Source organism: Magnolia sinica, chromosome 17 (assembly GCF_029962835.1).
Source record: "Magnolia sinica isolate HGM2019 chromosome 17, MsV1, whole genome shotgun sequence".
Taxonomy (NCBI): Eukaryota; Viridiplantae; Streptophyta; class Magnoliopsida; order Magnoliales; family Magnoliaceae; genus Magnolia; species Magnolia sinica.
Window position 1 is genome coordinate 7,065,042 of NC_080589.1, and position 144,179 is coordinate 7,209,220.

The window sequence follows — 144,179 nt, forward strand, 5'->3', positions numbered from 1 at the left end:
TGCTTCCTGGGCTTCTTGATCCCGTTCTTGTGGGCCTTGTATGACTGGTTATGGGCCGTATGATTCTTCGATTTCGCCATTTCTCTGGGACGGAAAAAAAAAAAAAAAAGGAAAGAAGGAAAATAAGTGCGTTTTCAGCACAAAAAGGGAAGATTAGAGAACGATTTCTGGGTTTTATTGAAGATTGTGAGAGGAAATTTTCAAATTTGAAAGAAATAAGAAAACAGAGAAATGATAAGGATTGATACCTGGAAGAGAGAGAGGAACAGAGAGAGAGAGAGAGGCGGCCCTAACAGTATATTGGGGTTAGGGTTTTGATGGTAACAGAGATGAGATTTTGCAAGTCCTGCGCGTATACGGATACAGAATCTACTCGCGCTGCTCGCACGTGTAACAAGCAGACAGCACACGTTTGCAAGATTCGAGTGGACGCGGATTCCTCGGGAGTCGCAAGCCCACCGTGATGTTTGTGACAAATCCACCCCGTCCATCCACTTTACCACCTCAATTTTTTACATTAGACACCTTATTTCATGACATTATAACAAAAGTGAGGTGGATCCAAGACTCGTGGTGGGCCACACGAGAGGAAACGGTGTGGATTGAAAGGCCACTATTGACGCGTTCGAGAGTACAGGAATTTTGTATCAGGCCATGTTTTGTTGTATTTTTAGTTCAGCCAATGGAATAACTGTTTGGGTGGCATATAAAGAAATAATTAACACTGCATGTGCTTGCTTTTTATGTGTTTTTTTTTTTATATTATTAAAAACTTATGTTATAAAAGAGAGTTTTGGATAAAAACACTCTTAATTTTCAGATAAAAAAATCTAAAACAGTAAAAGTATTTTTATATTTATTAATTTATCCATACAAGTATAGATCTAGATTGGTAAGATAGGTTTGCTCCGTCAAAAAACAAGAAAGTGGATGAAGGGTCACGTCTATAGTAACAAATTACCCGCATATAAATGTGTCGGTGGACCCAAGAACATTTCAATGATAATCATTTCATTCCCCACTTTTTTCCCTCGTGTGGACCACTTTAGTTTTGTATCAACTTTAAATTTTTATGTCAGATCCAAATGAGAAATGACAAAATGGATAAACGAGGTGGATTTCTCAAAAACATAACTGTGAACCCACCTAGCTTTGGATTACAGAAACTCGTGCTACACCCTAACCTTTGCATCCGATCACAGCCTTACCCAACATGGTATGGCCCTTGCCGTGGGGCCCACCTTGATGTATTTATTTTATATCCATGCCATCCATCCGGTTTCCATATCATTTCAGATCCCACCCTAATGCGGGCCCCATGGTAAGGGCCGCACCATCTCGGGTGACACTGGGGCCGCACCTAAGTCAAGGTCGGCCCCACAGTAAGGGCCGTCTTGGATGAGGCCAGGCTGCACTCAATCCGCTCTCGATACGAGGCTGGTCATGCATGAATGCCGATTCGCTAGTGACGCTGCCACCAGCCCAGTGGCTAGTTGTCAGTGCTACGTGGACCGTACCATGAAGCATGTGTTTTATCCACGCCTTCCATCCATTTTAAAAGATAATTTTAAGGCTTTATTCCAAAATTGCAATAGATTTAAATCTCATTTGGACCACACCAGGTGAATAGGTGAAAACAATATTGATTGAATGTCCACTTTTAAAAACCTCCTAGGGCCCACTGTAATGTTTATTTAACATATAACCTATTGATTAGGTCATCCAGACTTGGATAGAGGTAAAAAATATATATCAGATTAATCCAAAACTTTTGTGGCTGCGAAGAAGTTTTTAATGGTGGGTGTTCAATCAACACTCTGCGGTCCACTTGAGATTTAGATCAACCTCATTTTTAGAATCATACAATAAAATGATCTGGAAGAATGGGTGGACCGCATGGATGAAACACATACATCATGGTGGGGCCCACAGAGCACAGACCACTAGCCATTGGCTAGCGGCAGGGTGAGTAGACGATCCGTTTCCGTCATGCAGGGGGCATGAACGTGCTTGTAACGTGCACAGAACGTCTTGGCATATACGCATAAAATCCGCCGCGTCCATCAAGTACAACACACTAGTATGGTATTTATCCTAAGAAAAACAGGTATATTCAACACTCTGGTAAGCCACGCCATAGACTTATATCTACAACATCTAAATCATGGAGTATGGCCTACCCGAGTTTTAAAATACATACTGTGATTTGTGTGTAATTCTTTAATCCCAACAAAGCACATTGGATGAATGGATTGGATTTTGTGTAGGCCCTGTACAACACATCAGTGTTTGTGTTTGGGTCCTTATAAAAGAGGGGTTGTTGGATGAAAATTCGTTTTTCAAATGTTTAATTGATTATCTCTCTTCAAAGTTACATTTTTCATCTTTTGCAGTTACACGAACACAGACATACATTCCTTCGGTGATAGAATCCAATTTTGAATTCCCACCACCCTTATTGTAACCTTGAATTTGTGATAGTGTTTATATGATTCAAAGTAAAACTTGGGAGGAACCCAAAAAATTAATAATAAAATATCTATCATGGCTTGCAAGACAATAGTTAAAGAAAATGTCGACTATCATTAATAAATAAATATTATATATATATATATATATAGAGAGAGAGAGAGAGAGAGAGAGAGAGGAAAGTATTCAAATATTTCAGTATTTCAGTATGGTTTTTACCATATATCAACTTAAGAAAAAGGGAACAGGCTTGTTGGGTTCTTACTCTTGCCCAGGTGCAGAACTCACAACAGTTTCAACACCGGTTAAGGGTTCAAGCACCCATAAGAGGTGAAATCCCACTACAATATGAGTGTGTGGGTGCGTGGGTGGGGGATGTGTGTGCCTGTGAAAAAAAAAAAAAAAATTAGAAACTTGAACTTTAATCTAATAATGCACGATAAATCACTAGACCCATAGTTTTAAGTACCAACCTCTCATTCACCATCTTTCCTAAATAAGTTGAGGGAATTGATAAATGGATTTCTTCAATGGATTCTTTTCATAACTTATTTTAGCACATGGAGGGAAAAAGTAGGAATTTGTCAAACAATATTTATTTGATAATTTGGTAGAGTGGTGGATGTGGTGTAAATAGGTATGGGTGACTCAATAGGGTAACTTGACTTGATTGACAATACAGTCTAGATTTTAACTTGTTGAGAAGTGGAGCCACATCTAGAGCTGCGCATGACCAGTCGTGGAACCTGCTCCACCGGTTGTGGCCCCTTGCTCAACCGGTTGTGGAATGGCTCAACTTAAAGTCCAGCGAATATTAGTTTTTGGTTTCGAGGTGCTCGACTGGTCGTGGCCCATGCTCAACCGGTCGTGGGGTCCGCTCGACCGATCGTGCAGTCTGCTCGACCGGTCGTAGTTACGCAAATTCATTTTCGAATCTGATGCGGACTGCGGATTTCTGTGTCGCCTTTCGCATGAGTGCAAAAGGGAAGTTGTCAAAACTATAAATTGGGGTCCCTAGGGCTATTCTAGGGTTAAGGTGAATATTGAAAAATATTTCTAAGGTGTGGGCAAGGGATTTTCTATGTTCTTCCAAGGGAGAGGTTAGTATATTGCCTTGTAATCTTCGTTTGTCTTCATAGTGGAAGTTTGCATCCGTGGTTTTTTACCCTAGTTTGGGATTTTTCCACATATATCTTATCTTGTGGTTTGTTTGGATTACTTTGATCTGTTTCTAGTTTATATTTCTTCTTATTTATCGTTTGTGGGTGAGGCCTGAGATTAGATCTAGGCTCACTGCGTTGTTGTCGTACTGCGCAACAACTGGTATCAGAGCTATTGGTTTAGTTTTACTGGGAGCGATGACGAAAGAAGGGAAAACTAGAATTGAGAAGTTTGATGGTTCAAACTTTACCTTCTGGAAGATGCAGATGGAGGATTATTTGTATCAAGACCTCTATATTCCTCTAGGAGGAAAAGAGAAGAAACCAGAAAAGATGACAGATAATGAATGGTTTTTACTGGATAGGAAGGCTTTAGGAACGATCCGACTCTCTTTGTCTAAGAGCGTCGCCTTCAACATATCTAAGGTGAAAACTACAAAAGAATTAATGGAAGCCCTAGCCACCATGTATGAAAAGCCCTCAGCATCCAACAAGGTTCATCTTATGAGACAGTTATTCAACATAAAGATGTCAGATGGTGGGAGCGTGGTTGAACATCTAAATAAGTTCAATACAGTCACGAGCCAGTTGGAATCCGTTGGCATTATTTTTGAGGATGAGGTCAGAGTGTTATTGATCTTATCCAGTTTGTCAGACAGATGGGATGGTCTGGTGATTACTCTGAGCAATTCTTCAGGGTCGACAAAACTGAATTTTGATGATGTGGCTGGTCTAATTCTCAGCGAAGAATCTAAAAGAAAGGCATCAGGAGTTTCAGGGGATTCAGGGAATGCTCTAAACGTTGGAAGAAGAGGAAGATCGCTGGACAAAGAAGGCAATAAACACGAACGTTCTAAGTCGAGGAAGAAGTCTAAGGGACCGAAAGACAAAGACGGGTGTTGGCAATGTGGCAAGAAGGGGCATGTGAAACGTGATTATAGAGCGCTCAAGAAATAAGAAGGAAGCTCTCAAGGTGGGAAGGATTCAGTGAATCTATCTGAGGAGAGTGACACAGAAGCGTTAATCTTGTCTCTTGATGCGAAGAATGAGTCTTAGGTTATAGACTTGGGTGCTTCGTTTCATGCCACTTCATGTAAGGAAGTTCTGCGTGATTATATGTCAAATGACTCTGAGAGAGTCTACCTGGGTGATGACGAGCTGTGCAGTATTGTTGGAAAGGGGGACGTTCATGTCAATCAGAAAGACGGAATGGTTTTTTAATTGAAAGATGTCAGACATGTACCGAGTTTGAAACGTAACTTAATCTCAGCGGGGCAGTTGGCAGATACCGGTTATGTGACGATATTCACTAGTGATTCCTGGAAGATCACAAAATGTGCCTTAGTGATATCTCGAGGCAAAAAGGAAGGTACTTTGTACGTGACTTTAGGATCGTATAGTTCACTCGCAGTCGCATCAACTGGAGTGAATGGGCAGTTATGGCATCAGAGGTTGGGACATATGAGTGAGAAAGGGATGAAAGTACTATTGTCAAAGGGGAAGATACCAAGGTTAAAGTCTATTGACTTGGAATTCTGCGAGGACTGCGTGTATGGTAAGCAGAAGAGAGTGAGCTTCAAAAAGACGGGACGCGCTCCAAAGACGCATCTGTTGGAGCTTGTACATACTGATGTGTGGGGACCGACACAGATGTTATCTCTTGGTAGTTCACGTTATTTTGTTTCCTTTATTGATGATACTGGTAGAAAACTGTGGGTTTATTTCTTAAAGTATAAATCTGATGTATTTAACGTATTTAAGAAGTGGAAAGTTATGATAAAAAACGAGAGAAGTGAAATAGTAAAATGTCTCAGATCTGATAATGGGGGAGAATACTGTGATAAGAGATTTGAGGAGTATTGTGCAGCAAATGGAATCAAACATCAAAAAATGATTACAGGGACACCACAGCAGAATGGTGTGGCTAAGCGCATTAACAGGACCATCCTTGAGCGCGCCAAGAGCATGAGGTTACATGCAGGGTTGCCCAAGACCTTTTGGGCAGATGCTATAAATACCGCCACATATCTCATCAATATAAGTCCCTCAGCACCATTGGATGGTGGGCTACCAGAATAAATGTGGACTGGAAAAGAAGTGAACCTTGCATATCTCAGAGTGTTCAGTTGCACTTCATATGTTCACATTGATGCAGAACACAGAAACAAGCTAGATGCGAAGTCCAGGTGCACATTTATAGGCTACGGGCAGCATGATTTTGGCTACAGGTTTTGGAATGCAGAAAATAGAAAAATCATCAGAAGCAAGGACGTAGTCTTCAATGAAAAAGTGATGCATAAGGACTGTGCAAGAAAATAAGGCCGAGAAAAAAGAATTCGTAGAGTTGGAAGAGTTACCGGACATGAGTGTTATAGCGCCACAGGATGATCATGTACAGGAGCATTATGAGACAGAGCCGCATACACCAGGTGTGAGGAGATCTACTCGGGGGAGAAGATCCACGGTTCGATACTCACCCTCCTTACATTATCTACTGCTAACAGATAATGATGAACCAGAGTGTGTTGAAGAGGCATTATAGTCGGATATACGGGTTAAGCGGGAGTAAGCCATGGATGAGGAGATGGACTCTCTTGAGTCTAATCGTACATGGGAGCTAGTCACTCTACCTAAGGGTAAAAAAACTCTTCATAACAAGCGGGTTTACAGATTAAAGGAGGAGCACGATGGTTCGAAACTGTATAAGGCCAGATTAGTTGTGAAAGGGTTTCAACAAAAGGCAGGCATCAATTTCACTGAAATATTTTCACCTGTGATGAAAATTTCTACGATTCGCATGGTCTTGAGTATAGTGGCTACAAAGGACTTACATCTAGAGCAGTTAGATATTAAGACAGCTTTTCTTCATGGGGACCCTGAAGAAGAGATATACATGCATTAGTCGACAGGATACGTGGCACCAGGAAAGGAGAACAAAGTGTGCAGACTGAAGAAGAGCTTATATGGTCTGAAGCAGGCCCCGAGGCAGTGGTACAAGAAGTTCGATAGTTTCATATCGAGAAACGGTTTTAGGAGATGTCATGCAGACCACTATTGTTACTTGAAGAAGTTTGATACGTCATACATCATCATTCTTCTGTACGTTGATGATATGCTTGTAGCTAGTTCAAGCATGAAAGACATCAGATCTCAAAAGACAACTGTCTAGAGAATTTGCCATGAAGGATTTAGGAGCTGCAAAACAAATCCTAGGCATGCGGATAAAGCGTGACAAGGAAAACAAAAAACTGATTTTGTTACAGGCAGAGTACATAACCAAGGTACTTGATCAATTCAATATGGGAGGTGCTAAGCCGGTTAGCACTCCATTAGCCAACCACTTCAAGCTATCTAAGGAGTAAAGTGCAAAGACGCAGGAGGAACGGGACTACATGGCTAAAGTCCCATACGCGTCTGCTATTGGGAGTCTCATGTATGTTATGGTGAGCACGAGACCAGACATTGCTCAAGCAGTGAGAGTTGTTAGAAAGTTCATGAACAACCCTAGGAAGGAACATTGGGAAGCTGTGAAGTGGATCCTTAGATATATACCTGGTAGGTACTAAGGATGTAGGGTTGTGCTATGGTGGAATAGAAATCAAGCTACAAGGCTACGTGGATTCAGATTTGATAGGAGATATCAACAACAGAAGAAGCACTACAGGTTATGTTTTTTCTCTAGGTAGTGCTGTAGTCAATTGGGTCTCTCCGTTACAGAAGATAGTATCTATTAGCACGACGGAAGCAGAATATGTTGCGGCTACAGAAGCGTGCAAGGAGATGGTGTGGATGCAAAGTTTTATGGAGGAATTGGGTAAGAAGCAAGCAGATTACAAGCTATACAGTGACAGTCAAAGTGCAATACACTTGGCTAAGAATTCAGCCTTTCATTCAAGGACCAAGCATATTGTCATTAGATATCACTTCATACGCTCGTTACTGGAAGATGGATCGATTGCTCTGGAGAAGATTCATACAAGTGAGAATCTTGCGGATATGCTGACCAAGGCGGTCACATGGGAGAAGTTGAAGCTCTGTTCAGCTTTGATTGGTCTTCAGGCTTGAAGACGGGGAGGTGGTGCACTCCGGATGAAGAAGACGATATTTATGGTGATGTGTCTCCAAGTAGGAGATTGTTGAAAAGTTGAGCCACATCTAGAGCCGCGCATGATCGGTCGTGACCTCCTGCTCGACCAGTCGTGGACTGGCTCGACTCAAAGTCCAGTAAGCATTAGTTTTTAGTTTCAAGTGCTCGACCAATCATGGCCCATGCTCGACCGGTCGTGGGGTCCGCTCGACCGGTCGTAGTTACGCAAATTCGTTTCCAAATCTGATGCAGACTGCGAATTTCTATGTCACCTTTCGCAGGGGTGTGAAAGAAAAGTTGTCAAAACTATAAATTGGGGTCCCTAGGGCTATTCTAGGGTTAAGGTGAATATTGAAAAATATTTCTAAGTTGTGGGCAAGGGATTTTCTATGTTCTTCCAAGGGAAAGGTTAGTATATTGCCTTGTAATCTTCGTTTATCTTTATAGTGGAAGTTTGCATCCGTGGTTTTTTACCTTAGTTTGGAGTTTTTCCATGTATATCTTGTCTTGTGGTTTGTTTGGATTGCTTTCATCTATTTCTAGTTTATATTTCTTCTTGTTTATCGTTTGTGGGTGAGGCATGAGATTGGATCTAGGCTCACTGCGTTGTTGGCGTACTGCGCAATAGAACTTTGGGTTCACCAAAAGCAATTCTAGGTCCAATTCCACCTAACTACTACATTTCTAATTTAAGCTCACCAAAAACAGTTGTAGGTGTTTAGAATCTGTCTCATGGTGGTAAAGTCAAATAATTGGTTTTAACTTTTCAAAATTCAAAATTCTTGTACCTCTGAAAGCTTCTTTTTTAAAAAAAAATAAAAAACTAATTTTTATTTTTGTCCTATATTGATTAGAGATGACAAAGTTTTGGGATTTACAAAATTTCTTGTGAATTACTTACTTGTAATAATTTTTATTTATTTATTTTTTTTAAAAAGGGAATTAGAGCTTAGGTAACACATGCACGTGTACGTGCAAGCAATGAGGCAATCTGGTTGAATGATTGTAAAGGCCCTAGTGGCGTACTTTACACATATTGAGTATGATAGTGGCACGCTCATTACATCAAGAAGAAACTGGACAAGTTTAATTATTTGAGAATCAAATAGGGAAATACCATATTCGATCCATGTATCAAGTTGAAAGAAAACGATGTAATACTAGTTGCATAGCTTGAGTATGATAGTGTTATACGCAGTCTTATATATGTAATACAGTACACAAGACCATATATAACATACGTTATGAGTAAATTAATTAGGTTTACTAGTAATCATAGTACAAAACACTAGATGGCTATTGGTAAGGTCTTTGGTTATCTCAAAGCAATCAAAGAATTAGGGCTATTCTACTCATAATTTTCGACAATGTTGAAAGGATACAATGATGTGAGTTGAATATTAAGTCATGAGACAATATGTCCACAACAGGGTTGGTATTCACCTTAGGAGGTGCGGTTTTCTCTTAGGGATTCAAGAAACAAACATACATGACACACTTGATAATGAAATATAAGTTTATAACTCTTGCTGCAACAGGCAAAAGGGTTGAGTCGCTAAGGGATCTTCTACTAGAAATCACATTCTGTGCGAAGCTTATACCAATTATTTCACTTCATTGTGATAGTGAAGTCACCCTAGTATGTCTTCGAGCATTTCATATGTGTCACGAGTTGATTTGGCACGTGCTAATAACCACCATAAAATATAAAAAAATTAAAAATTAAAAAATTTTAAAAAAAATCAAACTAAATAATAAATTGATAAACATGGCCTAAATTTTTTACAAAAAAAAATAATTTAAAAACAAATATGGAGAACAAAGTTTGCTTTCTCGTAATTTCCTAAAAATAAAGTTCCATAATAATCTTTCCAATTAAATCACCATATGGGTTACACATACATTTTAATGGTTTTAAGTGATGCATATTATTTTTTTTAATGGTATGCCTCACTTTATGTTTAGTTTGACTCTTTGTTTCTTTTTTTTTGTTTTCTTCTAAACACTATGGTAAATTACATTTATTAAACAGGTTGGACATCATAAAAATATCACTTGGGCCCCACAATTCTCTACTTTACCACTCTCTAAAGAAAAAAGTGTATAATAGACATGATAATTTCACTACTCAAAAAACACTTTCATGACTTTCGGTTTATTCAACCATTATTTGGTAAAATCCTAATTTGTAAGGAATTTTTGTGGTAAAATTTCCCTAAAACTATAATGACAAAAGTAAAATCTATATAAAATAATTTTTTAACTAAGAACTCCAAGCCGTGCATTCATTATTACTCCCTCGGCTAAAACATCCTAGCATGTAACACCTCCCTTGGTACCCAATATGCAACTCTTGTAAGGCACACATGATCAAACAATGTGTATAAGATTTTAGAGATATTCACACAAAATCGAAGATAGACAACCTATGTCCAATAGCCCGCTTAACAACTACGAGAGCAAAAAAGTTAAAGTCACCCCTTTGATCCTATGACTAGGATAGCCACTATACACAATTAACAGTTTAGATCATTTTAGAGGCGGCTCTAGTGGACAATGGTTAATATTCTTATCTTGTTTTTCTTTATGAAAAATTCTCTCTTTTTTCTTTTTTATAAAGGAATGAACCATGAGAGTTGAAAAAGAGTTTAGAAGCCATAAGTCTATCTCATATAATCTCTTCATCTCTCTCCCTCATCGTAATCTCTTTCTTTATATTTAAAATTCAAATTTTAAACTCCAAGAAAGATGTGAAAGGGTGATGTTGGAGGAAAAATTGCGTGAGACCCACCCATTAGTAATTTTCCACAAGTGGGCCCCATGGGTCCATAACCAACAACTTCTCCCGCACTTCAACACATATATGTTGATGTTCCTCTCTTAATGTGCACTTATCATCCTAAGACCCATTAAGAATATTTATACCATTTTTCTTACCTTGCATATCTGAACTATAATATATACGGACTTCCTATAACAATATCACCTGCCTAGTAAAACAAATTGCATTATCCTTCTATCTTACTAATTTTATCCAACCAAAAATAAAATATTATTATTTGTAAAACTTTTGTAGCATTGTAATAAATATCATATTTATAATAAAAATGCTTACATTAGGATATGCACAAGTCTAAAATGCACTTGCAGTAGATGATGCCATTGTCAATATAGCAGAAACTACCCACACTACTTACACATGAAACATGTACTGAACATATTAAATCAAACATACATTAATGAATCTCGATTTTAATGGTCCTTTCTCTTTTTTCAAGTATTTTTTACTAAGGTGTGTGCAATAAAAAATATAAAAATTTTAAGCCAACAAGAAGATAGTATTTTTCTACTTTTTCTACTTATAAGAAGAGCAATAAGATATAGCCTTCCAAGAAGTGACGACATAGATTAGGATGCATTCCATTAAAAAGAAAAAAAACTATAAATGGCATAGACACCACATGGATTAGAAAAAAAGGTCATTGGAGAAAAACTCTATTATTCTTTAATAGTATTCACTATTCTATGTTTACAAACCTTAAATGATTGCATCTCTCTTAGCTAATTTATCACAGTATTAAATATCAAATGCGGCATCTTTTTCTTTTTTTCTTTTTTATTTTTATAGAAAAATATCATTACGTAGGTAGAATGTGATGATTAATATGCGCTTACAAATTACTTGGGGCTTGTTTGTCATTTAATTACCTTTGTAAATCCTTGTAAATAAGTAATAATTATTCACCTACGTAATTCTATCAGCACTCTTGGTATAGGCGTTGGCATCTTTCTTTTTTAAATAGTCCAATGCTAAAATAGAGGGGTGTGAAAAAATGTGGGGCCTACCATGATGTATGTGGCTTATCCATGTTGTCTATTCATTATGCCGCTAATTTTAGGGCATGAGCCAAAAAAATGAGGTAAATCCATGTTTAAAGTGGACCACAACGTAGGAAATAATGGGAATTAAATGCCTATTGCTGACACTTCTTGGGGATCACAAAGGCTTTAAATCATGATAACATTTGTGTTTCCCCCTTACCCATGTTTGTGTGACCTTATAAATAGGTTAGATAAAAAATAAACATCAATGTAGGCCCCTAGGAAGGAAATAACCTTTGACAACTGACATTTTTAATACTGCTGATTTTTTTGGTGTGGTCCACTTTGAGCTTTAGATTTGTCTCATATTTTTAGGCGCATGCCTTAAAATGTTCTCGTAAAATGGATGGACTATGTGGATGGGTCACATACATCATGATGGGGCCCACAAATTAAAATAAGCCCTTTCTGAACCAATTTTCGAGATAAAAATACTCACCGCTTTCTAAACATACATTCGGAGTAATAATGACTTATTTACGAAGGGATTTGAAAAATAACCTTTAAGGGTTGTTTAAATTGAGGATCACCATGATAATTTAATAAAAAGTGCGATAATTACAAAATCCTTTACTTGCCTCTTGCATTTGATCAAGGATTCCCACATTTGGTTTATCGGTGATAAAATTGTAATGATGGCACTGCAGACACACTGCCCAAAATGAGACTAAGCTATTCTTCAGATTTCATCTAAGCTTTAATCCATGGGTAATTTAATAATGATTGAAAATCTAATCGATTAAGGTGGAAGGACTCTTAACATGTCACGGAAACAACCGATAGACCTGATTGGTAGATCCAGAACCTGACAAATCAAATCCCAGCCAATCTTCCAAGCTCTCCAGAAAATCCCATTTATGCCTTATCTCAATAAAAGCTATTTAAATCTAACTAGTAAAGCATAAAAAATCCAAAAGAGTCACATATTAAGAGTCCTCGACATCTCCTGAAAGCAACCAACGGACATGATCAACAAGAAAAAACAAACATCGGGCTCGCTGCAAGGTGATTTTTGTTAGTGATAGATATTATTCTTGCCTTGATGGTGGGCTCTAATTTTGTGTTTCTTTGGCTAGTGTATATATGGTTAGAATATATTTAGGATATCCGACTGTATATTTAGACTATATTTAGGATATTTAGGATATCTGACTATATATTTCGTTCTTGGGTTTTTGCTATTATTGGCATTGTATTCTCTGTATAAAGGAGTAATTACTCTTAATAAAAAAATTCAGTCTTTGTTAAATTCTATCATGGTATCAAAGCCTTAACCTTTTTTTTTCTTTTTCACTTTTCAAATCATGGTTTCATAGATCCTTCTTCAAATCACCATCACAATCAAAGACTCTCCACGCCTCCCTTCTGTTTGACGTTGTTACCACCGTCATTCACAGGCCGCCGCTCTTTCTCCACCTATCTGTCTTCATACCTGTGGATCTCTTTCCACCATGTCTACTGGCAATGAAATTTCCAAGCCTATTAATGTTGAACTTGATGAGACCAACTACATATTTTGGTCTCAAAGCATGAAAGCATTTCTTCGAGGCCGCGGACTGTGGGAATACATTGATGGTTCTGAATCTAAACCCGACACGACTGATTTTAAGAAGCTTAAAGAATGGGACATGAGTAATTTTAAAATTATTTCATGGATTCGCTCCACATGCAAGCAGTCGATTGCTATGACCATTGGTAGGGTCACGACTGCTAAAGTTGTTTGGGATAATTTCACCAACACATATCTCCAGACTGATTTTGCTCGTGCATATCAACTAGAGATGGAAATACGGAAGCTTCGGCAACAACCTTTTCAGCGTATTTCTGAATTTCACTCCCAAATGACGACGTTATGGGATCAGTTGGAGCTTACTGAACCTGAATGGACTCATTCTCATGATAAGTATTAGCAGCTTCGTGAGAGGACCAAGCTTGTTCAGTTTCTTCTCGCTCTCACTGATGATTTCGAAGCACTCCGGAGTTCCATTCTTCATCGGAAGCCTTTGCCCACTACTGCTGATATTCTTCCTGAGTTACTTGCTGAGCAAACTAGGAAGGGTATTGGTATGCTTTATTCTTCGTCTTCTGATACTGTACTCTTTGTCTCATCACAAGACTCTCGATCCTCTTCCAAATCCAAGGAGAAAAAACTATTTTGTGTCTATTGCAAAAAGACGGGTCACTAGAAACAGAATTGTCTTCGTCTTCAGCGACTTCATAAGAATGACCAACCACGTGCTGCTGCTGCGGAGGCTACACCCTCGTCATCTAGCACTCTCACTCTAGAAGATATCCAGGAGATGATACGTCAAGCTCCCGCTAGTCCGGGTAATCCTCATCTTGCGGCTTCTGCTGCTGCTTCTTCAGGTATGCCTCGTGATTCTTTGTGGTTTCTAGAATCTGGAGCGTCCAATCATATGACTTTTAACTCTACTTCTCTCTCCCATTCATATCCTGTTACCTCTTCCTTTTCAATATACACTGCTAACAACACACCTCTTACTGTCACTCATACTGGCACTGTTCGTACAACCTCCATGACCCTACATAATGTTCTACCTGTGTCTGGACTTTCCATGAACCTTATCTCTATCAGTCAACTATGTGATCAAGGTTTTCATGTTGCGTTTACTGACTCTAGCTGTATTGTGCAGGATCATCGGACGGGGAAATCATGTGGGACAGGGCGTAGAGTTGGTCGTCTCTACTATATCGAGTCACTTCATCGTCCTGTGCCTTCTTATGTTACTGCCAGTGTCACTTCCTCTCTTTGGCATAGCCATCTTGGACATCTTTCCTTTAATTGCTTAAAAACTTTATTTTCTGATGGTTGTTTAAGTTCTTTTAAAACTATTAAACATGTTTCTTGTAAACATTGCCTCTTAGGCAAACAAGCTGTCTTACCTTTTCCTTTGAGTTCTAGGATATCTACTGTTGTTTTTTATTTAATTCATAGTGATGTTTGGACTTGTTCTGTGCTTTCGTTAAGTGATGCTCGTTATTATATGATCTTTATTGATGATTTTTCTCGGTATAATTGGATTTATGTGATTGATAATAAATCTGACGTCTATAAAAAATATGCTGACTTCACTGCCATAATTTATACTCATTTCTCCAAAAGGATTAAAATATTTCGATCCGACTCTGGTGGTGATTTTCGATCAAGCATTTTTATCGACCTTCTTAAGTCCCACGACACTCTTCCTCAACTCTCTTGTCCAAACACACCACAACAAAATGGTGTTGCTGAACAGAAACATCGTCACATTGTTGAGACTACTCGCACCGTGCTTCTCTCTTCTCGACTCCCCAAGACTTTTTGGGGGGAGGCCGTCTCCTCTGCTACCAACCTCATCAATCGCATTCCTACACCACTTCTACACAACAAGTCCCCTTATGAACTTCTGTTTGGTCAGGTTCCATCATATGCTCATCTTCGAACATTCGGTTCTACTTACTTTGTGTTGTTACCTAATGTCGAACGCTCCAAACTCTCTCCCAAATCTGCCATTTGTATTTTTGTAGGATATGGAATCGAATATAAAGGTTATCATTGCTACGATCCAGAGACAAAACACATTCGTATCTTACATAATGTTGTTTTCTAGGAATCTATTCCTATCATGGACCTTCCTAGGAATCATTCTCCTCCCTCCTCGATCATTTGTATTGACCCCTTTCCTTCTGAGTCTCCTCCTAACAATCCTCCGCCATCTCCTCCTAACAATCCTCCGCCATCTCCTCTGCTGACTTCACCAACTCCACCTCTATCCTCCACCGACTCTTTGACAGATGATCCTCCAGAGGTACACTCCCGTTATCCCACTCATACTTATGCCCCTCCCTCTTCTCTTAATAATTATTATTGCTATGCCACTCATATGTTTGACCTGCATGAGCCGGCGACCTACAGGGAAGCGAGTGTGCATCCTGAATGGTCCAAGGCAATGCAAGCAGAGTTGCAAGCTTCGGAATGCACTCGTACTTGGGAACTGGCTACTTTACCTTCTGGCAAGTCCACTGTTGGTTGCAGGTGGGTGTTCAAAATAAAAACACGTGCTAATGGTTCCATTAAGCGGTACAAAGCTCGCCTTGTGGCTAAGGGAAACACTCAGGAGTATGGTCTTGATTATCAGGAGACCTTCACTCCTGTTGCCCCCATGACCACGGTTCGCGATGTTATTGTCGTTGCTTCCTTTTGTCATTGGGCATTACATCAGATGGATGTAAAAAATGTCTTTCTCAATGGCGATATTCATGAAGAAGTTTATATGGAACCCCCTCCTGGTCTCTCTCATCAGCCCGGGCAAGTCTGCCGTCTTCGCCGTCTTCGTCAAGCACTGTATGGTCTCAAGCAGGCCCCACGTGCCTGGTCTGAGAAATTTCATTCCACCATCCACACCTTCGGCTTCTGTCAGAGTACTAATGACTCAGCCTTGTTCATTCGACATGGTGCTCATGGTGATGTTTTTCTCATTCTATATGTGGATGATGTGATCCTGACGGGTGGTGATACCCAAGGCATTTTGGCTACCAAGTCCTTCCTCTCTCAGGCATTTGAAATGAAGGATCTTGGTAACTTCTCATATTTTCTGGGCATTGAAGTTGGTCAGAGTTCTTAGGGCTATATCCTTTCTCAGATCAAATATGCCTCCGACATTCTCTCTATTCCTCATTTTTCTGATGGTTAAGTGGCTGACACTCTTCTCGCTCTCAATATCAAATTTCGACCTACAGATGGTACCCCCCTTCAGGAACCTACTCTCTATCGCCAATTGGTCGGCATGCTTACTTACTTGACTATTACTCGGCCTGACATTGCACATGCAATCCATATTGTCTCTCAATTTATGGCTTCTCCTTGCACTGCACACTACTCTGTTGTTCTTCGGATTGTTCGATATCTTCGGGGCACTTTACATCGTGGTCTCTTACTCTCTTCCTCTTCCTCTCCCACTCTTTATGCCTATTCAGATGCCAATTGGGCTGGAGACGTGACTGATCGCAAGTCCACCACCGGGTTCCTTTTTTTTTTTTGGCGACTCTCTTATTTCCTGAAAGAGCAAGAAGTAACATGTTGTTTCCCGCTCTAGTACTGAATCTGAGTATCGTGCTCTTGCTGACACCACTGCTGAGATTGTGTGGCTCCGCCGTCTTCTTGCCGATCTTGGTGTTTCGTAATGTCCCCCACAACTCTATTCTATGATAATAAGAGTGCTCTTTACATTTTTAAAAATGATGTTTTCCACGAGCATACTAAACACATTGAGGTTGACTGTCATCTCGTTCGACATCATTATGGTCGTGGCACTATCTCTCTTCCTCATATTTCTACCGAACAGCAACTTCCTGATCTCTTGACAAAATCTCACTCTGTTGCTCGGTTTACATCCTTATCATCCAAACTTCAGCTACTGCCCTTGCCCGCACCTTCAGTTTGAGGTGGGGTGTTAGTGATAGATATTATTCTTGCCTTGATGGTAGGCTCTGATTTTGTCTTTCCTTGGCTAGTGTCTATATGGTTAGAATATATTTAGGATATCCGACTGTATATTTATATTATATTTAGGATATTTAGGATATCTGACTGTATATTTCATTCTTGGGTTTTTGCTATTATTGGCATTGTATTCTCTATATAAAGGAGTAATTACTCTTAATATAAAAAAATTAGTCTTTGTCAAATTCTATCAATTGTGACATCATCACCCCTACTTTTGTTTTTCATGTCAAGGAACCATTTTTATGAAACGAAAATGTATTGAGTAGATCGTTGACCCACTGTAAGCTGACGACCACGTGATATGCTTTATATCTAACTAAGATTATGCCCTGACTTTCCAGATGCCGAAATCTCAACATAGGGACAAGTGTCACACTGTTGGCTCACCACAAATTGACAACCTCAATCTATAAATCTGGCGCTGCAGTTGCCATTTTGGGGGCCAAAGATTTTCTTCTTGATGCTGACGCCCTGCTTGACTAAGGAGGCTAGATATGGGGAAACAATCAGTAAAGTCAATAGTCGGGTTGGAATCAAGGATATCCAACCATCTATTCTGAACAAAAAAGAATGTCTGATATTCTCTTTTTTTTCTTTTTTTTTTCCCCCTCACATGTAAATTAAGCTTAAATCTCATTCCAGTACACACATTCCTAATATAGATGCATCATCAACTTGCACTTTTATTTTCTTCATTTTATATCTTTTTTGCTTTATTACATTCGCTTACCTCGAGTTATTTTACTATACACAATAAGGCCAAGATCATTTTATTTTTGCCCACTAGCCCCTTATGAGAAGTATGACTAAATATATAATGTTGAAATTCCGTTGAATTCCTCTAAAATTCATAAAATTTCATATAATAGAGATCATACTGTGTGCAAATAATAGAATATGTAATCTTTGCATCTTCTATCACCGAGACCCTTATTTAGAATTTATGGTCGTAGATCAATCACATGAGTCACTTGAGTTGAGAAAATGCACAATTCTCCAACTTATAAGTGATTTTACAATTTTCAGTCATCCATAAATTCTAAGCTTTATTTTGCTAATAATGACTTTAAAAGTTAAATACATTTTCACATTTGAGTTAATTCTACAATCTATTTGAATAATTGAAAACAGAAGTGAAAATGACAACTTATTCATACACGTTCAACTTTCCTTCACTTGAATGTCAAATCATCACATCCATATAATGATATATAATGATGTGACTATTTTGATTCAAGATTTCCACGATAATACACTTGAAAATGGCAATAATGATTATAAATTCTTTTACTCAGTTTGATTAAAACATGAGCATTTTATCCACGGTTGCCATGCTTAGTTTCGTAACAGTAAAATTATAATAACGAACACTTTTCCACTACATAGCAATGTAATCCTCAATCTAAATAAGCCTTTAAATCCACTATTTCAACCCTAACATTAACCTAACATCTAACACTGATCATAACACTAATAAAAGCTTTTCTTTTATTCAAACATCCTAACCAATCACATCAATGAAATCCTTCTCTTCGTTCCTTAGAAACCCATGAAACAGGTGATACCAAACGTGTCTATGGAAATGGGTAATACCAAACCTGCCTTAAACCATAACAGAGACGCCAGATGTGGCAGCGCAGAGAAAAGCAAACGGATTGGCTACTCCCCCTGCCACCGGCCAATGGGTGATGGTTGTTGCTCTGTGGGACCGACTATGATGTATATGTTTCATCCATGCCGTCCATCTATTTTTATAGATCATTTTATTGTAGTAAATAAAAAAAGAGTTATATAAAAGTCTCAAGTGGACCACATTAAAGGAAACAATGTTGAATGAACGTCAACCATTAAAAACTTTTTGAGGGCCACAAAAGTTCTGGATCATGCTGATATTTGTTTTTTACCTTCATCTGTGTCTTTATTACCTAATCAACAGATTGGATGTCAAATAAACAGTACAGTGTGCCTTAGAACGATTTTAATGATGGATATCAAATCACTATTATTTTCCTGTGGTGTGGTCCAACTTATATTTACATCCCTCTCTTTTTTGGTATAAATCCCTAAAAGGATCTTTAAAAATGGATGAAAGGAATGGATGAAACACATACATCCTGGTGGGCCCCACAGAGAACCGACCATCAGCCACGGGGCTGGTGGCAGGGGGAGCTGCCAATCCGTTTCCCCCCAGCACCAAAAATGACGCCGCTACACTCATTAGGTGGCTGGATGAGTTTGAGTGACGTGGACGGCTAAGTAAATTGCCAGTATATGTTTCAATGCACGTACCTGTCCCACCTAATGAACGGACGTTATTCATCGCGATCGCGAATGGACCAACCAGAGCAGCGCTTCATGATACATGAAACGTTGAAATTGGGTGGGTATCCATCATTATCACGAGCACTGCAAAGTCATTCTTGTATAATATAATGAAGATGTGACTCGGAACACAACTGCCAAGTATAACGTGCGAAATCTAGGCCGTTCATAAGCTTCGCCGCCATAAAGTCTGGAGCTCCCATCGGGCAGATGGGCGTGTGCGAACCATAATTGATAAGATAAAAGATGACCAATGGACTGGATTCAAGGTACGTGCGCCCCTCCCGATGTGTGGAAAGGATTAGATGTCCTGGACAGGGATGTCCCAGGCTTCGAACTGCTAGTAGCACGTGTATCACAACTGCGAATCACTTCTTCATTGTATCGTCACGCGAATGATCTGTCATCTCTCAGGCCCGTGGTTTAGGGACCTTCCGCAGGAAGTTCCGGCCTGGGATGTTAGGTGGGGCCCACTGTGATGTTTGTGATAAATCCACACTGTCCATCCGCTTTTAGAGATCATTTTAGATCATGGGACAAAAAATAAGGTGGATCCAAATATCAAGTGGTCCGCACAAGAGGAAACAGTTGGGATTCAGTGACCACCGTTTGAAACTTTCGTATGGCCACAAAATCACGGTGGGCCCATCTAGCCATCGTTTACCCTTTGCAATCCACGGAAGATCTAAGCCGCTTGAGTTTTGGAAGATCTAACCCGCTTGACTACAGATCAACGGTAGTAAACTCTTTCTCCGGATTTTCCTCTCGTATGGCCGCTTGATTTTTGGATCCACCTGGAATTTTTTGTCTCATGTCCTAAAATTATCTTTAAAAAACGGATGAACGGTGTGGATTTCTCACAAACGTCAAGGTGGGCCTATCTAGCCATCGTTTACCCTTTGCAATCCATAGAAGATCTAAGCCGTCCGTTTCTGAGTCGACGGCTAGAATCCATTCAGTGACGTGGAATCTGCCACCCACTACCTCCCACAGCCTCGACCCCGGTAAATTCCGGTCGCACATTCTTTCACCGATTCCTCCGCCAGAGGACGCGGATTGGGTATTTCCCCCACCAGGATCTAGCCAGAGGCGGACGGTCCTGGCAGGGGCTCTGTGGACCCCAATTTGATATATATGTTTTATCCACTCCGTATATCCATTTTTAAATATCATTTTAGGGTTTATACAAAAAATTAGGTAGATATAAAACTTAAGTCGACCACACGACAGGCAACAGTGGGGATGGAATGCCTACCGTTGAAAACCTCCTGTGCGTCACATAAGTTTTGTATCAAGCTGATATTTATTTATTTTCTCCTTCATCCAGGTCTAGCTGACCATTGTGGGCCCTAAGAAGGTTTGAACGGCAATCGTCATTGTCACCACTGCTTCTTGTGGTGTGGTTAACTCAAGCCATCGATCTGCCTCTCCGCTTAACTCATGCCCTAAAATGATCTTTAAAAATGGATGGACGGCGTGGATTAAAAAATAAATTATGGTGGGCCCCACAAGTCCCCTGCCAGGACCGTCCGTCTCTATGTCCTAGTGGGGTAGTACCCAATCCGTACCCTCCGAAAGACTACCGACCCCACCTACCTAGGGAAGAGCGTGCAACACCCCTGCTCTGAGGGCCCACCACGCGTGACATACACGCCATCCATCAGTTTAGAAACCTGGTGCTAGGACCTGATACCAAAAGCAGGGGACGTGGATTTCCTGCGAAAGCAGAAGTTCCTGCGCAAGCATGCTGGGTGGGTCCCTCCTAGATGTTTGTGAGAAATCCACACTGTCCGCACGTTTTTAGAGCTCATTTTAGGATGTATGACGAAAAGTGAGGTGGATACCACACTCAAATGGGACACGGGAGAGGAAAAAGTGGCAATTCAGTGAGAACCGTTGAAGTATTCTTATCGCTATAAAAGTTTTGTATCAGGCTATCGTTTTGGTATTTTCACTTCATCCCATTAGGAATGACCTTATAAACGGTTTGGATAACATATAAACATCAAGGTGGAGCTCAGGAAGATTGCAACGGTGGGAATTTCTTTCCCCAATTTTCCCTTTCGTGTGACCAACTTGAGTTTTGTATCCACCTCAAGTTTATACACACATACTAAAATTAACTCTCAAAACGGACGGACGGTGTGGATTTCTCACAACCATATCGGTGGGCCCCACCCAGCATCCTTGCGCACGAACTTCATGCGAAAGGCTTTCGCAGGAAATCCGCGTCCAATCAAACGAAATCGGATTGTGTACTGAGTTACTCAGTACACTCTTACCGTACTGAGTAAACTCTGTTAGGCTCACTCTGAATGCACGTGGTTTATCTACGCTGTCCATCCGTTTTTAGAGATCCTTTTAGGCGTCAAGATCAAAATTTAAGTATATCCACACCTCAACTGAACCATACCATATGAAACAGTGGAAGTTTTGGTTTTCACCATTAAAAACTTTCTGAGTCACGCTGTAATGTTTAATTTTCATCCAACCTGTTAATAAGATCAAACAGAAATGGATGAAGGGAAAAAAAAAATATCAGCTTGATCTAAAACTTCTGTGGCCCCTAAGAACTTTTCAACGGCAGAAGTTCAATTCACACTGTTTACATTGGTGTGGTCCACTCGATCTTTTTATAGGTTTTATTTTTGGGCTAAAGCCTTAAAATTATTTGCTAAAATGAATGAACGGGTTGAATAAAATGCATGAATTAAGGTGAGCCCCACAGAGTTTACTCAGTACGCTAAGGGTACTGAGTTACTCAGTACGCAATCCGCTTCCTGTTCAAACAGTCAGCTGGGCCACACCACAGGAAACATTGACATGGTAATGCTCAACATAGGTACCAACCACGTTGTTTGTATTCCATCCAATCCGTTAATCAGGTGCGCACCGCCAACATGGATTGATATCACAAAAATAAACTAGTAAAAAACTCAGGTGGGCCACACTGCATGAATTTATAATTTTTAATTGCATTTTTACGCTTTTTCATGTCTCCGAGCATCTGATCCCTTACCATGTACAGCTATCATGTGATGACTAAACTGATGAACGGAGTAGATGTCATGAAAACATAAAGGTGGACCCACAGAGCTCGGGGTTACACACAGGACCGGAGTTCTCAGCAGCACCGGTTTTACCCAGTGCGTAAAACTGGGCCAACCGTGTTTAATATATAAAAATCCATTCCGTCTATGAGGTTCCATCCTCGATTCTAGATGCTGGAGAGAAAAAGAAACTAAGATCTACTACTCAGGTGGGCCACACTACATGGAACAATGGGGATGGGATGCAAACCATGGCTTGTATGTGGATCAAAAACGGCATTTATCTTTCATCAAACCCGTTAATCGGATGTAAATCATCAGGATGAAGTGAAATTACAAAAATCATCATGATCCAATACTCAATAGGGCCACACTCTGTTAACATATAGCTTTTGGAGAAATGTTACGTTGTTGCAACTAGACGTAGCTCATTGTAGTTTGGTGATCATTTGTATGTACGGTTAGAATAAGGTTTTTCACCTTATGGACGGAGTGGATCCAATATATGGGCCCCACAAAACTTGGGTGTTTTACGCTCTTGGAAGCGTCCCTACAGCAGATGTTGTAGAGGATTCCGGTGCAACACTTGCAAGAACATCGTATTCCTTACTGGCCAAGCCGGGAAACCAAATCCAGCTCATGCTATAAATGGCCCCAAATAGCTAAAAACACAGAGAACGCATTTTTCTCCATTTTCTTCTCTGCATCTCTCCTGTCTCTCTCTCCTAGGGTTTTTCTTCCTCTCTCTCTTCTGTCCGTCCATCATCAGTACCCAGGAATTTCTGTTCCGGCCCTTCGATCTTCTGATATCAACTTCAGGGGATTACGATTGCCGGATCTGGTTGCTTTTCCGATCGATTTCTGCCTAGCTTCATCGGAATTCGTTTGATCTGTTCGGATCGGAGGCGGATCCTTGTCCGAGATCATGTTTCTTCTCGATTGGATCTATGGCGTTCTCGCCTCGCTCGGTTTGTGGCAGAAGGAGGCCAAGATCTTGTTTCTAGGGCTTGATAATGCCGGAAAGACTACTTTGCTTCATATGTTGAAAGACGAGGTCTGATTTCAATATTTTCTTAGAAATTTCTCTGTTACCTGTGATTTTCGCATTAATTTCATTCAATTCAAACATATTTTCGTGATTTCTTCTTTGTGCTTTTTCGTGATTTTTCCGTTTTTTTTTTCTTGCGAATTTTGTTTCACTTTTTACGTGTTTTGTTGATTTCATTATTGTTTCTTTTTAATTATTTGATTTTTCTTGGATCTTATCAATGACATGTGACATTTTTTTTTCATATTCTAATTTTTGTATTTTGTTGTGGTTGTTGCCAAATCCTGTACGTATATTTTCTCAATTTTCTTGCAATTATTGGATTTTTGTTTGATATATTTCTCATTTGGTTATTGGTAGAGACTAGTTCAACATCAGCCGACACAGTACCCGACATCTGAGGAATTGTGCATCGGAAAAATCAAGTTCAAGGCTTTTGATTTGGGAGGACATCAGATCGCACGCAGGGTCTGGAAAGATTACTATGCGAAGGTTGGATCCGTTGCCTTTTTTGTGTTTTATTTATTTTTAATTGGATGTAATGGTTTTATCTGCGGTCTCTGCATCTTTTCAGTTTTTTTTTTTTTTTTTTAATGTCTTCTTATGGTGTCCCATGCTTGATATCTTTAATTGTCTTCTGCAAGTTGTATTCTTCTCTGTACAATCTTCTTTGTTTGCATGTCTGAGATATCCTTGAAGTATAGGATGTTTGCCTTCCCTCTTTATATCATGTAATTTCATTTCTTTCACAGTGCTTATTTTGCCTTGGGGCAATTCGAGGCGTGATGTCTCTTCATTGGTTGCAAGCAGATTGACATGTTCTGTTTACTAATGCAGTGGATTGAAATATTGAAGCAATTTTAAAGCTCTTCTTTGTGGATACCAATCTCTTCCTACTGTCCCATCGATATAACTCTAAAGCTGATTTATATCTTCCTCTAAACTACTGAAACACTTATAGATGTGGTAGGTTCCCCTTCGTTTTCTGTGCAAATATTGGATGTAAGGTTGGCTTCATCAGTCATAAACTTGGTTGTGAGATGTCAGATGGTTGTATGGTCCTTGATAAGATTTCTGTGGGTCTTTGTCATCATCATCATCAAAGCCTTCCCAATTAATTGGGTTAGGCTCAAGGTATTCCATAACGGTAACAGTGGCCATACCATTACAAACTTATGATATAGGCTGTAGTGGACTTTATGGCCCTGTTTTGGCCCCGTAATGGGCCATTTTTTCCGTTACGGCCCCGTAACGCATAATAATTACTACCATTACTGTTACATAACGGCCGTAACAGCTATTACATAACTATTTTTTAATACCTTGGGTTGATTGCATGAATCCTGTCTTCTTCTTCTCATTTATTTATTTATTTATTTTAAGAGGGATGCGCCAGGCTCATGTAACAGTGCAATGCAAGGGTGACACTCGATGGCCCCAGCAGCAAGCTGCTGTGGTGGGCCATCCCCCAGAAGAAATTAATTTAATATCATGTGATCCGATGGACCACATATCAGGGTATTATACTGATAAGAACGTACTACACTTGATCTTAGCCAAAAGGCCAAGAAAGGTTCAAGCCTTTTCTACCTCCCACCAACATACTTTTGAGCCTTCCCCTTGCCCTCTCCAGGACCTTATGATTGTACCAGCTCATTCCTAAACAGCGCAGTTCTTTGATGCTGTTGCACATGATCAAACCAAAGACTTTCCCTCATCTTATTACCTATTTGTGCTATTCTTAAGTTTGAATGCATTCATTTCTAATTTTATCCTTCCTCATGTTGCCACTCATCCATCTCAACATCATCATTTCAGATACACTCATCCTATGAATGCGTTGCTCCCCAACTGCCCAACATTCTGACTCATAAAGCATGGCGGTTCTTATAGCTATCCTATAAATTTTCTTTTTCAGTTTTAGAGTACCACATAAAATCTTATTTTCACTTATTTTTTGTGGTATTCTTCACAAATCTTGGGGAAGATTCCAACTTTGAAACAAAATAATTTCCCTCGCTAAGTAATTTCAGGACAAATGTCAAGGCTTAATTGAGGATTGGAAACGAATCAAGGAATTAAAGAACTGTACATGCTTGAATTTTTTCCATGGAAGTATGGTTGCTCATGCTAATATGCATTTGATATACCGTCTGTTATGGTTTGGGCATATGTGACTTGGATGCTGGTAATTTCTCCTTTTAAGTTTCTATGTCAGGGATGTGATGTCTTTTAGGACAAACCATGGTATCAGTTTTTCTTATTTCTTGTTACTATCTTCTATTATTTGGTTCATTAAATAATTTACAGCTAAGTAATTATGGGATTAATGTTAAGTCTATGATGACGATGATCCCAAATCTGATTCCTGTAAAAATCTTTGTTTGGTTATTTTTGTACAATGGGTGGCAGTTCCACTTCTGCATTGTATAAGATTGTTCTGCACTTTCTTTTAGGAAATCAATATTATGCTTACATTTTAAAACCTGTATTGGATTTTGACCTGTGTCCATTGTTAAATTGGTTCCAAATGGTCCAACCGTGCGTAAAAAAAAACTTCTGATGTCTAGTTAAATAAACATATAACATACAACCTATCATGCAACAAAAGCGCATGTAGCAGAGTGATTGGGATACTAACCTCCTAACTATGTGGTCAATGGTTCCACTTATAAAGAAGAAGAAGAAGAAGAAGAAAACAGGGAGTTCTGTCCCTACTTGCTGCTTGGATGTCTTCTTACCTAAAATTTGAAAAGAAATCAGTTGACAAGTTGACCTGCTTGGTCTAAAGCTTGACTCGGTTGCTTGGCCAATTGAATGTGGTCTGAACGATTGCTTCCTTACAAAGACTCTCTAAGTGACCTGGCCTTTTCTGCCCGGTTTGGGTCCAAACTGTCTGACCTGATGGGCTACTAAAGGGTTTTGAAACACTGATTTATGCCCTTCCTGATCGATGGGGCGTAGGTCTGCTTCAGGGTTTTGAAACACTGATTTATGCCCTCCCTGATTGATGGGGCATCTTTATGCTTTGTACTTGTGGTAATATGATAATGAGCTCTTATCTAGTATGAATTCAGCATACCTTATCATGGCGTGAATCTGCATGTGTAGCCCAAGTGATCCCCACCTATGATCAACACCTTCAATGGAAGGAATTCACTATCAGATTAGCCGAATTAACCATGATAGATAATCAAAGCCACACATCTAAGAACATGCGAAGTCAACGGTAAAGAGTAGAAAATGTCATAGTATCATTTTTGCAAACCCTTATTTGAATTTTGTAAGAGTAGAAAATGTCATAGTATCATTTTTGCAAACCCTTATTTGAATTTTGTAAGAGAAGAAAATGTCTTAATATCCATTTTGCAAACATGCATTTGAATTTTGTGATCACTCAGTTAGGGTTATATCACCATGTGCGATCCATGGTGGATCCTTCTTGTATGGTCCACAATGGTGGGTCCACTTGGGCCCACATATAAAATTGCACTAGTATAAGAGGTATGAAAAATCAGTATTTGGATTAGTGTAGTGAAAGGCTCCAGATGCACTCAATGCGCAAGAGCCCTAGATTGCCTAAGGTGCAAGGGGATGCCTAGACACAACTTGGATGACTCAGGTGCACACACACACACACACACACACACACACACATATATATATATATATAGGGAAAAGGTACTATGCAGTCAAGCTTATGGGAACTTCCCATGAGGTCGAGCTGTGTGGGCCCCACCGTGATGCTTGTCGACCATCAACACCGTGCAGGTAAGCCAAAACTTTAATCCCATCCCCAAGGTCAGAGGCTGAATCCAAGCAACTAAAGATACAAGAAAACAGAAAGTAATTTATTAAAGTTGTTTCATTTATTAGACACTTGGATATGCTTGCACGAAGTGTGAAGCGAAGCAGCAAAAATTCGAGCGTGGGTGCAGGGAAGTGTATATTTAAACAGCTAGGAAGCAAGAGCAGAAGTGGCAACTGTTTAGAAGGATCGTGCAACTAACCTCTAGTTGTCCACCAGTCCCTAAGACTAGTACCCTAATGCAGGGGCATTTTCACACTGGGCTCAAGTGGAGTGGCTTGTGGGATGTAGGGGAGGTGTTGATGTTCGACAAGCATCACGGTGGGGCCCACACAGCTCGACCTCATGGGAAGTTCCCATGAGCTCGACTGCATAGTACCTTTTCCCATATATATATATATTTATTATTGCCTTTATATCATCCATTATGCATATAAATGCAGATTGGTTATTTTAGAATTTTAGCTCTATAGGTATTTTTATTTTTGGAAGGTAAGCCAAAACTTTAATCCCATCCCCAAGGTCAGAGGCTGAATCCAAGCAACTAAAGATACAAGAAAACAGAAAGTAATTTATTAAAGTTGTTTCATTTATTAGACACTTGGATATGCTTGCACGAAGTGTGAAATCAGTATTTGGATTAGTGTAGTGAAAGGCACCAGATGCACTCAATGCGCAAGAGCCCTAGATTGCCTAAGGTGCAAGGGGATGCCTAGACACACCTTGAAGGACTCAAGTGCATACTTTTTTTTTTTTTTTTTTGCCTTTATATCATCCATTATGCATATAAATGCAGATTGGTTATTTTAGAGTTTTAGCTCTATAGGTATTTTTATTTTTGGAAGGTGAGCCAAAACTTTTATCCCATCCCCAAGGTCAAAGGCTGAATCCAAGCAACTAAAGATACAAGAAAACAGAAAGTAATTTAATGTTGTTTCATTTAATAGACACTTGGATATACTTGCACGAAGTGTGAAGCGAAGCAGCAAAAATTCGAGTGTGGGAGCAGGGAAGTGTATATTTAAACAACTAGGAAGCAAGAGCAGAAGTGGCAATTGTTTAGAAGGAGCGTGCAACTAACCTCTAGTTGGCCACCAGTCCCTAAGACTAATATCACACTGGGCTCAAGTGGAGTGGCTTGTGGGATGTAGGGGAGCACTCGGGGTGGGCAGCCCGTGTGAAGTGGGGCCCACAAGGGGGCCGAGGTCGTAACCCATGGGATGTGGGGCCTGTGCTATGAGATAAATGGATTGATTCGCCATGCTCTATCAGTTTGACCTTTTAGAGCAAGTGGTTAATTGTCCTGCATCATACCCTCTTAAAAAAATGCCAAACAAAAGAAGTAAGCATTCCAATTAAACCTTTCAGATTCATCAAAACCTTTGAAAAATGAATTGAAAATCATTTAAATGAATCAAACAATGACTATTGAGTCTATGTCATCAATCAAATGATCTTTCATAACCTTTCAAATATTGTAGAAAATCAAAAGTAGAACCCAAGTCAATTAAGCAGGTTAAGCACCGAACAAGCTATTCATCAAACTTTTAATAAAACCATTAAATGCAGTGATCTTACGTCACTGATAGAAGAAAGAAATCAAGAGTAAAAAGTTTCCTTGAGTTCATGAATATTTAAAAAAGAATTTGGGGGAAGTCGTATTTTCCATAAAGCGTAGCTCTCATCCAAAATATAGGGCAAGTTATTCTGTAATGATAACGGTGGCTGTAGCGGCCACCACCATTACCTTTACGATCTGGGCTGTAACGGCCGTTACAAATAATTTTTAATTTTTTTTTAAAAAATTGGAATAAAGAGCCTGAAAAACCTGTATCTGCCCATAACGGACTGTTACGGCTTTTATGGGGATGTAACAGGCCGTAACGGCGGTTATGGGTCTTTTTTTTTTCCATGACAGCCCTTACGTAATGTGTAGCCTGTTACGGTGCACCGTGATAATTGGGTGAATGTGTTTAAAGATGGTTTATATGATCCCGCGGGGGTGTTACCAATGTCCAAGTATCCCTCATTGGTGGTATTGACGTGTGGGTTTTTTCTTTTCTCGGGTGGATGCCAGGTGCGTGCTTGAAGATTTGTGCACACGGTGCTAGGCACTTGCGTGGGGTTTGTCGCTTTGCCCAGGGCCCGGATGAGGTGCATATGGGCTAGACACCTGAGGTGCCTAAGTTGCTTTCTAAACTACAAAATGACTGGATCATAGCTCTCACATAATTTTACAACTTTGCGCTTTTGTATTTCCAAAAGAAGAAAGAATAGGTGTTGCCATGGTATTTCCAATGGTTCCCTCTGTTTCTCCTTGTTTTCTATTCATGGTTTGCAAGTTGTGATTTGTAATAATATCAAGACCTATATCCATTCCATCTAATGATTCGAGTCTGGTGCTTTTATAATGAGGATGCCCCAAGCCCAACTCTGAAGTGAAGGTGTCTGGCCTGTCAGGCTGGGCCTTCTTGAAATTTGATATTTGCCCAGCCCAGACGCAGGCCATTTCCAGCTTCATTTGTAATGCCATCAGAACCATTGCATTGTGCTAGGATAGAGTTTTTCTACCATATGACAAGCTTATTCTTGAGGAATCAAGCACTGGTTTTTTAGGTCTGTGGTTGTCTGTTCGTCATCCCTGCATCTTGTGCTGTTGCTTATTGTATCAAACAATCTTTGTTTAGTTGAAAAAAAGTCATAATGGTCTTATAATAAACACCTTTACCATAAAAAAAGAAGTGTTAAGAGGAGATATTTTCGTGGGTTTTGTTGCATTAGCGTGATTTTCAGCCATACTGCAGTATCATTGAAGTGTGCATGGGTTATGTGATCTTTGCAGGTGGATGCGGTGGTCTACCTTGTTGATGCCTTTGACAAGGAGAGGTTTGCTGAGTCAAAGAAGGAGCTTGATGCCCTCCTCTCAGACGACTCACTGGCGACCGTCCCATTCCTCGTGTTGGGGAACAAGATCGACATCCCATACGCAGCCTCAGAGGAGGAGCTTCGGTACCACCTGGGCCTGAGCAACTTCACCACTGGGAAGGGGAAGGTGAACCTCACGGAATCAAATGTCCGCCCCCTTGAGGTCTTCATGTGCAGCATTGTCCGCAAGATGGGATACGGTGATGGTTTCAAGTGGCTCTCTCAGTACATCAAGTAGAAGGTAGGCAGAGGCAGGTACACATACCCCCCGTCAATCCCACTGTTTTTTTCGGCGCAGCTGCAGTCTTTTTAATCTAGGCTTTGAAATTGAAACATGTTGTTTTCTGTTCGTTGCTGTTGAAGAACCAACTGCATGTGGGGTCCAGCGGTTCTTGATCCCTGATATGTTAAGTGAACGTGTAATCTTAAACGGTCATATGAGGTTGGGAACTGCTTGTGTTTGCTAGTTATTTTACTATTGTAGGACCATCTTTTCTTTTTTTGGGTCACTCTGCTGTTTGGGAAATCCATATCTCGTGACTGGTGGATGGTTTTCTTTGGCTTCTTAACAGATTTTACTGTGACTTGTTTAGGCAACTTGTTATTATTATTATTATTATTTAATAGCCCTTTCCCTGTTTTGGACAAGCATGCAAAGCTGCATGAGCTTATGGTTCTAGAGTGTTGCAGTGTTTAAACTTGGAGAATGTTGCCTATGGTCTGCTTTCCTGTGGGCCCTACCCAATTGTTTCGGTAGCCAGTGGATCAAATTGCATGAATTGGGGATGGATGACCTGTGACCGTCAAACATGTACAGGTTGAAAGAATGGAACCATGGTCGATGGCTATCATCATCTGGTAGTGGTAATTAGTGTGATTGCAATTTCGGATTGGGGGTTTTCGCCGCAATTTTATTTTATTTTTTTAAATAAAATAAAATTCTCGTTGCGTTTGTAATTTGTGAAATTAGGCTTTGTTGATCCTGGCTGCCGGAGACGCCTAAAGGTGAAGCGGACCGCATGAATGGTCAGATGCGAGCTGTCATTAGGTGGGCCACGAGTTATGTTCGTCAGGTTGGCTACGAAGCATGGTCCGCGTTTTATATTAGAGTCTTGCCCTACGGGCCTGATCCTTGGGCTGCGTGTGATGTTCGTCAGTTGGGTTGCTGTCTATTGTAACCTCTTCACTAGGCCGTGGCAACCAACTCGGATTCTGCGGTGACCCCTGCTGTATCGAGCTTGGTACTGGTCGAAGCTCTGTAGGCACTATGATGTATTTGTTTTATCCACGTGGACCATCCATTTTGCCATCTCATTTTAGGGCATCGTCCTCAAAACGAGGCTGATCTAAAGCTCAAGTCGACCACACCCCAGGAAACAGTGGGGATTGAATGTCTACCGTTGAAACCTTCTTGTGGGCCACAGAAGTTTTGCATCAAGCTGATTTTTATGTTTTCCTTTCATTCGGGTTTGTGTCTTTATGAATAGGTTGGATGGCAAATAGACATGACGGTGGCCCCTAGGAAGGTTTCAACAGTGGTCGTCACTATCACGAGTGTTTCCTGTGGTGTGGTCCACTTGAGCTTTGGATCTACCTCACTTTTTAGCTCATACCCTAAAATGAGCTTGCAACATGAATGGACGGCGTGGATAAGATACACGCATCATGGTGAGGCCCACCCACCTTTTCCAGTTCCGATGGTAACTACTGAAACCCCAGTCCCAACCAAAGAGGCCGTAGCCATTCTGCAGAGTTCCACACAACTCTAGGGTTTTTGTGAAGCAGGATGTGTAAACCATATGCGGGGTGAGTCTGAAACTTGCAGTTGGCCGGACCTGAACATTAGACTGGGTTGGGTTTGGGCTGAAAATCCTAAAGCGACCAACATGACCTTGGGTTGGGCTTGTGTTTAGGCATTAAGCAACTTGACCCAACCCAAACCTGACCTTACTTTAAAGAGTACATATATACGAGTAACATTGCTTAAGAGTATATATACATACATTACTTCAAGAGTACATATACATGAGTTATATGATTAGCATGGAAAATAGGATTCAAGATTGGAACTGTAGTCTGTACATCCATGGTTGGGTTAGGTTCGGTTGACTCAACCTGATCTCCTGAGTTGTATGCGGGTAGGCTGATGTTACCTGAGCTTAACCTGCATCCTTAAAAGCAACGTCTTTCCCACCCGTGTCGCTTGGGTAGGAAATCAATACTGTCTGAAGGAATGCCCTCTGAAGATAACCTTTCTCGAAAAATCAGGCTGATCCACATTCATCTAGGCCGGTTGTTGTCATTGGTTCCATTGGCGTGGCCCACTTGATGAATGGACCTGCCTGTCTTTCTTTCTTTTTTTCCTCCAGTCGATCTTCATATTTGAGCCTGTGATTTCATGGTACCAATGTCCTGCACAAGGTACTTAAACCAGAGATCACACACGGATCACTTGCACACAGACTCTCCTGCAGCTTGGGTCCCTATTCATGGCTCAGTGGTAGACACTGTTTTAACGCTGAGGTCATGGGTTCAGTGTCCATGTGGTGTATGTGGGTGAAAGTGCTTTAGAAAAAAAAAGCTCTCTAGCAGCTCCACTAACAAGTTGGAGACATTCTAGTGAAATATTCCAATTGACCCCGCGATACATCAATATTTCAGAATCTTGGCTGTTTTGAATTTCTGGCAATTTAATCACAAAACTATTGCTAATTTGATGAAGTTTTTATTTAAGATCTAAGATAATTTATTTATACCGTAATACTTAAAATTTTAAATTTATATTAATTTACAATGTTTATTTTTAGTGAGAAAAACTCCAGTGCTCTCTGAGCATTATTAATTATATTGCTCCTAGTTGCATCTGTCACTAGGACAGTCCAATTGATGATCTGAACTCTGTCAAGTCCACAACAAATTTTTAGCCTCCTAGTAGGGGTGTCGATGGGCTGGGCTCGGGCCTAAAAAATCAAACTTTTGAATAGTCCTGACCCAGCGTGCGGCTCGAAACGGTTCAAAATCCGGGCAGAAACCTACCCAAGCCCGACCCGTTGACAGCCCTACCTCTAAGGCAAAAATCATACTTGATACCATGCTCCAATCCATTGCTGGTGTTGTCGCCATCCTTTTCCAAGCCATTGATGGGATAGCTACGATTGTCAATATACAAATAGATTGATCAAATTGCTGATTGAACATTTTCTGTTGTCTCCAGCAATCTATGATGGGATCACGTCATAACCTGTGACTCCAGGTAACAAGATACGCTGGTTTTCTCTCTCCAGTTGCGTGCTACACAGCTTGATTTTTAACGCGTGGAACTTCTCCGCCTCTACAATGATTTATGTTTTAGATCCACATCGTACATCAGTTTTTACAGATCATTCTAGAGCATGAGCCCAAAAATAAGGCACGTCCAAGGTTCAAATGAACCACACCACAGGAAGCAAAAAGGATTGAATGACTACCGTTGAAACCTTCCTAGGGTGCACTATGAGGTTTATTTGCCAGCTAATCTCTTTGTAAGGTCACACGGATAGATATAGATGAAGGGAAAATACAAATATCAGTTAGTCCATAGCCTTCCATGGCCTTAAAGAAGTTTTTAACATGTGTCCAATTTCTAATGTTTGTGTAGTGTGGCTCACTTGAGCATTGAATCTGCCTCTTTTTCTTATCTTTTTCCATACAATGATATGAAAAAATGGATGAACGGTGTGGATATAATACATACATTATAATGGAGCCCACTTAAGTTCATTTGTCAACACCTCCCCATTTTCTTCTGGAAACGGATTGGCCACTCCCCCTGCCACCGGCCCCGTGGCTGGTGGTCGGTTCTCTGTGTGCCTCACCATGATGTATGTGTTTCATCTATTCCGTTCATCCATTTTTACAGATCATTTTAGAGTTGATTCCAAAAATGAGAGGTATATAAATCTCAGGTGGACCACACCACAGGAAAATAATAGTGATTGAATATCTACCATTAAAATCATCCTAAGGCCCACTGTACTGTTTATTTTACGTTCAATATGTTGAGTAGGTCATACATGCCCAGATGAAGGGAAAAAACAAAGATCAGCTTGATTCAAAACTTTTATGGCCCCCAAAAGGTTTTTAATGGTTGACGCTAATTCAACACTGTTTACTGTAATGTGGTCAACTTGAGATTAAGATATAACTCATTTTTTGTCTCATACCATAAAATGATCACTAAAAATAGATGGATGGCATGGGTGAAACACATACATCATGGGCCCACAGAGCACCGACCACCAGCCATTTGCTGGTGGCAGGGGGAGTAGCCAATCCGTTTCCTTTTCTTCTCTCGACGTGGAACGTGCTGCACCGTGGGAGCGGATTAGTTGAGACTCCGACTAACCCAAGACGAGCCGCCTTTACCATGGTGCCCATCTTGACCTGTTTATCCTTTATCCATCCGGTCCATCCGTTTTTCTAGATCATTTTAGGCATTATCTAAAAAATGAAGCAGATCTAATTATCAGGTGGACCATATCATAGGAAACGGTAGTAATTGACCATTAATGGGCGACGAAAGTTTTGGATCAAGCTGATATTTGTTTTGTCTCTTCATCCAGGCTTAAGTGAACTTATCAACAGATTAGATGGCAAATAAAAATTACAGAAACATTAAGGTGAGCTCTAAGAAGTTTTTAATGGTAGGGTGTGTAGGCTCCACCTGATAATGAATCTTCTTAATTTTTAATATCATGCTATAAAATGATCTGAAAATTCGGATGGATGCAGTGGAAGCAGAATACACACATCAAAGTGGGCTTGATGGTAAGGGCTACACCGTCTTAGGTGATGCTGGGTCTCACTTAGTCCGCTACCCTATGCCACGTAACAAGTAATGGAATTTCTGAAATTTAAATGGGCCATATAATTATATATTTCTTAGATGCACATCATCCATCTACTTATTCAGATCATTCTAGAATAGGAATAAAAAAATAATGTACATTCAAATCTAAAGTGGATCACACCATTGAAGACAGTAGAAACTGATGCTGTTGTTGAAAACTTTTTGATGCCAAACAAGGCTATGGTCAAATTAATATTTATATTTTAACTTCATCCAGTTATATGTGATCTTATGAAGAAATCGAATGAAATATAAACTTCAGGGTTGTCTCTAGGATAGTTTCAACAGTGGTTTGTTCAATCCCCATTAGTTTTTGTGGTGTGATTTACTTGAGCTTTGAATGTACCTCATTTTTAGGCTCATCCTCTAGAATTATCTAGAAAAATTGATATACGGTGTAGATCTAACACAATAATCACGGTGACACTCAGGAAAGTTACAATCTTGAAAAGTTGTGTTGTGCAATAAGGGGGCACTTGGGGCATGCTATTAGATGGGATTGCGTTGGATGGAATTGTATTTGGTCCCTTGCAAATTTCATCCAACGTTTGGTGACAATGGGATGAGTTTGGATTCAGTGAAATAGAATTACATCTGATCCCATACTGGTTTTCATAGATTTTAAAATCCACTATACATATAGGCCTTACATTGATGCATGTGTTTTATCTATGTGGTTCATCCATATGCACCATTCATACATGTCATGCTAGTTATATACATGTATATTTCACAAACATCCATTGTGAATTTGGTTTGTTAATTACAATTCTATTGTCCACCAAATGGAATTTTGTTTAATGCAATATTTTCCTTTTGTAATAATTTTATCTTAAACATGGGATTGGATGACCCAAATACTATGATATTTTCCTACATGCAATCATTGTGCAATAACAATGTTAATCTCATCTAATATAATTACATACCATTTAATCCCACATAGTAATCTATTTGGGAGAGAGATTGGAATTTTCTGTGCCTAAACTCTGTATTTCAATGCCTTTAAGAGTAAAACGTAAAAATCTGAAAATCTCCCAATCGCCGAGAACTAGATTTGTCTCGTGGACCTACTTTGAATGGAGTTTGCCTCTAAGGCTCGAAATGCTGGCGCATCAGGAGCCATCGATTCCTCAGCTTCTTCACACAAACTAGAACATTCTAGAAGCAGGTTTTAGTGGCTGTGCACACAGTTTCATCCACCCAGCGGCGACGAGTGGTTGAAAGAAATAAAGAAAATATCCAAGACGGCGGATGAAACCACAACCACAGAGACCAATAAGCTGAGATTTTGAAAATCTAAATACATGAAACCGTATTATCGCGAGAACTTCGAAACTAAGGCAGACTTTAAAATATTGCAATTAATTCGTCATATTATCCCCATAAAATTGCCACATTAATTCGTTAAATAATAAAAAGTTTAAGTAATTTGTTATCTAAAAAATATATTTTAATCTCAAATTTAATTATTAATTGAAAATAATTATTTTTAAATATTTTTATTTTTGCAAGAGTTTTCCAATAATATCTTAAGAGAAACCTCAAACTTTGCAAATTTCTCCCAAAAAAATTTCAGCTGAGAATATACCAAAAACAAGATTTTGTGCCTTACTTGAGCTCAACTTGGGCCAGACCCGTACCAACGATGTGGGGCCCACACTGATGTATTTATTGTGCATCTACTTGGTTCATCTACTTTTTCGAATTTATTGTAGGTCATGATCTAAAAAATGAATCACTCATATATTTTGAACGTGTATGCAAATTTTTCTTTATGCTTTGTTTTCTCTTCTACTAAAATGATTATTCCAAAAAAGAAGGAAATGAAATGAAAAAAAAATAATTATATATATGAAATTGAAATAATTTTAAAGAATAACACTTGAGTTTTCAAAAAACGAGTACTATATTCGAGTTTCGAGAATCCAATCATTAAGAATTCCAGATAGACCATGATACACAAAAAATAAAAATAAATGTTATTTAATAACCATTGAAAACATTTTATGGACCAAAAAAGTTTTGGATCCAGTTAGTTTTGTTTTATTTTCTCTCATCTAATTTTGCATGACATTAATAACAAGTTGGTTATGCTAATAAGCTTTTAATTGTGAGAGTTTACAACAATTGTTTCCTATGATGTTTACTTGAAATTTGTATAAGCTTTATTTTGAAGATCATACATTAAAATAAATTGAAAAAAATATATGAACAACGTACATGTATAAGGAATATATTAAGGTGAATCCTATATTCAAGGTCTCACCTGCATTACTGGTTTTGAGTCTTGCTTTAGTCGTGCTCATAAGAAGTGATTTGTGTTCAAAAGAATACTCGGAGCCCATGTTTGTACACATGCATATGACGCTTTTCATTAGCACAGGATAATAGTGTGTGTATAGCTTCCTAATGGACACTCCGCATTCAAAGTGACAAATCTTGTTCTCAGCCAAAAATAGAAATTTCTAAAAAGAATTTCAGATTTTAAAATTTTTCTTTGGATAATGGGAAAAGAATTGCTGAAAATAAAATTCTCAAACTATTTATTACAAGTTAATTGTGTGGTAAATATTTTCTAAATCTTCATAATTTCATTGTAAAATCACTAAAAATAATAACCATGAGAAGTACGAAATATCAAGATAACACTGTTTGGTTCATTTCAGTTAAATTATCGTGGTATTTTAGAAATCTAGATATTTTAGAAATAAGGGCGATTTTGTCAGAACTCAGAAGCAACACAAGTGAAATAGACTTCCACCAAAGACTAGGTTTGGTGGGGCGTGTATCAGCCCACAACGGAAGATTCCAGAATTGCTTGTGGCGTCATTTTCCACGCCCTGACCCTCCTTATCCAGTGCCACGTGTACGGTGATCTTGACAATCTCAGACTAGGACCCATCATAAGTGCACCGTGGCAGGAAAATAATCCATCTTTGCCGTCCGATCTACGGTCAGGTTTTCAGTGTGTACGGATGAGACTATGGTTCAGCGATCTACACCGTTGATATGATCAACGTCATACTGGTTTGCACACAGGCAAAAAAGGGCTGGATTGGAGGAGGCTAGTTGTCAAATGAATGGTCATGTTCGGTTGAATGTGAACCGTTGCTGTGTTTCCTTTATCAACCGTGGGTTTGTTGGGCCACCTGTTGAAGGGCTAGGACTTCTCCATCTGATATCTTTTGGTGCATGGGCCATACAGTAGTTCCCCTTCACATGAATGGTGTGGATCACCTGGACGCGGATTAGATACTGACAAGTTGAGCAGCGAGTCCGCTACTGAAGTGACGTCACCAAGTTCTGTGGGCCCCACTATGATGTCTGTGTTGTATCCACACCGCCATCCATTTCGAGATATCATTTTAGGGCACGAGCCAAAGAATGAGGTAGATAAAAATCGGTACTAGACCCGCTCTAGAAAACAGTGGGGAGAGTGATTCCCACCGTTGAAACTATCTTAAGGTCCACCATAATATTTATTTGATATTCAACCTGTTCAAAAGTTAAAAAAGACAGGAAAGATGGGAAAACACATATATCAGCTTGATCTAAAACTTCTGTGGCATTTAGAAGTTTTTAATGATGCGCGTTCTCTCCAAGTGGATGGAAGGCGTGGATACAAAACACACATCATGGTGGGGCTCACAGAACTTGGTGACGTCACTTCTGTAAGAGTCTCGCTACTCAACCTGTCAGTATCTAATCCACGCCCGGATCACCTAAGTCCAAAACCATGGGTCCCACTTGCACAGAATGAGAGCACGAACGATAGTGTACGGTATGGTTGGCGGTTCACCAGTCTGGTAGGTCACGTTGAAATGATGTGGTTAGATCCGACGAACCAACCGTCCATCTGCCAAAACGACGCGGAAGGGATTGCTACTCACCCTGCCGCAGCCAATGGCTAGTGTTCAGTGCTCTGTGGGCCCCACCATGATGTTTTTGTTTCATCCGTTCCATACGCCCATTCTTCCATATCATTTTATGGTATGGTCCAAAAAATGAGGTTGATCCAAATCTCAAGTAGACCACACAGTGTTCATTTTTTGGATCAATCCGATATATATATTTCCCTTCATCCAAATCTTCATGACCTAATCAACAGGTTAGATGTCAAATAACCATTACAGTGCGCCCTGGGAGGTTATTAATGGTGGACATTCAATTACTACTGTTTTCCCATGGTGTGGTCCACCTGAGATTTATATCCACCTCAATTTTCGAATCAAGCCCTAAAATTATCTTTCAGAATGTATGGACAGCGTGGATAAAACAAATCATGGTGGGTCCACATAGCATCGACCACTAGCCACCTGGTTGATGGCGGCACCATCAGCCAAACCGTGTCCTGGGCATTGCCCGTTCTTACACAGACCTCTCTCCTCACCTAACGTGCCGAATTTGATTGAAATGTGGCACACAATACATGTTTGAAAGGAGGTCGGTGGGCACCGGTTCCATCTCTTACATCTGTCCGGATAAGGATGCTTGGCTCATAAGATGAAAGTAACTAATCTGCATCCGTACCAAAACAGTAATTGAAGTGGACCGACGGTTTTATTAGAACGATCCAATCTAACATAAGATTGCCTAGACTCATGGCAACAGGGGTTAGAAATTATCTCACCGTGATGTTGGTAAGAAATGCACTCTATTAATCTACTTTGCTCGCTCATTAGCTAGTCAACCTGGATGTATGGCCACATGCATTATAAACATGGCTTGAATTTGACCAAACATGTGCTTATTAGAAATAGTATGGACATTTAAGAGTCATATCGATTTGATTTGATTGAATGCTAATTGTAACCTTTGGTGTCAAATTAATCTGTTTAGAATTAGACCTATGAATGTTGATTTAACTGCCCAACTATTAATGTTACAATGATTAGATGATTTAAAAGAAGAGGATTAGTATTTAAAAATGTTTTTTTTTTTTTTTTTTGCCTTATATTAAAGACTTCTTTCAATGGTAATAGTTGTTTTTGAGTTTATCAAATTTAAACAAATAAAATTAAAAATTAAGGAATTGATTTTCATGCAAAAACAACACAATTAGAGAAAGTAAATTAAAATAAATAGGAAAAAAATAATTAACTACGTTTGCCTGTGTGGATAGAACAATTGAGGTTTGCAGTTTGCAATACATGACGGTGTGATCTATCAAATAGGGACTCAATGATTTAGTGATATCGTCGCACAAAAGTTGTGGATATTTAATTTATTTAATTAACTAACTCCTAAGATGTAGTACAACAATGTGCTGGAAGTGAAATATTTAAGCTATAAATATAATAAGCAACTTCATATTATAGATGTTAATTGATTGTGTGTGGTGATAGCCCCAGGATCTTTTCAAATATTATTTTTATAGGCTTTAGGAGGAGGGGGTTGAGTTGAGATTTTCTTACTAGTCTTCAAAGGAGACTAAGGTGACTCGATTATACCTTGCAATAAAACCTGATCATTATTTTAGATTTATAAGCATTTTAATTAAGAAGGCTTTGTTTTTAGTTTTTTGAATTTATGAGCATTTGAATTAAGAACTGCTTGTTTTTTAATGATTTTTCTTTTAGATGTATTGCTTTTAAATTTTTTCCATAAAGTATGGGCCAAAGTTTCATTTAACCCATGGTGAAAGACATCATCATCTAACTAGTGTTAAATATACCTAGTGGTTTTCCTATTTAATCTTTTTTCACTCATCATCCCAACATATCCTGTAGTTTAGCTTTACCACTTTGAACCGGTGGATTAAAATCTTTACGATATAAAATATATTTCATTTTGACTTCTTAAATCATCCAATTAGAACCATTAATGTTAACTATTTTATTTGTAGTGCTTGCCTTTATCAATTCATACATGATAAACAATGAACCCCACAAACATCGAAGTTTCCAACCAAAGCTCTTATACAATTTAGGAAATTAACACATTGCCTATCTATATATATGAATCAAACAAAAATATAAGATTCACAAATATGTATCACAAATCCAAGATAAGGCCACAAAATAGGAAAGGCCTAAATTACAAGATAAGATTTGCATGGAAAATCCTTTAATGGGAAGTGGAAAACTACCAGGCAAATTTGAGAGAAATTATAGTATGAAATAAGAGATTACATAATACTTCTCAAAGCTTTTGTCTTAGACTAGAGAGATTAAAAGAGAAAAAACTCAATATAAATTAATCATCATTTGATGCTTTAAGAAATCTAACCTTTTCACCATTAAAAAAAAACACCATTAAAATAAATATAATTTTAAAAAATCATTTTTAAAGGAAGAAAACTAACCTAAAAATGATACAGCTGGTTTCAAGGAGGAACAAATCCACAGAGAGTAAGAAAAAACTTTCAAGAATTAGCTTTGGCACTAAGGAACCCTATAATTATTCTCTTTTATATATATATATATATATATATATATATATATTCTTCCTTCTCCTTATCTTTAGATCATAACTTTCGTGACAGTAGAGCAGTTGCAGATTAAACCGGGCCCATCTGCGTGGCCCAAAATGAAAATGGATGACCCTCTTCCAACACACATGTTGGGATATGGCCATTCATCTCGTTGGACACACTCTATATTTACCTTACTAAAAATCAGGTGTGTACGCTCATCAAGTGGCCACGTGTATCACGAGATGACGGTTAAATAGATACACCAGTGATCACTCAACAAACACGTGTGCCCCACCTGATGCTGTGGTCGGCCATACTGATGTTCAGGCCGGAAGCGGATTGCGTCCTACCACGCTCAGCTCGGGCAGGGATCTGTGGGCCCCACCGTGATGTAAGGGTGTTATCCATTCCGTTCATCCATTTTCTCAGATAATTTTACTGCAACATAGAAAAAATTTAAGATAGCTACACATCTCCAGTGGATCACACCAAAGGAAGCAGTGGTGATAATGACACCCACCGTTGAAACCGTTATAGGAGCCAACGTGATGTTTTTTTTTTACCATCCAACGTATTCATGAGGTCATGTAGACCTGGATGAAGTGAAAACACAGATATCAGCTTGATCCGAAACTTTTACAGCTCTCAAGAATTTTTTAACGGTGAATATTCAATCCCCACTTTGTGGTCCACTTCAACCTTTGTTCTACCTCATTTTTACATTCCTTTACTAAAATGATCTGTAAATATGTATGGACGGCGTGGATAAAACCCTTACATCATGGTGGTCCCAACAGACTCCTACCCGGACGGACTTTTGTCTGGGCGGTGTTACGACGCAATCCGCTTCCGTTCAGGCCAGGAAACGGATTGGCTACTCCCCCTGCCACCAGCCGCTGGTGGTCGGTGTTCTGTGGGCCTCGCCATGATGTATGTGTTTCATCCATGCCGTCCATCTATTTTTGAAGATCCTTTTATTGTATAAGACAAAAAATGAGGTATATCCCAATCTTAATTGGACCACATTATAGGAAACAGTGTTGAATGAGCGTCGACCGTTAAAAACTTTTTGGGCATAAAAGTTTTGGATCAAGATGACCTTTGTTTTTCGCTTCATTTGGGCTTTTATGACCTAATCAACAGATTGGATTTCAAATAAACAGTACAGTAGGCCTTAGGAGGATTTTAATGGTGGATATCCCATCACTATTTTTTTCCTGTAGTGTGGTCCACCTGCAATTTATATACCTCTCATTTTTTTAGATCAAGCCTTAAAATGATCTATAAAAATGGATGAACGGAATGGATGAAATACATACATCATGGTGGGGCCCACAGAGCACTGACCATCAGCCACCAGGCTGGTGTCAGGGGGAGTAGCCAATCAAACCAGGTCCTTTTCGGAAACGGATTGGCTACTCCCCCTGCCACCAGCCAATGGCTGGTGGTCGGTGCTATGTGGGCCCCACCATGATATATGCATTTTATCCATGCCGTCCATATATTTTTATAGATCATTTTACGTTACAGGAGAAAAAATGAGGTATGTTGAAATCTAAAGTGGATCACATTACACGAAACAGTGTTGAATGAACATTGACCATTAAAAGCGTTTTGGGGGCATAAAAGATTTGGATCAAGCTGATATTTATTTTTTCTTCATCTGGGTCTTTATGACGCAATCAACAGATTGGATGTTAAATAAACAGTACGGTGAGCCTTAGGATGATTTTAATGGTGGATATCCAATAAATTTTTTTTTCCTGTGGTGTGGTCCATATGAGATTTATATACCTATAATTTTTTGTATCGATACCTAAAATTATCTGTAAAAATGTATGAACGGAATGGATGAAACAAATAAATCATAGTGGGGCCCACGGAGCACTAACCACCAGCCACGGGGCTGGTGTCAGGGGGAGTAGCCAATCCGTCTCCGTCATTTTCACAGCATGGCCGACCTGATGAACGGCCCAGATATTGCAGACGTAGGCGGTGGGTGCACTCAGTGGATTCCCACGCGATTCGCACACCATCGTGGTCAATCGCAATATCGGTGACGTCCGCACACAAAACAATGAGATTGTGGGCCCCACAAATGTAAGGCTATGCGCGTGGAAGACACGGTGTAGTGGGCAGCAGAAGATCCGCGTACTCAACACTTCTCGCCCACATACACCACTCTTTCGGTCTTCAACGCAGACTAACGTGCCGCGTGTCACTCTTTCCACCGTTGACCTTCCCCTCTCTATATAAACGCTCGAACCAAACCTCCCGATTCAGGCACTCAAACCCCAACCCAGAGAAGAAGAAAAAGAGCAGAAATAGATGGGAAATTACAATTCGTGCCTCTTCAAACCGCTAAAACTCGCCGCGAAATTCCTGGACTCCGACGGAAATCTCCATCGCATCGGAATCCCCACCAAAGCCGCGGAGCTCATGCTCGAGTGGCCGGGTCACGTGATCTGTCAGGCCGAGGAGCTGAGACGCACGCGCCGAGTTACCGCGATGAAAGCCGATGAGGAATTGCAGGCCGGGAAGGTGTACCTATTGCTACCGGTTTCAAGGATCAGTTCTCGCGTTTCGGAAGATGAGATCTCTCGGATGGACGCCACGTGTCGGAAGAAAAAGAAGAACGACGGGAGCTGCAGGGTTTTCCCTGAGAGCGAGAGAGGTAGGAATGAGTTCCACGTGGCGGAGGAGTGTGAAGAGCGGGATACCGGTTTCCCCGGTCACCGCATGGTTAATTACCGGCAGTGGAGGCCCGCGCTGGAGACCATAAATGAAGTACACTGAGGAAGTAGTCCGGCGGACTACTTTGCTTCGGGGGGTTATTTGATACTCGTGCGGAGTATGCCGCTTGATACGCAGGCACTTAGAAATTGTACACATGGCCTATTTTAACTAAAACCATTGTCGAACTATATCGTAGAGTTACATTCTCAAAATCGTACTAGTTGAACAATCCTATCCTCTGGTTGGTGGACATTTGTTAGCTTAAATTAAGACCATTGGATATTGTTAATCTTAACCGTCCAATGAATGTACACCAATCGGATAGTCTGACTATAAGTCGTCATATAGATGACGTTACTATCAGATCCACCCCGTCTATAAGGCGTACCGTCACATTTTCACCGTTGATCATGAAAATCAAACCAATCCAAAACTTAGGTGCGCCACATAACAGAAAACGGTATAAAATTAACTAAAAACTCTGAAATCACGTGGTGTGAACTGCATAAGTCTTTGGATGTACTGATTTTCTACGAATCCATTCATCCTGTTATGGCACGACAGATGAGCGGATTGAAAGGCATAAAGACCAAATGATGGGTCCCACAGACAGTTTGGACTATTTTAACGTTGTTTCCTCATCCGTAGGCTGTAGCCTACCTGAAGTTTGAATTTACTTTTGTGCCCATATATAAACATAGGGTGGTCCACCTGATGGACGGAGTGGATTTCATCCACATAAAATCTTCCATCCATGTCAGCAAATAGTCACGCAAGCGATCGTGTATCATCCGTCGCACTTTGCTAGAGTATCAAAGTTCTTCTTTTTCGCCTGGTCATTGCACTCGCGCGAGTGAACTTGCGAGTCTACTCGCCCCTGCACGAGCGAAGTTGCAAGATCTATGCCACTCATCAGGTGGATCTCCCGGGATAAGTATCTGTATGGTCTTCCCATCGAATGGGTCACACGTTTACAGAAGAAATGGACGGTGTTCATTCCATCCATTCATGTAAACCAACGGTTGGATGGTTCAAATCTGGTGGATGGTGTGCATCTCATCCATTCACGTGAACCACCAAAGGAGCAGATTGATGTTTTGGCCCCTCAAGTCTCAACTGTGGGCCCAACCAGATGTTTGGTTGGAAATTATAATTTGACACGTGTGGCAGCTGGAACACGAGCACTTCGCTTTCCTCTCCATGTAGAGAGGAGCTCATCACACTGGATACTCTGTGGGGCCCAACGTGATGTATGTTTTATATCCACACTTTCCATCCGGTTTTACAATTCATTTTAGGACACTGTACCAAAATTTAACTATATCCAAAGCTCAAGTGGACCACGCCACAATAAAAAGTGGGAATTGAACAGCTACCGTTGAAACTTCTTGGGGGCTACGTGTTTTGGATCAAGCTGATATATATTTTTTCCTTTCATCCGGGTCTGTGTAACCAAATCAACGGGTTAGATAACTAATAAACATCACTGTGGGCCCCAGGAAGGATGCAACGGTAGACATCATTATCCCCAATTTTTTCTGTGGTGTGGCCCACCTGATATTTGGATATACTTCAATTTTTGGCTCATGACTAAAAATAATTTGGGAAAACGGATTTACGGACTTGATAAAATAATTACATCAAGAAGGGCCCCAAAAGTATCCACAACACGCTATAGCACGGTGAGCTCCTCGTTACACAATCCGCGTCCCTCCATGCTAGGTAGAGGTGGGCATTTTTGAAATTAGATCCGAGTCTTTGTTGATTGTGTCAGTATAGTTAATTGTTTTGAGTTTTGTGATAAGAATAGTTGTACCATGTTCAGCTGAACAATATGTTGTCTTTTATCTTGGCGAGAGACCATACATGTGAGAGCGATCTTCCTTTAGCCTATACTGTTCATCTGGTGTAGGCTGTAGCCTACCTGAAGTTTGAATTTACTTTTGTGCCCATATATAAACATAGGGTGGTCCACCTGATGGACGGAGTGGATTTCATCCACATAAAATCTTCCATCCATGTCAGCAAATAGTCACGCAAGCGATCGTGTATCATCCGTCGCACTTTGCTAGAGTATCAAAGTTCTTCTTTTTCGCCTGGTCATTGCACTCGCGCGAGTGAACTTGCGAGTCTACTCGCCCCTGCACGAGCGAAGTTGCAAGATCTATGCCACTCATCAGGTGGATCTCCCGGGATAAGTATCTGTATGGTCTTCCCATCGAATGGGTCACACGTTTACAGAAGAAATGGACGGTGTTCATTCCATCCATTCATGTAAACCAACGGTTGGATGGTTCAAATCTGGTGGATGGTGTGCATCTCATCCATTCATGTGAACCACCAAAGGAGCAGATTGATGTTTTGGCCCCTCAAGTCTCAACTGTGGGCCCAACCAGATGTTTGGTTGGAAATTATAATTTGACACGTGTGGCAGCTGGAACACGAGCACTTCGCTTTCCTCTCCATGTAGAGAGGAGCTCATCACACTGGATACTCTGTGGGGCCCAACGTGATGTATGTTTTATATCCACACTTTCCATCCGGTTTTACAATTCATTTTAGGACACTGTACCAAAATTTAACTATATCCAAAGCTCAAGTGGACCACGCCACAATAAAAAGTGGGAATTGAACAGCTACCGTTGAAACTTCTTGGGGGCTACGTGTTTTGGATCAAGCTGATATATATTTTTTCCTTTCATCCGGGTCTGTGTAACCAAATCAACGGGTTAGATAACTAATAAACATCACTGTGGGCCCCAGGAAGGATGCAACGGTAGACATCATTATCCCCAATTTTTTCTGTGGTGTGGCCCACCTGATATTTGGATATACTTCAATTTTTGGCTCATGACTAAAAATAATTTGGGAAAACGGATTTACGGACTTGATAAAATAATTACATCAAGAAGGGCCCCAAAAGTATCCACAACACGCTATAGCACGGTGAGCTCCTCGTTACACAATCCGCGTCCCTCCATGCTAGGGCCGTCGCTGGAATGGCGGGAGTGCGTATTGCGCATATCTAACCACTTATTCAGCTGGGGGTGCACATTGAACCGGTAGAGCCGTAGAACCGGATCGGAACCGATGAAATGGTCCAGTTCTAGAGTGCACCGGTTCTAATTCTGGCTCCAAAATTAAAGAACCGTTTAGTTCGGTTCAATTCTAGTTTGGGGGTACGTAGAATTGAACTGAACCGTGGATCCGAACCATGAATTCGAACAGTGTGTCCACATCTCTAGTGGGTAAAACATCCAAACCGTCGTAGAATTGATATGAAGTTATTCCCATCCATTCACTCCCGATTGTATGGTTCCAAGACCTTAATAGTATTGTTAAAATATGCAATTGGGCCGGATTATAAAAAGCCCATAACCGTGGAACCGAACTGGTTTTCACGGTCCGGTTCCGGTTCGGTTCTAGGGTGCTAACGGTCTAGTTCCGGTTTTGAAAATCCTGGAATCGTAAGTAACGATTCAGTTCCGGTTTCACCCCCGGACCGAACCGAATCGTGTGGACCCTCTTTCTACCTTCGTAGACACATCATTACAAATGTAACTAACTCAGGAATTTTCATTGGGTCGTAGATTTAATATCTGGCTGATCTCCACCGTAGATATGGGCCCATATGTACATTTGGTCCCCCACGTCTATAGAAGCTCAGATTCCATACGTGGTATTTTGTTTAGTCATCCAGACCGTTGAATCGATGGGCCCAGCACGGGTAACATATGCTGCAAAAATTCTTCCAGTGTGAAACCGCAAAACCGTTAGATAAGTGGACTACAAATACATTGTCATGTATATCTCCTAAAATGGGCCTTTTTTGGGCTTCCCTTATCTACTATGGATCCCATCACATAAACGCCCTGGATGACCAAACATGGGCCCCACATTTGTAGAATCATGTGGAAAGCCCCTTTTCTGATTGAAGGCTAAGAAGCTTATTAACTGGGCCTATCAAGGTTAGGCCCACCCAGCCCAGCCCACTGCAACCCCACCTAGATTGCTTTAGGCAGTCGGTGCTTTGCTCTTTACTTTAATTGAGGGTTTTGATGAAGCCTAGTTAAGGCACAGAGGTAGGCCTAAACCTCTCTGATGGTGATCTGAGCGTTGCATGTGACTAAAGCCAGCTGTGTGGAATCTAAACGGCCGGGATCGGCAGTCGGGCTATCGAAACTAAGCAATCAATGGACCAGGATCGCCTGTTAGGCTATCAGTCCTGGCCCACCTTTTGCAGAAACTTAGACTCAAATATTGGGTCCATGAGCTAAGATTTTAAGCATGTCAATTGATCCAACGGCTCAGGTTATGCGGGAGTGCCAGTGGGCCCCAACACGGCCCGTTTAGGGTTTCAACTTTCAAGGGCGTCTATGACATACAATAAGCAGGGTGGGCCCCACTTGATGAACATCCAAGATGTTGCACAAAAGTGGGTTGGTAGGTTCGGGCTCAGGCAAGACCGTGGACGGTCCGATTACAGGGTGGGCTTGGATTATATTTCTTTTGGTCCATCACAGTCTGGGCATTTCACTGTGGGCCTGGGCCTGTTGTTGGCCTTACTAGGCGTGGCCTGACTGGGCCCATTTTCACCCTATGAACCTAACATACCTTAGGGTCTGTTTGGGCGGTGGGATTAGAAGGGATTAGGAGGGATGGGATTCAAAAAACATAATTATCACCCATGGCAGGGATTGTCCCCTGTTGCCATTGGGATAAGATTAATGCCCTGCTTTGTTGATAATACGGTGGTACATTGAATGGATATACCCACCATCATTTGAAATTATTGAGAATAACACGTGTTATATCTAAACTGTTCATTTGTTTTGTAACCTCATTTTATGGCATGGGCCTAAAAATGAGGTAGATCCAAAACTTATGTGGCCCCAAAGAAGTTTTCAACAGTAAGTGTTGAATCCCCATTGCTTTCTATGGTGGGGTCTACTTGAGCATTAGATTTATCTGATTTTTTGGCCCATGCTCTAAAATAATCTCAATAAATGGGTGGATGGTGCGGATATAGCCCACACATCATGATAGGACCTACAACAACTTGCTAATATCGAGTGAAATTGGCATGGGACCCAATGCAATTCTATTTAATGTAATTCCAAGCTTTGCCATTCTTCCCAAACAATCCCATCCCACCTTATCCCTTCTAATCCCACCGCCCAAACAGACCCTAATTCCGCAAAACTATGCTGCAGTTGTAGAACGGTCATGTTCGGTGAAATGTGAACGGTTTTCAGCCAAGGAAAATTTTCACACGTACCAACATGGCACACGTGTGTGAGGTGTAGGGATATCCATCAGTGCATTCGGATCCACGACATGCGACTCGGCTTGAGTCAGGCTGGTGCGCGCATTTGGTGAGCCGGAGAGAATCGCGCATGGACCATTGATCAATCATTACATTTACCGTACATTCTTTCATACACGTGTGTGGACCACCTGATGGATGGACCAACCTGATTTTGAACCTGGCCGAGTACGGAGGCATGTGTTGCCTGATGAACGGTCTGGATCTCACGCACACGTGTCATGTTGGTACATGTGGGGCGAGTCCCCGTTGGAAGGTAAGGTATTGACCGGCTCTAACTTACGCCAGGGGGTTAGACCAAGACGACGACTTTCGAGAGAGCAAGTCCACCACACCCCCCCCTTCCCAAGTTGGGGGCAGTTTAACAAACCTCTCTCTTCTCCCATTTAATAAACACCGACTTTCTGGTGTGAGTTTGTCACAAACTACCATTACGCAATACCTGCAGATCAATCTAGACCATCAAAATTTGGGACCCGTTGCATAGGGTGGAAATGGGCCAGGCTGGCCAGGGTTAGCCCTGGCCCTACAGGACCGTCCCTGACTGAAAAACAACGTAGTGATCAAAGGTTTGGAATTGTCTCTGAAGTTGGAACCATCTACTCTACTGTATAATGGTGGCCCACTCAATAATTAATCCAGGCCATTCATCATTGGCCCAGATGATCTTAAACCATCTTAACCGTTTATTTCCTTTTTAACCCTTCAACTGATGACCACAAATTTAACGATCAACATCATCCTACGATCTCAACTATCAGGCTATCTCAATCGGTAGCAGTCTCCACAATTCTGACGGTCTGGATCAGATCATCGATGTACATCAGTCATGCAGCATGTACAATGCATAAGCTGCCACAAGTTAGTAGTATGTGGTTAACGCATACTAAAGCAAAAAGAAATCCATGCACTCGTTCAACTCACCTCTTTCTCTACACTAACGTATTTATTTAATTAACTCAAAACTCCAAATCTCATTTCGTTCTTCTGATTCCATGGGGAAGTACGTTGCATGCTGGGCCCGAGCCTTCGCTGGAAAAGTCATACTTCCCGACGGCTCGGTCCATGAATTCGACAGCCCGCTGACCGTCGCAGAGCTAATGCTCGACCACCCACAACACTTTGTGGCCGAATTCCGCTCCATTGTGGCCGGAAACAAGCCCGCCCCATTGCCGGCCGATCAGACGCTCAAGCTGGAGAAGGTCTATGTGATGGTCCCACAGAAGGGAGGGAGGGCCGTGGCACTATCGGCTGACGAAACTCGTAGGATCCTATCGAAGGCGAGTTCAGTCCTGCGGTTCGGCTGGTTTCCAAGCCAAGTCAGGATCCTTCCCCTGCTGAGATGGATGTGTCCGGTGAGCGTTCGAAAAGGAGAGGAGTTTGTATTGGATAAAAAGGCTGGTCCGGTGGAGAATGCGGAAAGGAGCGGTGGGCGACAGTCGCTGACCGACGGCATCGAAGGGAGGGTAGAGTATTTGAACAGACAAATTTCAGGCAAAGCATGGAAGCCTACTCTGGATACCATTAAGGAAACTGGGGCTGAGAAGAAGGTACCTCATTGGCTGTTTTAGAAGGTAAGGATTCGACGGTTGAGATGCCGGACCTCCGACACATACGCATTAGATTAGCATAGATACTGAATTACGTATGAGAGGGATTCATATGAGGTTATATGTATAAACAGGCATATTTATCACTTTGTGAGATGGTTAGTTTTGATGTGTGAAAATAATCAATCTAAAAGAATAGCCGATTCTGACTGAGTTAGATGCGTCTCATCTGAGTTGACTCGGTCTCAGTTGAGTTTGATCTGGTTGGGGACCACGAGTTGGCATCAGAAATAGAGCAGTACACAAACCAAGTTAGCTCGGTTAACTCACATGGCTCAACTCGGAAAAGATTGACTCGACTCGGTTCAAAACTGGGTTTAAGCCTAGTTGAGCTGATTTTTTGAGCTCAAAAAAATTTCGAGGCAAGTCTAAGCTAAACCGAACTCAACTCGGTACAGAAATTGACTCAAACTTGACTCAGTTTGAATCGATTCAACTTGGATCGGGTTCACTTTCCTCCAACATGTCTTCGACAGAGGTTGGGACCTGGGCATGGTATGTTTATCAGATGTCGCCGATCTGTCATTGTATCTCCCTGAGCTCGGCCTCTCAGGGGACCTCATTTTTTGACATTGCCTCGAGAGCCTTCCCGCATCTTCGTTTCTCCAGCATGTGGTATAACTCGAGTCGACGAGCACGGTAGTTCTCACGGTATGGGTGCATGCATGGTTATGCTACCTCGGTTGTTGCTTACCTCTGTGCAAGTCGAAATGTGCTTGAGGAGGTCGAGAGAGCTTAATTGCCGTATGTACTTCTCCTCCATGGTCGGGAGGCGAATTCTGCCTTTCTAGTATTTGTATTATACGGTTTATATTGCCGGTTAAGGCTTCGACTTGATTTTCAAAGGAAACAAGCCAACCTCCCCGATTGCAGGATCTCTGTGCGGGCATCGCAAGAGTAGACTCATTTTGATGTTGCAAAGGTTGATCCTTGGGATCTATGGAGTGCTCTTCTAGTGCAGGGATTTGTGTGGCAATGGTGGCCAAGGCTCTCTTTTTACCTTTTGCCATTGTCGATTGGATGGAAATATGACATGTGAGTTTGGAATGGCTTTACTGTTGTTTCCCATAAACAGCGTCAAATTGTTGATGGTGAAGTGTGGCCGTCTCCTACTGAACCACCGTGTATCTGTAAAAGCAAACAACAATAGAGACCCTAACTATAGCAAGGTACCTTTCAATGTTAAAGTTAGAATAGGCAATCTGGGTCTAATCAAATTAGAGTTTTTGCACGGGTCCTTACTCTTACTTTGGTGGTAGACTCTTAGAAGTTTCAACACCTGGTTGAGGGTTCGAGTACCTATAGGTGGTGAAATCCCACTACGGTGTGAGTGTGTGGTGGTGTGTGTGCGTGTGTTAAAAAAATAAAAAATAAAAAATAAATATTAGGGTTTTTGTGCGTACATCTTTTCTTTCCGTAGACAAGGTTCTTATTTATAGCCTTCCAAAGCTTCTTCTATGTCTGGTAACAAGTCTATCATGCAGGAGCATATTGTGCAAAGGATCTCTCCTCACCGAGGATCACAGAGGGAATCCTATCCAAATATGAAGGCGATATCCTTCGTATTTGGACATCGCCTTCATATTTGGTCGGATTCTCAATGACCGGAGCTGGCAGCTAAAGTCGGCAACCAAGGTTGGTCTCAAATCATAAAGTCTAGGTCCTCGGGGTCACTCTCAAGGGTGGCTTCTGTAGTCGTTCGTCAGTTACGGCCGTGAGGTATCCGCCAAAACTGACATCGTTGCTTGTGGCTAGTGCTTAAGCTAGCCGTGGAAGTCATGCTCGGTGGTCTGAACCGAGCTCCCATCCGATCTCTTCTTCCGAGCTACTTGCCTTCTATTTTCTATCTCATCCTTATTGTTTGGTCGGTCCGATTTTACCAATAACAAATTATATATATATATATATATATATATATATATATATATATATATATATATATATATATATATATATATATATATATATACACATAAAGAACTCTGCTTGAAAGATGGAACTCCCAACTCCGCTCAAAAGATCTAGGCTAGGCCATCCTGGAATGTCTTTGATACATAGCCTTTTTTAGTCCTTTCTGACAACCATAACCGTAAACTTTCTATTGTTTGGCATGCACTAGATCATATCCACGCGAACACATGGGTGAGAAGTGAAGGAAAAAAAAGAAGAGAAGGATCTGGGACACCCATTTGGGAGATTTTGGGGTAGGGAACATCATATCAATGGCCCAAATTACACAACCATGAGCCCCAGATGAACGAGATTCTTGCCCAATAGCGAGTCTACAATTTGTTGCCACTAAAGAGCTCATGCCTCCTGTATACAATAACTTGGGGCCTGTTTGGACACACCCTCAAAAGGGGTATCTGACACCCAAATGCCACCAACGTTCTTTTCATGTTGTGCGTTTGGATGCACTCTTGCAAACCCTAAAGCTGGCTCACCCAAAACCAATTGGATTGGCTTTTGGAAAATTGCCCGGCATAGTCAGTATACACTTTGCAGAAAACCCTTTTTGTAGAAGTAGCATCCAAACAGGCCCTTGATTTTCAGGGAAACTGGGGCCAGACAAGTTTCAAAGAACATCCACACACAAAAAAATATATATAAATAAAAGAAAGAAAGAAGAAGCCATGTATCTAATGCATCCAAAAGATTCACACTACCTTAGAACTTTTCTGAAACCATGTTTTCACTATTCAAAGCCAGATCATATGATGGAACCAAACACCAAACATCGTCAAGGTCCCAACAAGATCCGCTTATCAAATCATACACAACATGGGGTCAACTGTACAACATCTAAACTAAATAAGGGCCTGTTTGTTTAGTAGAATATGTAATAATGGTTAACTAAAATGAGATGAACTCATTTTAGGTGTCTGCCAAACAGGCCCTAAAGGGGGAAGATTTACATGATGGGGAATGCTATTCCACCTTGTAAATTCGACACTTCTAACCCTGCACAATCAATATGGTCATATTCAGTGAATGAGTCGGCAATCCCCAAAATGACTAAATTGCCCTTGCAGTAGTTGGAAGTAGCAAATTTCAGGGATGGAAATATCATCTCACTAATAGAAATAGCAATCTATTTTTGCATAAGATAAAAGCCTATGCTGCAAAGCAAACTGCCCGACAGATGATGACAGGGGAGCCCGGCACAGCTGGCTGCTACTCTCGACGATTGGAATCAAAAGTCATCATGTTCAAACTGCAGAAGACAAAGCATCCAAGGTTATCTGACCCAGAGATTAATCACAAAAGCAGTCCCATTAATAACATCTTGTTAAGAATTTTGAGGGGAAAAATTACATCATACCCCCTATGTTTTATGAAATTTATCACCATGAACTATAGAAATGGAATGACAGATGTGGCTGAAATATCCTCACTTTCCTAGGAGTAGGATTCAGGGGAACTGAAATAGTACAGGCAGTGTATCACGACTTGTGGTACAGTACCATCTTTTCCTGCCAACATACCACTCGTCCACCATGGTAATGGTAGGACATGTGACAGAAATCAACATGGGACAAGAATCTAATTCCTCTCATCAGGTGGGCCCCACTGTTGTAATCAATGCACAACTGACAGCTTGGACCAACATACAGGTGTGGCCTACCGAGAGAGTGGATCATCCTGATTCTCATGAGTGGTAATCTTCATGGTGGGGTCTAGCATTTTCACTGCATTCATGTCCTACACAAGTGGCATGTTGGCGGGAAAGATGGTACGGTGCCACAAAATGTGGTGCCATTGCCAGTATGTGATCACTTCTCATAATTCAGATGCCTTTTGGTAAAACAGTGTGTTTTAAATGCATAAGAAGAAATGGGTATTTCTACAATGTTGTGGCACATCATCATCATAATCTAAGTCTTATCCCAACTAATCTGGGTTGGCTATACGAATCCTGTTCCCAAAATTCATGGGCAATAGTATACTAGTATGCATCAGGTGAGATGTATAGGCTTCAGACAATATTTAAAGCTGGCGATGATGATGATCAAACAATTCACTGCTTTCAATCATTCTAGCATGCTGAACTTAAACTGAGCTGTAATATTTCCAATTTCTAGAGCACACATGCATGGTTCATATATTATGACATGCAAGAAAATGCCAATAATTCAAAAATATGGAATCTAAAACAATATGATTCAGTTGAAAAATATCCTATTAAGTATCTGTGCATCATAGCTTAAATCCACCAAAAGCCAGGGTTACCCCAAAATATTTCTTTAGCTATTGTTTTGGCAAAGTGGCAAAAGCAGTTGACAAAACCCAACCCGATCATCCGATTGTAGACAAGTTGTCCTTGTCCAATTGTCGGTTGATCAACGGTCAACCCATCTGATTCAGATCACAAATCGAGCCCAGATCAGGCCCATCAAAGGGTCTGAACTACAGATTATCCAATTGTTCAGGTTGAAGATCTGGACCACCTAGACATCCAGATCGACTGCATTGATGGTCCAAACTAGTCTGACCGAGAACCTGCATCATATCCATGGTCTGGACCACATCAATGGTCCAATTGGATGGTGGGCCCGCAATTCCAACCAGCCTCGATTAGATGTCATATCAGTCGTTTAGCTAATTTGGTCTCCATATGCATTATGCAGCCTTCAGTAGTTTTTTATTCTAATATTTATAGCAACTTGGTCATGATTGTATTAGCGAATCAATTGAAGGACTGGAGGCCACGCATATGAAAAATGCTTGAACTTTTCAGTGAAATACCGTTTCCAGCATGTGTTGCTCTTTTTCCTAAGCATGTTTTGATTGATTTTCCATTAGCAAGTGTTGCTAGACTGTTTGGTTCACCCCAACAGTTCCCCATCTTGACTTTTTCTTCACCCATCTAATGGTCTGTGAGATTACTTTTGACTTCCAATGTAACAACAGTGTTTTTTTTTAAAAAAAATTCTTAGTATGCATTTTGTTGCTCCAAATATCATGATATTTCATGATAAATCATCCAACTTGGCAGAAAATATCATGATATTTGGTGCAACCAAACACACCATTTAAGTGGATTTTCCCCAAAAACAAGACCAAAGAGTTCCCACAAAATGCATTACCTGTGCTTGATCAAAGACCAGCTTCATTCTTCGATATTCTTTTTGTGCTTGGTATGATCGGAACATGGCTTGGACCCGTACCACTGATCGTTCGACCCGATCTTCAGCATGCTTCCGACTGATCCGGTAGAAATCCTCCTCGACGTCGTTTTCTTGTGCCTGTGTTGCTGTAACAGGTTCAGCTGGTTCAACCTGAAGGCCACGCAAGCCTTTCCTCTTTAGACGCCAGCGTAGAACCGCCTTCTCAAGCACTCCAACCGACCAAAGGATTTTGCGGTACTGTCTCCTTACTTGGTGTCCACGGAATGCAGCCTGAATAGATATCCCAATTGTATCACGTAACAGGAGCAAAATTAAAAGCACAACACGATCGGGATATTATGAGAAACATGGTGGCTATTTGCGAGTAGAGTGGAACTAAAAATGCCATGCAATCAGGATGTTATGAGGAATGCAACAGCTACCTGCGGGTAGGATTTGGGTCCTACCCATCACACTTGCCAATGTGGCACATGGGCGCAAGATCCGGGATGTTCATTGGGTGGGCCCCACATGGGTGGCAAACGAAATCAGGAGGTGCAACAATCAGGTGGACCATATGTGACGAAAATGGACATTTAGGAATTGGCCGAGGATCCACAACCACCTGATGACAACCAGTGTGCATTTCTGGAGACGGAGAACACAGTGTAGGACCACCTGATGAAAGGCCCGGATCTCAGACATGCCAATAAGCCATGTGCCGGAGAGTAGGATTCCAAATCCGGCCCAAGACTACCATCAGGTGGACCACACAACAAAAATGGACTTCAAAGAGAATCAGCCAATGTTTCATAATTGATTTCTATGCATGGCCCCCCCGATGACAACCAGCCTGATTTTCAGGTGACGGCACAAACACAGTGGAGCCACTTTGAACAGCCTGGATTTCTCACACACCAACATTCCATGTGCGGAAGAGTGTGATTCCTAATCCTACTACCCTGGGTAACCATAGCTGACTTGGATATCATAGTCCATGAGACAACAACTTATTTTAGCAACCCATCCTGAATGCAATGGACACGATAAAAGAAAATTATTTTTGATGAAATTGCCAGAACTTTACTTGAATTTTGATAACTTGTCGACGCATGTTGAGAAACTCCCTGCGGATCTTCCAAGTCCGGAATCTGTGCTGAATACGGACTGCAGCTGCCATCCTCTTTCGGGCATTATAATTGCGGAAGGCATGCTGAATCTTCAATGCAGCAATTATGTATTCTTCGCAGTCTAGTTTTTCTAACTGAACTGCTTTTGTCCGTACCTTTAGCGCATTCTCCCTCAATGCAACTTGTATACGAGCCGCTGCGTCAGCAGCATTGCGATATGCTGCCAACGAATCTTTCATACACAGCTCCTCCTCATTGAGGTTCTCAAGCTTATCCAAATCAGTTGTACTGGCTTGAAGGGTGCCAGTTATGTTACCTGATATGGACATAGCCTGGAAATGCGCTAGTAGACCCTTCTCCGCAAGATAGGCGGCCAGGCCATCGTGACCTCCTATCGATGCCAGGTCTGCAGCAGTGTATCCACCAGGACATTTGGGAGTTGGGTCGGTAACCAAGCTTGGGTTCGCCTCTGCAGATAAGAGAACTGCGACCATCCGTTCCCTGCATACACAGATTTCCACATGTGAATACTAAACATTGACAAGTGACTCTGAGAATGAAACATGATTTCATTGCAAGACGACAAACATGCATGGTAGGCCGTTCATGCATAAACCACAACAACCAAAAGCAAAGCAGCAAAAGAGCATCTTCATTATACCAATAGGCTCAAGCTGAGGCCCCCTTAATACCCACATGTGCCAACGTGGCACTCACATGGGAACCAAACCATCCATCAGACAAGCCCCACCCTTACGTGCCCGGTCCCTAGAAGTCGGGCAATTTCATTCATCAGGCAGGCTACCATGTATGAAGTAAATGGATGGGAGGAAACTTGACCAAGGTTTTAGCTGTCCACCCGAAGTACAACCTTTCACATAAACTTGATGCACAGTACTTGGGCAATTCTTTTGTGGACCACCCACTTCTATAGACACCATATTTAATGAGATAATTTGCCTTCACATGCGACCTTCCTCCACATACTGCCATGTCCATTTCCAGAACAAAGCCATATTCACCACTTTAGCCCCACCTGGCCCTGCACCTTTCACTTACTGGACTCTCACCCTATTCCAGTAGATGATCATATCATAATCCATGATCATATCAATAATTAGCAAGTTAAAGCTCCTGACAAATGTGCTCTTTGTGACATTAAGAAAGAAATAGTGATCTCATCAAGCAGTTATGCGTTCTTAGATCGAAGCACTTGCATTCAGTGACAGTAGATCAGACCTCTGCCACTGACCCAGTTTTGTCATGACAGATGCTCACAAGAAGCAATTGGTGTTACGTAAATGGGTCAATTGACATTTTATCAATTTTGTGCGTCTTGGGTAAAAGAAACAGTAAATTTTACAGATCACCGAGTCGGTTTGAATCACCGAGTCAAATAAATAAATAAAAGAGCTAGAGCATCCCCAATGGAACCAGAACCCCCACCCCAACCGTACCCACAAAACAAAACAAACAAACAAAACTGATTTCAAGGTGCACCACAGCAGCTGTAGGGAGTGTCGAAAATTCAGTTTGCAGACAACAACAGCATCAGTCAAAACAGAGTAAGGGTGCCTTTGTAAGAATTATCCAATTGAATTGCAATTATTGGCATAAAGGTGCGAAATAGCTAAATCGTATTTTCTTCAACAGCATTCATACTGCGGATGTGGCTCCATATTGCAATACATTACTTTTAAGTTGGACTTCAAAGGAATGCAACAGCAATTTGAGGCTACTTCTTTAGTATGAATACTAGGAACTGTCGTCAACTTTTGTTATAACCTCTTGATCACACGGCATTTGCAATTTAATATCTTGTCTGTCCAAACACAGCCCAATTAAAGGACCGAAGTTCCATAATCTTGTAGACACAAAAGCTTCATTAGTCTAGCTAGCCAAAGAGAACAGACTACTTATCAGACCTTCTGAATCCTATAGCAAGGAAGATAAGCCCATGTTCAAATATGGAGAACTTAGTCATATATTTTTGAAGCTAACGGATAAGAGTCCAACATCATTCTTCACATTAATGACTAAGATGTATGAAATGCTGATGAGAAGTTATAAGAGGAATACATGATCAAATAATTATCGAACTGCAATTATGCATATTCTGCGATTTCATGTATCTGTGAAAGAATCCATACCTCCCGTAATATGCCGCCCAATGTAGAGCTGTCCAACCACAAGCATCCCGAAAATCCAAGGAAAGTCCTGAATGCACAAATGGATTAACTGCCCATGTATAACCCAGCATAGCACACAAATGAATAACCCCTTGACCTTTATGGTCTCGGGCAGTTGTCTTACATCCTTCAACCACTCTTTCCAAAAGCCATTCCTGGAATTTGTTCTTCAAAGAGAGCTCAAACAAATTGTGAGTAGCTTCTGAAAATGACTCCTTGTTGGTCTCAACTGACTCGATAAAATTCATCCATTTTTTCTCGTAGGAAGGGGTAAGGGAGGAGAACTTTTTTGCTTGCTTTATAGCATTTGGTAAAATTTTGTTTGACAGAATGGTAGTGATGTTAGTCGTGGAGAAGAGTAAACGAGAAAGTCGTATCTGAATTCGTAGATCTTCCCACTTGGACTCATCGGCTTCAGATAAATCCAGCCCATTATTCTTATGACTGATTGAAATTGATCGATACTCAAAACTCAGAACTTGGCTAATGGGTTGGTTCCCATCCAAAGTCAAGTAAAAAGTGACCAAGCCAGGTGTTTGTGGCCGTGCCATGCAACGAAATACCCCAACTTGAACCATTTCTGCAGGAGCGCATAGATCACCAAAGACGCAATAGAAAGTGGAACTGGCAAGATGAGTATGACCTTCATGAAAATGCCCAATCAATATGACCTGCAGAAGCCATTACACAAACATCAATGGCTTGTATAGCAAATGTCATTGTCCCCGCTGTAGGTCTTGGAATTAGCATTTGAGGACATGGAGAGTTCCATGATTTAAGAAACTGGGCATTTTCAACACTCCACAAATGGTTAGACTAGCCTAATGCATTACAGGAATTGTAACACAGTCTAGACATTTTCAAACCATGCTTCCAGCTATGACACAAAAGCTGTGATAAAAAAAATACAGTAACCCGGCAATCCCACCTGTAAGTTGGATTTGAATTCCAACAAAAAAGGTATGAGAAGTGATACCATCAGTATAACAAAACATCGCATGGCCGTGAGCAAGGAGGATTTGATTTATGGTTTTATGACTCAGACTTAGTCAGACCCGATCCAGTTTGACACCACGACTCACCCCTGAACTTGTGCCGACTCACCCCTGACTCAGTTAAGTTGCAACTCAATTACGGGATGAGTCGGTCTGAGTCACCGAGTCTTTTAAGCATTATTTATAAGAAAGAATCACTTTATTTTAGACTATCCACTAGCTTAGCTTTTGATATATAAATGCATCAAACTGTGGATTCCAACATTTATGACAATTAAAAGAATGCAAATTATGGTTATATTGAAAGCACTTGCAAAAAATGGCAATGAGGATGACACCTTGGTTTCTTCCGTTGAAGAAGCCCATGCAGGTGAGACGTCGGTTATACTGAAAACTTGCTCTTGAGGCAAAGACTGTTCCATTGTCACAGGTGAACCTGATGCATGATCAGTTGACATTGGACCCACCGGTGGCAGACCCCTCAAACCACCTGGGGATTCATTGACAATGTACTTCATCCATATTCCAAAGCTGTCTTGAGTCTGTAAGGTATTCTGGTCAAACAAATTCAAGGTTTCATCAGTTCCTGTCGTAACCATTTCAAAATCTTTTCCATTATTTGTCTCAAACAAGGATGGGTGGATATTTTGATCTCCCACTGGCTGAAAATAGGTATCGCCTAGTTGTTTAACACTAACTACATCACTTGCATTAACCATGTTCGTTGGATGTTCATTGTGAGACGACGGAAGGCAACCCTGCAACAATGAGCTGGTCTTTAATATATGGACTAAAAAGACCACAGAAAAAAAAAAAAGAAAAAAAGAAAAGAACTAAGGGTCTGTTTGGTAGCAGCGAAAATTGTCCCTGACTGATAAGTCTCTTGTCCATGGTTTGTGCATAACTTGTCTGCACATAGCGCCAAAAAATAAGGACGACAAGTCTTTTTTTTTTTTAATCATTGGGGGCCTTTCCTCATTCCTACAATAAGTAGCCTTGCTATGGCACATGGAGGTTTATACTCTTGTGATACACATGCCACATGTGTCACATATGACAATGCGCCACAAATGCCATTGTCCATCTTCAAGCACCGCAAAGATGTCACATTCAACCTTTTATGCCCTTCATGTGCCACATTGCCACATATGCCAAGTTGGGCATCCGATCCATGTACCACTGTACATCTCAAGCACCCCACATGCACCACATATGCCACTATATTTTCAAGAACCACACATGCACCACGTGCTAAGTCTTCAATGTACACATGCACCAAAGACACGTGCCAAATAATCTTCCCTTGTTCTTCGTGCTTGACAAACAACATGCGAATAACTCATCCTGGAATAGCATGACCGGACCAGACAAGGCTAGGATGAGCTTGACCTAGATAGGTTCTCCAAGACTAAATTTTTGTCGCTACCAAACAGGCCCTCAAAGATTTAAATATCATCGTCTATTTTCCTTATTTTGTCTACAATTGGAAAGAACAAAAGTGAAAGACGTCTCATTATCATCACATTATCAAGATTAATGATAGAAGATGTGGCGAAAGTTTCACACAGATTGCCAATCTTGCACATCCTCCTTGATCCAGGGTTAGGGCTGGAAATAAGAGCACAAAACTCCCAAAGGTGCAATGTAATAGTCAACCACACAAGTTGAGACATTTAGGACCTATTTGGATAGTGGAAAAAGAAAATAAAATAAATGAATTTTCACGTTTCACTGTGTTTGGATAACAAATAAAACATTGGATTCAAATGGATTCAAAAGACAACCATTATCCAAACACTACAGTTAAATTCTCATGCAAAAGAGACAAGGTGACTACTGTGAGAGTCATTTTTTTTTAAAGATAATACTGTGAGAGTCTTATTTGGATTTCCACTTGATATCCAAACAAGACCCTCAAAATGAACTCGATGGGACTCCATTCTCTTGGAAAATCTTGGGAAGTCATCATTGAATAATCACTACGTTTTCTTTTCCTTTTTTCCCCACTAAATTCAAAACATATTTCATCTTTAGACTCCTAAAACACACCTCAATGCCCATTAACAATAGCCAAGTAAAATTGTGAAGTAGGTCAACTGAAATGATTTTATGATTTGAATCCTGCGATTTATGATTCAAATTATACTTGTTTTCTTCTATTTTCAGCTTCACACAGCTTTCATTTTCTGTTTTTAAATTGGTGGGAGCATTAAGAATCGTTTAGAAAAGGTAAAATATTTTATTTTGTTCTTTATAAGAGATTAAATGATATATAGTCTCTTCAATGTTAAATCCGAGAGCTTTGTTTTTAATGATTTCTCACTTCTTAATTGGTCAAAGCACCAAATTGATGTATGACTCATCTAGAATGTTTTTATTGATGGCTACAATCGTGTTGACTTATGTATTGTGGAATGATAGTTAGAAATCCAAATATCTTTTTTCAACGGTCTATAGAATCAAATATTGCTTTTCCAATATGATTCTGCATTCAAGAAAGGCATCAAGAACATAAGTTATTAAAGGATCCTTGCATGTTTTTTAAAGAAAATCTCTATAAGGACAAAAAAAATAGGAAAAGATAAAAAAACATTTAATTTTTTTTTAAAGTAATACCATGTCATGATAGTGTTAAAGTTTTTTATTTTTATTTTCTGACTTATTTATATTTTCCATATTTTCAAGAAAATCATAAAAAGTCTTATGATTTACGATACGATTTGTGATTCAATACAATTCAACTCCTATTATGATTTGCAATACGATATTGATTTTGACAACATTGCCTAAGTGTTATAAAAGCATAGATTACAAATTGGAGTGGTAAAATGAACATTGCATATGCTCATGATCTACAATGAAAGATATGGTCAACGAAGAGGACGTGGGAACAAGAAAAGACTAAATAAAAAGACAAAGGGTGAGATTTAAATATCAGGCATGGGCAACTAAAATAATTAGATGAAGAAGCACAACAAAAGAAACACCTCGCATGTCTAGCATTGGATAGTAATAAACACAGGGACAAATCTTGTTCATAGGAATTTAACCGCCCAGGAATTTCTCAGGAGATTTTTCAAATTTTGAGGGTTTTCTTGGGACATTATCGGAAAATCTCATAAAAATGTTAAGGATAAATTAATAAATAATTTTAGATTTTAAATATATAATTGCACAATGAATTAGTTATATAATTTTTGCATCAATGTTGAGATAGTAAAAAAACAACCGGTATTTTGAAAATCTCATGACATTATCTTTTTAGTTGATTTCGTGAAAATATTGCAAGATTTTCAAAATAGCAGCATAGTTGTAACAAAGATTGCCAGCAGATGGCACAAAGGATCATGGAAGATCAACAATGCTCCTCAATCGACAACAATGATTTCCACAATAGTACCCAACAACATCCTTTACGAGGAACAAATACAACCACCCACACGCACGCGGTTTGTAGTGAGCATGCATGGGTGTGAACATGCTTTTGTGTGGATGATGAGGTGGGCTAACACACGCACGTGCATATTATTAGGGGTGCATGCATGCAAGTTCGGAGGTTGGATTTGGGCAGTTCTCTATTTATACGTATGCATAACACACGCGCGCACGGAATAAATACAACCACCCACACGCACGATTTGTAGTGAGCATGCATGGGTGTGAACAGTCTTGTGTGTGGATGATGAGGTGGGCTAACACATGCACGTGCATGCATGTGAGTTCGGAGGTTCGATATGGGCGGCTCTCTATTTATGTGTATGCATAACATACACACATCCATGATCAGCTACAGACATTGTAAGTAAACACTAAAAACTCACACATGAACAACAGAAGAATGTCCTATACCATGAAGAATTGCTAGCACCTAGTTACTTACATTACTTTTCGAGTCCTGTAACTCATTTGCCCTCTGTTGATCAAATGAAGAAGCTTCATCTGTAACACAGAAATCACAGCTAAGCTTCTCTTCTTCTTCTTTTCCCCTAAGTTGTGTCATCAACTTCAATGAAGGTGGTTTAAAAGAAACTACCTTTTCTAGGAGCAGCAGAATTGATATCATCATTTGTTTCCAAGAGTTCTGACCAGTCAAGTGTGTTAATTTCGTGGAGTCTTAACTTATTCCTCGCTATCAAACTCTCATCCAGCTGATCCCCAAGTTCAGTTGACTCACCAAGCAAAGAAGTGCCAGAACCTATAATATCACCATGTCACAGTCAAGATTCATCACAAGAAGAAACTGTTATATACACATTCAAGAATGATTGAATTGGGAAGTATGCACATCCGAAAATATATCAGTGGCGGATCTATAAATTGACAATGAGATCAGATATACATTTCCAAAAAAATAAAAATAATAATGAGATCAGCCATGGGCCATTTTCAGGTATAGGATTTTGAATCCTCCTCTAGCACATGTGCCGACATGGCATGTTTTGAGCTGGATCCTCACCATTCATCAGGTGGTCTCCACTTCGTATCTTCCATGGCCTGAAAATCAGGCTGGCCCATCATCAATAGGACAACATGTGTTGCATGAGATGTGGACCACTGCTCATTTTTTAACTGTCCATTTTTCCTATATACACATATGGCCAACCAGCGACCAGACTGGCCTGATTTTGTACATACACTGCATGGCCCACCTGAACAGAAAAGCCACACCTAGGGAGCATGATTCAAAATTGCAAGTAACAATGAAATGTCACATTGAAAAATTACAAGCATGTTGTGCTGTATTCCCTGTAGCAGTGGGTCTTTGTCAGGGATCAACATTAAGCTTGTCCCTTTTTGCACTTATTGTAGATGAATTAACAGGTGGTACTCAAGACAAGGCCATGATGATGATTAACTCCAAAAATTCATGACAAGCTATAATGATGATTAACATGCTAGAATTCATAAGCAGGTTCATTAGTGTATGCTGTTTGTGGATGACGTGACACTGGTTTATGACTCTAGAGAAGGAGCAAATGCTAAATGAGAAGCTTGGATGAAAGCCCTAGAGTCTAGAGGTTTAAAAATGAATAGCACGAAGTAATGCAGGCCCACAGCCCACTATGGGGCCTAACAATGACATAGGCCCACAGCTCACTATAGAGCCCAACATGTGCTGATTTTTGGACTGTTTATTTATAGATTTGGAGGCCAAAATCCAGCATTGCAATTATTACTTTTGGAAGATATAGGGGCTGATGATGTGATTGGAAATATGAGAGGGATGCGATTGAAGATATGGGACTGATTTAGATATTTAGTTAGGATTATTTTCTATATTTGCTTTTACTATTATTAGGCTTTTACCATCTTCGATAGATTAGGTTGGTTTAAAGTCAACCATGATTGATTTGAAATCAATCTCTTTGGGGAGGATTCTCATTGGAAATTAGTCCAAAAAAAAAAAAAAGGGGGTGGGGTGTAGGAAGTAGGCATTCCAAAATTTTCTAATTATGAGTTTTCTTTAGTTTTGTAAGAAGAAATTCGATATCAAAAAAGTATTCCTCCCTCCGTGCTCAAATATTCTTATGGGCGTACTCTTGTCCCTTTCTTTACAATTCGAGCATCAAGATCTCATTGAATCGATAACTAGATTGCATCATTTTAGTATTAGAGCAGGTCATCTTTGGGAATTTTCGACTCTACACCATCTCCTAATGAAATTGAAAGGAGTGACACAGGAAAAGTTTGCACAAACAGCTCAATTGATCCATGCACATAGAGTGTGTAGATTAATTTATGCATACAGTAGGCAATAGATCAATTCACGCGTACAGTGGTCAATCTCACTAATCAAGTGGGAGAGCTCCGGCGTGATGTGGAGGGAATCCGACGACTGAAGTTGGAGCATGTAGACACGTAAGCGAAGGTGCCCACCAAGGTCCTAACCAACAATGGGGGACCCAGTCTTGTGACGACACCAACGGCCAAATCCTTCAATTGTAGGAATGTGACAAAAAACCGGGAATAAAGGTAGACATTCTAGAATTACATGGGCTGTCATGTGTTGAGGACTTCATCGATTGGCTAAACAGGGTGGAAAATGTGTTTGAGTACAAGGAAATCTCAAATAACCGGAAGGTGAAGTTAGTAGCTATAAAGTTCTTCGGTCACGCATTAACATGGTGAGATTATCAGCAAGCCGAACGAATCTATCAAGGTAAGGAGAAAATAAATTCTTAGGAAAAGATGAAAAAGAAATCAAAAGGAAATTCTTATTGGCGACTAATGCCCATGACCTCTATCAAAGATGTCACAATCTATGTCAAAGGCATAAGTTGGTAAATGAATACACCGAGTTCCATACATTGACATCACGGGTAGGGTTTCATGCGTATGAAGACAATAAGATTTCAATATTTCTTATTGGTCTTAACCCGAATATCAAAAATAAATTGGTTTTCAACGATGCATTAATTAAGAACTCAAGAGACAAGATTTAGCACCCCCACAAATGTCGTCATTGATGATAGGCCAACTTGCTAACTTTCCACGTAAGGCAACTATAGGGCCTCCTATAGGCTAAGGGACAATGAGCCAACGTCCAACAATGAAGCCAAGCTCCAACCTGAGGGGGATGTGTTTATGGACGGGGAGCTAGTACACCAAAGATGGGGAAAAAGCAACACTCTTTTCACGTGCTTAAGTGTGGGAAACTGAGACATTGTTCTTTTCATTGTAATGAACATCGGTCCGCAATTAAAGTAAACTTGGCCGAGGAAGGAGAATATGTTGAAAACACTCCTGACTTCATGCAAATGAAAATTGAAGCGGACACAAAATATGAAAAACATCCATATGAGGATGAGCTGCATTTGGGGAAGATGTAGCAGATGTGTACAGTGATAGGGAAAAGTCGTTGGTTATCCAATGAACTATGATATCGACACCTCAGATGGTTGATGAGGGGCAATGGTTGTAACAAAATATCTTCCGCAACACTTAAACTTTTGGCGGGAAGGTATGCACACTTTTTCTTTTTCTTTTCTTTTCTTTTCTTTTTTTTTTTTGGGGGAATTAAAACTCAAATAACATAAGTATCTGCGACTATATTAGATTCGTCGTTTCGAGAAAGTGGGAGAGGTTTTTGTCAATTCCAAATGCTTAGCTTTCTTTATTAAATCAAAGTACAAGGATGAGGTGCAGTGTGGCGTGATCCCCATAGATGCATGCCAATTTTTGTTAGGAAGACTGTGTGGGACCGAGATATGGTACATTTGACTCGAGCCAACACCTATTCCTTTGTCAAGGATGGTGTTAATATCACATGGCACCTAATGACACATCTTCCAACACCTAACTCTTGATAAAGAACAGGGTTAAAAATCATTCGGTGTGCAGAAGTTTGAAGAGGAAAGCAAGGGGACTTGCATCATTTATGTCTTGGTTGCCAAACAAGACACGAAGCAGTCAGATGTTCTGCTTCCTACACAAAAGCTCCTTCATGAATATGAAGACTTTGTGCTCGAAGAACTCCCAGCTAGACTTCTTCTTATGAAGAACATTCAGCACCACGTTGATTTAGTGTCGGGTTTGAGTCAACCTAAATGAATCCAGTTGAACATGCTGAGCTCCACCGATAGATTACTGAGTTGTTATAGATGAGTTTAATTGGGGAAAGCACATCATGTGTTGTTCTAGCATTATTAACCCCTAAGAAAGATGGATCTTGGGGGATGTGCATGAACAATCATCCGATCAATTGGATTACTATCAAGTATTGGTTTCCCATTCCTCGCTTGGACGATATGCTGGATATGCTGTATGGAGCAAAGGTCTTTTCAAAGATCAACATGAGTGGATATTGTCAGATACATATTTGGCCCAGAGACGAGTGGAAGGCTGCGTTTAAAACTCAAGATGGGTTGCACGAGTAGCTTGTCATGCCATCGGCTTTTCAAATGCGTTGAGCACTTCCAAGAGGCTGATGACAGAGGTACTCTACCCCTTTATGGGGAAAGTTCTTAGTTGTTTATTTTGATGATATTCTTATTTTTAGTCCTAAATCATCTGTTCACCTTGGTCATTTATAACAAATATTTGATGTACTACAGAGTCACTATTTGTTAACTTGAAAAAGTGCTCATTCCTTGTCAATATTGTTGTGTTTTTTGGATATATTGTGTTGGCAAAATGGATCAAGATTGATCATGAGAAAATCAAGGCCATTGCAGAGTATTCTACCCCAAGAACCTTTTTGGAGGTTCGTTCTTTCAACGGCTTGGTAACATTTTGCCAGAGATTTATCTGGAATTTCAACACCATCATCGCACCTGTCACTAATTGCATGTGAAGAGGCAATTCAAATGGACTAAAACAGTGGATCGAAGTTTTAATGCAATAAACAAGAAGATGATGAAGGCTCCATTTCTTGCACCTCTGAACTTGAATAAAGTCTTTGAAGTGGAAAGTGATGCTTCCAATGTTGGCATTGACATGGTATTTAGTCAAGAAGAAAAGTCAATCGCTTTCTTTAGCGAGAAGCTTAATGGTGCACGAAAGAACTACTCCACGTATGATATTGAGTTCTATGCAGTGTTCGAAATATCGATACTATCGGCTGATATATCAGCTGATATTATCGTTATCACACCCTTGCGAGATGATACACTCGCGATAACCCCCGAAAGATACCAAAAAACCCAAAATCCAGATATCGGCCGATATATCGTCGATATCGCGCGATTTCCTCTCCATTATTGTCGGACATCGACGTCATCATCCGAAAAAATCGGAAAAAAAAATTAGAGGGTGGATTTCGGTACCTGTAGAAGAGATCGCCATGATCGGAAGCTTCCATTTGGTGGGCCATTCGAATTGGAGCGTCATTCCTAGGTTACCGCAAAAAAAAATCTCCGATTTTGGAGAGAAATCCGGAGACATCCTCGCCGATACGATGAGATTTGGGAGAAATTTTAGGGTTCCGGTTCTCTGCTTAAAAAAAGGTCGTTCGAGCCTTTTATTTGGACGCGGATTAGCTACTGACAGGTTGAGTAGCGAGATCGCTACTGAAGAGACGTCACCAAGTTACGTGGGTCCCACCATGATGAATGTGTTACATCCACACGGTCCATCGATTTGGAGATATCATTTTAGGACATGAGTCAAATAACGAGGCAGATAAAAATCTGTAATGGACCCCACTACAGAAAACAGTGAAGAAAGTGACATCCACCGTTGAAACCTTCCTAAGGTCCACCGTGATGTTTATTTGAGATCCAACCCCTTAATAAGTTAAAAAAGACATTATAAAAGGGAAATAATATATATATATATATATATATATATATATATATATCAGCTTAATCGAAAACTTTTGTGGCCCTCAGAAGTTTTTAATGGTGGGCGTCACCCTCTCTACTGCTTTCTGTGGTGGGGTCCATTGGAGCTTTGAATCTTAGTCATTCTTAGGGTCATGGCATAAAATGTTCTCTCCAAATGGATGGACGGTGTGAATACAAAACATACATCATGGTGGGGCCCACGGAACTTGGTGACATCAATTCAGCAGCGAGTCTCGCTACTCAACCTGTTAGTAGCTAATCTGCGCCCCTTTTTTAATCGAAATCGAATACTGGTGTGTTGACGTCACCAAGTTCTGTGGGTCCCATCATGAGGTATGTGTTATATCTAGACCGTTCGTCCATTTGGCAAGCTCTTCGTAAGGCTTGAACCGAAAAATAAGACAGATCCAAAGATCAACTGGACCACACTACAAACAGCAGTGGTAGATTGAACGTCTACCATTGAAACCCTTTTGGGGGTCACAGAAGTTTTGGATCAATATGATATTTATTTTTCCTCTTCATCCAGGTCTGTGTGACCTAATTAACATATTGGATGGAAAATAAACGTGATGGTGGGCCCTACGAATGTATTAATGGTGAGAATCAGTCCCCCACTGCTATTTGTGGTGTGGTCCACTTGAGCTTTGGATATGACTCATTTTTGGGTGCATGATCTAAAATGATCTCTCCAAATGCATGAACGGTGTAGATATAATAAATACATTATTGTGGGGCCATGTAACTTTGAAATGTTTGCACAACTTGAGCCCGAGGAGTGTCAGCGCCGTACCAAAGCCTTATGTAGGAAGTTCCTGCGCTTGAAACCTTAGTGCGGCCTACCATGATGTTTGTGAGGAATCCACTCCGTCCATCTATTTTGTGAGATCATTTTAGGACATTGAATAAAAAATGAGTAGGATCTAATACTCAAGTGTGCCAAAAATGTGAGGATTGAACATCCACACTTGAAATATTCGTGGGGCCACATAAGTTTTGAATTAGACTAATATTTGTATTTTCAATTCATCCGTGTAGGAATAACGTTATGAACGGTATGGATGGCATGTTAACATCACTGTTGACCCAAGGAGGTTTCAACGGTAGGAATTTTCCTACCCACCTTTTCCTTTAGTGCGGCCCACTTTAGTCTTGGATTCTGCTCATTTTTGCTCTCAAGTGCTAAAATGATCTCAAAAAATGAATGGACGAGGTGGATTTCCTACAAACATCACAGTGGGCCCCACCTAGGTTTTGAGCGAAGGAACTTGGTAGGAAATCTTCGCACGATCAGCGCCCCACCCCCAGTGTGGTGGGAAGTGGATCCCCTAGTGAGCAGTGTACTTTGCAAACTTTGTGGGCCCACTATAATTCATGTATTTTATCCACTCCGTCCCTCCATTTTACCAGATAAATTTATGGTTTGAATGAAGCGAAAAAACTATTATTAGCTTGATCCAAAACTTTTGTGGCCCACTAATGGTCAATCACCATTGTTTCCTATGGTATGGTCTACCTAATTATTGGATCTGTTTTATTGTTTGGATAATGTCCTGAAATGATATGGAAAAACGGATGGACGGGGTTGATACTGAATATAGTTGTCTTAGTTCAATCGGACAGCGCATAGCTTAGGACCCTATACAAAGGAAATCTATTATGTACACTTCTTTTTTGAAACTTTATGATTTAAAAGTGTGTATTAAGGGCCTTTTTAACAATCCCCAAAGTTTCATTAAAAAATTCAACCATTTTCCCAATGTTTCCCCATGTTTCCCAAAAAGTGCGATAAACTATGTGATACAAACGATATATCCCGTGCGATAACCGATACGTATCTGTATCCCAAGGGTGCGATAAATTGTGCGATACCGATATTTCAAACACTGGTTCTATGTAGTAGTCCAAGGGCTACAGCATTAGAGACATTACATAATTCTTCAGAAATTCATTTCATACACGGACCATGAGGCGTTGAGATATCTCAACTTTCAAAAGAAGCTAAGTGCTCATTTTGTGAAGTGGATGGTTTCCTACAAGAATATACTTTCCTTTTGTCTCACAAAGCTGGAAGTTAGAACAAAGCAATAGATGCTTTGAGTCTTTGACTAGAAGGGTAGTTCTAATAGGAAATTACCGTGGAGGTTGTCAGAATCAAAGCATTAAAAGAACAATACAAGGAAGACACCACATTTTTGGCTAAGCACTCGATAGCTGCGTGGATGGTTGGTATCCAAAGTGTGAATTAATCTCACATGATGGATATCTATTTAAGGGTTGCCACTATGCATTTCCAAAAGACAATTGCAACTTGCAAGAGAAGACCCTATCTGAAATACATGGAGTACTAGGTGAACACTTTGGAAGAGAAAAACAATGGCCATGGTAGAGGAAAAATACTACTAGCCCCATATGCATTATGATGTTGAACGATTCGTAGCACAATTTTGCCAATACCAAGTCTTCAAAGGTCACGTGTAGAATACCGACCTTTATACGCTGCTTCCCGTTCCAGTTGCACCAAAAGTTGATTTCTTTATGGACTTCATTCTGGGTCTTCCCAAGACTAAAAAGGGAGCATATTCAATTTTCGACTTTTCGTCGTGGTGGACTATTTTTGAAGATGACTCCATTCATTCCATGCAAAAGATGATGGACGCTACACATATTAGCAACATATTTTTTCATAGAAATTATGCGACTTCATGGAGTATTGAAAACAATAACTTCGGATTGTGATTCAAAGTTTGTGGGCTACATTAGCACTCTATACGGAAGTAGTTGGGGACTAAGCTTCAATTCTCTAGCACATATCATCATCAAACAAACGATCAAATCGAGGTAGCCAACCAAAACCCCAGTAACCTCTTTAGTAACGTAGGTGATAACATATCTCACTGGGACTTGGCTCTACCTCAAGCCAAGTTTACCTACAATAGCACAGTAAATTGTATCACTAGAAAATCCCCATTTGAAATTGTTAGTAGGAGAAGCCCACATCATGTACATGACTTTGTACCATTACTATAACAAGATCAAGTGAGTAAAGATGATGATGCTTTCACCAAGCACATTCAAGAATTGCAAGCTTAGATGAAGAAGAAGAAAAAGAAGATTGAAAAAGCAACACCAAGTACCAAGAAGTTGGGAATGAACATCAACAAGAAAAGATATATATGGTGACTTAGTATGGTTTATCTCTGCAAAGAAAGGTTTCTGAGGGGATCTTGCAACAAGCTCAAGTCTAAAAAGATGGGTTCGTGCCAAGTCAAGAGGAAGTTGGGTGACAATGCCCATGAGATCAAGTTGCCAAATGACTTAGATATCTCACCGACTTTCAATGTGGCATATTTGTTCGAGTACCATGGCAAGACATCTAACATGCAAGATGAAGCCATTATCGATATAGACAAACGACTCGATAAAAGAAAGAAAGAAAAAGTTGAACAAGTGTTGCAAGTGAATACTATTGACACCAAGGTGTTCCAAATCGGTTACGTATCGGCCGTAACGGTAACAGCCCAGGCCGTTACAGGATACGGGTATGAATCAGTTGGGTCAGAAAAAGGGATGCATAACGACCGTTACGGGCTTCGTAACGGCCGTTACAGGGTGTAACGTCCGTTACCCCATAACATTCCAAAAAAAGGGGGTTCTTCTTCGAGGAAAAAAAGAAAAAGATAAGAGAAGAGGAGAAGATAAAGGTCGAAGGCATACCTAATTCTTCTTCTTTCTTTTCCTCTTCTTCTTCTTCTTCTTCTCATCTCCATCAGCTGACCAGCATCTCTGTAACTCTGTCTCTGTTAGGGTTTCAAAATCGGAGAACCACCTCTCTCTACTAGGGTTTCGAGCACAGAGCCATGCAAATCTCTCCCTACTAGGGTTTCGTGCACAAAGCCCTCGCATCTCTCTCCATTTGAAATCGCGGCGAAGTCGAAGAGCCCTCACATCTCTCTCCATTTGAAATCGCGGCGAAGTCAAAGACCCCTCTCTCGCTCTCTTTTCATTCCAAAGGAAATCGGACTACGTACGAGTTACTCAACACGCTTTTATCGTATTGAGTAAACTCTGTTGGGCCCATCGTGAATGTATGTGGTTTATCCACACCGTCCATCTGTTTTTCCAGCTCATTTAAGGGGTTGATACCAAAATTAAAACATATACAGAGCTCAAGTGGATGATACCACAGGAAACTGTGGGAATAATGATTTCCATCGTTGAAACCTTGCTAGGCCCCACAGTGATATTTATTTGTCATCCAACCTGTTCATAAGATCACAAAAACATGGATGAAGGGCAAACACAAATATAAGCTTTATCCAAAACTTCAGTGGCCCTCAATAAATTTTCAATGGTAGAAATTCAATTCACACTATTTCCCGTGGTGTGGCCCGTTTGAGATTTGGATATGCTTCATTTTTGGGCTCAAGCACTAAAATTATCTGATAAAATGGATGGTAGGAGTGGATAAAATATCTAAATCACATAGACCCTACAGAGTTTACTCAGTACGCGATTAGCTTCCATTCCAAAGAGGCTATGTGGCTCATTTCCATCGAGTTTTCTTTTTAATAAAAGGTCCACGTGCCGTGTGGGCCCCACCATGATGTATGTATTTTATCCATGCCATCCATCCATTTTGCCACATCATTTTAGGTCATGATCCAAAAAATTAGTAAGATCCAAATCTTAGGTGGACCACACCATAGGAAACAGTGGCTATAGAATGCTCACCATTAAAATTTTCTTAGGGTCCATTGTAATGTTTGTTTTCCATCTAACCTGTTAATTGGGTCACATTGGCGTGGATGAAGGGAAAACACACATGTCAGCTTGATCTAAAACATTGTAGCCCCCAATAAATTTTTAATGGTGGACATTTAATCATTGTTGTTTCTTATGGTGCGGTCCACCTAAGCTTTGGATCTACCTCATTTTTGGGCTCATGCCCTAAAATTATTTGGCAAAATGGATGGACAGTGTAGATATAACACATTCATCACAGTAGGGCCCAAAAAACTTTGACACTTGTGTGCCACACTTCATAATCCATGTCCCACCTAATTTGGGCCCTTAAAAAATTATACACGAGACATGTATTAACTTTAAATTTACCAATTAAATTATGGACCATAGTTGCTAACTCACAATGCCAAAATCAAATTGTTTGAATGGTTTTAATCGTTAATTTGTGGACGCTTATTTTTTAAAATAGAGCCTTTTGATTTTTTTCATGATTCACTATCCAATAAATGTCCACCAATTCATAAGTGAGATAATGCCAATAAGTTGCATGAATTTGATGCTGATTTGGGGCATGGATTGGTCCTCCAAGTCAGCCCCAAATTGGCAACACCATCTACCTGAATTTAATTTCATTTTTTTAAAGAACTATTGGGAGAAATGATATCAAATTGTTAAGTATATAAATTAGATATTTTGAAAATTAAATATATGAATTTTGTAGTCAAATACGGGTTATCTGGTTCATAAATTCATCAGACAGTCCGATGCAACTTCTCACCAAAGAGTGGACCGTTACACTACCATAAACATGTTCCAAATTATAAATCAATGCATATTTGGAATATTTAGAATATTCCGGATTTAATGGATATTTTTTCATAATTTTTTGACAAAACAAATAAATAACACCGTTAAACACCCCGTATCGGCCGATATGGGGCGTATCTGTATTGGTAATGGTGGGCACTGTTATGCCCACCGACACCGATACCGAACACCTTGATTGACACTCGAGTCACTCGACAAGGCCGATACAAGCAATACTTGGTGAAATGGAAGAACATGCCCAATTCTGAATGCATATGGATCACAAGCAACTAGGGTTGTACATCGAGCCGAGTTGAGTCGAGGTGGGCCAAGTTCGGCTTGACTTGTCCATGCTATACTCGAGCTCGAGCTCAACATTGAAGCTTGGCTTGTTTGTCAAAGCTTTCGAGTCGAGTTCGAGTCGAGCTAATGGTTCGAGTCGAGTCGAGTTTACCTCGGTAGGGTAAGGGAAAGAAAAAGAGGGAATGGAGACGGGTAGGGTTAGGTAGGGTTTTTTAGTAAAAACTTTTAAATTTTAACCTTTTTTTTTAAAACTTAAATATATATATTATATATATTTAATATTAATATAATATATATAATATATATTATTAAAATATATTACTCGAGCCGAGCTCGAGCTCGAGCTCGAGCTTTGAGTCGAGTTGAGTCGAGTTGAAATACACCATGGTCAAACTTGGCTTGAACTCAACTCGAGCTTTAGCAAACAAGCTTGACTCGCCTTGAGTCGGCCTTTCAAGCCGAGTCAATCTGAGCCGAGTCGAGCAATCTTTTCGAGCTAGCTTGACTCGTGTACAACCCTACAAGCAACGAATTGAAAAGATTGGATTCAAACCTCTACTATTTGTATGAAGCGTCCCACTCATCGAAGTCAAGTTCTTTCCAACCCAAGGGGAATGATGCAGGCCCACAGCACACTTATGCCCACCATAGGGCCCAACAATGGCGTAGGCTTACATCCCACCGTAAGGCCCTACATGTGCTGATTTTTAGACTTTTTATTTATAGATTTGAGGGCCTAAATCAAGGATTACAAGTTACTATTCTTTAGAAGATATGGGGGTTGATTTTAAAATGTGATTGGAGATATGAGGGAGATGTGATTGAAGACATGGAATTGATTTAAAGATGTAATTAAAATTATTTTATATATTTACTTTTACTATTATTAGACCTTTACCATCTTAAGATAGATTAGATTGATTTTAAGTCAACTATAATTGATTGGAAATCTGATGCAGGACAATTAATCACTTGCTCTAAAAGCTCGAACTGTTAGAGTATGGCGAATTAATCCTCTTATCTCATAGCCCAAGCCTTACATCTCATGGGTTAGGACCTCGGCCGAACCCCCCTCGTGGACTCGTGGGCCCCAAATCACATGGGCCGCCCACCCCAAGTGTCCTCGCATCCCACGGGCTACCCCACTCGAGCCCGGTGTGAAATGCTCATTAATCACCCCCGGTAAGAAGTCTCGAACATGAGACCTCCCCCGTGGGCCCCAAATCACATGGGTCGCCCACCCCGAGTGTGTCATTGCATCTCACAAGCGACCCCACTCGAGCCCGGTGTGAAAATGTCCCTGCATTAATCACTCCCGATGAGGAGTCTCGAACACGAGACCTCTCGCTCTAATACCAATTTGATGCAGGACAATTAACCGCTTACTCTAAAAGCTCGAAATGTTAGAGTATGGCGAATTAATCCTTTTATCTCATAGCCCAGGCCCTATATCTCATGCGTTAGGACCTCGGCCGAACCCCCCTCGTGGGCTCGTGGGCCCCAAATCACATGGGCAGCTCACCTCGAGTATATTCCTGCATCCCACGGGCTACCCCACTCAAGCCCGGTGTGAAATACGCATTAATCACCCCCAGTGAGGAGTCTCGAGCACGAGACCTCCCCCGTGGGCCCCAAATCACATGGGTCACCCACCCGGAGTGTGCCCCTGCATCCCACAGGCGACTCCACTCGAGCCCGGTGTGAAAATGCCCCTGCATTAAAATCAATCTCTTAGTTGGGGGAATTCTCATTAGAGATTCACTTAGTCTATAAAAAGGGGTTATGGTGTTGGAAGCAGGCATTCCAAAATTTTCTAAGTGTGAGCTTTCTGAAGTTTTGTAAGAAGAGGTTTGATATCGACAAAGTATTCCTACCTCTCTACTCAAATATTATTGTGGATATACTCGTCCATTTCTTTGCAATTCGAGTGTTGAGATCTCATTGACTCGATAACCAGGTTGCACCACCAAGACAATATTTAGAGTGCAGAAGGAAACAATTCTATAGGCAATGCTTTAGCTAAAATTGATGGCCAACAAATGCCAAAAAAGTGACTTATTTCATTGTTTTGACTCTATAAATCAAATGGATGGAGAGATGAATGATGTTCCCAATGGGAAGAAAGTTGGGAGGATGAAGTGGAGATGTGTTTCTTGATCGTTGTGTGGTTGCATGCTAAGACAACTGCTTGAAGGGCTATGCTATATGGGCTGACGTTTTTGTGGCACCGTGAGTAGAGGATGAGTATTTGCAATGAGAGAGAGAGAGAGAGAGAGAGAGAGAGAGAGAGAGAGAGAGAGTGTGTGTGTGTGCGCGCGCGCGCGCACGTGCGTGCAGAAAGAGGGTGGCTGTGACCTATATGGAGAGAGGAGATGGTACAGGCTACTTGCGTAAAATATTTAAAATTGCAAAAATGCCCCTTGTTGAAGACATGTCTAAATTACCCAAATAGCCTTTCTTTTGTTGGAAATCCCTCATATCGTTCTTTTAAAATGCTAAGTTAGCGACTCTCTGAAGTCTAATTGCATATGTAAAATTGTCCATAGTTACTCATGTTATATATAGTAGAAATGAAAATATTAAGACAGAAGTCTAGAAATACTATGAATGATTAGGTTAAGAATGAAGACATCCAAACCAGCTAAGAGTACAACTCCAGTAGGAGATAATGATGGAAAGCCAATTGGCATAGTTCATCCATGTGCAAAAGAAACTAGAGACTAGAACCGATGAGGGGAATGTTGAGACTGGACTCGACGATGGTTGAGATTGAGGGTGGTGAGAAGGGACATTAGGCTCTTGTACACTTACCAAGGATCAGGCCTTGGGAACAATCGGGGAAACAAGATTCATAAAGTTGACAACAAATAGATGGGACAGGGTTGTGATGATGATAATAATAATGCTTGTGATTACTAGCAGGATGGGCTCAAAGCTGTACTCCATGCCCCATTCAAAAGAATAACCCATGAAAGGATTGAGAAGCCTACAGACCACATTAAGACCATGCACATGTTTCTCTCACCTGCATAAAATGCACAATCTGCCCCAGAATCGATTTCGTCAGATACAACTGCAGAACCAGACGTATCTGAGTGCAAAGAGCCGGAATTTGAATTCACAGGCGTGAATGGAGGACCATGAAGCACCCTGTTTGACAAGGACAAAGCCTCTTTACATTCTTTTGGTGTGCTAAAGGACTGATTCGCATTATCCTGAAATTTCAAACATAGTAAATCAGTCAACAATACACATTACATATTCGGCACATATGCATACATTTCCATCTCTAAAATTCAAATTCAGTAAACCCAAATAAAAGCCTTAGAAGACCATGCAAAATCCTGGTACCCAAAAGGTGATTTCAGTCAGAGGATCAACATGCATGAGTTATTAAGACAGAAGAACAAGAATGCCAATGAACATAGATCCTAAGAAATTTGACTTGGTGCTAGCTATCACAAGAAAAACATCATCAAGCCCGAACAGTGCAGCCGAAATACATCAAATCTCACTGAGCCTCATGTCAATGAGAAAAAAGAAATGATGGAAGACTCGTTAGGATATAGAGAATACAGCCGGCATGCGTCTCTGGAGCTTACAGGTAGGCATATTCCAATCTACACTGGTTACAATATGTGAGGTTATCCAAAGCAACCTTATCATGTTCCCTGTCACTCTTAACTATTTAGAATTTGATGGCAAAGATAATAACTCTCCAAGCTTAGCATGCTGGACTGAGTACAGTGTTAGATAATCTTCAATATGGTGTCCTTCTAATGGTTTTGTGCATTGCATCACAGCTTTGATTATGTTATGTTCAGATTCTATTCCCTTTTGATTTGAAATAGAGTCGTTAGTTGGGTCCAACAGCAAGCAACTGAAAATACACAGAAAAAGCAGCAAATTAACCCTGTGATTTAAATAAAACGTGTTGTGCGAAAGTTTACTGAATTTTCTCATTTTTTTTTTTTAAAAAAAAAAAGGAAAATGCGACTGGACACACATCCTAGAAATTAGAATTGAGCACCCGTGTGAAACACAATAGCTCTCTCCAACAGAAAACTATGAAGCTCTGAAGAAAATCAACATGTATTCTAGCCCTTGTGATTTGACAATACAAAAAACTTGTGATACATGTGATTAGCAATGAGAACTTTTCACTCTTTTTTTTTTCCTTCTTCTTTTGAATGGTGAACAACTTTTCATAATTAATGCCATTGTCCAATGAACCATCTTTTTTTTTCCCCCACCATTTGCATCTATCTTAGGACATATGTTTGGATAGCTAGAATCCAAGGTGTGGACATGAAAAAAAATAATGATTACATAATTATTGTTTCCCTCAGCACTAACTCAAAAACATATAAATATACATACACATATATTTTTTAAAGGGTAACACTACCAGAGATTGAGCCTTGGATCACTCACACATGGTATACTATCTCTACCATTTTTAAGAGGTATTTATTTAAAATGCAGAAAACCCAATACCGAATTCATTAGGCAACGCTTACCTTGTAACTTTTGCAAGAGAACCGCCACTGTGCATAAGGCTAATGATTATTTTGTAGAATCCATGGTTTTCTTTCCAATCCAAACCGTAAAAAATGTCAAATCATGGAAGTTGCTTTTTTTTCCCATGGATTTTGTCTATCCAAACAGGCCCTTAAGAACAACCTAATGAAGAGATTTTCACCATTGACACTGTGTCCACTTCAGACCGTAGATTCAACATTCTACAGATCATCAATCATTATCAGGTATAATTTGCTGAGTTGTGTCCCAGCCTCTCCACACACCGCACATGGGCCAAGCTGGCAGAACATCTAGCTATCCATCAGGTTAGCTTGCAGCCTGTAGATTCTCTGCTCCCAAGATCAGGCTGGTCCACTTGTCATGTAGGTGACAGTGGATGAAACAAATGGTACACTCATCGCCTTGTAGAGTCTCATTTTTTTAATCAATACCTTGTAGACTCTTGTTGCATGACTGCCCATTGAGTATTGAAGCAGTAGAATACATTCATAAACTATCATTCCACTCCCTACCACAGAGTAATCTCTACCACCATTACCCATCTCTACTGTCACCCACATTCTTCTTCATTTGCATTCCATGTCCCATACTTCTGCATCAGCATTTGCTAGAAATTTGGAAATTGCAGTGTTTGGTTATTTGTTATATGGCCTTTTGTCTCCTGTTATGACTTCATTTTCTAATGATCAAGCAGTGGTAGTGCAACTCTCACTTGCTTATCTTCTTTCTGGCTATCATACATAAAAACTGACCATCCTGAAGCAGAAGCTGAAATCAACTGTGACCGAGATAACCTTCCATGTGAGGCAGTGTCCCAAACATTCAAAATCCTCAAATTAAAGACCATGGAAAAAGGAACTGCCAAACAAGGCTACTCTTTCCATAGCATGCTTTCCTAGATATTAATTGTTATTAAATACTTATATTGCCTCGATAAGGCCTCTCAAACTCATGAATGATTCTCTATAACTAGCACAATCAAATAGCCCTGTTATACATGTCAAGCTTCTCATTTCTGACATCCATAACTTCACTTAGATGACATGCTTCTCCCATTGGATCAAGCATGAAGGGTCGATTGTTTTCATAAGTGATTTCAGGGGCTTTCAATTCGAAGATTTTTAGGATATCCCAGCTTCATCCCATCATCTTAGAATACGAAAGATAAATATTGGAAAATAATAAGATATAAAAAAGAAAAAAAAAAATTCCATCTCTGACATATTACAGTTAAGAAATGATGAAAAAACATATAAACGATAGAAAATAGAACATAAGTCTTCCATTAATTAAACATACAAATAAACCCCTTCCATATAAAATTGCCAATCGCATCTTAATTGTGAAAAGTTAACAATTAAAAACAAATAAATCTTGGATGGACAAGTATCATCTAATGGGGATCAAGAACTTAAACCGTGGTATGAAAAACATTAAGAGCAAGATGCAACATCAACATAAGAGGTTACATTGGGGGGGCAGGGGGCGCGAATGAGTGAGAAGCAAACCAAATCATAATAAATAAATAAATCCTCATATTGGTATTACTAAATTTGATGGGAAACATGAAAGTGAATTTTGAGGAAGTTTTCCAAGTGCTGAAAGTAAAAGCCCTCAACTAGAAGAAGCGATATCAAGATGTAGGTTGAATTTATTATGCAGTTGATAGTTCTTGGCATGATAATTGATGTTGAGAAGGTATAAAAGAAACCAACTTGAACAAACCTCTAAAACTTCGCGATAATGGACAAGGACTACGTGTTCGAGTTTCCTGAAAACACAAACATACACACACGCACAAACACCAAGAAAAAAAGAAGAAAGAAAGTCAGAATCATGCCATTGGAGGTAGTATAAGATACAATGCAAGTTCTCCCATATGCTTAATGCCAAAGAGTTTTACAACAGCAATTAATGATATAGGAATAATCTTCAAAAATAATGGTGGTGATGATGATCATGATGATATAGGAATCAATTCATTAAGATCGACATAGACAAAGGTAAAGGTGCACCACAAATATGGTCAAGTACAAGATTACCATAGGACTATTGATGCATCCAAGCCATACATCAAGTGTGGAGGGTCCAAATAGACCACATGTGTGATATTCCATAATAAGTGGTGGTGGAGAGTAGAGAAAAGAAGAAATTTGGGGGGAAATTCTGTATTAGGGCGCAATATGACTCCATAACATATTTTATTAAGAGATATTACAGTGATATCGTGAGAGTAAAATGACAGCCTAAGATTTTTTTTATTTTTATTTTTATTTTTTTTAAGAAGGGCATATTACAATGATATGGTATCTCGAGAGAGCACCAAAAATAAAAGAAATGCTTTCTCCACTTTCTCTAACGCTCCACCTCAAGCTAGAGTATAGATATCACACATGCCTAGCTTACACAACGTGTCACATAACTGAGAAGAGGGAACGGCCATGGTGAGAATATCAGTGAGTTGATGCTTGGAGCATAGATATGAAGGTTTCTTCACCTCATCAAGGATAGGCCCTTAGATAGGGGAGATTATCAATTGGCGAAATAGGATCGGAAAAAGTGATCCATAATAGTAGGGCAACATTATGATGATGATATATGTGTGTGAGTCATCATATCCATACATCAGTCTATATTTGTATCTTAAACCTCGCTTGGTAGCAATGCACCCACTAGTCCCAAGCCCACAAGGGAGGAGAGTCGATAACAGGTAGGCCACCAATCATTCAACTCCTGGAAAGCAATCAGGATTCTTAAAGCTGACCGAGATCATGATATACACATAGGAGTGCACTCAAATGGTATCAGTATGACCACTATTAATGGTGGTACTGAGCTATTGGGGGCCCATGTAGTGTTTGTATGATCCAAACCGTCTGACAATAGTGCCCCACCATGATGGTTTGATGCCCCAAAAAATACATTGATCCAATCACCAAGTGAGGCACACCATAGAAAATAATGAGAAATGCCTAAAAACCTACAATGTCAAGTCACGATGGGTTCGATTCTATAAACAAACAATGTGAGCCCACTGCTTGAATGTGGAGGGAATCGGAGAGTACATTGTTTTTCATGGTGTGGCACACTTGATGATTGGATTTGGTTTATTTTTGGTGCACATCATGGTGGGGCAAACCTATTTTGATGGTTTGGATCTCATGCACACACCATGTAGGCCTTCAATCAATCTTCGGCTGCATCTTAATGTTAACAAGCCACTATTGGTGCGAAAAATGACAGAGTCATTGGTCTCGAGTCGAACCGGGGTATCATTTCATTCTTGTAACAGGAGTGAGTGCACCGCAAGACCAGACGACATTGCTCCCTCGCCTCGCAGTGGTGGTACCAGTACCATATGAGGATGCTCCATGAATCTATGCATCGATGCATATATGTACATACCTATGATGATGTCTGCGTAGATATGTCTATATGTATTACCGAAAAGGATCTTATACAACTATTGTATTGTGAGCTTACGATACAACTAGTTGCTTTGGACACTGGCAGTCCGATCATCAATCTAGACTGTCTGTGCTGTCCAAGCACTCTTGGTAGGCGTTAATTCAAGAATCACACAAATCAAACAAGCCTAACAATTTGATCAATAGAATGAAGAAAGTTTATAGTCAAGTTAGATTATAAAAAAATAGCTCCAACCATCGACTTAGAACATGTATTCAATGGGCCTCACATTGGATTGCTCATTATTCGAAAGAAGCACTTTGATCAGACAATGCAAATCCATGGCTCGTAACATGGACAATTATAGAATGAATGGCTAGCATTCAAACGGTTAAGAGTTGTACAATTAGCATAATCCTTGCATCATCGCCTGACAAGAGTTGATTGGAATGAATGACCAGACAATCCAGATAGATGATTGGACTGGCCAATGTGCCCGAAGCAACTACTACTGTAAGCCTACAATACAACTAGATGGATAAGATCATTTTGCATGTGTGTGTGTGTTATATGTGTGGGTACATATACACACATACATATAAGCATAATTTGGATGGAACTCATGTCAAAAAGTGCATTGGAAGCCATTGTTTGGACATGGATGGGATCTCGAACTTCTCATCTATAAAACATCTTTGTTTACTCTTCAAACTGTATTACAGAGCTATAGCAGCAGCATTTCTCATCTAAATAGCTCAGGAAGTTCATAACATAGATGGGCAAATGCAGGGGCATTTTCACACCGGGCTCGAGTAGGGTCGCTTGTGGGAGACAGGGGCACACTTGAGGTGGGCGGGGCCCATGGAGGAGGTCTCATGTTCAAGACTCCTCACCAGGGGTGATTAATGTACATTTCACACCGGGCTCGAGTGGGGTAGCCTGTGGGATGCGGGAACACACTCGGGGTGGGTGGCCCGTGTGAGCCGGTACCCATGTGATTTGGGGCCCACAAGGGGGGTTCAGTCGAGGTCCTAACTCATGAGACGTGGGGCCTGAGCTATGAGATAAAGGGATTAATTTGCCATGCTCTAACAGTTCGAGCTTTTAGAGCAAGTGCTTAATTGTCCTGCATCAAATTAGTATCAGAGCAGGAGGTCTCATGTTCAAGACTCGTCACCGAGGGCGATTAATGCAGGGGCATTTTCACACCGGGCTTGAGTGGGGTCGCCTATGGGATGCAGGGGCACACTCGGGGTGGGCGGGGCCCACGGAGGAGGTATCTTGTTCAAGACTTCTCACCAGGGGTGATTGATGCGCATTTCACATCGGGCTCGAGTGGGGTAGCCTGTGGGATGCGGGGACACACTCGGGGTGGGTGGCCCGTGTGAGGCGGTACCCATGTGATTTGGGGCCCACGAGGGGGGTTCGACCGAGATCCTAACCCATGAGATGTGGGGCCTGGGCTTATGAGATAAAGGGATTAATTCGTCATGCTCTAACAGTTCGAGCTTTTAGAGCAAGTGATTAATTGTCTCGCATCATGGCATAACTTCCACCTTCACTAGGAGTATTATTTAGCTTGAAGAATTTTTATGAGGTTAATAAATGTTAAATAAACGAATTTCATCTTACGACCGATTTCTGGCCATATCACTGATTGGGTTCCATTTCATGCTTAGCAATCTGGTATGGCATTACATGTTCAGGACCTAAATTGTTCACGAAATTCCCTTTTGGGTAAAACATACAATGGCTAGGCTAAAGTCCAGTGGCAGGATATGATCATGTCAGCATGTGAGAGTGATTGGTAAACATGTACCTCTTGGCTCCCTTCATTTTTTGCAGCCAACTATTCAAGCATGTCCTTTTCACTTTTGTTATGATCGTGGTACATGTGTGATGAGGACATCCAAGCACCTTTTAGAGTTTATTAGAGGAGAGATGCCCATGTTTCTTTATGGCTATGTGATCATTACATGGGGCTCAATGGGCCCAATTTGAGTTCCTAGCTATGTTAAAGACCCCACATGCATGATCGTGCATCTTTAAAGACCCCACATTGGGAAGATGCATGTGGGTTGCTTAGTTAAGAGTATTGGACTGTTGGATCGATTGGATACATCTATCAGACCGTTGGATTTCGCATCAGATCGTTGGATTTCGCACAATGGGCCATCTTGACCGTTCGACCATTTTGATCATTGGGTTGTCTTGATCATGGACTCATATTGGACACTAGTGTTAGTTAGTTTTATCTTATGTTGATTTATTTTATGATTGAGTTGATATTGGGGTGCTTTGGACATTTTATAGTATTAAAGGTGTTTTTTGTATTTTTTTTTTTTAAAAAAAACCTCCAAATAGAGTATATAAGGCTTGGACGTATGAAGTCCAGGGCATTATGGGCTGTTAAATGAAATTTTCTTCTTGCTTTGTTTTTTATCAAAATTCCTCTTGTGATTGGGGTTTGGTGTGAAGCCATGGAGTGATTCCAATTATCTTCTTTCTTTTATTCCCTTTCCAGGTAATCTTAATTTTACTTTCTTCTCTTCTTATCTTCTTTTTTCCCCTTTTCTTTTGATTCCAACCAAAGACATCACTACCATCACCCTAATCCTTTCAATCCTAACCCAAACTATTACCCTAGCCATTCGGACCACTCCCAAGCCATCACCCCCACCAAATTGTACAGACAACCTAATCCGTATTCGTACGACTGTACGGATGCACCGTAAGGACAACCCTACCCCCTATTCTTGCCTCTTTGTTTCCCATCTTCAAACCCTAATTCCTTAGATTCTCAAACCCTATTTTTTAAATTAAAAAAACCCTAATTCTCAAAAACATAATTCCCAAAACCCAAACCCTAATAAAACCAAGTGATTTCCTTTGAATTAAGATTTATCTCTATGCTAGATGGAAGTTCTACCTTCCATAGGTCCTAATTAATCAATATCCTCTTAAGACCTATATTGTGGAATTGTAGGTAATCTTGAATCAGAGCATCCTTTAATGCTTGAACTCTTTAACCTTGTGATAAATTAGCTTTATTTTGTGCTTTGATTTCTCTAATTAATCCGTTGATTAATTTCATTGCATTATTCTAGGTTAGACCATCCGTCCTACATCAATGTGTGTGCCTCGGTCTAACTTGGATGCCTATGTTTATTGCCCGACACAAGGGAATTCCATGTGTGTGTGTACTTGTGTTCAAAATATGTCCTGCAACTGCCACCACTCCATCGCTTGCCCTTTGTGTTGTGCATGAATTAGTTGGCCTGGGGATTAGCACTAGGTAGGACCGTGTTAGCATGCAACTGCATCAATGTGAACCTCTTCACATGTTCCAAGGATCAACCAAAGAATTAGTTCAATAGTGTTGTTACAAGTTGATGTGCACCCAGATCTGAACTTTTTGTTGTGGTACTGTTTTCCCTTTTCATCATGCTTTGATGTTTTATCCAAAAAACATGAATGGAATTCCCTCACATTTCCAGGCAATAGAGTTTTTCCTACACCGGTCCCGCTGCTACCCAGTTACCTCAACATTCATGTCATATTGCTTTTTTCAGACTTAGAAGTGGGACCCTTATGGTATGTACGATGTGCTTAATTGGATAGGAGCCCTGGACCACATGGAATTGGCAGACAGCATGCCCCCTCGTAGGCAGACAAGATAGCATAAAAATAACCCATTTGTGTTTTTGTTTCAGTTAGATTCATTCTGCTTGTGTTTTCTTTAGCTAGTTTCATGCTTTTGTAGCTTCTTTTCTGCTTGGTTTTGGTTATCTGTTGTCTCTGCCTCTTTTCTGTAGTGTTAGTGTTCCAATAGTGGGCTCTTTGTTGTCCCCCGTTGCAGTGTTTCATCTTTTTTCTTTCCCTTAGCTTTTAATAAAACTCATATCAACCATATTTAAAAAAAATAATTTAAAATTTAAATTTTTTTTTTTTTTTTTTAAAAAAGATAGCTCACAAATAAATAGATTTTGCAGAGATGGTGCACATATTTCACACATTACATACTTATCAAGTAGCCAGTAAATCCTGCGGACAAAGTTGGGGTTATCCTGACCATGCGCATAGTAGACATGGATCCTGTCTAGATTACCAACCTGTGCCATGAAATAAAATACACATTATATGCTGCTTCATGTGCTCAGATATAGCTAATTAAGAAAGTATACAGCTCAAGCCAAAGAATTAAATATCAAGAACTTGGAGAATCAAATGAAAATAACCTAATAATAGTTCTAACTTACTAATAAAATATCTCAATATTTCAAGAAGGTATGGACAAAATCCCATACCCTTAGATTCCAAATTTGTTATGAATTTTATGCGAGAAAGTAATTGCTTGCAGTTATCTAACAAAATATGAAGATGCAAAACATAAACCAAAGGTCAGGTCAAAGAATGTGAATTGTTCCCCTCAACCTAAATGACAAACACAGTAGAAGAACCACAGAGATAAGGGATGCCCTTGGATCCATAAAAGTACAGCCGTATAAAGGGTGGGCCAGCCCACCATGCTATTGAGGCCCGACAGAGGGTGGGGCTCCAGCTTGATAATTGGGCGGGACTTGGGAATGAAAATTCAAGCCCAATTACTAATTGAGCTGGACTGAGGCCTGTACATGGGCCAGCATGGCCATTCGATATTTATAATGAAGAAAAAACCTACTAACCCATTTCCCGGCAAGTGGAAAAAGGTCTCCCGGAGAAAAGGGAAAGAGAAATATGTGAACAAATCGGATAGGAAATCTGCATCATATCCTACTCTCTTCGTTAAAGGGTATCCAGTAGGACGGCTCCCAATCAATATCTTAAGAATTTTTAGTCGAGCAGGAGCGGTAATGGATGTCATCATGCCCAGAGACAGGAAAAAAATGGGCAATACAGAGGATTTGCTTTGGTGAGAATGAGTTCGGAAGAAGAACATGCCAGAGCAGTTCAGATGTTGCATGGTGAGAGGTTCAGTGGAGTCCCCATGCGAGTTCAGAGAGCAAGATTCGGTCCAGAACACAATACCTCCAATGGTAAATCTATCAAATCAAAGGCTTACAAGGAAACTCAGGTAGCCCATACCCAAAAACAACCAGCTCAATCTGATGGTTTCTCGTTCAAAGACACTCTTCTTAACTCTAAAGGGCCAGAGAAGTCAAAACAGAGTCACTCCACAACTCTAAGCTATAACAATGACAAAGCTAAGCAAAAAGGGGCAAGTGAAGAAGATCCGGTTGACAAAGGGTCGAACTATGTTCTGCGCATCAGCCAAGAAAGTCTGATTCGTTCTAAAAAGGAACTGATGGACTCGGTAGTGGTGATTACTAAAGAAGGGGCCTCCATTTCACAAGTTAAGAAATGGATCGATGAATGTCGTGGCATCAAACCTGAGAAATAAAACATCAAACCTATTGGTTACAACGAGCTGTCGATGAAGATGTGTCCGGGCCTTAACCCAGACATCCTGATCATGGCAGGATCAATTCATTCAGATGGTCCGATTGCGAAAGTGCTGAGCTGGGATGAATTCTCTATGTTTGGCATGGAAGATGTATGGGTGCTGATATGGGGATTTCCGATGGAGCTTTGGTACGAGGAGTTCTTCATTTCATCGGCAGCCCTCCTAGGATCCTTCATAGAGCTGGATGCTAAGACCAAAATCGGAGAGGAGCTGGCGGTCATTGGAGCTCGGGTTAGAAGAAAAAAGGGGGATCCTATGCCGCCCCACATTCAGATCCTAGTTGACAACACGCAGATTTTTCTTCCGCTGTAAAAAGAAGCCAAAAACGATCTCATCCCTAGACGGGGTGATCTTTGGCAAACAAGGGACCCTCCTCCATCCTCTTCAGATTCAAGTGCAAAGGTGAGGGAGCATGAAGGTGCACGAAATTCGTACTCCATTGGAACTCTGAATCTCACCCCACATTTTCCACCTGCCACTCTCATGGAATGTGCAAATTAGAAGTCCCTTCGGGGGACATGCATCATACAGGCAGAAAATCAAAGATCACACCCAAATCGTCTCGTATCTCGAGACACGGGTTCGTCTATGTGTGCGATGCAGATCACGCCACATCATAGTCCTATGACGCAGATCTCCAGGGAGTCAAAGCCCCTATTCAATGGCCCTACGGTTGAAAGAAACGACAGCGTCGATCATCGCCACGTATACTCCATTCTAGCTGCGAACCCAAATCCCGGATCCGGAGCGCTTTTAAACATTTCGGATTCAGGTCCTAAGAATCCCCACGATCTTAACCTCAATATTCCTACAGCGTTTGACACGTCTCATGAACGCAGTCTAATCCCACTAGAAAGTGATCTCAACAACTACACCTCGTTTCGACCTCCTTCAGCAAGCGAACTTCACGCCTCAGAATCCCTAAAGGCGATATTGCAGTATCCCTCGCCCCTTCTAGTAAATCTGCAGGGGATGCCAATGCCAACCGGGGTTGTTAATAGGAGCAATTCCGGGCAATCTTTAGACCAAGGTGATATGGATGTTGTGATGGAAGATCCACATAACCTCTCCCTTTCCTCGGACCCATAGTTGTCAAAATCATATGATTTTCAACTCACAATTTAAGTCGAATATTAGGTAACGATTTGAATCCCTTTTTTAGATGAATCTTGAGAATCTACCATTTGAATCCTATGATCTGTGATTCAAAATCCCAATTTATGATTCAAATTATACTTGTCCTTTCATTTTTTTATTTTCATTTGGCTTCCATTTTATGTTTTCAAATTGATGAGGGCTTTATGAATACTTTATCTTATATAAGAAATTATACGATGAATCTTCTTTTCGACCTCACACTGCGGAGCTTCTCCTTATCATTTCTTACCTCTTAACTGGTCGAGACACCAAATTGATCTATGACTTATTTGGAATCTTTTTATGGATGGTTGTGAGTAGTGTTTTAAGTATCGACGATATCGGTCGATATATCTTTAATCCCACCTATGCGATACGAAACACACAAGTAGTGGGATATATCCCAATGTTCGATCCTGTGAGCATTTTTTATTTTATAGAGGAGATGGGCTGAGTTGCGGAAAATTTTTTTAAAAAATCAAAATCAAAATTTTCCAATTTCTCGCAAATCAGTTACAATCTTTGAGTCCAAACATAAAATCAAACATGTAACCTGATCTAGTGATTCTTCTTTTGCTTTTTAATGTATTGCTTGTGTTTCCACACGTCTTCTTAGATTTATAAATTATATGAATAGACTTTTGAATATACTTGCATCAATTCAGTTAAACAGCGCATAGGTTAGGACCCCATACAAAGAAAACTTACCATATGCACTTGTTTTTTGTAATGTTTTGATTTAACAATCACTGAAATTTCATTGAAAAATTCAACTAATTTCTCAATGTTTCCTCACGTTTCCAACAACAACGATACATTACGCGATACAACCAATATATCCCATGCGATAACCGATACATATCCATATCCCAAAGGTGCAATACATAACGCGATACTAATATTTTGAACATTAGTTGTAAGCATGTTGACCAACATGTATAGTGGTAGGAGTGGTTAGGGTTTGACTTCAACTTTGAGACCTATACTTTTTTCCCGATCATGTATCTTGAATTCAAAGTTTGTTTTTATTTTTGTGTGAATTTCTAGGATTTCATTATGTGATTGTAAAATCAAAAGTTTACTTGAGACTTCATATAATAATGAAAAACTTATTATTCTTGTTTTGAAGGCCTCATTAGAATTTTGCACTTCATGAGTATGAGTTAAAAACATGGCAACATATATGCTTTGTGATGAACACTATGAACTATGAAGTCATTGAGTTGGTGGAAATACTTTTTAGGCTTAAGTTTTGATGTTAATTATATAATATACTTATATGAGACTTATAAATGGAGTTTTTTTTTTTCCCTTTTGGTTTTTTTTTTTTTTTTTAAAGTCCGTGCAGTTTAGACTTTTTGGAAAATCCTTTTTGACTTCTAATAATCTCATTGTCTAGATAATTTTACTCTTTAATTTGCAATCAAGTTTTTCAACTTAAAATGACTACATCCAATCCTTTGAAGTAATGAGATCACCACGCTTAGCTTGATTTTTATTAAAATTATGTCAAACAATGTGTTGTAGTAATACGTTCCACAATAATCTATTTATGATATGCAGTGACAAAATAATATCTGACATCATCCTTTTTACATATTTTTTTGTAAAAGATGACAAAAACTCCTATGATATTACGATTTATGATGACAGTCCTCTTGTGATTTTACGATTTATGATGACAGTCCTCTTGCAATTTTACAATCCAATTCGACTTCAGAAACATTGCTTGGACTTATTAAGCTTAACCAGCTAAGCACCTGAGCACAAGATTGAGATATTAAGGCCATAATGGATTGGCCCAAGCTCCCTAAGTAACATATATAATATACCAGCCCAAGCCCAGCAGGACCTAGCCCAAACCTGGTCCATTGACAACCTGAATTGAAGTTTTTTTTTTTAAAAAAATAATGATATAAATGAAAGAAGTATATAATAGCAAATACTTTTTTTAACGGTTACCACTTTTTTTGTTTTGAGAATTAATAATTTTATTAAGGAAGACAAAAAGGCCAACAAGAGAACAAAGACCAGTAACAACAAGCTGGAACAACCAGCACCCCAAAAACTCAGGAATCCCACTCCCTGATATACAGAAAACCCTCCTTGCAACTTCAAAAATAGAACCGTCGCAGTTCCAGAAGCAGCGATTAGTCATCTCCCCAAGGGATCAACAAACAACAAGCAAACCTAGCAGCCATCTCAACCTACCTTTTGTCCCGGGCCCTCCTTCATGCCACGCAAGAAAGAGCCCCTCGATAGAACTCGGCATGACTCACGGGACCTTGAAAAGGGCTACAATGCCACCCCACGCCCCATAGTGAATGGTCAGTGGATGAAGAGATGATCCATTGATTCTGCATCTTTCAAACAAAGGAGGGAAACATATGGGAGCACCATCACTCTCTTACACAAGTTATCAATGGTAAGCACCCTATTTCTACCTGCAAGCAAAGCAAAGACAGCTACTTTGGGGGGAGCTCCCTAATGTCAAACATGACTCATGTGACAGCCACTAGCACCTGAAATAAATACAATGGGGTGCATTGGAAACAAGCAATCCCAAACTTTCCTCCAAAGTATGCGCCATTCCCAGATTACATATCAAAGTTAACTTCTCAAGTCCCCAGATATTGTATTCGTTCTTACTAGCGTGAACTTCCTGATGCAGAAAGAATGTTGCATGCATTCAAAACTAGTATTTTGTTGTGGTTATCTGGTGACTAGTTTTCATAAACTAAAAAAAAAAAAAACCCACCTACAATTAAGTCCTTTTTAGGAATGAAGATCATAAATACAAAGCCAGTGGGAAGATATATTTCGATTGGCAGTGTTCCTGGATCTCTTCCATAATGAAGTTTTCCAATGTCATCCTTATATTAGGGCTTTGTAGAGATACCAAATCAAGTACTATACCACACCAGGGTGCTATAATCATTGTAATCATAGCCAGGGCTTCATTACATCTGTCTTGTATTATCGACCCTCAGTCGTGAGGTGATGTATGGTTCACAAATTGGATGACACCCCCTGCTCACTGTAGTAGCATTACGTGGAAAAAACTAAGAAAAGAAAAGGTTGAAAATCAGCACCATTTCCACACAGCTCTCCTAGCTGAAGAGATGAAATATCTATGCTTATTATGCTGTCAAACAGTTCAGTGAGACCAGTTACAATTCCTACTCTCTTGCATAAACCATATAGGTTTCATGTGGGAAACAATTATCCACAGGCAGAATAAATGTCAGAGGCACCATATCTTCCGCAAGTTCACAACTATGATGATGAACTATAACCAAAACAATTAGTTGGAACTTGGAAAATCATTCCTTTTTTTTCTTTTTCTTTTTTCTTTTTTAAATGGATAACAAAAACTTATTAGCAAACAAAAACCAAAAAGAAGAAGAAGAAGAAGAAGGAATGGGAACAAATTCCTAAGATAAAAATTCACATGGATAACACCCTCTTTCGCCAAATAGACCCCTTCTTTCATCATGATCCCCCAACCATGCCTTCTATGAATTGATTCGAAATGCAATCCAGAAGCTTCAATTGCAAAATCAAGAAAATACAATATATGCTAAAGCTACAACAAAATGAATATCTTACTTTTAAATGTTCGTGAGCTTCTTTAACAGTCTTCCCATCCTTTTTCTTCTTCCAGTTATGGCCATCTTTCCGGAAGTTCCGCAGCATTTTACGGTCAAACAAAACAATTGTGCCACCTAACATTGAGTTAGAGAAAAGAGAAAAGAAATTTTTATGGTGTTGTGAAATAATTAAGACATAATGAAGTATGTACAACACTGCACGAGTTAACGATGAATTTACAGGATAAATGGTGTATGATGTTTGCAGATGACATAGTTTTGATTGACAAGACGGGGGAGGTGGTAAACGCAAAGCTAGAATTGTGGAGGGATGCTTTAGAATCTAAAGCTTTTAAAACCAATCAGACTAAAACATCGCAGACAAAATGCATTTTTAGTAATAATATAAGTGGAAACAAGGAATTAGTTCAGATTGCTAACCAAGAAGTACCCAAAATGACCATTTTCAATATCTTGGGCGATAATTCATGAGAGCAGAGAGATTGAGAAGGACGTTGCTCATAAAATCTGAGCTGGATGAATGAAGTGGGAATGTGCCTTTAGAGTTTATGTGATAGCGCCATACCAATCAAACAAAAGGGGAGATTTTATCGGAAAGAATGTTGGGAGTCGAGGAATAACATATTCATAGGATGAGTGTAGCTAAAATGAGGATGTTGAGATGGATGAGTGGCAAGACAACGATAGAATTAGAAATGAACACATTGGAGAGAAGGTAGGACTTAGGAGTAGCACCCATAGGTAATAAGATGAGGAGAAGTAGATTTAGATGGTTTGGCCATGTGCAACAGTGACCAAGAACTATACCAACTGGGAGAGACTTGGTTCAAGTTGAAGACTCTAAGAGGGCATTGGTGGTGGCAGTAAGATTTGCTTAACTGAGGCTATGGTCCTTGATAGAGTGGAATGGCGGAAAAGGATTTGTACAGCTGACCCAATTAGTCGGGACAAGGCTCAGATAATGATGATGATGTTCTAGAACGGTGGTCATGGGTTACGAGAATCTTAGCCTCGCTATAAGGGTAGCACATAATGCAACCATAGTCGTGCAAGTCCAAAATTCACATGCAAAAGGTAATGAAAAGGGATAAAGAAGTATCATCTACAGATCCAAAGCAAAAGAGTAAGGCTTAAGGTTGTGTTTGGAAGTTCTAGAAATTAATATTTGGAGACATTTGGTTTTTTACTAAGATTCAAGGGATAATCAAAGGTGAGATCAGCCCTCATTATAAATGGCTTTGGCATGGAAAGGAAAGTGCAGAAATCAGAGCATTGCTTTTTTCAGAGCAACCCAAAACCAAAAGTGATGCCATTTTGACTCCTACTTGAAACAAATGCAATGCAAATGGCGAGGGAGTACGCGGAATCCAAGATTACTTTTTCATATTGCTAAAAAGTGTCCTTGGATACCTCAAGAAGTACATGTTCTTACCATCCGCCTTAATTGCAAGTAATTTTATTTCGAGTAGGACTCAAACTGGAACATGGAGGGATAGGATAGCAATGTTAGAAGTTCTTTTATAGGTAAGCGGATTTCTAAGGGAAGTCAGGCCCAAATAGCTGGGAGAAGACTATGATGATGATAATGAGCACTTCTTAAGGAGAAAAAAATAGCAAGTATTTTTACTCGGTGGCAAGTCCACTGGTTTGACGTTGATGTTAAAATGGGCGTAGTTACACAATATTGCATGAATCTCATTTGGCCGGAGCCACCTTGAAGCGGCTTCCTCCTTCATTTTTACAACATCCAAATCTGCCCATGGAGCAAGAGAAAGGAATGAGCATGTAAATATAATGCATTGAAACATAAATATGTGAACGAAAACTGTCAATTGAAAAGACAGCTGGCTCAGTACCATGTAAAGACATGGCCCGAAAATCAGGTCCCTCGGCTCATACAGTGTAGCTTGTCTGACTTGAAAATCAGGCCCGTCAACTCATTAAGCAGGCCAGAAAGGAATGAAAACAGCAGGTTGTTTAATAATGTAAACGTATGGCCCACCCAATGCGTTGGCTGGGTTATTTTTGGCGAGGTCAACCGCCCCCAAATGCATAGCTTGGATGCCCAACACACATGCGAGGTTAGTACATTTGGACATGTGGAGTGTGAACACGAACATGAAAGTATAGATGCATGGTATGTGCATGCATAACATAGTGTCAAAACACCATAGCAGAGAGAGAGAGAGAGAGAGAGAGAGAGAGAGAGCAGTCAATGTTCACATGTTTAATTTGATTTCAATTCTTAAAAGACAGTCGGAATTTCTGTGAAAGAAACAGAAACAGAGAATGAAAAGTTCAATTTAACATTATTTCAACTCAAACAGAAAAAGGCTATATACACACATGTGTGTGTACATAAATAAGATCAAAAAACAAAACTTCAATTGAAAATTGAAATAGTCAAATTTTCTATGAAATAGTGCACCTAGTTAATTAAATACTAACCTTATACCATACCCCCCTTTTTTTGTTGAAAGGTCTAACCTAATATCGTACCTTGTTTCTCTCAAATCCTTCCTTTCCAAGTAATCCCTATATCAATCAATCCCTCCCCCATTAAATTTTCCCACCTTCCATTCATTCAATTGATTCTATCCTTCACTCACCGTCAGAATTTATTTTTATTTTTATTTTACTTTGTTGTGAAGAAAACAAGTTTAGTTGTCCCCTTTTTTTAATCTTTTGAAATATGCAGAGTTCTAAAAATTGAAGAAATTATATGAATTTTATTTTTCCATGAATATGGAGTTCAAAAAGCTCATGCTAGGGCATTCCCTGTAAGTGAAACACTGCATCAGAACCCGCGGGCAGTGATAAATGTGCAAGGGTTGGCTAGGCTGTTAGAGTGGAATGGTGGAACATCATTCATTTAGCTGAACCCAATTAATTGCGATGAGGTTATGACGATGATGGTGATGGTGATGGTGATGGTGGTGATGGAGTTTAAACTAGAATTTTGCTAACTATGATGTACACGCCTACATCCTAAGTGTGTTCATGAGCAGCATTTTTTTTGACAATCAAGAGATCAGAGGCCCAACAACAACTTTGGAGTAGCAGTCATCTTTTAAAAACTATCTCAACACATTTTAAAACTTGAAAACCTGAGTCAAGAGTTTGTCAAATCGAGTCAAGTTGTGCAATTTGGTAGAGTTTTCTCACATCTAGAACACCCATACTCAGTAATATTTAATATTTAGATGTATAGATATTATAGTATTGGCATGTCGAGGTCGAGATTTTACGAGTCTTATCAAACTTCTCACAAATTTCTGAGTTTTCTTGAGTCGAGTTAACTGAGTCAAACAAGTCTGAATTGAATTGAGTTTTCCACGAGTCCTGTACCTAGTCGATTCAGGTGTTTGGTTTTTTTTTTTTTTTGGGAAGTTTACAAACATAGCAAGAAACTCATCTAAGTGGACTCTACTTAACTGGATCTCAATTTAACTTGATGAGAAGCTTGTCTTCCAAAAGAACTTGCAAGACTTGTCGAGTCGAGTCAAGTCAAACTCAAAACCCAACTGAGTTGATCAAATCGAGTTTCCGGTCAAGCCTTCACATTTCTTGTATTAACATATGCATTTTATAATACATTTTTATGTCTTTAAATAATGTTGAGTTTCAAGGCAATTCAAATATCCAGCTGTGTCTACGAGTCAACTCAACCCAAAGAACTTCCCAGAGGAGCCAAATTCGCTGGTTTTCAAACACCCAAAAACCCATACAACCCAAGATTCTAAAAACCACCTAGATTTAAATAATCCTACGACCCAAAAACCCCCTAACCACTTCAAAACCCCTCATACAAAATTCTTGAATTTCAACCCCTGATGTTTCACACAAATTTCAACTATTCTCCCTAAAACAAGCAAAGCATAATCATAATCTCTCTCATTCCTCATACGCAACATCTCAATACAATTCTCTCCCTTTCTTTCAAAATAAACCCCTCTTAGCGTCTTCTAATTACAATTAAACCCCCAACTCCCAACTCTCCAACAATCCAAACCCATAAACCCATGAAACTAAAATCTCTCAAAATAGCATTCCAAATAAAACCCAATTCAAACTAAAAACCAAAACAGGAGAGAGAGAGAGAGAGAGAGAGAGAGACAGACACACACACACATTAAAAATAAACCCCTATAAACTAATCTAATTACAATTAAAACCCCAATGAAAAAAAAATTAAAAGTGACAAACCCAAGAAACAAAATCACTAAAAATCGCATTTCATATAAAACATTACCCAAACTGAAATGAAAAAAGAAAAAGAAAAAAAAATCAGCTTTACTTACCTTCCATGGTATGGAATCCATGAATCTCAGTCCCCGTAAGGGGCCTGGAAACGCTGCTTTCCATGGCGGAAAATCCTTTCTCCGTTGCAGTAGAATATCGGGAAAAAAAAAAAAAAACTCCAGAAAAGGAAGAATCCAAACTTAAAATATCATGAAATCAAAAACGTATTACGAGAAATCGCGTGGAAAACCGACCATTAAAAGTTGCAGAGTAGAGCACTGCGATTGATTTCAGAATTCCCAGTGAAAATGAATAAACAAGAGAAGGCGTCAAGTCCAACGGGTTGGACCAAATGTTTCGGTTCACCTCTTAAATATCTCCCACCTTATTAAGTCAATACAAAATCTAAACCTTCAAACAGGTTGGCCCCACAAGATCCATAGTAAAGCAAACAATATCTAGCCATTGATAAGTACCAAAATATAATTTCGGGCCAATCAATAAGTAGATGTGGATAAATTTTCTTAAGTTGATATTTATGCTTATATAAATCTATTTAATAGGTTAGATATTGTACAAATTCAAAATTTGGAAATTAATCTCTCGATGGACCCTAATTTTGGTCCAACCGGTTGGACTTAAGACCCTCTCGACAAAAAAGCAGGTCAGGGAAGGTTTCAAGTCCAATCGGTTGTACATAATTAACGGTTCACCCAGAAAATAACCTTTAATTTATATTTTTTTTATAAAATCACAGCCTTCCAATATGTTTTCCTCGACATTAGGACCAATCATTGGAAATATCGGTACCATCCACTCATTAGATGATCTGTAAGATAAAAACATCTTTTAACCACTGAAAAATAACAAATCATAAATGTGTAAACTTGGTGATAGATGTAACTTATTTTTCATTATATATTAATAATAATATAGAACCTATTGGACGGTTTGGATGATGCACAAACATAAAATATTATAAGTCATTTGGTGGGTGGACCGAATATTGTAGTCCAACTCATAATTATAAATAAGGGAAATAATCCCGTGCTAGCAGAGGACTATAAGTTATAGTGATCCTCGTTACACCAGTTCATTTGGACTGTGTATTCGATCGATCTTAACCGTCCATTATTTCCATAAAAATATTCGTAATCTTTATTATCAAAATCGTACTAGTCAAATAATCTAATCCATCCTTTATTTAGTATTTTTTATACGGACATCAATTTTTTAAGATATGGATGGGATGGATACAAATGGCTAACGAAAGTGACTTCTGAGAATCGGAAGAAATCCATGATATGACCTAACAGATAAATGGATAAAATTGTTGATTTTACATTTTTCGTGTAAATGGTCTTAACCGTCCATATTAAAGACCAATGATCAAATGGTTTATATACGTCAGATCGACATGATGTTTTGCATGGGAGCTTATGACATGTGTGCTGAACTTAATGAACGGTATAGAATAATGGATTGGACTGTCTAACTGTCCAATGCAACTAGCTACGAGAGCAGTGGAGCATCAAGCTCTAAATAATAAATGATACTGGCGGTCCAGCACCAGCGGAAGCTACGCTTCGTAAAATATTACCAACTTACGAACGGTTCGGTAAAATGCTGACCCGAGTCCCTATACTACACTGTTTTTCCAGCGCAAAACACCAAAGCTCGTGGGGCCCACCATGTTTGTATACGTAGAATCCAATCCATCAGCAGGATTGTATACGCAGAATCCACTAAGTCAATCAGATTTTATTCTCAATTCAAGGGTCCTCCGCAAAAAATAAAAAATAAAAAATTGAGAGATACGCGTCTTAGGTGGGCCACACCAAGGGAAATCGGATGGATCGCGTACTGAGTTAAAAGCGAAATGAGTAAACGCTGCCAGCCCACCATAAATGTATGTGGTTTATCCACACCGTCCATTCATTTTTCCAGCTCATTTTGGAGGTGGAGCTCAAAATTGTAGTATATCTAAAGTTCAAGTAGAACACACCACGACAGATAATGGGAATAATGATTCCAATAGTTGAAACCCTTCTAAGACCCACAGTGGTGTTTATTTGCCATCCAACATATTCATATGATCACATGGACACAAATGAAGGGAAAACACAAATATCAGCTTGACCCAAGACTTCTTATCACCAAGATTTTTTCTGAATGGTACGTAGAATTTTAATTTACAACATTTTTTGTGGTGTGATCCACTTGAGCTTTGTATATGTTTTAATTATTATCTCAAGCTCTAAAATTATCTTATAAAATAATAAACAGAATAAATAAAATACATAAAACTCAATGGGCCCTTAGAGTTTAGTTAGTACACTTAGTCAATGAGTTTCAGTGGCCAATTCCCTTTCACCCATAGGGAATAATGCAGATGAAGTCAACATTAGATTTATCATTTATGCAGGAGAGTAGTCTGTATCTTTCATCACACCCATTAATCATATGTGTAACTCACAAGGATGAAGTGAAAATATAGTAATTAATACAAACATTCATTAAGCCGCCATGTACAAACATATTAAAGATTTTAAAAGCATTTTTACACTGTTTCCAATAGTGTGGCCCATCATAAAAAAAAAAAATTTAGGAGTTGATTTTTGTATTGTATATGTATAATTCAAATAATGATCCTAATCTTATAAACAATAGATAGTTATCTACACTATACTTGTTGTACCAAGTGCCTAGAATTTCCAATCAACATAGGTCTAACACATTGTGTATGTAAAATCCACTCCATCAGTTCCTATCCTACCCTAAAGGCAAAAATCAGATAGGTCTACACGGCAGATGGGCCACACCACATGGAACAATGAAATGGGATGACAATTATTAGTTTGTGTATTATGCTACCATGGTGTGTATTTTTCATCATGGTCTATTTTTCTTCAAAATCATTAATTTGATGGAACTCATCTGATGAAAAGAAATACAAAAATCAGATTGATACAAAATTCAAATAATACTTCACTGGATAGGCGAAGTGGATTTTACTTATACAACACTTGTAGCCTTGCTAATTTTACTTTTTTTTTTGTTTACGAGTATTGTCTCCCAATAACCGTTCTTGGCCGGAGGGCAGAATCTTCACAACACTGGCCTTAGTGGGATGTGGATTGTCCAGTGATTTGATGTTGCGTCCTATTATGTTCTGTTGGCAGGATTTTATTGGGTCATGTGCCATGGTCAAAAATGCAATTGGTTATTGGGTCATGTGCCATGGTAAAAAATGCAATTGATTACGTACTTGATTGAATAATTTTTCAATTTGCTTCACGTATCATCAATCAAATTTCATCCATCCACCTAATATTACCGCGGTGATTTCACCAGGCAACTAACTTATAGCTTTACATGGAAAAACATGCATGGGTCCACCATGCTGTCTTTGTTGGAAACGGATTGGCTACTCCTGCCACCAGCCCCGTGGCTGGTGTTCGGTGCTCTGTGGGTCACACCATGATGTATGTGTTTCATCCAATCCGTTCATCCATTTGTACAGATCATTTTAGAGCTCTATCTCAAAAATTAAAGGGATATAAACCTCAGGTGGAGCACACCAAAGGAAAATAAATAGTGATTGGATATCCACCATTTAAATGCTCCTAAGACCCACTGTACTATTTATTTGACATCCAATATGTTGATTAGGTTATATAGGCCCAGATGAAGGGAAAAAACAAATATTAGCTTGATCCAAAACTTTTATGGCCCCTAAAAAGTTTTTAATGGTCAACATTCATTCAAAACTTTTTTCTATAATGTGGTCCACTTGAGATTGGGATATGCCTCATTTTTGGTCTCATACCAAAAAATGATCTAGAAAAATATATGGATGGCATGGATGAAACACATACATCATGGGTGGGGCCCACAGAGCTCCGACCCCCAGCCAATGGCTGGTGGCAGGGGGAGTAGCCAATCCGTTTCCATCTTTGTTGCATTAACTGTATTGGAATTTCAATGACCCCTTGGTACTGGGAATTGCAGAAAAAGGTTTGTGGGCCCACTATGATGTATGTGTTTTATATATTTTGTCCATCAATTTTTTAGATCATTTTAGGATATGAGCTAGATCCAAATCTCAGGTGGACCACACCATAAGATGCAGTAGTGATTGAATGCCTACCATTAAAATCTTTTCGAGGATCCAGAAGTTTTGGGTCATGTTGATATTTGTGTTCCTAGTCAACAAGTTAGGTGGCAAATAAACAATACAATTGACCCTGGGAACTTTTCAATGGCTTGGGGTCAATCACCGTTGTTTCTTGTGATGCAGTCTGTTATGGGTAGATCTGAGCCCATTACAGTCCCGAGGACTGGCATCGTTCTAGTCCGGTCGGATCCGCAAGAATATCCAGAACAGCGAACATTATTGAAGAGGAAGACCTTCGGAATGTTTAGCAGATAAGTGAAAACTAGTCACACTCCACTCGGTCTGGAACTCGGTTCGAATTCATGACAGGAGACGATCTAAGAAAGAGAACTCCACGTCAAGCCCGAGCGGACCCTTAGACGACGACCTTAAGCCGAGTAAGGTGAGATTCAACCAATGAGCGATGACCTAAACTAAGGCCCCATTCTCGTCCTCGTCCTCATCTTCATTCGAAGAGGGATGTCCGAGTCGAGTGCTCGTCCTCAGATGTCTAAGCTGAGGGCTCGACCTCATCCTCATCTTCCTCTGAAGAAAGATGTTCGAGCCGAGGGCTCGTCCTCATCCTTATTTTTCTATAAATGTCCCAAACGGAGGTCAGGGCGAAATGTGAGTGCATTATGCGCTAAACCTGGAAACTACTATAAGCGGACGTGACCGGTTACTTCGCCCGCAAATGCGAATGACACAATACATGATCTTTGGATCACGTACAATATCTCCACGATCCGAAAATCCTCCTGATTGAACGAATCGTGTCGAGATTAACGGACCCAGACCATCCTACAATCAGGTATAAATATGATGAGACTCCACCGCTACAGGTATGCAACATCTTGCACTCTCCCTTGGCTCCTCAACTTAGACCTAGATTCCATTGACCTGACTTAGGCATCGGAGGGTCCCCCCGGCTTAGCCAGGGTCTCCTTTCCTTGTTAGTGTGCAGGCTCGAGACGTTAAAGCGGGTCGAACCTCGAGAGTTGAAGTGGAGAGTCGCCCAGATTTTGTCCTCAACATTTTTAGCGCCGTATGTGGGAATCTGATATAAAAGGTCAGGTTCATATTCTCGAGCATAATGGCTAGAAGAAAGAAGAAAGCAATAGCCGCGGAACCAGCGTCAAATAAGCAGACTCGCTCCTCCTCACTACTTCATGTCGAATCAGCCTCGGGGCCTTCCCAGCGTTCTCACAATCGGGCAAGCAAGTATCGAGCCATGCAAAACGAGATACAGGCCTTGCGTAACGAAGTAAATTGGATGAAGCAACAATAGGAGCCACAACCATGCCCGACTCAGGAAAACCATGTTCCCGAGCCAATCGGTCTTGTCATGGAAGCTCACTCCGCGCCGAGGAGTATGAGGCTCGAGGTGCCTCAACACCCCCAGATACCGGTTTCGAGTCAGAATCCTCCTCCGACCTAGATCCGAGTCTCGGCTTGGAACACAGCCACCTAAGCTCCGACCAATGCTTCGGTCACTTCGGCCCTAGCACCAACGGATCTCCGACATCGGCTAGAACAGAGGAGGGGAAGGAGGACTCCAGAAATAGAAAACACCCAAGAAATCATAGTGAAAAATAAGGACCCTTGGAAGAAACGGTTCACTGAGCTCAACGACAAGTTCCTAGCTTTGGAAAAGAAACAACAGCCGACGACAGTTCCCACCGTTGTTCAAGCAACGATGGAAGAGATCGAGCCTCCCTTCACCTCAGAAATCATGAACGAAGTGATGCCTTAGAGGTTCCGAATACCTTCCGTCATCTAATACTCTGGGTCCGAAAACCCGTCCAAGCATGTGAAAGTCTATCGTTCATTGATGCAGATCTAAACGGTAACTGATGTCATGATGTGCCGAGGGTTCTCGATCACGCTCACAGGCTCCGCTCGGAGTTGGTATCAACAGCTCAAGCTAAATTCTATTAGTTCCTTCACAGAGTCGAGTCGGCTATTCCTTACCCAATTTATAAGTAGTAAGAGAAGTCGAAAGCCCAACACTCACCTATTTGATGTCAAGCAAGAACCGAAGGAATCGTTGAAAGATTACATCACTCGCTTCAATGAGGAAGCGCTGTTAATAGAAAATTATGACAACGTGTTCAACGGCCTAAAAAGAAGGAAAATTCACCTTCTCCATTGGAAAGAACCTGCCAAAGACGTTAGCGGAACTCATCGCCAGAGCTCAGAAATACACTAACGCCGAAGAATTCTCCAATACTCATAAAAATGTCCAAGTGGCAGAGCTAAATGGTAAAGGGAAGAGGCCTAGGAACGAGGAATCTCAACCATCCAACAAAGGGCCTGATGATCACGCCCCTCGCGATCGTCACCCGAGTAGAAGGCTGGAGGAAAAGTTCCGCTCCTACACCCCCTTAACACATTCACCGAGCAGATTCTATTAGACATCCGAGGAGAAAATCTGCTGAATTGGCACGTTTGTATGAGGGCTGACCCGAATCATCAAGACAAGCGTAAGTATTGTTGTTTTCACTAAGATCACGACCATAACACGGCTGACTGTGTAGATCTTAAAAAATAAAATTCATACATAAAAAAGGGTTTCAAGTCAATTACGAAAAAAATATTGAAGACTATACGGTCAGAAGAGCTTGGGAGTCAGGGGTTTGATCCGGGCGGACATCTTTAGCGGGTATCTCTCCGGTGTCTTCGGACAACAAAGGTTTGAGGTTGAGGTCCGGATACAAATCCTGGACCGCCTTAATATAAGCATCGAAGCTACAGTTTTAGAACTTGGTGGCTTCGGCGTCTCTTTCCTTTGAAGCCTTGAAGGCGTCTACCGCAGCGGCCACTGCCCTAGCCAGGGATGCCTCGTCTTCGGCTTGCTGAGCTTCCATTGGTTAGGAGACGGCTCGTTTCCCTTCTTCTACCGCTTTGGCTCTAGTCCGCTCCAAGACTTTGCCCAGTCGGGTAATGTCCTTGGCCAACAAATCCACATGAGCCCTAGATCGCGTCAGCTCAGCCACCGCTGCATCGCATCAGGCCTCGAGATCATTGACGACCCCCTGCAGCTGGAGCTCTTTAGCCTTCTCGTTCTCAAGCTGCCGGCGCAGCTCGCCCTGCTCAAGTCGAAGAAAAACGGCTTCATCCCTCAATATCCCTGTTTCAGCCTTGAGAGTTTCCACCTCGGCGTCGATCTTCCGACGCTCCTGCACTCTTTCCCAAGCCAAGAGGAGTCTCGGAACGGACTGAATGAAGACAGGAGAATGAGAATAAATCCAAAAAAATGGAAGTTAAGAAATACACAAGAAGACAGGAAATACCTTGTAGAAGATAGCGGCCAGGTCATTCAGAAAAGAATCATCCGACTTGGTGAGAAGGAGGAGATCTCCTCCTCTGAGGCGTGTTTGGATGCCCAGTGAGCCAGGCAGGACATGTGTTAGCCTGGCTCGAACCTCCCTCCGCTCGTCCCTACATGGGTTGAGCCTGTAACCTCAATGGCCCCAGTTCTGCAACCAGCCTCGGCCTCAAGATCATTCCCGACGTCAGGAGGAGAAAGCAAGTCATCGGCCATCCGAATGACCTGCTCCCGTTTGGAGAAAGATGGCACAGTAATGCAGGGTCCGGGGACTGCTGGAGGAGCCTCCACAATAGGGGGAACGGCGGTGGGCGGGAGGGAAGGAGTTATGATTGCTGGAGTCGGAACAATAATTGCTGAGACCCGGGTCTCGACGGGCATCACAGGGGAGGGGCCCTCCTCGCGAGGAACGGCCTGCTTCCTCCGAGTGGTGGTCTTCGTCCGGGACTCGGCCCTCAACATTTTTTCTACGTCGGGGCGGCTTTCCTCTTCTGAGATCCAAATGCCTCGGTCATGCCTGTGTAGAGAATAACAACTCAGCAACTGAATGAATAAGTTTAATCTCTCCCAAGGAAACGAAAGAGGGCTTACTGAAAGATGTTGGGAGAGGTTGGACTTGCAAAGCCCGGGTCAATGAAGGTTGGCGGCTGCGATCAAGTCCGACCAGGAGCGAAGCTCTCCCGATCACGCTCTAGCCTTAATAATGCGGTTCTTCTGGTCCTAGTCGAGGAGTGGCGTGCCCCTCGAAAAATCTACAAGGATAAAGAGAGCTTAATCCGACTGAAGTAAAATAAAAAAGAGGAAAAAGTAAATGGGAGAAAATACTTAAAGTCTGACCTGGTTTTGAAAATCGAGTGGGGACCGGAGTTGTCAGAGTCTCAAGCTTCGTCGCTGGCGCCTCCCATTCGGCCGCAGCCCAGAACCACTTGTTCTTCAAGTCCATGTTGGAAGACGGAAGATTCATCACCAGCCCCGACCCTTTGCTGCCTCGGGTAGCGAAATAGTACCATAGTTCTTGGCTGTCGTGCTTGACCAGGTACAGGCTTATCAACTCCTCTGGTGTCAGTTCCGGATTCCCGACTTGGCGCCAGATGATAAAGGAAAAAATTAACACCCTCCAGGCGTTAGGGATGAATTGCCCGAGAGAAAGTCCTAGGTAGGCTGTTATGGCTCGGACGAAATGATGCAAAGGGAGACGGAGGCCACATTGCAGCGCACAAAGAAAAATGACCACTTCTCCCTCAGCAGGCGCACCAGCGGTGTTGAGGGGTTCTGGGGCCCTTATCCGAACGGAATCTGGGATCTGAAACTCCGAACGGATCCACCCCATTTGAAACTCCGATAGCACGGAGCCCCCTGGGACTACCTCCAAGGCCCGCCCACTCATGGGCATCTCGGTGACCTCGGTGGTTGTGGTCCGAGGGACTCGGGCGGCTTTCTTCTTGCCGGCCCGAGGAGGCCGGGCCCCCGCCTCCTTCTGTCTTCGAGGTGGGGGGAACAGGGGTATAGCCTCAAAGGGGCCTTCAGAGGCTTCTCTCCCGTTATCAGAACTCCTCGACTCGGAGTCATCATCATAATCCCGAACGGTCTCCAGATCGGGCGACATTTTGAAGGGAAGAAAAATGAACGCTAAAAGAGACTCATCGGACGATCACCGAAAATTGCTTTTGTTGGAAATGTGTGATCGGTCGGAACGCCTGCCGGAAACTTCAAATCAATCAGAATTGCCCTCATCGGAAATCGCATCTTCCGGCACGCGCTCAAATTCAGAATGCAAGTGGGGGAGAGTAGTTCCGAAGGGAGTTTATATAAGCCATATTGAATCTTTGCATTAATAGAGAAGAATGATGGCCACAGCCGAATCGACGCGAGCCGACCCCAGAACACACGTGGTCATCTGCTACTGGCTCGATCCCTGTTAGATGGTACGTTTCTGACATCGAATAGCATGCTCCGGTACGCGAAAGGGCGCACGAGCAGGGGAAGCGTCATCTGAACGCTTCCCCAGGCACACGCGGCAACCCATCATAGGCTCAGCTGTTATTCAGAATCGTAATCGTCGCCACGTGTTCGCTAAAGAACAGCCCATAGGCGCAAAATCCTGAGGGAACGACGCTTCGAATGCTGGGACCATTATAACATCGGCATGTGTGGAAGGTTCAGCAACTGAGGCGTTTGATCTTCCGTATAATTACTCTCTGAGTCCATAGCCGACCTCAAAGAGTAGGGGGCTTCTGTTATGGGAAGATATGAGCCCATTACAGTCCCAAGGACCGGCATCGTTCTAGTCCGGTCGGATCCGCATGAATATCCAGAACGACATACATTATTGAAGAGGAAAACCTTCAGAATGTTTAGCAGATAAGTGAAAACTAGTCACACCCCGCTCGGTCTAGAACTCGGTTCGGATTCATGACAGGAGACGCATCTAAGAAAGAGAACTCCACATCAAGCCCGAGCGGACCTTTAGATGACGACCTTAAGCCGAGTAAGGTGAAATTCAACCAATGAGTGATGACATAAATCAAGGCCCTATCCTAGTCCTCGTCCTCATCTTCATTCGAAGAGGGATGTCCGAGTTGAGGGCTCGTCCTCGGATGTCCGAGCCGAGGGCTCAACCTCATCCTCATCTTCCTCTGAAGAAAGATGTTCGAGCCGAGGGCTCGTCCTCATCCTCATCTTTCTATAAATGTCCCGAACGGAGGTCAGGGCGAAATGTGAGTGCATTATGCGCCAAACCTGGAAACTACCATAAGCGGACATGACCGGTTACTTCGCCCGCAGATGCACATGACACAATGCACGATCTTTGGATCGCGTACAATATCTCCACGATCCGAAAATCCTCCTGATTGAGTGAATTGTGCCGAGATTAACGGACCCAGACCATCCTACAATCACGTATAAATATGATGAGACCCCACCGTTACAGGTACGCAACATCTTACACTCTCTCTTAGCTCTTCAACTTAGACCCAAATTCCCTTGACCTGACTTAGGCATCGGAGGGTCTCCCGGCTTAGCCAGGGTCTCCTTTGCTTGTTAGTGTGCAGGCTCGAGACGTTAAAGCGGCTCAGACCTCGAGAGTTAAAGTGGAGAGCCACCCAGATTTTGTCCTCAACACAGTCCAACTGAGATTTGGGTCTGCCTAATTTTTTAGCTTGTCCTAAAGTGATCTAGAAATGTGGATGGATCAGGTGAATAAAGCAAGTACATCGTGGTGAGGTCTACAGCTTTTCTGGCACTCAGTACTGAAAGGGTCACCATCGACGCCGAGTCCACGTTAGTTGGGTCATTTTGCTAGTAGGGAAACAGATTAGCTACTCCCCTTGCCACTAGCTTGGTGGTGGCTGGTGGTTGGTGCTCTGTGGGCCCACCATGATGTATGCGCTTCATCCATGCCGTTCATCTATTTTTAGAGATTATTTTAGGGCTTGATACCAAAAAAATAAATGAGAGAGGGATATAAATCTCAGGTGGACCACACCACATGAAAACATTAGTGATTGAATATCCACCATTAAAATCCTCTTGAGGCCCACTGTACTGTTTATTTGACATCCAATATGTTGATTAGGTCATAAAAACCTAGATGAATGGAAAAACAAAGATAAGCTTGATCCAAAACTTTTATGGGCCCCAAAAAGTTTGTAATGGTTGACTTTTATTAAAAACTGTTTCCGGTAATGTGGTCCACTTTAGATTGGGATGCCTCATTTTTTGTCACATACCCTGAAATGATATAGTAAAATAGATGGACAACATGAATGAAACACATACATCATGGTGGGGCCACAGAGCACCGACCACTAGCCATTGGCTGATGGTAGGGGAGAAGCCAATCCGTTTCCTGTTGGCAGGACGCGGACTGCATCCTACCCCCGCCCGTCTCTAGCCCCAAACGGGCAGTTCTGTGGGCAGGCCCACCATGATGTATCCTTTTATCCAAGCCGTTCATCCCTTTTCTCATATTATTTTAAAGCATGAACTAAAAAATGACACAGATCCAATGTTGGACCACACCAAAGATGACTCATGCATTTAATGCAACTATCATTTAACGCTCAGTGCATTTAATGTAACCAAGCTTATTATTTGGTGTGGCCGACTTGAGCGTTGGATTTGTGTCATTTTTTCATTCATGCATTAAAATAATTTTAGAAAAGCGATGGATAGCTTGGATAAACAGATACATCATGGTGGGCTTGCCCGCAGAACTGCCCGTTCGGATCTAGGTACAGGCGGGGGCAGGACGGACGCGGATTTCCTGCGAAAGCCTTTCGCAGGAAGTTCCTGCGCAAGAATGCTGTGTGGGGCCCACCACCATGTTTTTAGAAATGTACTCCATTCATCCATTTGGTGAGCTCATTTTAGGAAAATCAACCAAAAAGGAAGTGGATCCAAAACTAATGTGGACCACACGAGAGGAAAAATTGGGGAAAGAAATACCTACCGTTGAAACCTTCCTTGGCTCCACCTTGATGTTTATATGCCATCCAAACCGTTTATAACATTATTAACACAAGGGTGAAGTGAAAATACAAAAAATTTAACCTGAAACAAAGCTTTTATGGTCATAAGAATGTTTCAACTGTTCTACTGTTTTCTCTCGTGTGGCCCACTTGAGTATTGGATCCACCTCGTTTTTTGTAGCTAAAATTATCTTGCAAAACGGATAAACGGAGTATATTTCCCAAAAACAATGGTGGTGGCCCCACTCAGCATCCTTGCGCAGGAACTTCCTGCGAAAGGCTTTCGCAGGAAATCCGCGTCCGGGCAGGACGCAATCCTCGTCCGACTTGAGCACGTGCCTCTTGTCGACCTTTATTTTTTTTTTCCATAATCCTTCCTGATATAATTCCTCTTGTACGAAAAGTGAAAACGAGGATCACGTCCATCACAGTGTCCTCCTCAATGCTAGGTACGTTCAGGTGGGCCAAAAGTATAGTTCAGGTGGGCCACACCACATGGAACAGCAAGTTTTGATGCCAACCACGGGTTCCATTTTGAGCTACAATGGTGTATCTCTCATCAAATCCACTCATCAGGTGGGGCTTATAAAGAAGAAGGAAATAACATAAATCAGCCTGATCCAAACTTAAGTGGACCACTAAGTGTGAATTTAGAATTTTAGACATGATATTTACATTGTTCACACTGATTTGGCGAGTATGGCATTGGGCTGATACTTTGTACGAATAGTGCAAATAAGGGTTCTAACCTGATGGTCGGAGTGGATTTTGTATTCGTAACATTGTGGGCCCATAAAGTTTGATTGTCTCATGCCTAGTGCAAAACCGGTGTGGTGATAAAGCTGGGCATCGAGTCGAATCAGATCAAGTTAGGGCTGACCCGACTTGATTCGGTTTTAAAATATGCCTGACCCGAACTCGACCCAACTCGGTACGGAGTCCAATATGCCTAACCCGATTCGAGTCTGGTGTGCCCTGGATTGATCCAGACCGAGTCAAAACCAATCAAAAGTATTGAATCGAGTCGAGTTGGCACCGAGACGAATCGAGGGATGAAGGAGGAAGGGAGGGAGTGGAGATGAGAGAGAGGAGGAAGAGGAGGAAGAAGAAGAGGAGGATGGTGACGGTGGCGTTGTGATTGCCTGAATTTGGAAGAGGAGGAAGATGAGGGAGGGAGAGGTGGATGAGGAGGATGAGAGAGGGAGGGAGAGAGAGAGTTGAAGTTCAGATCGGAGTCAAGTGTGGCGACTAAGTTTAGTGATACTTAAAGCTAGAGTTTTATATATATATTCGAATTCGAGTCGAGTCCAACGGATTGAGTTTCGGGTCGAGTTATTGGGTAACTCAGACTTGACTCGGTTTGAGTTTAGATTCGGCGAAGCCTACTCGGTTTAAACCGACTCACCCATTCTGTTCGGATCGAGTGGATCCGAATGAGTAAAGTTAGTCGAGTCCATTTGTCCCGTGCCCAACTCTAGTGGTGATAGATTCCAATCAGTGAGTGAGAAAAATGAATGGTTATAATATATCGCATGCGACTCTAATATACACGTATGTTCAAATGATGACAGGGCTTACTGATTTCTGGGTAATGGAAGACGTGTGATGGAGCTGCATGATAAACGGTTGAGGTCTTGCATCGAGCATGCAGCCTAGCATGTATGCCTCTTCCTCCATACAAGCACGCAAGTAGACTTCACATTCGGTGATGGAACCAGGAAAGGCAGAGTTTAAAGTCGGACGCGGGCTACGGTGGATCCCCCGAGTAAATATAATGAGATTTTGGTTAGCAGTAAATGCATGTAAGTGATGGTAAACAAACAATTATGACTAGTGCTTCATGTTTGGTTTAGCTTGGAATCTCACATCAAAATGGAGCAAAATTCAACTTAATGGATGTCTATGATATATCTGCACCATCCATTCATTTTTTTTTTTTCAAATACTTTTAGGGGCATGAGCCGGAAGATGGGGTAGATCCAAATATCAAGTGGACCACACTACATAAAACAATGAGGATTAAACACCTACCATTGAAAACTTCTTCCAGAGGCTACAAAAATTTTGGATATACCTCGTATATTTAGCTCATGCCCTAAAATGATTTGATAAAATAAATAAATGACGTCAATCAAACACATGCTAACATACATTATTGTACGTAGGGCACATAAAGTGTACATGAGATTCTTTTAAAAGATTTTACCAGTCAATACCTTTACCTGCCACAAAAATATCAAGCCATCATTATTTATTTACCACAGTTTTCATATATTTAAAGTTATCCATATACTCTAAGAAAAAAATACTAACGTTTACACTTTTATTTTCTTTTTTCATGAAATCTCTCTTGTCAAAGTAGGCCATTAGGTCATATTCCATGGTGGATGACTCATTTGTATGAGTTCATGAGTGTCCTAATTTCACTATAGCCCCATCCTACAAAAAAAGGAAAAATAAGATTGCTACAAATATATGCATGTGTGTGTGTTTTTGTATATATATATATGTGTGTGTGTGTTTTGCTGAGACATGACAGGACTTATTTCAAAGCATTTAGAATGATAAAGGCTCCACCCTATCAAATCCATCTCGTTTATCAGGTTCATGGCATTATATTCACAACAAACCTCAACAATTAGAAAGATCCAATAATCAAACGGATCACATCATAGGGAACAATTCCAATTCATCTCTAAATTTTCTATAGTCGCGTTGTGTGGTTCACATGCGTTTTAGAATGTCCTTTTTTTCAATGTTCCTTCCATCTAAATGGATTGCAAGTTAGATGAATGGATTGGATGGCACATCTACACCTCACTGGACCTTACGAGTTGAAAGATTTTAATGGTGGGCTTCTCCATCTCAACCATTTCCTACTTTATAGCCTGCCAAAGCTAGCCTGATTTGTCTAGCCTGGGCCAAAAACGATGGGGACGTGTGGTGCATCCACATAAAGTCATTTTCCCATATTAATGTGATTTGATTTATGCATATGCAAGCGAAGACAATGTTTTCAGTTCTTAAATTGCTTCTCAATATAGGTACATTTTTTTCCAAGTAGCAACTTTTTAAGATGTGAACTAGGAGACCCATGTGGTCCAATTTGAAATATGGTCCAACCAGGTCTATGCTTTTATTTACACAGGTAATAAGATGATAGTTAGACAGGCAAAATAAGACCAGAAACTACTGCACTAGTTCTCTAACATTTCAAAAATTGTGGTAACATATTTTCCTAATAGAATCTGAATCATCTGCTTGCCACTTACGTGGGCTAATCAAGATGCTGGGAAATAAGAAATCTCTATTTGTAGCAAGTTGGGAATCCGGATCCTTGTACCATCAAAATTATTGAAGTTGATATACCATTTACCTAACACTACACCGATCAATAAATGCTAACCATTCAATCAATGGATGTCGTAAAAGTAATCAAGGTACCAAGATTCTACGGTGAAATATGATGCTACCATAACACCTAATTGAATGGATTGCATTATTTTTTTTAGAAAGGATCCACCGTTTTTAAAGGTTTTGATATAATGAACTGGTTGTCTCATCATCGTTAAAAATAAATAAATAAATAAAATCCTAACTTTTGAATGGGTGTAATTATATTCTTATGGACTGATGATTTGTATTAATTGGACTAAAATTGAAAAGTAAAAAAGATTGAAACTCTCACCTTTTATATTTAATATAAGTAGGGAATGGAGTAATGCATGTTGCACATGGCAGGATTAATTATCAATTTGGTCCATGGATCCAACCATCTATTGAAGGCTAATGATCCTTACGCTTGCTCCGGTGGCGGACTCTCAGGAGTTTCAACAGCCAGTCAAGGGTTCGAGTATCCAAAGGTCAACACGAGTGTGTGCACGTGTGTAAAAAAAAAAGCCTAACAAATAATTCTATCAATTAATTTTTTGTCATTAATTAAGTGTGCCTTTTATCATTCAATCGGTTAGACAGATAGGAATTTATGATAGGTGTGACTTTTATACAAATGTACATGTAGATGCCCCACCCACCACGAATAGAATGATCGATCATGTCCAATCAGAAGGATCATTTCTCACACAAAAATCCGATCGAAATCACACATCCTATTGAAATCCATATAAGTTTGTATAAGTCCATCCCAAACACCTCCAATTCAATCCCAACCAACCTAAAGCCTGATCCAAGCCATCTAGATTCAGAAATAAGGTCATATTGGCTATATGGTGGTAGCCGAAATTCAATTTACACCGTCACATTTTCTCATATAGAAAATAGATGGGTGTCTCCGTCTCCGCAATCAATGGCTAATTAGTGAGTTAGATGATAGGATTTGGTCAAAGATTACAAGGGAAAATTGATTTTTTAGTTTTATGATGACTCATTTATAACATCATTTCTTTGGGTTTTTTTTTTTTCCTATTATTTTCCCCTCATTATTATAAGCTATTTTCAACCTTATTACCAAAAATCCCTAAAATAAAATCATTTTACTATTTTTCCTTAACCTTCACTAATATTACCAAGCCAATCGTCTTCAATCATTTGATGAAAGATGTCACAAGTCCAAGAGTTTTTAAGTGCCAATAATAACAGGCCATATATCATTTTACCCTTCATCCACCTTAAAATAATTAAAATGTCATTGCTTCTAATTATAAATATTCAACACCCCTCTCATTTTCAACACAGCACAACAAAAAATTTAAGCTTCGAAGATTATGTGAATATGTCCTAGAGAAAAAGGTGAAGTATTCTCATCTCTCTGGGACAACCCTTTCACAGTTTTTAGGTCAGAAGCTTTGAAGATTAATTGAGGATGTCATATAGAAAATGTTGAAGTGCTTTCACCTCTCTTAGATTACTCTCCCTTAGGGCCTGTTTGATTTCGAGGGAATAGGGAAGTATCCTTGAAAAAGGTCTTGAAGATTAGGTGAATATGTCCTAGAGAAAAGATGAAGTACTCTCATCTCTCTAGGACAACCCTTTCACAGGTTTTAGGTCAAAAGATTTGAAGATTAATAGAGGATGTCATATGGAAAATGTTAAAGTGCTTTCACCTCTCTAAGATTACTTAGGTCATGTAATTAGATCATAGAAGTTGTGCATTAAAGAGCTTCATTAATCTTCTCTAATTAAGGAGCATTGGTGTTCTTCATTTCTTACATCCCAAATAGAGCCAACCATCTTATGACCGAAGATTTCATAGAATGATGTAGAGTGGGCCACAAACCTATTCTTGGTATAGATGGACTGAAAGAAGCCCTAATGGAAGTGGACATGGTTTGTCAAATCCAGACCTAGTCCTACATGGGTCACAACATGACTACGCCAAGTGCATCTTGGAATGAAAAAATTCATTCTGGATCGAGAGATTATTATTCAAAGTGTGAACTATAAATCAACTTCTAATCGGGTCAGACTCAGTCTAGATTAGTCCAAGCTACACTCGGATCAGGTCAGGCACACTGGACTCAGTATTGAGTCGGGTCAAATTCAGATCAGGCATATTTCAAAACCAGATCGAGTCAAGTCAACCCTAACTCGGTCCAACTCGACTCAATGCCCAGCTCTACCGACAACTTCATAAAACATTTTCGTCTCTTCCTACTACATCAATCTTCTTTCCGTGCATTCCGCTAGTCTATTCCATATTTCAACTAAATGAATTGACTAAAACAACACTTGCACAATTGCACTAACGAATGACGGTTGTATTGTATTCAATTTCTCCATTCCATGCATATCCACAACCAATTTATTTCAAAGGAAGTGATTAAGTGTGCAACTCCTTAAGTAAGGGTATGGAATATTTGTCACAGATTCATGTGTACAACAAATGTATCAGAGATCCAAGCCATTTATGAAGTAGGGTGCATTGAGAGCTACCATACACCAAATATCAGGGTCGCACACTACAAGAAAGCCACTTACATGTGTTTAACTTTTGCCATTGGACTTCTCTCTAAATGCCATTTTCTGACACCAGCCTTATTAGTCAACATACACTCGGATGCACTCAAATTTCTTACATGTGTTCATCCCCAGGGTGAGGAGACAAGAAAAAGGTTCAAAATGGATGAAAATCTAAAAAAATGCTATGGAAAAAAGGAAGCGGATTGCCGGGTGATCATGGTGGTGTGTTGATGTCACCAAGTTCTATGACCCTATTACAATGTATGTGTTATATTCAAACAATTCATCCATTTTACAATATCAGTATGGAAAAAAAAAGAAAAGGAGGCAAATCTAAAGTTTAAATGGGCCACATCACAGAAAGAGTGGGACAATGATGCCTATCATTGAAACCTTCTCGGGGCCTTAAGTGTGGGGTGTGAGTGTGAAAAAAAAAAAAAAACCTTTTTAAGCCTACCATGATGTTTATTTGCCATCCAATTTCTTAGTATATGGTCACACAGACATGTACAAAGAGAAAACATAAATATCAGCTTGTTGTGTGGTCCCTAAGAAGTTGTCAACGATAAAGGTTCAATCTCTATTATTTTTTGTGGTGTGGTCCATTTCTGCTTTGGATCTACTCATTTTTGAGTTCGTGCTGTAAAACGACCTCGGAGAATAGATGGACGGTGTCGACATAACGCATCGTCATGGTTGGCCCACAGAACTTTTTGACACCGACACACCACTGGCTCGGTGTGACCCACCACGCAATCCGCTTAGTTGAAAAAAAAAGCCTCCTGCCACGTAGGATGGAATTTGTGGGGAACGGATTGGCTACTCCCCGCAGCTAGCCAGGTGGCTGATGGTCAGTGCTCGGTGGGCCCACCATGCTGTATGTGTTTCATCCACTCCGTTCATCCATTTTTACATAGATCTCAGGTGGACCACACCACAGGAAAACAATAGTGATTGAATGTCCACCATTAAAATCCTCCTAAGGCCCACTATACTGTTTATTTGACATTCAATCTGTTGATTAGGTCATACAGACCTAGATGAATGGAAAAAACAAAGATCAGCTTGATCCAAAACTTTTATGGCTCCCGAAAAGTTTGTAATGATCGACGTTCATTCAACACTGTTTTGGGTAATGTGGTTCACTTGAGATTGGGATATAATTCATTTTTGGTCTCATACCCTAAAATAATCTAGAAAAATAGATGGAGCCCACAGAGCACAAACCACTAACGATTGGCCGGTGGCAGGGGGAGTAGCCAATCCGTTCCACATGGACCCACACCCAATTAGTAAGATTTTAATGGTGGGCCTTTCCATCGCAACCGTTCCCTGCGGATTAGATCACCTAGCACACAGTGCTGGCCTGATAGACGAGGAGGATCTCCACATAAAGCTGCTTCCTCAGTGGTGCAGGTGAAGGACCCTTTATCCATGTGCCATTGACGTCAGCATTTTTGTCATAACCGTTGCCGGTGTCCCATCTAATCAGATACGCCACGTGGCGCTTGGATAATTCAGGTTAGTGGACTGGAATTTGGAAGAACTCGTTCAATTAAATAATGTTTAAGGCCTGCAATTAAATAATGTGTACTGCGGCCCCCACCTCACCCAAGACGGTACGGCCGTCCCCATGGGGCCACCTTGATGTGTGTGTCTATATACATATACAGTGAGAGAAAAATGCTCACACACAACTAGTTGGACTATTCAATTTGGTCCAACTAGCTGTGCATTGAATAAAAATTATCTCTTTTGGTTCACATATGATACTTCCCTCTAAGACCGTGTAGGACATTCAAGTTTTATAAAGGTATAATAGGAACACATGTCATATATACAGTTCGGTTATGAATAAGACATGCTAATTCAATTTTATTTACAAAATATTAGTAAATCGTACTAATTACTTCAACCACACATGCAAGTTAAATGTGAATTGTTAGAATGAATTTCTAACTAGACAATTTTTCCATAGAAGAATTTCTTTTTCCTCTACTCACTTTTTCTAGCCGTTTAGTCCACATGAGTTTTGTATCTAACTCATTTTTAGGCCCATGTTCTAAGATGATTTGGAAAAAGATATGAATAGGTAGATTTATCACAGACATAACGGTATACCCCACCTAGCTTCTCATCTAAGGAAGTTTCTGGTGATGGATTCGGCCACGTCCATTGGAAACAGATGCCTCCATCGCTGCCTAGGAAAGAAGATTAGGGAATTAGATGCTAATCCCGCTGGCTAGGAACAGGCATGGCTTTGAGGGGCCACTGTGATCTAGGAGTTTCATCCACACCGTCCATCTATTTTTTATATTATTTAAGGATGAATTTCCTAAAAAAAAAATAGCAAATATAAGGCTCAAGTGGATCACACTAATGGAAGAAGCGGTGATAATGGCATACCAATTGAAAAAGTTGGGAGAGATGTCCAATCCTGATTTCTATAAAGCCCACTCTAATGATAATGTAAAATCTACTCTAACCATTAGCTGCCCCACTAAATGCTAGGCCTTGTTCCCAAAATTCAGGCCCACATGTAATTCAAGTGGGCCACACCAAGAGAAAGAGTTTAGAGGGTAAGCTTTTTATCCATACTTTTTTCAATTGTGTGGTCCACGTGAACAAGGGATGGGGCTGGTCTTTTTGCATTGGGTCTAACATGCAGTGACTCACCTAATAATTGGGTGGATTTCACATTAATGCCTCAATGGAGCCCACCTAAACAAATAACTTCTTTTCATCCATTATATGAAAAAATTATTAACATTAACGGCTTATTAAATGACACAGCTAGTTGGAACAATTTCAATGTCCAACTAGTTGTGTGTGAGCATTTCTCTCTCTCTCTACACACACACACATACACACACACACAAAAGGTTCTATGAGGTCGAGCTCATGGGAACTTCCCATGAGGTCAAGTTGTGTGGGCCTCACTGTAATGTATGTCGAACATCAACACCGTGCATTTGATGGGTCTCCTTTAAATTAAAAAAATCAGCTGTATGCGGAACTCAGGTGGGCCATATCATCTAAAATCATGTGAAGACATGCCTAAAACATATAAAAGAACTTAGTGGGGCCTACCTGATCTCCTTCATCCATCGTAGTGGTGTGCTATTTATTATATACACATTATTCATCCATTTAGCGAGATCATTTTAGAGCATGAGCCCAAAAATGAATCATATACAAAGCTGAAGTGGACCACACCACAAATAGCAGTGAGACAATGATTATCTCCGCGGAAATATTCATAGGGCCTAACATAACGTTTATTTTCCATCCAATCAGCTCATAAGGTATACAAATCTGAATGAAGAGGAAAAATAAATATCATATTAATCCAAAACTTTTACGACCCCAAGAGGGTTTCAATGGTAGACATTCAATCTTCAGTTGCTTTTTGTAATGCGGTGCACTTGTAAATAGATCCAAATCTCAAGTGAACCATCCTGTAGTGAATATTGGTGACTAAAGACTCCATCATTAAAAATTTCCTAGTGCCAATTGTAATGTTTCTATAAATTTTACTTACTATACAATCTTTTAATAAAGTTAAAATATCATAAGTGAAAGAGAAATAAATAAATATTAATTTGATTCAAAATTTTTGTCATACACAAGTTTTTAACAGTAAAAAACCATTATTTTTTATAGTGTGATCCACAGGATATTTAAATTTGCGGGCATTAAAACACCATTAATTTAATGGTTTTTAATGACTCCATCATTAAAAACCATTAAAATACTTTTGGTGATATATATATATATATATATATATAGACACACACACAGAGACAAAGGTGGGCCGCATCTAATTCACTCTCAAGAGCACATTTAAAATCATTCATGTTACATGAGCAAATTGGGGTCATTCTTTAAAAGCCCCTAATACGAATGGCTTATAATTTACTAATTATCTCACTAATATAAAGAAAATATGTTATTATTATAATTTAATTTATCGCTACCAAAATCAAGGAAGCGGATTGCGTAGTAACTCGCTACCCTAAGCATTTTTTATTTATTTATTTCTTTTTTTAGTTAGCTTGTTAGTACACACCCATGTAGTACACACACTCCATGTTAGCCATCCGTGCTAGGGATCGATGCTAAGACCTCAACTGTTGAAACGAGGTATCTCCACTCAGTCTGCCAGTTGCATATTGAGTAAATTCTGTGAGGTCCACCTTGATTTATTTATTTTATCCACACCGGCCATCCATTTTCCCAGATAATTTTAGCACTTAATCCGAAAAATGAATCATTTAAAATGTTCAAATGGGCCACACCACAGGAAACAGTTGATTTGAATGTCTACCATTAAAAATTTCTTAGGGGCAATAGAAGTTTTGGATCAAGCTTATATTTGTGTTTACCGTTCATCCATGTCTTAATGATCTCATGAGCAGGTTGGATGACAAATAAACATCACTATTCGGCCTAGCAAGGTTTCAACTGTGGAAGTCATTATACCCACTGTTTCCTGTGGTATGATCCACTTGATCCTTGGATATGCTTCAATTTTGAGATCAATCCCTTAAATTAGATGGAAAAATGGATGGACGGCGTGGATAGTACATGTACATTCAAGGTGTGCCCAACTGAGTTTATTCAGTACAAAATAAAACACGAGTCAAATGTAAATATATTTTAAGAAACACGATCCAAACATCACCATCAATAACGTATAAACCGAACATCGGCCGAATGCGAGGCTTTCTCATCACACGCCATTCTTCATTTGTAGGCCCACGGATGCGAGTCATGATGAGTGTAAGTGCACTCTCAACCGCGTAAGCCACCAAATGAACAGCTCAGGTCTTGTGGCTGCCTTTATCAATATAATTAAAAAAAAGATACACGTCAGCATCCTGAGTGTGCATGTCCATTCAAAGGGACCAATTGACTGATCTTTAAGAAACTCAAGTTTCTTGTGCAGGGAAACTTTAATACTCCGGTAGAGTGTGGTAGTTGATGCTCAGGCACTATAATATTAGTAGTGTTATGGGTAAAATTGGATCAGTAAAGGAAGAGAGGTCAGTTTAGACTTGTATGCTTGTGGTGCGATCAACCAATACCAGTTACAACTAGGGGCCCCTCAATAGCTAGAGAGTGGCAATCTATTGCCAGGGTAACAACTTAATCCTCGAGATCGGCTATCATGAAATGAAGTATCTGCGGTTCCATCAAATGTTGAGCCTTACTATGGTCTCATCCATTTCCAAACTGTTGCTCCGAACATCTCTTGTCTTGGTGAGGGCTCCCGAAGTACGACCCTGCACGAGATAAGAGCCCAAGCTGCTACACTCAGGAAAAACCATTTCCCGTGCGGTAAGATGAAGACGATGGTCATCCCTGATCCTATCTATATTCCACTAAGGAAAAGAGCTCTGTCTCAATGCTCGGACATGAACTTCAAGGGTAGGCCAGTCATCTGCTCGATATTAAGGGAAAACCCAATCATGGTTCACTAGAGAATCCACGTTAGCAAAATACCCTTCGGAACGGTCGTGTAAGTCACTTCGGCCTCCTACCACGTGCTTCTATTGGTTCCGACTTGGTTTCAACTGTACTTACCCGAGGTCTCAGTCGAGGATCTCGGGAGATGACTGCAATACGCATCTGCTCGAGATCTTAGCCGAAGATCTCGGGAGATATTCTCGAGATGCTCGAGGTATGAATCCCTCTACAATACGTCCTTGTTAAATAGGGAGATCGCGATCTATGCCACTGACCCCTCTCAACTATAAATAAGAGCACCTCCAATGGTGAAAGGTACGCTTAATAGCACAAACTACTCTGAAATAACATAGGTTCTACTAGACCTATCTTGTCTGTCTGACTTTGGTATTAAAGGGTCTCCTACAACAGCCAGGGCTTCCATCTGTATTTTTGCATCAACGGGTAGCGTACAATTAAATCAAATCTAACTGTCCAAATTATGTACCATATCTAGGTGGATCATAAACAAATATATATATATATATATATATATATATATATATAATTTTATTACATAAATCTTTGATTGATCTGGCATTTAGTAGACGGCTGAAATGGACATTTCCAGTGTGTGGACGGACATCGGTCAACAAGTGTCCGCTCATTAGATATTAAAATTGTTCAAACACATAGTTTCGATTAAGAACCTATCTAGCGTGGATCCCGGAATTTGGATGGTTTAAATTGAAGTGATGTATGCCACGTGTACAATTTTTAGGTGCTGCTTATCTACCATCAGGGTCTGCCAGAGTATCCAATAGCTACTCCTTCCATGCATGAGATAGAACACGTCAGCATGGGAAGGCACGGTATTTCCATGTCGATTATGATATGCGAGGACTTCCACAAGGTAGGCAAAGGCACGTCAGTATCCTATGTTCGTAGGATGCCATAAGGAGATAGAAACTCTTTGATACTCTGGCTGAGAGTGAAGAATGATACGCAGGCGCTTGAAAATTACTTGGAAATGGTGTATGATGAATTCAAGTAATTGATTAAACTGTCCAAATATGGGTCTCAATTTGATGTTCTAATTAGTAAGTATTTTGAGGATTTTGGAAGATCTGATTATTGGTGGACAACTATTGGAAGGCTAAAAATGAAGGAGCCGGATCCTGTCGGTAAGGTAATACTGAACTCATTCGAGCTTTGATGTGACACAGTTCCATTGATTACAAGAAAATTGTTAGAAACGGCCACCAAGTTCTTAAAAGGTTGTTGGCCCACTTTATCATGTGGGTCCACTTTGACAAACATCAGGCAAGCGGAAGAAAGTGGAGGAATTGGATTGCCATTTGAGTTATTCAGTACCCTCTTATCATACCTAAAATTTGTTGGGCCCATTGTAAATGCATGTGGTTTATCCACTCTCTCCCTCCATTTTTTCAAATTATTTTAAGGGTTGAGCTTAAAATTGAAGCATACACAAAGGTTAGGTGGACCATCCACAAGAAACATAGGAAATACTTATTTCCAACCGTTGAGACATTCTTAAGACCTACAGTGATGTTTATTTGTCATCTAACATGTTCATAAGATCATACAGACATGGATGAAGGGAAAACACAAATATTAGATTGATCTAAAAATTCTATGCCCCTAATAACTTTTCAATGGTAGATGTTCAATTCACACTGATTCCTATGGTGTCTTCGGGTTGAGCTTTGGATACCCTTCATTTTTGGACTAAAATTATCTAGTAAAATAGATGGATAGAGCACATAAATTACATGAATGATGGTAGGCCCCACTGTGTATGCTGAGCATATTGAGTTACTCCGTGCACAATCCGCTTCCTGAAGTAGAATATATCTACCATGTGTAGAATTTTTGATTGCATGTGTATGACTGTTATATTGTTGCCTAGTATCAAATGAGGTTATTCTAACTTTTACTTGGAAGTATTTGAGAAAACCTTTATTCTTTGTTTCAGTGCGATGGATGATACATGAGCATGTCAAATTTAACCCCCAGAATTATGGTTCTAAGTTTAGGGGTCATTTAGCACCATAAATTTAAGGAGCTGGAGGGGATTTCAAATCTCTAAGTATGTGTGGCACGATAAAGTAAGCGGAGGATTTTTAAATCCCCTCAAAGATAGGGTTTGAAAATCAAGTGAAAGGTTGTATTGCATTTAAAATCATTTTTAAGAGTTGCATGTATAACATATGAGTCACTAGGTTATTAATCTATTGGGCATATGGCCCATTGATGACATGCCAAATCAATTAGATTATCAATTGCATCACTATAATTGCGTTAATAGGATGATCCGCGTTGTTCAAACATAATCCATGTAAATCAATGGTTAAAAATCTTTGGTTAGTCACTCTAGATGTGATCTTGTGCTTGTGGCCCATCTAAGACTTAAAATTTCATCATTTTCAGGCAAAGTATATGTTTCAATGGGCTTGTTACAATCATTGTATCAAACATTACATATATACACTAATTAGAGAAATTAAAGTTGATTTAGTAATTAAATTCAAACCCATGTAAATATTAAATGCATAGCTACTTTTGAATTAGAGGGGATTTGAAATTCCGATTGCCAAACATAATGAGAGGATTCCAAATCCAGGAGGTTTCATATCTAGGGGTTCCGAATCTAAAGGGTTCCAAGTCCACACTGAAGCCCATAAATATATAGTAAACTAAAAGTTTTTTTTATTTTTTATATGTGTATTTACACTTAACTGATTACTAACAAGTTCAAACGATATTCAGAAAATACAATGTGGTAGCGATGCCACACATGATATAGATAAACTTTGACGAAAGAATTAGAGATGCATATAAGATAGCATTAAATGATAGAGTTCTATTAAAAATAATCACATGCAAAGTAAATTCTATTAAAATAAATCTTCAACAAGCATTAAATTTTTTATTGCTTTATTGAGAAACATAATTCAAGCCATCTTTGTCGGAGGAAAAAAACAAAGTTAGCCTTAAGGTAAAAAGGTCTCATTCAAAAAGACGAACTATCTAAAATTGTTTGATTGCAATAATAATAGTGGTTGAACGGTCAAATCAATCTTCACATGTCTAGTCTTAATCCAACTAATTTAATACCTAAGTTCATAAATGTTCGATTTAATTCAAGTTGAACACAACTCTAATATATCTCATATGCGATCTAATTATATACGTTTTATTAAAATTGGACCATTCGCTACATGTGTGGCCACATGTTCGGATTGAACAACAATTTGAATATTTTATTTTTAGATTGGTGGACATTTATCAAATGGTTAAAAATAAAAAATCCTATAATCATACTTCAACAAGACAAGTGTCCATGAATCAGAGTCTAGGATGGTTCTAATATTTTGATTTCGGTACATTGACTTTATCAAAGTGGGGTTCACAATCTAATCGGTTTAATTTAAATTAATACACGCCTTGTATACAATTTTTAAGTGCATGAGTATCTAGTGTCATATATGCTTCTTGAATATATAACTAAACCTAGGGTATTTTTTAATGGTTGGATGTTAACATGCAGTAAAATGACTTTCCTTTGCCCTAGTCTTTTATTAATTCCTCAGAAAGTCTTGCTTGACCTGGGTAAGAGCTGAATGACTTTACGTGCATAAGATCTAACCCGTCCATCAGGTACAACAACGCCGGTTGATATTCAATTCCAAAAATCAGGTTGATTCAACACTCAGGTTGGCCATCCTATATGAAATTAAACCTAAAACCTCTAGATTCACGTTTTACAGCCTACCTGATTTTTGGAAAATAATCTCCTGCCAGCAAGGAAAGTTAGATGAATGAATTGGATGAAATATACAAAAGTAACGGTGAGTGTTCCATCCCAATGATTTCCTTTAGTGTGGGCTCTGTAAGTTTTTGATGGCCATGATTTTCAGGTTATGAGATGAACGAGGGCCAGCATAACTAATGAATGGATGGGATCTTATGAAAGTTTAACCGACGTGGCCATGGAAGGCAAGTCACGCTGGCAAAGGATATTTTTTTAACTCTACAGATGTAGTTGTACAGGAATACATACCCTGGTAGCAGTAGCTGACACAACTGTGGATGAAGCATACCTCCAAAAATTTCCCCGGGATGATAAAATTCACCATCTGAGTTTTCCTTGGAATTTGAACCTGCCATTATTTTATTTTTAACCATCCATTTCATAGCCATTAATTGTGGGATTGCTTGATCAGTATAAGACCCACGTGATTTGGGTGGATCTCTAACAGTGGGGCCTACTATGATTTATGTGCCTTATATCTATGCCGTCCATCCATTTTAAAAACCTTAAAAAAAACAAAAAAAAAAACAAAATAGTTCAATAAGTAAAGTAACTTCAAGTTTCAGGTGGCCCATAATATAGAAACAATAGTAACCAACCATTAAAAACTTCTCATGGGCTACAAAAGTTTGAAGCTGATATTTGTGTGGCCTCTTCATCCAGGTCTATGTGACCTTATCAAGAGGTTGGATGGTGAATAAATATTCCGGTGGCCCCCGTGAAGTTTTTAACTATTTCCCGTAGTATGGTCCACCTGAGATTTGGATCTACTTCATTTTTTGGGATCATGCCTTAAAATGAGCTTTAAAAATAAATGGACAATGTGACTATAAGGCATATATATCACAATGGGCCCCACATTAGGGATCCACCCATTGGTGGTTCCAAGGACCCACTAAAGCCATGCCTTGATTTATAGGGCTGAAAGTTGGGTGGGTTCAACTGGATTGACCCGTGACCAACCCAACATTGGGTTGGGCTCAAGCAGGATGTATGAGGTTGGTCTTAGGCTTGGGCTATACAAACACGTACCCAATAAAACTTGGGTTGGGTTCGGGTTGAGGTCTCGGGTTGCTCGATCCAACCAATGCTGTCGGGTCTCATTGGTCCACGTCATTTCCATGACTCAAGCTAACAAGATATGCTGGATTTCTCTCTCCTAAATAGATTGCATGCTACACAACACAACTTTTGAAGGAGTAGTTGTCCTATATTTTAGCTTGTTTGTTTTGAAAAAATGAAGTTATTTACTATGAATAACTACGCATATAATTAATAAAATCATAGATACAAAAAATAAGATGTGTATTGAAATATAATAACTAAAATATTATCGTGTATCCAACCGACCAACCCGACCGAGCCCGCTTGGGTTGGGTTGGGTTGAGAATTCCCAACCCGAGGCAGGGTTGGGTAGGGCTAGGGTTGAGCACCAACCCACCGACTTTCAGCTATACTGATTTATATTGTCACAATGGTAGATAGGGCATATTAACACTCCATTTTTTATTCAAATTTGGACCACTCTATCTTACTTTTAATAATCCATTTGATATCCATTAGATGGATTCTAGAAGTGCTTTGTTAGTATGATTTTAGAGATTTCTCCATCCCCAGTGGGACATAATTTGGATGGTTTGAATAACATCCATGCACACGTGGGGAAATCCAGTAACTCTACTGAGAAAAACTTTGCTACTCTAGCATAGGGTAATGCTTCACACACATGCACTCAAAATTTCTGCACATGGCACACATGTAATTAAGATTAAACCATCTTAAGCTACTTAGCCTTAAGTAGTTTATCTTGATTTTTATTTACTAAGGTTAAGTCATTAAGTAACTTTAAGTAAAAAAAGTTACTTATAAATGATCTTAAACCAAATTGACTTATTTCAAATAAGTTAATTATCTACTGATGTAAATAGAAAAAGTAACTTATCTATGAGTATCTAAATGGGCCTTAAATACGTGAAATGGCTAAGATGAAAAGTAGCTACGGTCCGAATTGGACAAACAAATGTCCATCAAATAGATGAAAGCCAAATGCCCATTGAGTAAACTCTTTGAGCCCAACATGATTTATGTATTTTATCCACTCTGTCCATCCATTTTATTAGATAATTTTAGTACTTGATCCCAAAAATGAAGCATATCCAAAGCTCAAATAGACTACACCATAGGAAACAATGTGAATTGAATGTCTACCATTGAAAATTTCTTGGGGGCCACTGAAGTTTTGGATCATGCAGATATTTGTGTTTCCCTTCATCCATGTTCGTGTGATATTATGAATAGGTTGGATAACAAATAAACATCTAGCTGGGTCCTAAGGAAGGTTTCAATGGTGGAAATCATTATTCCCAAGGTTTCCCGTGGTATGGTCCACTTGAGCTTTTGATATGCTTCAATTTTCAGCTCAACCTTAAAATGAGCTGGAAAAATGGATAGATGGTGTGGATAAACCACTTACATTCACGGTGGGAGTAACATAGTTTACTCATTATGATAAAAGCGTACTAACTCAGTATACTTCCAAATAGATCTAGCTCAGTAGTTTTGAAGTATCTACGGTGGATCCAAGTATTTGGACGGTCTTGATTTGAGGCAGATGCATGCCAAGTGTATAATTTTGAATACCCGTTAGGTGAAACATTGATTTTGGCGAGTACGGCTGTCAGTTGGCCGGGCCGGGCCGGGCCGGGGGTAGGTCTCAGCCCGGATTTAGAACCGTATCAAGCTGGGTTACTTAAAATTGTGATTTTTCAGGCCCGAGCCCGGCCCATTGACACCTCCATTGGTGAGGCTGTGACCGTGGGCCCACGTTATTTGTTTTATTGGACGAACAAAAAAGACATGATTCAAAAAATCAAACGAAATGTTTGAATTTTTTATCCAATGTAATCGTATAATCATAGCTGATTCAATAGAATTTAAAATAAATTTGTTGGAATAGAAGAAATCCATAAAAATATTCCTTGATGGTCATACAAATTGACCCGCCATTTTAAAAAACAGGAGGAAGAAAATGAGAAAGAAACGACAGAAAATCATGACATTTAAAAATCGCCGAATTGTATATTTATGTTGTCTGTCCGTTTTGCCAGCTAATTTTAAGGTATGAGCCTAAAAATAAAGCCAGTCCAAACTTAAGTGGACCACACCATAGGAAACAATAGTGATTGAATGCCTAAAGTTTTGGATGGAGCTGATATTTGTGTTTTTCCTTCATTTAGGTCTAATGACTTTATTACCAATTTGGATGGCAAATAAATATTAAGGTGGGCCCTAGGAAGATATTAATGGTGGGCGGTCAATCACCATTATTTCATGTGTCAATTACCATTATTTCCTATGGTGGGGTTGAATTTTGGATGATCCTGTAACACATACATCATAGTTGCCCCAATGGTTATAGGCCCCTCTGAATCTGCCTTCCATCACAATGACTCTCTAACTATGCCCTGTGAATCAATGACCGATGACAGCGGTCAGTCATGACAGTGTTAGGAAATATGAAACTTGCCCGCATGACTTGTGGCTCACCTAACCCCTAGTGGATGGAATTTTCATGAGTTCTAGACCGTTCGCCAGTTACCTTTCATGTGGTTCACTCTGAAATTCAAAAACCATGGTCCAAAACTCACCTAAGTCATACCACAGCCCCTAGCCCAGCTTGTAGTAAGCCAAAAGTGCCGACTTGAACCTACTTTGCTAAGAGAAGAGAGAGAAGGGAAAGACGGATGACAGAAAGCAAACCTTCCAAGCCGCCAACTTACGGAGTTGAACACAACCACAACAAACACTTCGACAAATTCACATGGTGTCTAGACAGCAGCATTCACAAAAATCACATTATTCAAAAATATTAGATGCGCCACGGCATGTGAATTTAAAGGTTTCGTATATGATTTCCAATGGGTTGGCCCACCTAAGCATAGAATGGATTAAGGCCACACAAGGGGTTTTGTACTTAAGTCATGCAGCAACAAGAAATATGCAGTGATCTAATTGTATGTCGTGCAATGTATGGTCGGAAATTCATGGAACTGATGGTAAAGATTCTTCTATACTAAATGATGATTTTATTATTTTTATTTTCTACCCATATCTGACATATCCACATGTGATTGTAATTATACCATATGTCTTACATTAGATATCTTAGAGTAATTTACTTGCTTTTACATAAAGAAAATTCATACAATTTGTTATGATTCATTATTATTTATTTAATAGTATTTTTTTTTTTAAAAAAAAAAAAAATTGTGACTAAGTCACATTGATTAGATGACATATAAATACTATAGTTGGGACCACACAAAATTAATGGGGGGAGTTCCATTCCAAATTCCTTTGGTGTGACTTGTTAGTTCAACTGGTGACTTGAGGCAGCCTACCTTGTGTTTCATGTGTATCTCATGAAAGTTTCACCAACGTGGTTTTTTATTTGCGCAGCCAACCTTCCTAGGCTCGTGATCCCTAGCACTGTTTGCGAAGGAAGAGTTTGGATTAATTGATACGGTGTGGGCCCACACCATTTGGTAATGGAAACTTTTCCAAAACAGCCGCCTATCAGATGATCCTAACCATCTGATTGGGGGTCCATCAAAGTAAGAGGAAAACACAAAACTGGTTCAACGACAAGGGGAGTATAGTGGGTGTGGCACGGTCTCACCTAGGACAGTGCGGCCCTTACCGTGGAACCCACCTAGATGTATGGATCATTTTAGGGCATGAGCTTAAAAATGAAACGGATCCAAATATCAGTTGAAGTATATTATAAAACAATGGTGATTGAACATTAAAAACTTCTTGCGAATGAGGTTTTGGTTAAGCTGATATTTGTTTTTCTCCTTCACCCAGGTTTGTGTGATCTTATCAAAAGGTTGGATGAAAAATATACTTCATAGAAGGAGAGCCTTAGGAAGTTTTCAATGGCGAGGATTGGAGCTGTTGATGCAGAAACCTGGTTAGCCCTCTTTAGACTCACGTATTTTTTTTTGCCTTTTTCTTTTCTTCTTCAGTTAGCTTGTTAGTACACATCCATTGTCAGAACACGCTCCACTGTTAACGACCCCACTAGGGAATAATACCAAGACCTCAGTGTTGAAATGATGTATACAAGGAATGGACAAGAAAGACCCTGGCTAGAGTAGAGAACCCCAATGCCTAAGTCAAGAAAGAAATCTAGGTCTAGTTGAATATTGAGGGTCTATAGCTAAAGATTGTGTGTACCTTTTACCAATAGGGTTGCTCCTATTTATGAATGAGGAGGGGCGGTTACGTGAAAGGGATCTCCCTATTTAGTGGGGATGGATTGTAATAGGATTCGGATTCCATATATATCTGTAACCCGGTTGAATTTCTATATATCTTCGGCTAAGGTCTTAGATAGAGACAGTCGGGATTAGGTCGGAATTGATTGAAGGTGGATTGTGCCGACTTGAAAATATACCGACTTGACTCTTTGGACGAATAATAGAGCTGGCTTAGATGTTGGGCAGGTTGGTAGGCATTTCGACATGGTGACGAGATGCCGAGCTCGACCTTACTTTTTGATCGGATTTAGATTAGGAGGTTGAACTGTTGTTGTGTCCGACTCGGCAAAGTGTGCAAGGTCCCTACATGACCTTTCATTATTTGTCAGCCTATGTTCCCTACAACCGGAGCCAACCAGAATCTTTATAATTCATCTAACCGGTTCGTAAGGTGATTCTCACATGGATGAATGGAAACATCAAATTTCAGTCTGACCCAAAACTTAGGTGGGCCCAAAGAACGTTTCAAAGGTAGATGTCCACATCACCAATTTTCACTGTGGTGTGGCCCACTAATTTTAGATATGCTTTATTTTTTGGATCATGACCTAAAACGAGCTAGGGAAACTGATCAACCGTCCACACCACGGTGAGCCCTACAAAATTTCCATGTTCCACGGGATCCCTACGACATCTGTCCTAGGAAATTTGCATCCCTCATTTATGAGGGGTGTACAATTCTTAGAATGGGACCATGATTTGGACGGTCTGAATTGACATACATGAATGCCACGTGTTCATTGGATGAGGTCCTAATTTTATAGACTGGTATAAGCACCTCATTGTGTAGAAATATTCTGACGAAGATTAAGGACCGTTCACAGGCTAACATGGGAAGAAAGTTCCTTGTAACCGAAATCCACCCCTTCAAACGGCTATTTCTGTGACTTATCCACCAGATAATAGGGCCATCTCTCCTCGGGACACGTGGTTAGACTAGGATTGCATACTGTAACACACAACACCTACATCAATAAACTAATGTAAAAGCTCTGTGAGCTCCACTATGATGTCGGTATGCAGCCCTTCAAACGGCTATTCTTGTGACTTATCCATCAGATGATAGGGCCATCTCTCCTTGGGACACGTGGTTGGACTAGGATTGCATACCGTAGCACACAACACCTACATCAGAACTGTAAACTAATGTAAAAGCTCTGTGAGCCCCACTATGATGTCACTTCAAGAAAAGGGGGCTTTAGCCTTAGTTTAAAACCAGCCCTTCAAACGGCTATTCTTGTGACTTATCCATCAGATGATAGGGCCATCTCTCCTTGGGACACATGGTTGGACTAGGATTGCATACTGTAGCACACAACACCTACATCAGTACTGTAAACTAATGTAAAAGATCTGTGAGCCCCACTATGATGTCACTACAAGAAAAGGGGGCTTTAGCCTCGGTTTAAAACCAGCCCTTCAAACGGCTATTCTTGTGATTTATCCATCAGATGATAGGGCCATCTCTCCTTGGGACACTGGTTGGACTAGGATTGCATACTGTAGCACACAACACCTACATCAATACTGTAAACTAATGTAAAAGCTCTGTAAGCCCCACTATGATCTATGTGCTTTATCCATGCCGTCCATCTATTTTTCCAACTCATTTTAGAGCTTGAGCTAAAAAATGAGGTAGATCCAAATCTCAGCTGGACCACATTCTAAGAAATAGTAGTGATTACACACCCACCTTTAATAACTTTTTGGAGACTACAATATTTTTGGATCAAGCTGATTCAAAATAGTGTGGACTCTACTGGGCTCCATCGCATCGGATTGTATGAGGTCCGGCCCTTGCTATGAGGTTCACCTTGATCTAAGTATGTTATGTCCATGTTGCCCATTCTTTATATATATATATATATATATATATATATATATATATATATATATATATGGGAAAAGGTACTATGCGCTCGACCTCACGATAAGATCCCGCGAGGTCGAGCTGTGTGGGCCCCACCGTGATGCGTGTCGACCATCAACACCATGCATTTGATGGGTCCCCTTTAAATTATGGGATATCCCAAAAATCAGCCGTATACGGAACTCAGGTGGGCCATACCATCTAAAATCATATGAAGACACCGTTAAAACATATAAAAGCACTTGGTGGGGCCCACCTGAAATTCGAATGCATCTGAAACTTGGTCTGAACCCTCATCCAAGTGGGACACACATAATGGATGGGCTAGATTTGCAAACCACATCTCGGTGGGCCCAAAAAATGATTATGAATGTTTTAATGGTGCACGACACCTCTCCACTTCTGTATGTGGTGTGGCCCACACAAGTCACGGATTGACTTGATTTTTGAGACCTAGGCCCACGATGGAATGGTGCATCTGACTGATGGGGTAGATGTTCGAAACGGATCACAGTGGGGCCCACACAGCTCGACCTTATGGGACAGACTCGTGAGGTCGAGCTGTGTGGGCCCCACCGTGATGTGTGTCGACCATCAACACCGTGCATTTGATGGTTCCCCTCTAAATTATGGGATATCCCAAAAATCAGACGTATACGGAACTCAGGTGGGCTATACCATCTAAAATCACGTGAAGACACCGTTAAAACATATAAAAGCACTTGGTGGGGCCCACCTGAGTTTTTAATGTTGCTAAAACTTGGTCTGAACCCTCATCCAAGTGGGACACACATAATGGATGGGCTGGATTTGCAAACCACATCTCGGTGGGCCCAAAAAACTGATTATGAATGTTTTAATGGTGCTCGGCCCCTCCCTACTTCTGTATGTGGTGTGGCCCACACAGGTCACGGATTGACTTGATTTTTGAGATCTAGGCCCACGATGGAATGGGGCATCTGACTGATGGGGTAGATGTTCGAAACGCATCACGATGGGGCCCACACAACTCGACCTCATGAGACGGACTCGTGAGGTTGAGCGCATAGTACCTTTTCCCATATATATCTTTTCTTTTTTTTTTACACACGCACACACGTTATAGTAGGATTTCACCACTTATGGATACTCGAACCCTTGACCGGGTGTTGAAACTCCTAAGAGTCTACAACCAAAGCAAGAGTAAGGATCCATTTAGATTCTAAACTCAAGTGGACCATGCCATAGCAAACAATGGTGATTGACCAACCATTAAAAATCTTTTGCTATTGTAGGAAATCCTCTCCCATGGATCCACAGGCCTAGCCACCGCCACATTTCGCTACCGAAATTCCTCTGGCTACGACCTAGGGTAAGAAATATTGATCCCTATAGTGATGTAGGCCCCCGAATGGTTTTTCTCCAACATGACTAACCCGTGTACTCGTTTAGGCGACCGGCGTTCCTTTCTTAGAAATATAATACTAGGACCGAGTCCAAGTCGGGCGTGCTACCGAAAGGTGCGGACTATAAATGCTTAGGTTGCAATTTATCAATGCCTTCATTATAGTTAATGATTTATGTTTGCGATGATTGCTACTGTAGGATCTATTGTTGTCTTAAACATGCCTATTTCTCTATGTAATAAATCTATGAACTGTAATAGTAGTTAACGTAGTCTATGTGTTTGATGAAATGTCTAAATGAAAAAGTAGCTAATGATTTTTGTTTCTTATGATTGTTCACGTAGGATTCCTTGTTATCATATGCATATGTATTTCTCTACGTAATAAGTTGATAAGATACACGTTGTAGTTAATGTAATCTATGTATTTGATGAAATGTCTGAATGAGAAATTATCAGGATTGCTTATTAAATGTTGGCTTATATATTATGCGTGTGTGTCAGCATGATCTAGATAGGATCAGGGCTACACTCGTAGTCCAGGCAATTGGTAAACACTCATGTTTGGGTGACCGGATTGGGTTGGCCACCTTGGGTAAAACTTGAAAGATACGATTCGTATGTCGACTGTTGACAGTGGCTAGGCCAAGAGGGGCTCTTATGCGCTCCACGTCAATCATGTCAGCATGCGCTTGAATCAAATCGAGCTTGCCTAACGAACCGGTTGACCTATTGAATGTTTACCATATATGAACGCGACTATTTGAATCTAAGGTAGCCCTCACAATTGTAAAGATCCACCTTTAACCATGGTACCATGATTCTCAAGACTCGTGAGCCGGGCATGGTGGTATGGGACACCGTGTCCGTGCTGTCGTCCTATGCTGGGGTGACGAGCCTCCCCATAGTGACTGTGAGCACCACTTCTTATAAGTTTTCTATTGTAAGTTTTTATCTAGGAGTGACAAACCTAGACAGATCAAGAACACAGAAGTAAGATTGTTGTAGTCGTCCAATGCCTAGTGATTCGATTATGATCGATGTTTAAAAGAGAGGTATCCTAGCTTTCCCAAATTACTGGATGAATAGGCATAATTAATTACTCAGCTAACATAATCATGCACTGCATTACATTAGTTAGAATGTGGCGAAACAGGCGTTGGAGTCATATATTTGAGGAAGTGTTGTCATATGCGAAACAGGTGGTCGGAATCGCGTGTTGAGGAAGTGTTGATGGGTGAGGGCATGCATCATTACATAAACTTCATTCTTGCATTAAAAAGAGTAGTTAGGATGTGATTGCTTATTATTGCCTTATCATTACTGCATTGATTGACTAGATAACATGATAACATGTGTAACTTTTTCTTTATAGAACCACTGAGTTGATCACTTACTCTCACTCTGGGACGGTATTTTAAAACACCAATCAGACGCTAGTGTAGATGCAGGTACGGTTGACATCGATGCATTGAAGAAGGACTTCTTGGACGAGGATGAGGAATTCTCCTACTTCCAACTTTCGAGTGGGCCAATGTAGGCCACGTGTCGATGGACAGGGGGGCATTGGGCATCTGGGCTCAATTAGATGTTACATCTACAGGTTTTGTTTACTTTCGGAATTTCACACACACACACACACACACACACATATTAAACCCAGCTGCAGACCCATACTCTGGAAAGAAACTTCATGAAATATGTGTGTGTGTGTGTGTGTGTATATATATATATATGTTTTGGATTTACGCATATGCTTAATTACACTAAATCTGGAGTATGATATGCTATTTAGTATAATTCCATGTATGTTTAATTAGTCGACGTGAAAGAAATCAGAATATTATCTTCCATAAGACATAAGTGATGTTCAAAATCTCGAGATTTGAGCTTTGCTCAACCCTCGAAATTCAGGGCGTTACACATGGATAAAGGAAAAGCACAAATATCATATTGATCTAAAACTTTTGTGGCTCCCGATAACATTTCAATGGTAGATGTTCAATTCACACTGTTTCTTGTGGTGTGTTGGGCTTGAGCTTTGGATATCCTTCATTTTTGGACTATAAGTATCTAGTAAAATGGATGGATGGAGCGAATAAATTACATGAATGATGGTAGGCCCCACCTTGTATGCTAAGCTTACTGAGTTACTATGTTTGCAATCGGCTGCTTCCCAAAGTAGAATATATCTACCATGTGTACAATTTTTATTGCAAGTGTATGAGTGTTATATTGTTGCCTAGTATCAAATGAGGTTATTCTAACCTTCACTTAGGAGTATTTGAGAAAAACTTTATACTTTGTTTGAGTGCAATTGATGATATACAGTCAAATTTAACCTTCCAAATTATGGTTCTAAGTTTAGGGGTCATTTGGCACCATAAATTTAAGGAGTTCGAGGAGATTTCAAATCTCCAAGTATGTGTGGCATGATAAAGTAAGTGGTGGACTTTCAAATCCCCTCAAAGAGAGGGTTTGAAATCCAAGTAAAAGGTTGTATTACATTTAAAATCCTTTCAAGAGTTGCATGTATAACATGTGTGTTATTAGGTTATTAATCTACTGGGGCATATGGCCCACCAATGATATCCCAAAACAATTAGATTATCAATTGCATCACTATAATTGCTTTTATATGATGATCCATGCCGTTCAAACATAATCCATGTAAACCAATGGTTAAAAATCATTGGTTAGTCACTCTAGATGTGATCTTGTGCTTGGCCCATCTAAGACTTAAAATGTCATAATTTTTAGGCAAAATATATATTTCAATGTGGGCTTGTTACAATCATTGTGTCAAACATTACATACATACACTAATTAGATAAATTAAAGTTGATTTAGTAATTAAATTCAAACCCCTATAAATATTACATGCATAGCTACTTTTGAATTAAAGGGGATTTGAAATTCCGATTGCCAAACATAATGAGAGTTTTCCAAATCCAGGAGGTTTCAAATCTACGGGTTCCGAATCTAAAGGGTTCCAAATCAACACTGTAGCCCATAAATATATAGTAAACTAAAAAGTTTTTTTTTTTTTTTAAATGTGTATTTACACTTAACTGATTACTAACAAGTTCAAACGATATTCAGAAAATACAACGTGGTAGCGATACCACACATGATATAGATAAACTTCGAGGAAAGAATTAGAGATATGCATATAAGATAGCATTAAATGATAGAGTTCTATAGAAAAATAATCACTTACAAAGTAAATTCTATTGAAGTAAATCTTCAACAAGCATTAAATTTTTTATTGCTTTGTTGAGAAACATGATTCAAGCCATCATTGCCAAAGAAAAAAAAAAAAGTTAGTCTTCAAGGTAAAAAGTTCTCATTCAAAAAGACGAACTATCTACAACCGTTTGATTGCAATAACAATAGTATGTTGAACTGTCAAATCAATCTTCACATGTCTGGTCTTAATTTGACTAATTTAAAACCTAAGTTCATAACTGTTCAATTAAATTCAAGTTGAACATGACTCTAATATATCTGATACGCGATCTAATTGTATACATTTTATCAAAATTGGACCATTCGTTACATGTGTGGCCACATGTTCGGATTGAACAACAATTTGAATGTTTTATTTTTAGATTGGTGGACATTTATCAAATGGTTAAAAATAAAAATTTTACAAAGGTATAATAGGAACACATGTCATATATCCAGTTCAGTTATGAAATAAGACATACTAATTCAATTTTATTTACAAAATATTAGTAAATGATATTAATCACTTCAACCACACATGTAAGTTAAATGTGAATTGTTAGAATGAATTTCTAACCACACAAATTTTTTATAGAAGAATATCTTACTATTAAGTATGGAAAATTAATTTTTATATATTTCACCGGTTTATATATTTATAAGGGAACATAGTACCTGTTTAACAGACCAGATTTATTACATATATGATAGATTGCCCTAATAAATCATATGTGTATAACTTATCTAAATATTCCATTTTCTTTTAATAGAAGCTTCTTCCTCTTCCACCTCCTCTCCCTTCATGTAATACCTCTCTTCCTTGTTAATGCTCTCTTAGTTCTGGGAAACGGAAGCCCACTGTATCCGACTGCTACGGAAGCTAGGTGGGTCCACCCTGATGTTTGTGATAAATCTATGCTGCTCATCAGTTTTTTTAGATCATGTTAATACATGAACCCAACATTTATATAGATCCAAAACTCGAGTGGGCCACACGACAAGAAAAGGTGAGGATTGAATTTCCATCGTTGAAACATTCATGCGGCCACAAAAGTTTTGGTTCAAGTTAAATTCTTTTTTTAATTATTATTATATAATTTCGGTCCATCCTAGTAGGAATAACCTCACTAATGATATGGATGACAATTATACATTACGGTGGACTCATTGAGGTTTCAACGGTAGGAATTCCCGTACCTACTTTTTCCGGCCGTTTAGTCCACATGTGTTTTGTATCTGACACATTTTTAGGCCCATGTTCTAAGATGATCTGGAAAAACAGATGAATAGGGTAGATTTATCAGGATCATAACGGTATACCCCACCTAGCTTCCCATCTAAGTTTCCGGTGATGTACTAATCCCGCCCATCCCGGGCTAGGAACAGGCATGGCTCTGAGGGGCCACCGTGATTTATGAGTTTCATCCACACCGTCCATCTATTTTTTACATTATTTTAGGAAGAATTTCCTCAAAAAAACAAGCAAACGTAAGGCTCAAGCGGATCACACTAGTGGAAGCAGCAGTGATAATGACATACCAATTGAAAAAGTTGGGAGAGATATCCAATCCTGATTTCTACAAAGCCTACTCTGATGAGTGTAAAATCTACTCTAACCATTAGCTGCCCCATGAAATGCAAGGCCTTGTACCCATATGTAATTCAAGTGGGCCACACCAAGAGAAAGAGCTTAGAGGGTAAGCTTTTTATCCATACTTTTTTCAATTGTGTGGTTCACGTGAACAAGGGATGGGGCTGGTCTTTTTTGCATTGGGTCTAACATGCAGTGACTTACCTAATAATTAGGTGGATTTCACATTAATGCTACGATGGAGCCCACCCATACAAATTACTTCTTTTCATCCTTTATATGAAAAAATTATTAACATTAACCGCTTATTAAATGACACAGCTAGTTAGACCAATTTCAATGTCCAACTAGTTGTGTGTGAGCATTTATATATATATATATATATATATATATATATATATATATATATATATATATATATGTATAAAGGTTCTGTGCGGTCAAGTTCATGGGGACTTCCCATGAGGTTGAGCTGTATGTGCCCCACCGTAATGTATGTCGAACATTAACACTGTGCATTTGATGGGTCCCCTTTAAATTATGGGATATCCTAAAAGTCAGCCATATGCAGAACTTAGGTGAGTCATACCATCTAAAATCATGTGAAGACATGTTTAAAACATATAAAAGAACTTGGTGGGGCCTACCTGATCTCGTTCATCCATCGCAGTGGTGTGCTATTTATCATATGCACATCGTTCATCCATTTAGCAAGATTATTTTAGAGCATGAGCCCAAAAATGAATCATATAAAAAGCTGAAGTGGACCACACCACAAATAACAATGGGACAATGATTATCTCCACTGAAATATTCATAGGGCCCAACATAATTTTTGTTTTCCATCCAATCAGCTCATAAGGTATACAAATCTGAATGAAGTGGAAAAATAAATATCATATTGATCCAAAACTTATACGACTCCAGGAGGGTTTCAATGGTAGACATTCAATCTTCCGTTGCTTTTTATAATGTGGTGCCCTTGTAAAATAGTTCCAAATCTCAAGTAAACCATACGATGGTAAATATTGGTGACCGAAGACTCCATTAAAATTTTCCTAGTGCCAATTATAATGTTTCTATAAATTTTACTTACCATACAATCTTTTAATAAAGTTAAAAAATCATAAGTGAAAGAGAAATAAATAAATATTAATTTGATTCAAGTTTTTTGTCATACACAAGTTTTTAATAGTAAAAAACCATTATTTCTTATAGTGTGATCCACTGGAGATTTAAATTTGCGGGCATTAAAATAATTTGGTGAAATAGATGGACAAAAGGGATACACACACAAAGGTGGGCCGCATCTAATTCACTCTCAACAGCATATTTAAAATCATTCATGTTACATGAGCAAATCGGGGTCATTCTTTAAAAGCCCCTAATACGAATGGCTTATAATTTACTAATTATCTCACTAATATAAAGAAAATTTGTTATTATTATAATTTAATTTATCGCTACCAAAATCAAGGAAGCGGATTGCGTAGTAACTCGCTACCCCAGGCATTTTTTATTTATTTATTTCTTTTTTTAGTTAGCTTGTTAGTACACACCCATGTAGTACACACACTCCATGTTAGCCATCCGTGCTAGGAATCATTTAAAATGTTCAAATGGGCCACACCACAAGAAACAGTTGACTTGAATGTCTACCGTTAAAAATTTCTTAGGGGCCATAGAAGTTTTGGTTCAAGCTTATTTTTGTGTTTACGGTTCATCCATGTCTTAATGATCTCATGAACAGGTTGGATGACAAATAAACATCACTATTCGGCCTAGCAAGGTTTCAACGATGGAAATCATTATACCCACTGTTTCCTGTGGTATGATCCACTTGATCTTTAGATATGCTTCAATTTTAGGATCAACCCCTTAAATTAGATGGAAAAATGGATGGACGGCGTGGATAATACATGTACATTCAAGGTGGGCCCCACCGAGTTTAATAAGTACGAAAAAATACACGAGTCAAATGTAAATATATTTTAAGAAACATGATCCAAACATCACCATCAATAACGTATCAACCGAACATCGGTCAAATGCAAGGCTTTCTCATCACACGCCATTCTTCATTTGTAGGCCCACGGATGCGAGTCATGATGAGTGTAAGTGCACTCTCAACCGCGTAAGCCACCAAATGAACAGTTCAGGTCCTGTGGCTGCGTTTGTCAATATAATTAAAAAAAAAGATGCACGTCAGCATCATGTGTGTGCATGTCCATTCAAAGGGACCAATTGACTGATGTTTAAGAAACTCAAGTTTCTTGTGCAGGGAAACTTTAATACTCCGGTAGAGTGTGCTAGTTGATGCTCTGGCACTATAATATAAATAGTGTTATGGGTAAAATTGGATCAATAAAGGAAGAGAGGTCAGTTTGGACTTCTGTGCTTGTGGTGCGATCAACCAATACCAGTTACAACTAGGGGCCCCTCAATAGCTAGAGAGTGGCAATCTATTGCCAGGGAAACAACTTAGTCCTTGAGATCGGCTATCATGAAAAGAAGTATCTGCGGTTCCATCAAATGTCGAGCCTTACTATGGTCTCATACATTTCCGAACTGCTGCTCCGAACATCTCTTGGTGAGGGCTCTCGAGGTACAACCCTGCACGAGATAAGAGCTCAAGCTGCTACACTTAGGAAAAACCATTTCCCATGCGGTAAGAAGAAGACGATGGTCATCCCTGATCCTGTCCATATTCCACAAAGGAAAAGAGCTCGGTCTCAATGCTCGGACATGAACTTCAAGAGTAGGTCAGTCATCTGCTCGATATTAAGGGAAAACCCGATCATGGTTCACTAGAGAATCCACGTCAGCAAAATATCCTTCGGAACGGTCGTGTAAGTCACCTTGGCCTCCTACCACGTGCTTTTACTGGTTCCGACTTGGTTTCAACTGTACTTACCCGAGGTCTCAGTCGAGGATCTCGGAAGATGACTGCAACACGCATCTGCTCGAGATCTCAATCGAAGATCTCGGGAGATATTCTCGAGATGCTCGGGGTATGAATCCCTCTACAATACGTCCTTGCTAAACAGGGAGATCGCGATCTATGCCACTGACCCCTCTCAAATATAAATAGGAGCACCTCCAATAGTGAAAGGTACGCTCAATATTAAGCACAAACTACTCTCAAATACCATACGTTCTACTAGACCTATTTTGCTTGTCTGACTTTGGCATTAGAGGGTCTCCTGCAACAGCCCGAGCTTCCATCTGTATTTTTGCATCAACAGGTAGCGTACAATTAAATCAAATCTAACTGCCCAAATTATGTACCATGTCTAGGTGGATCATAAACATACATATATATATATTTTATTACATAAATCTTTGATTGATCTGGCATTTAGTAGACGGCTGAAATGGACATTTCCAGTGTGTGGACGGACATCGGTCAACAAGTGTCCGCTCATCAGATATTAAAATTGTTCAAACACATATTTTCGATTAAGAACCAATCTAGCGTGGGTCCCGGAATTTGGATGGTTTAAATTGAAGTGATGTATGCCACGAGTACAATTTCTAGGTGCTGCTTATCTACCATCAGGGTCTGCCAGAGTATCCAATAGCTACTCCTTCCATGCATGAGACAGAACACGTCAGCATGGGAAGGCACGGTATTTCCGTGTCGATTATGATATGCGAGGACTTCCACAAGGTAGGCAAAGGCACGTCAGTATCCTATGTTCGTAGGATGCCACAAGGAGATAGAAACTCTTTGATACTCTGGCTGAGAGTGAAGAATGATACGCAGGCGCTTGAAAATTACTTGGAAATGGTGTATGAGGAATTCAAGTAATTGATTAAACTGTCCAAATATGGGTCTCAATTTGATGTTCTAATTAGTAAGTGTTTTGAGGATTTTGGAAGATCTGATTATTGGTGGACAACTATTAGAAGCCTAAAAATGAAGGAGCCGGATCCTGTCGGTAAGGTAATACTGAACTCATTCGAGCTTTGATGTGACACAGTTTCATTGATTACAAGAAAATTGTTAGAAACGGCCACAAAGTTCTTAAAAGGTTGTTGGCCCACTTTATCATGTGGGTCAACTTTGACAAACATCAGGCAAACGAAAGAAAGTGGAGGAATTGGCTTGCCTATTGAGTTATTCAGTACCCTCTTATCATACCTAAAATTTGTTGAGCCCATTGTAAATGCATGTGGTTTATCCACTCTCTCCCTCCATTTTTTCAAATTATTTCAAGGGTTGAGCTTAAAATTGAAGCATATACAAAGGTTAGGTGGACCATCCACAAGAAACATAGGAAATACTGATTTCCAACCGTTGAGACATTCTTAAGACCCACAGCGATGTTTATTTGCCATCTAACATGTTCATAAGATCATACAAACATAGATGAAGGGAAAACACAAATATTAGATTGATCTAAAAATTCTATGGCCCCTGATAACTTTTCAATGGTAGATGTTCAATTCACACTGTTTCCTATGATGTCTTCGGGTTGAGCTTTGGATACCCTTCATTTTTGGACTAAAATTATCTAATAAAATAGATGGACGGAGCGAATAAGTTACATGAATGATGGTAGGCCCCACTGTGTACGCTGAGCGTATTGAGTTACTCCGTGCACAATCTGTTTCCCGAAGTAGAATATATCTACCATGTGTAGAATTTTTTATTGCATGTGTATGAGTGTTATATTGTTGCCTAGTATCAAAAGAGGTTATTCTAACTTTTACTTGGGAGTATTTGAGAAAACCTTTATTCCTTATTTCAGTGCGATGGATGAAATTTAACCCCCCCCCCCCCCCCCCCCAATTATGGTTCTAAGTTTAGGGGTCATTTAGCATCATAAATTTAAGGAGCTGGAGGGGATTTCAAAACTCCAAGTGTGTGTGGCACGAGAAAGTAAGTGGAGGATTTTTAAATCCCTTCAAAGATAGGGTTTGAAATTCAGGTGAAAGGTTGTATTGCATTTAAAATCATTTTTAAGAGTTGCATGTATAACATGTGAGTCACTAGGTTATTAATTTATTGGGCATATGGCCCATTGATGACTTACCAAATTAATTAGATTATCAATTGCATCACTATAATTGAGTTAATAGGATGATCCGCGTTGTTCAAACATAATCCATGTAAATCAATGGTTAAAAATCTTTGGTTAGTCACTCTAGATGTGATCTTGTGCTTGTGGCCCATCTAAGACTTAAAATTTCATCATTTTCAGGCAAAGTATATATTTCAATGGGCTTGTTACAGTCATTGTGTCAAACATTACATACATACACTAATTAGAGAAATTAAAGTTGATTTAGTAATTAAATTCAAACCCATGTAAATATTATATGCATAGGTACTTTTGAATTAGAAGGGATTTGAAATTCAATTGCCAAACATAATGAGAGGATTTCAAATCCAGGAGGTTTCAAATCTAGGGGTTCCGAAT

At 40.0% G+C, this 144,179-nt stretch overlaps 5 protein-coding genes, 1 long non-coding RNA gene and 1 other non-coding gene across 8 annotated transcripts in view; 4 read left to right on the forward strand and 3 right to left on the reverse strand.

Moving 5' to 3' along the window:
- LOC131231280 (large ribosomal subunit protein eL29z-like) overlaps positions 1-223 on the reverse strand; it is a 7,612-nt gene extending 7,389 nt beyond the window's left edge. Inside the window, exon 1 of the mRNA XM_058227426.1 lies at positions 1-223. This exon is cut by the window's left edge and continues 22 nt beyond it. Coding sequence (XP_058083409.1) covers positions 1-80 — 80 coding nt within the window. The 5' untranslated portion in view covers positions 81-223.
- Positions 224-23,149: 22,926 nt separating this feature from the next.
- On the forward strand, positions 23,150-30,763 carry LOC131230668 (GTP-binding protein SAR1A-like). Its single transcript, XM_058226567.1, has 3 exons — positions 23,150-23,530; positions 23,885-24,016; positions 30,175-30,763. Exons 1-3 carry the CDS (start codon positions 23,402-23,404, stop codon positions 30,493-30,495), a joined length of 582 nt encoding a protein of 193 aa, XP_058082550.1. The 5' UTR covers positions 23,150-23,401; the 3' UTR covers positions 30,496-30,763.
- LOC131231991 (U2 spliceosomal RNA) lies at positions 24,907-25,100 on the reverse strand. The gene has a single exon (XR_009164602.1). It is a non-coding gene; the product is annotated as a U2 spliceosomal RNA (small nuclear RNA).
- A 13,128-nt stretch (positions 30,764-43,891) lies between the features above and the next one.
- Positions 43,892-44,359, forward strand: LOC131231816 (uncharacterized). Its single transcript, XM_058228122.1, has one exon. The coding sequence runs from the start codon at positions 43,892-43,894 to the stop codon at positions 44,357-44,359; it is 468 nt and encodes a 155-aa protein (XP_058084105.1).
- Positions 44,360-49,523: 5,164 nt separating this feature from the next.
- On the forward strand, positions 49,524-51,521 carry LOC131231049 (uncharacterized). The gene has a single exon (XM_058227132.1). The coding sequence runs from the start codon at positions 50,621-50,623 to the stop codon at positions 51,194-51,196; it is 576 nt and encodes a 191-aa protein (XP_058083115.1). The 5' UTR covers positions 49,524-50,620; the 3' UTR covers positions 51,197-51,521.
- Positions 51,522-53,871: 2,350 nt separating this feature from the next.
- On the reverse strand, positions 53,872-98,502 carry LOC131231495 (calmodulin-binding transcription activator 6). 2 transcript variants are annotated; one of them, XM_058227716.1, is made up of 13 exons: positions 98,261-98,502; positions 95,587-95,712; positions 93,958-94,073; positions 87,771-87,859; positions 82,065-82,110; positions 78,823-79,012; positions 64,691-64,852; positions 64,538-64,596; positions 60,996-61,211; positions 59,624-60,333; positions 57,431-57,974; positions 56,323-56,634; positions 53,872-54,449 (listed from the first exon to the last, which is right to left on the reverse strand). In XM_058227716.1, the coding sequence occupies exons 1-13, from the start codon at positions 98,322-98,324 to the stop codon at positions 54,429-54,431; spliced, it is 2,655 nt and encodes an 884-aa protein (XP_058083699.1). In that variant the 5' UTR covers positions 98,325-98,502; the 3' UTR covers positions 53,872-54,428. The 2 variants fall into 2 exon arrangements, with proteins under 2 accessions (XP_058083699.1, XP_058083698.1); XM_058227715.1 differs by having other exon boundaries at positions 60,996-61,415.
- LOC131231497 (uncharacterized) lies at positions 70,566-71,840 on the forward strand. The gene is made up of 2 exons (XR_009164388.1): positions 70,566-70,695; positions 70,727-71,840. It is a non-coding gene; the product is annotated as an uncharacterized LOC131231497 (long non-coding RNA).
- Positions 98,503-144,179: the final 45,677 nt, after the last annotated feature.

What these genes read in the sequence shown, in the direction of transcription:
- LOC131230668 (XM_058226567.1), top strand. Translation starts at nt 23,402, where the DNA reads ATGTTTCTTCTCGATTGGATCTATGGCGTTCTCGCCTCGCTCGGTTTG. An exon ending in TTCATATGTTGAAAGACGAG is followed by an intron (nt 23,531 to 23,884) that starts GTCTGATTTCAA and finishes GGTTATTGGTAG; the next exon opens with AGACTAGTTCAACATCAGCC. An exon ending in GGAAAGATTACTATGCGAAG is followed by an intron (nt 24,017 to 30,174) that starts GTTGGATCCGTT and finishes TGATCTTTGCAG; the next exon opens with GTGGATGCGGTGGTCTACCT.
- LOC131231495 (XM_058227715.1), bottom strand. Translation starts at nt 98,324, where the DNA reads ATGGAAAGCAGCGTTTCCAGGCCCCTTACGGGGACTGAGATTCATGGA. An exon ending in TGGATTCCATACCATGGAAG is followed by an intron (nt 95,713 to 98,260) that starts GTAAGTAAAGCT and finishes CTCCATGGGCAG; the next exon opens with ATTTGGATGTTGTAAAAATG. An exon ending in TTCTGCTGCTCCTAGAAAAG is followed by an intron (nt 64,597 to 64,690) that starts GTAGTTTCTTTT and finishes TCTGTGTTACAG; the next exon opens with ATGAAGCTTCTTCATTTGAT.
- LOC131231816 (XM_058228122.1), top strand. Translation starts at nt 43,892, where the DNA reads ATGGGAAATTACAATTCGTGCCTCTTCAAACCGCTAAAACTCGCCGCG.
- LOC131231049 (XM_058227132.1), top strand. Translation starts at nt 50,621, where the DNA reads ATGGGGAAGTACGTTGCATGCTGGGCCCGAGCCTTCGCTGGAAAAGTC.